Here is a 115,053-nt window from a genome sequence, read left to right on the forward strand (position 1 = left end):
TGATGGATGAAAATGGTATGGTAACACTGCCTGCGCTAACGGGATACGCTGGCGGAGCATCAGTGAAGGGTGATAGATGAGAATGAAAACAGGCCAGTTAGCCCATCATGATGAATTCATCAGGAATTAACCATGATAGTTTCCAGGGAGAACCGCGAGGAGGTCGACCTGGTTGGGTATATTACTAGCAATAGGATTCTCAGTCTCCATTACTAACAATCCCTTTCCCCCCATTCATACTTATTAATATTAGGTAAGTTGATAATATATTCAAAGCTTAGATTCTAAGACAACTTATGCTAGTATAGTATTATATTATCCGTGGCTTAAGTAATTAATTCGTAATCTATAAGTATTCCTTATGGTGATGGACTAAGAATCCCATGTCCAAATCTCTCGCACTTTATATATGCCTTGATGCCGGAATTAATAGTATTGCAAAATTCCTTATTATTGTTACTCTCGTAATCAGCAATGGAACATTAATGCGTTGATAGATGATACATATTCCCATATATATATAAAGGTATGTATATTAGCATATCTACTTATTTTCTATTTACAAAGCTCAGTGAGGTGTGGGAATGTCGAAATTACCTCAATTTTTTCAATTTGTCAATTTTCAAAATCAATTTAGTAATTTTAATATTTCTGATTGATTATTTAAAAATTGCTCTGATAACAAACAAATAACAATTCTACGTACTGCGTTATAGTCCACTAACAGCGTGCAGAGACTTTGTCTATGAGAATTAGGATTAAAGGAACCCATTTAATATCAATATCAAATTTGAATAATAACAATAAGAAAAGACCATAATCAATTACCTAACTGCCAAATTTTGATATTAATAAAAAAAAATCTCTTATCCTTTAACCATAGACAAAAATTCCCGCCAAGCGCAATAAAAATACAAAACAAAAAATAAAAAATAAAGATATTTTTCAAATTAGTTCACACACAATTATTGTTTATTGAAATATGGGTATTAATACAGAATTTGAAAATTTTGAACAACAATTCTTGGATATAATCGGCGAGTTCCGATCTATTTCAGTAAGTAACAAACTACCATACTATTGTCCGATATCAAAATCAGTTATCCGATTAATATTGACAAAATACAGTTTTATATAAGGTATTATTTAAAAACAAGTACTTATTTAAATAAAAGAAGGCATAACTTTTTTCCATATATATCTTTATTTCCCAATATAAGGATTCTGAAAGACGCCTTCGAGATGCTTTACGTACTGAGTCCATAAAGGCTGAGGCAGCAGAAGCAGCTCGTGAGGCCGCGGAACGAGCCGCCACTGAAGCCCGTAGCGCAGCTATGGCGGCCACTGCTGGTGCTTCACAGGCCACCGGAACCCTCGTTAAGGCTCAAGATGAAATCACTGGCCTTAAAATTCAACTAGAATTAGCCGTATGTCCTTCAAATACCGATACTACCATATACCGATAGCGCAAGCGGAGTTACTATTCCATTTTCACTTATAAAAAACTATACCAATACGTCTATTTTATTTTTATTGAGCTTCTATTTCTATAGATATAGATTTATATAGATTAGAGCATCCTCTGAAACAAAATGCATGATGAACAGCCCTCAGTGACAATGTGTGAGAAGTCCCATAAGTGTCACAGCTTAATTTATGATGTCGATAATAAGTTACTATTTTTTATTAAGTTAACACTTTTCATCGATAATTCAGAAAAAGTTGTAAGTACTAATCAACTAGGATAACTACCCTGTCTGTACTATGAAAACTGGAGCATGACCTCTAAATTCCGAATACTTAGGGTTCATACTAAGTATCTATTTTAATTTTCTTTAATGGGTTATTTACGATATTTAGTACGGTAATGGATAAATTTGTTTGTCTTTATTGCGATTTGACGCTGATTCCAGGCAGTTATATAAATTGTTGGCAATTATGTAAATCACCATTTATGTTGTGACTTCATGATAGAACTACGTTCTGTCGATTATTAAAATCCACTTCCATTATTATGCTTACATGCACTCCATCAGTTTTAAGAAACGTTACGTTAAGACGTGATCCTGTTTTTTTTTTGGTATACGTCTGAGAATGTTTCAAACCGGTCTCCTATATAAATAATAAAAATATTTTACGATAAAAACAGTGAAACGAATTATAAGTATTTTAAAAAGTAATATATAATCAATAATTTTTCTACACATATATTATTATCGAGCCTGTAAATACAAAGGCGACTAATTGCCTACCATATTAAAATGTAAAGCAATTGCCAATTGAGTAGTATTGGAAGGACGAGGTGAAGTCAAATGCGTCCCAAGTAATTTTAAAAAGTAAACGACATAGCTGAGCTCTTTTTAATTAAATAATACCGTCACTTGTTATGTCGGCAAAAAATTGTATACATAAGTTTTTTTTTTTTTTTTATATACGAAAACCATCAATTAATTCAAGAAACATTACAGTTCAATTCACAGTTAAAAGTATCTACATGGTGTTTTGTATAATTTAACAATGTATAATCTAGACAATGAAAATTGATTAGAGAACGGAAAAGAACTGATGTACCTACCAGCGCATTGTTTTGTTATAATAATGAAGCAATTTCCAAGCAAATTAAGAAAAATATGTTCCGAGCCTAAATATTTATTTAACAATTTATTTTTGAGAAATAAGTACAATATTTAAAAAATATATATATTATAGGAACGTCAGCGTACTCTTCTGGAAGAGCGCTGCTCAACAATATCTGATCAAATAGTGTCGCTAGAGAGGGAAGTCCAACAATTGAGACCCTTACAAGCGGCACATTCTACTCTCCAAAGGCAATATATGGAGTTACAGGAACGTGTCCGAATTGCAACTGAAGAAACTCGTAGGTACTTAAATTACGTCTAAGTACATCTTGTATACAGTTTTTGCTACTAGACATACATCTTTGCTAAGATTAACCGATATTAGAAATGAATTTTATTAACTAATTCTAAAAAGAACATGATTTTTTTTTATTATCTGTATAAAAAGATATACAAAAAAGTATATGTAGAAAATTATTTGTCATAATGTCTTCATTTTATCATTAAGTAGAAGTAAGAATAAATCGGCTGGCATAGGGTTTCTTATGATTAATCATGTTATGTAGTAACCAAAAAACACAATATTTACAGAAAATAAAATGCGCATATTTCCACATGATTAACTATATGCGATTGTATTCTGTTAGTCTTCTTCTTTTTTATTGTATATAAATATAAATTTAATTTAGTGAGGTATCTCGTTTGGAAAACGACCTTCGAAGAGTCGAGAAGTGTGCCGCCGGGGGGTCAGAGTTAAGGGAAAGAGCACGCTTAGCTGCAGCAGCGCACGCACGTGAGAGACGTTTGTCAGCTGCCGAGCTGCAACACACGTCGCGCGAATTACTCGCAGCTAACTGTAAGACCCGGCTATCTAACACTAATCTTGACACTATAACTACCAAATAACCAGTTATTTTGATTCCAAAACTAAACTACTGAACCGATTTTGATAAAATTTCTATGGAAGTAATTTATAAGTATATCATTACGGATAAAAAAAGGTTTTTTCAAATCGGTTTCTAACTGACGGTGTTATGAGATAACAAGTAAAAAAATATAACCTCCTTATTTGTGAAGTCGGTTGATAAAATTTATAATTATGCAACTTGTAGTAAACAACAAACTATCGGCCCATTTAATAGAAAATGATTGTCACCTATAGACATAAACAGCATCATGAACTTCTCAAAATATATTGGGATACCTATAGCATTTCATGCATTGTTGAGAATTGTAGTGTTTGTCACTGTACCGAAAACCGAACAGCCACGAAAGCACAGGTGCTTCACGGTAGAAACAAGAATGGAACAAAGGTATCCAAGCAGACAACTCCTGTACAAGGAATTAAATTTTTTTACCGTGAGCAGACGGCGTTTATATAACTTTAAACAAATTTCAGCCGAAGTTACCAGGCTTGCAGCACTGGTAGCTGAACTAAAACTTCGTTTGTCAGAGTATTCTAAGAATTGTAATTCGAATACGAAAACAGTTGATCACGATGCTAACGCATTATCCGAAACAAGAGCAGCTTTAGAAGCAGAGAGAGCGGGGGCCGCTCGACTCGAGCGTGCCTTAGCAAACGCACTCTCTGATAATGCTACACTGGCAGCGAGATTGCACGCTAACGATAACACCGCCTCACAATCTTCACAGTCGGCCAAACCGGTTGAAAGCTCCAATCCTACGCAATTTTGTCCAATTGATGCATTTCTTGCTGAATAAATAAATGTATTTAATTCTAAAAGTATTTTATTCATCGTAATAAAATTATATTTGTCTTCAACAGATCAATTTTGGTTTAATTCTAGTATGCACCAATTAGCTTCATTAGGTAGTCTGGTTTATTATAATCATAGTGTATAAGATATAAAAATTTCCGAAGCTAGATGTAAATAAAATAATTTAGATAATAATAAAGATCTTTTGAAATACGAAAATGCTACAAAAATCATGTTTTAATTTTGTATTTCAAACAGGTTTCCAGATATTAATGACTCTGCATAACTAAATTCTAACACATATTGAAGTCACCTTCATAAAATAAAATTAACAAAGTTGATTAAGTATTAATTCGTCATGTAGTGAACAGGATTAATAATATTTCTTCAACAAAAATAATACTAATTAGTATATATTTATTACCATATAATTATGTATACATAATTTCATAATGATGACGATATCCCTTGATAAATACTTACTTTTTTGCGTGCTATTACGTACGCGTGGATTTCAGAAATAAGGAAGTTAATGAAATAGACCATTTCTAGATGACATGTCATGATAAAACTTACACCAGTTTTCAAGGTAGATCTTCAGATTGTGAAAACCACATTAAATATGATACAATAGTTTTTTCATGATACCGAAACAAACTTACAGACAGATAAAATTTCTAAACATTGTTGTTTAGGCATCTTAAGACACCTCATATTATATTTTTTTAAATATCTTCCATATACAGACAACGTCTAGTTACAATTTTATTATATTAGTAAGATAAGGAAGGTGTCTCTACATATTTGCTTTTGGAATGAAATTTAATTGCGATAAATAGCAATATCTATCTAAATTGTTTCAATAACAAAACTAATCTAATAAAAATAATATACATATTTAGTTTTTACACAAATTATGTGAAATTTTTAAACTACCTACGTAGAAATACAAGTAAAAAAGTCATATAAGTATATTTTATATTTTTTTTATGATTATAAATTAACTTAGAATGGCAAACAAGCTGACGGCTAACCTGATGGAAAGTGGTAACCGTCGCCTATAGACATAAGCAGTACCATAGACATAACAGACTATGCTGTTTCGCCTATGATACTCCCATGCGTTGCCATTCCTGAGGACTCAGATGTTATTCCTCTGTAGGTATAGTACCATAAATTCACTGCCATATCCAATAAATATATTAATGAGATCTATTTATGATACTGATTACCAAAAATTACTTTAAGCACCTACGTTTACTATGCAATATTACCTATATACTAACTACGCAATATCTACTACTTTATCTTGCAATCAATGCGCGTCTATTGTGCAGCGTCTCTAAAACTCGTTTCTTGGAATGCACTATGCTAGCTCCGTATCGCATCACCTCCTGACCGTCAACGATAATTTGCATGATTATCCGTCTGCAGGTGTTAGATACTTGCCAAAAAAAAATTAAGCACATATGAATACTTTCACAGTCTTGGACCAGATGTACTTAGGTATACCAAGTAACCCTATAATATTTGAATATATATCAGCTTATGTGCGCCTTACCATTAGATATCTATATATATGTACTTTCTATTTTATTTATGGATATGATGAGATAAAGAAAAGTACAGCACTTAAGTAACTGGATAGATACTGGTTTTCGTATATCTTTAGAAAGATTACCATTTATACAGTTACCAATTCATTCATATACAAATATCTACGGGTTATAAAATTTATAGTGTAGGTGCAACGGCACGGTCAGTGGCGGCGGATTTTCGCAAGGCTTCGCGGCGCCCCACCTGCGGCCTGCGCAGGCGCCGCAGCCAGTCAGTTGTCGAACTGCATCTCGCGCGGACTCGGTGTACCGCGTCCATATAACATTATACGAACTATGAGCACCCGAATGAAACCTACTGTGATATAGTGATAATTTTTATGTGTAAGAAGTAATTCCGGTGACTGAGAGTTAAGGTCTGTGGATTCTGTTATTACTGCACTTATTATACTCGGAGTCTGTATGAAATCTCATGTGTTGCCTAAGAGTATACTATAAATCATTACTATAACTTCAAGAGTCTACTACAGACGGGTGTATCTGTAGATATAGAAATCGTGTGAATTCAGTTTATAAAACTAGCTTGCATAAGTATAAGTACAAGTAGGAAGTATTATTGAGAGTAGCACTGTCTACTACTTCGATTGTTTTGTTGAGCATGGAAGTAAACACCCGCACGATGCTGCGCTTTTTAGGAGAAAGTTTGTAACTACAAACTTATATACCTCTATCATACGCCACTTAACAAACGTAATTGAGACTATATAATATTTAATACGTACTTATGAGTAACATTCATGAAATTAAAAATATAAAGCACCTAAGTAATTATGGTGAAAATATAAGTGTTTATTTATTGAAAAACGAGTATGTAGGCTGAAGTCAAGTTTGTTTTACCATATTAGTCAAAAAAGGCTGTTCCGCCAACGCGAAATGTTGACGTAATGAGTCAGACGAGCTGGGACACAAGGACGGTGAGCTCAATAGGTATGACAAACATTTGAACATACATATGTAATAAACAGTTCACCCACGATACCATGTTATGACGATGAATCAAATAAGAAGGTACCATTTACATAACTTAAAATCATTATTTTATTTGAAAATTTGAACTGATTTTACACTATAAAAGCGACGAATGAGTTTCAAACTAGTCTAATATTAAATAGAGGGGTAGAGCGACAGCTCAAGAAAACAAATTTTTAGAACTTACTTTCTGAAAATTCATGACTTTCCAAAAGGAGGGTATTAGTCTACACGAAACCTACAAGGTACTACTTCACAAAATATATTCGTTTAATAATTTTATTTCAATAATAAATATTAACTCATGAATTAATGTTTTTTACAAGTTTACTAGTATTGTGTATTTTATAGAGCTATATGTTGTTGTTATAGCTATTTTTAATCACGGATTAAGTAAAATATTAGTTCGTAAATACACTTGTAAATTATTAAAGTATTAGATTTTGATCTACTTGTGTATGTAAATAAAACCTACTTCCTCTTCGCGATACGCATCACGAAACAAACTATTATTTACATACATATCTAATAAATATTTAAAAACTTTTCAGACATTTCGTGTCTGACTATGCGTCATGTTTTCTTTTTTTATAATATTGATAATGGTAAATGAATTGAAAGGTAACCATCATCTATATACCTGAACAACACCATGGACATGCATGATGCATTACCGTTGAACAGTATGGTGTTATATTTATACTCGTAAGCAACGATTTTATTTATAGTAACGCCATCTTCGTTATTGGTATACGCTAGGAAGACTATAGTGTTTTATTAATGGATGATAATCAAATGGTAACCCTGTTTGCACTATCGGTATACACTGGCGAGGCACCAGTAAGGATGAAAAAAGATGCATAATGATGAAAAGGCACGTCGCGATGAGCTAACATAGTTAGCTCATCGTGACGGATTCAACAAAAAATTTGTCACGATGGTGAAAAGAGGTAATCGCGTGGAGGCCGACCTGATAGGGTATATTGATTACAATAGCGACTAACCTCCCAATTACTAACAATCCCATCCCCCCGGGCTATAGTGTTATGCTTCCATACACTGTAATTTCATTGCGACATCCAACCCTTCAAATCAGAACACAGCCAACAGCCACGACTACGTCATGGCAGAAACACGAGTAGAACTTAGTTACCCAGGCAGATCACTTCGGTAGAATGTTTTTATGTTGTCCATAAAAAATATCAAATAAAAATTAATATCTCTATTTAATTTTTTTTTTCTATATTTATATTTGATGATGTTAATACATCGTCAAATATTCTCGCTGTTCCATAGGTCGCCCCACGAACGTCCATAATTTTATCTACAAGAAAGGCTAAATCCAAATGATAGCACAAACAGTTATATATGTGTAAACAGTACTATAATATAATGAGAATGTAAGTCTATCTATAATTAAATATTTTATATTAAAAATATGACTAGGTACATGATAATACGTCTACGTTCTATAAGTACAGTTGATTGTGTTTGTTCCTTCCCTTACAATTAAAAATAAATTTCAAAGTAATTAATGCAAAAAAAGGTATAAAATTACGTCATTATTTTAAAAATGATGTAATTAAACATGTGATCATACATCATCAATGCTGCTATATTATTATTACCAATAATTATTTACGCGTCTCTTTTAAGAGCCCAAATTGAAGAGAAATGAAAACTAGATCGTTTCAAATTTTGATAAAAGTAATTGTGTAAACATTATTATAAATTATTAATATATTTTTTTTAGAATGATGGATCACCGGTTCGTCATATGTTGCATTATTGTGGTTATATCTACCCCTACTGTGATACAATGGTAAGTAATATGCTTTTATTATTATTATGTAGGATCAATGCGAATATAAAATTTCTACTTCTCTCTTACCGATTTATTTTTCAACGGTTACGGATTCGATCCCCACAAAATAAATACATATTTATGAGTACATTTGTTTATCTTACTCGTCTCGTTTTGTGACGATTGATTGAGCAGTCAAAGAGGCAAGGGGTAATAAAATAATTATGAGTAATATCTATGTAACTTCAAATAGCAAACAAAGAAAGAGTTCATCTAAAGAAAAATGGTATTCATAATAGCAAATTATTCCTTATTGACAAATTATTATCACAGGCACTAATTAACTTAGATACAACACATTTATGGTACTGTAAGATAGTGTTGAGCATTGTCGGGCTGAAGAATCTATTCATGAAGTCATGTACTTCCCGTAGAACTTTAATTATAAAAGCATCTCATAATGATATTTTTAATTTCAGCATATCTGTGGTTGGTCCCAAAGTGTTGCGGCCATTCAGCACGTATAGCGTGGCTATAGCTGGCGGGTCCCGTGCCCACAACCTTTACGTGGCTGTGGAGGGTAGACGCGCTAATGGTGAACAGTTCACACAAGGGCAGGAGGTACAAGTACAGGCAGCTACCTCCAGACATGTCGAATTCAATGTAAGCATTTTTTTTCTTTTTTCAATCTACAATATTCTGCTCTAGCATCTTGTTTTTAATAGTACTTTAATTTGTTGACAGATTGGAGACCTAGGTCCAGGTCAATATTCATTAGTGGCACGGTCCACATCAGGGCCATTGTTCTCATCATCAGCGCCGCTAGTATATCAACAACGCAGTTTCTGTATATTTGTACAGACCGACAAACGCGTGTATAACCCAGGAGATACCATCAACTTACGAGTTATCGCCTTGAACAAGTGAGTCACCATTATATATGTAAATAGACACCTATATAACTTCTAGTATAACATATATCTAGTTTTTTGTAATAATGAAAATAAGGTAAAGCCCGCCTGCGGTATTGATACACTTATATATATCGCTATAAGCTGGAGGTAAACCAGGGATGATAGGTGTGGATGAAGTTAAGACAGTTGACAGATCGAGACAAAAACACTGATAATTAACCATGACGATTTCTAGGAGGGATGGTTTACTAATAGTATATATGTATTATAGTAACAGGGCCACTAGTCTCAATTAATAACAATTCTCCCCCCATGTTATAAATAGTTAATTACGAATATATTGTATCTGACTAATCTATACACAACTGACCAATGTAAGTACTAATAAATAACTAAATTAATTACTCACGTTTTCCGCAACTTAATAGGTGTGTGGGTACACACATATGGAAGACAATATAAAGGATCTTTTAGCAATTACGAATATGCCTAATAAATTTAGATAAAATATTTTTCATGAATTTGAAGACAAAAAAATGTTATAAGAATAACATGACAGTTAAGTGTTTAAGATTCAAGTTTCTCTAGCGATTTCATTAACGCCTTACTCATACAAGCCAATAACATCGCAGCGCGACTAGCGGAGACACTTTCGATTTCGATGCCATCTCTGGCACAAACAGTTCATGCGTGTAAGATTACGTGTGATTACGACGCGGTCGATGACCCCAATGCTTATAATGCAGGTTATGGTGTAACTAGTAAATATTTCTGTTACACAAGTCAACAACAGCTATGAAGATACAAATACTTTGTCGGTCTATCGGTTTATGAGCTGGTTTTTGAGTTTGAAACCTAATTTTCCTAGCTATTCTCTCCACATATTCTTACCCATTGTGGTATAGCGCAATCACAAGTATGGCGAAGTCATTCTTTAACATAATATTATATATATGAAGAAGCATATGGAGCAATAACAAGATAAGTGTGTCGTATAAATCACAATAAAACAATAATAAAAGTAGAATTCCTTTGAACTTAGCTATAAAGTTTTTATAAACTATAGAAAAATCAATATATAGTATACAATGTATATATTACGCTGAATATATCTAAAATCTATTTATAGTAACATAAAATTTCCCCCAAATCCTTCAAAAGAATAACTTTTATAGTTATTCTTTTTTAAAGCGAATTATAGCGAAAAATTATAATTGGCCCAGCTTGCTGTACTGAATGTATTCATGCAGCTACTAGTTGTAAATTTTCATGTTACTGAAAATAAAACAAATAAAATAGGTATATTTGCTTATAATATAGATACTTACTGCCGCTGACTGGTACAGTGGACGTGAACGTGCTAGATGCAGGAGGTTCCCCGGTCAGGCAGTGGGCTGCAGTAACGTTAGACAGGGGGCTTTTCACTGACCTGTTGACTCTTGCTGATGAGCCGGCACTAGGAGAATGGACTATTCAGGTTAACTCCAGTTTTCATAACTAACATCAAAATATATTTTAAAAAATATATAATATTATATAAGTATTCGTCAATTGTTTTAAATATATAAATTGCGTTAAGTCCCGACCGTGACTTTACAATTACGTCTAGCGTATTTGGTTTCAACAGGATTAGTTTTGCCTGTTAACAGTATTTTCCATCACCATAAAATTTGTTGGAAATTTCAATTAACAAAATTTTTGGTGTCCACCTGAGTTAATCTTGAGATATCTGAAGTCAGTTACTTAGTTCTTGCATTTTTATTTGAAAAAAAAGACTATTTCTAAATTATATTGGCAACTAGGGTGATTTAAATATTTAATTCGAAACCATACTCAAAATCTTCAAATAAATTTCGGAAAGAACAAATACAAGATAACGATCTACAACAGGAAGTAATTAATTATGCAAGTGATATATTTTATTATTCAATTCAACATGACCTCTATAATTTTGATGTAATTATCCGACGTTTGAAGAACGTTTGCATATTAATGCTGTATTGTGTAACAGGTGGAAATCCGTGGGCAGACATATTCGCGACAGATATTAGTGGCAGACTATGTCATGCCCAAGTTCCAAATGGATCTACAAATGTCAAAGGAGCTACTTTTCAGCGAGGGACGGTTCACCATCGATGTTACTGCCAAGTTTGTATTATTTTACACATATTCTATTTTTATATATCTTATACCAAGTCTTTACAGGATAAGCAAAAATACTAACTACGAACAATCTCAGTTCCTAAAACATTTCTTGTTTTATCTTTCACATTCTTGTATGTTCAGAGACTTCTAAACTCAAATATAGTGGTGTATTTATTTCGTTTATTCTCTTTTATTCTTAGGTATATTTTATTTTATCTTATGTAATTTACGTTCTCTTATGTTTGTATCATTAAATAATACAATAACTTTAGTTTATTCTTACATTTAAAAGATGTTAAAATAACTATTCACTTGGATATTTCTATATTAATGTTTAGTAAATCTCATTATATGGACGGTTTATTCGTCTGTAAGAAGTAGGTTCCTTGTCTTATCTGAATGCCCAAAGCCCAGTTTTTGTTGTAGTTATCATCTATTGACATTGTACTTGTATAAACTGAATCGATTGAACGTAAAAAACTATGTTTAGTGCCATCGATGTTATTACAGAATCTAAATACCCGTGTCTTTGAGGGATTTTTTTCTTAGAGTATTTAACACTGAAATTATACTCACAATTTCCTGCCATTTTTGTGAAGTATCGTAATAAAAATGCTATAATATCATTATATAATCACACACTTCGTTAACTGTATACATATACACTATTCAGAGACTCCTATGAAATATTGCCTCTAGTAGTCAATCCGTATTTTTTCCCAATGGGGTCAAATTATAATTAGTGAAACATACTGACCCGTATTTAGGTCACTTTGATTTTTTAATAAATAAGAATGGAATAGTAGCACTATAGGCTTACGCTGGCCGGACATCACTGAAAGACGATAAGTCGAAAATAAGGATGAAATCAGGGCAGTTGGTCCATCGTGACAAATTTAGCAAAAACTAGCAATGATGGTTTAAAAAAGGGATCGCAATACGGGTAACCTAACATAAATATTTAGTTAATATTAATAATATATATTTCAGGCATTTCAACGGCTTACCGGTGCGTGGGGAATTAACAATTTCAGCGTATATTGTCTTCTTCTCGGGACTATTGCAACCAGTATATTCATCGCCTTCTCGGAAAGTATTCGAAATCAATGGCAATACACAAGTTACATACGACCTCAAAACTGACCTAGACCTCGCAGAAGACGAAGCGCGGCCTTTAGTTATCGAAGCCGTTATAGAGGAAAAAGATACACTCATCAGACAAAACGTATCATCGAGGATACTTTTATTGAGAACTCCATACAGGCTGAAGGTCACAGCGCCCGATTACTTCAAGCCAAATCTACCTTACAATGTTCAGGTTAGAATACAGTTTATGTTCTACGAATAAATCAGCTATGACAAATGTATCTTTTCTGCATAACTTTAGTAAGCATCATTGTAATTTTATGCTAATATTTTTAACGGTTATGCATAATGAATAAAAAATAAAAACATTGTTACATCACATCGCCAAAAGCAATCATGAATTTTCATAATTAGATTTTATTAATTTGTAGATTTTCATTTTAAATAGTTGTTAAAGAGACATTGATAAATTAGAATGTTCTCGTTTACCTATAAAATTGTCTGCACAATCCTTCTATTAGTGCTGTCTTCTTTTTTTAATGAACTTTAAAAACTTCTTAACGTTCATTAAGAAAATACAAAGTTTAATAATAATCTTTAGTAAAAAGTATAAAATGGGAACCAAACGCGATTATTCCGCTTTGCTTCTAAACTCCACAAAAGACTGATCAGGTATACTTATTTTTTGTTTTAACTGCTAGTTATAGAAGTCTCTTAAAAGAACTTGTCTCTGAATTGTTAAAAATTGTTAAAAATTAAACATCATAAACTGGTAATAGCAATTTAAAACGAAGTTTTATTTAGATTGTAGCAAGATTTAAACATCATATATATAATATGGCATCAGATTGTACACTTTTACATTTTCTGAATACAATGAAAATGAAGTAAGTAACGTTTCTCAAAGAAATTCAGGGTCGGTAACGCGCGCGTAATACCTCTAGTATTGCAAGTGTTTATAGGCTACGATAACCACTTATCATCAGGTGGGCCGTATGCTTGTTTGCCAACCGAGTGATATAAAAAAATCATAGTTATAGTACATAGCTGTGTAGTGGCAAAATTTGAGTGAGAACTTTATTTTGCCAGTGCTGCAATTCTGGATAAACAAAATATCGGGTATAATAGACAACTTTGAGAAGGATTATTCTATTTGTGAATAGGTTTTGATAAATTTACCTAGTAAAAAAAATATTATGTTGAAAGAAAATTTTTCTTCACAATTCACTGAAAACGCCTTTTTACAAAATTAATAATTTTCGCTTGTTTCTTTAGATTGAAGTAACAAATTCATCTGGAGAAATAATGAACACTGACGGCGAGATTACGGTCGAACGCCTTTGGGACGATGGTGCGCCACCCAACACTACCACAGTTTCTCTGAAAAACGGCTTCGCCACTTATACTATTATACCAGAGCCCGCGTATACTAATTCAACACTTAATTTACAGGTATTATTGAAATTCTTCTATTTTTCACATTCTAAGTCTGTTTATCTGAAAATATTACCAATGTAACATATAATTTGATAAGTATTTACAAAGGCCTGTTGTAAAAAGAAGTACAGTTTTATTATTACTTACCAAAAACTGATCAACCAAATTGGTTGATTACATCTAATTATTTAATTAAGTAGACTATAAATTTATTATTAGATTTATACTAAAAACATAGACAAAAGAATATTATATAGTTAATTAAGATTTGATGCTATCACGAATTACCAAAATTAAATATAGAAATATAATCTTATACGGGAAATATCATTCTATGATAAAAGTCCTTAAATAAAATGAAAAAGAGAAAAATATAATAATAATATACAAATATTGTTACAATTCTTTTACTTATTTTTTAATTATTTGCATTTTCACAACGTATTTATTTATTTATATACTAAATTTAGTAACAAAATATATTGCTATAAAAAATTACACTCTTTGTAATATTTGTGCAGGTCCGATATAAGGAAGTGACAGAGCGTGTGGTGAATGTGCAAAGCAGTCAGGGTTCAGCAAACCAATACCTGACCATGGAGCTGCTCACTAGGGGGACGAGTGTTGGAGACGAGATGCGTGCTCGAATCACTGCCACGGAACCTATGGATTTGGTGCATTATGTTGTTATTGGGCGCGGAGATATTCTCATGGCTAAGACATTAGAGGTAAGAAATGGAACGATTAGCTTGCTGTGTGACGATGGTGAGGAAGTAATATGATTTATTATTTCGTAATTAATCGATTCAAAATTGCACTATACATAGAACCGTCACTGTCATCAAGTTATAAAGAGCTCCACTAATATCGAAATTTTCACAGCATCCGCAATTTATATTTTTACGGCTGCCGCTCTGAATAACGAGATAGTGTTGTATTAATATTTCCTCAACCAGAAGTGCCTACTGATTTTTGATCAGCAATTTTTTCTTATCTTTCCTCATAACATGACCAAAGAAAGACTTTTTTTACTTAATAGTGTTCATAGGCTCCATATTTTTTCTAAATCTATCCAATATTTTAATGTTTGTGATTCTGTCACAATTTCCAAAATCAAACGGTGAATTATATGGTTGGCACTAAGAAGAGGTTTTTTTTTAATGGATGATAAAGGAATGGTTACCTCGCCGGTGCTATCGGTATATACTAACAAGGTACCAATGATGGATGATAAATAAGGATGAAGCAGGTCAATTAGCCCATCATGACGAATTCAACAAAAATTTTTCACGATGGTTTCTAGAGGGAACCTAATAGGGCATATTGCTAGCAATGGCGCTATCAAACTCCATTGCTAAAGATCCATTTCCCCCACTAGGAAGAGGGTTGTATTATGATATAATTAATGCAAAAGTTTGTAAGGTGAAATGGAGGTTTGTAACTCTTCCACACAAAAACTACTGAATGGATTTAAATAAAATTTAGTACCCAGGAAGTTAATAATAAGTGCTACACAATCACATTAACCGCTTGGCCCTCAAGCTAAGAACTAGACAATAATATATTATATAAATATTTACATAAGTACTTACTTATTTCCAGTTGAACCCGGTCCGGCGCAGCGTGGACATATCGATACCGGTGACGGCAAAAATGTCGCCGGGCTGTGTGCTACTGGCCTGGTACCCGCGGCTCGACGCCGCCAGATACCCTATAGTGGCCGCCGCTGTGTACGCGCCCCAACGGAATCTGTTGCAACATAAGGTACGTTCATACCACATAACATAATAGACTTATGAAGTAAATAGTATGTTATTTAAAGTCTATGATAATAGATACCTTAGCCATATTTCGCCAAATGAGTTTCAATAGCCCATAACGTGTGAAAGTTTCCTAATCGGTTACAATTCATTACGAAGTTCGGCTATATTTGTTCACATGTGTCGAGTGTGAGACCCACACGTATGTTATTTTATCTAGATGCCATTACAATTATAGCGTTTTTTGCGCAAATCAATAGCGCGTGAGAAATAATATATGAGGATAAAATCAGGTCTGTCATGTGGCGAATTCGTTACGCATTTACCACAATTTCCCGAAGGGGGGTGAAATCGAGTGGAGATCGACCTGGCAGGATATATGGGCGAAAGAGGAATTGTCAGTAATGGGGTATAACAACCCCATTGCTAGCTATATATCCATCCTATCAGGTTAATTTCTCGTAGTCCGCCTGGAAACTTGTGTGATAACACAGACGGGGTCACCATTCCTTTATTGTTCATTGAAAAACGATAGTTGTTAGTAAAGGGGATTGTATTTCTGATTACTAATACCCTATTCTTATATTCAAATTCTTCTACCCATCTAGATGCTATTAATGTAGGCTTTAGTTTCCTCTCGTTGTGCATTTGGGAAGTTAAAAACCTCGTACGTTGACGTAAATGTGCTAACCATTCATACTACACTTTCAGCGTGAATGTACTATTTAACTCAGTAGATTATGAAAAGCAAATCCCACTTTGATTTTTAAAAGTGGACTTTTTATCCCCTTTGTTCGCGCCACATGACTGATGTAATGTGGTGCCGTAGGTGTCGTTGTGGCCAGCAGCTAGCAATGTTCGTCCAAGCAGCGTGGTGGAGGTACAAGCGCGGGCGACGGCGGGCAGCCTGGCCGCGGTACTGGTGCAACCTGCTGCCGCCGCGCGGGCAGGACTCGCCGACCCACACGGACTCGGTACCGGGCTCGATATGCACACCGTAAGTATATAAGATATATACAATATAAGATATTTATATCTACTAGCTGTTTCCTGTAGCTTTGGATACGTGGAACTGTGTAGTGCCTGTTTTAACAGAAAATTTTAGTGGAACTAAGAAACTTGAATGTAATGTGTCTAAACCCAGAAATAGCAACTATGTGTTAATGAAATTAAAACGCAGTTTAATCACGGAATTTACTTCGATCTCTGCTTTCCACAACTAGAGTTTGTAGAGTAGTTTATCTGTATCTTCTTTCCCCTTTTGCTTGATTCATTTTGATAAGACATGCACCATTTGTTGAGTTGGATATTAACTCAAATGACTTTTCATGATACTCGTAATTATGTATAATCTCCATGGCATTAATCTGTTTGTTCATTCTAGATTGAAAGAGAAGTAGAAAGCTTCATAGGTTTGAAGCACTCCTTTTTCAAGAATGAAGATTATCTCCCTGGCGCTGGAGTCGATATAAGCGGCAGCAGTTCCATGGATGTGTTTCAGGTGAGTTACATAATTAGGTTTTAATCGATTCCAGCAGGAACCACGTGAAGGTTTACCTGACAAAGTAAATTGATGGCAGTAGAGGGCCACTATTCCACATTATTAACATAGCCTCACTTGATTATCATGTACATTCATAGATACATACCTTCTCCCCCAATTTGATCTAGAAAATTAATTTGTCTATATTTGTTACAGAATGTCGGTGTAGTAATCTTAACAGATGGAGTGATAATTCAAAATAATAAACCAGGTAATTGACATTTTCTTTATACTTTGAAACAATTAAATATTTGTAGATTCTGTATCGATTTGGTATGGTAAATCTTCTCCAATTTTATGGTTTGACGCCATCCACAAAGACCCATTAAGGATTCAAGTTGGATTAAAAATATGCTTTGAAATTTTTATATAACAGATAGTCACGTTATCGATTTAATATAATTTCCAATATATATAATAGGCATATATTTTACTTGGTCAAGGGTCGGTTTTATTAGAACCCGTTGCGAAGTATATACGTTTTATCAGTACGCATCAGACAATAGTTTTATTCTTTATACAATAAGATATACGATAAGGATTGCTTCCGTATTAGTTCCCTTATTAATATCGCGATCATTGTAGCTGCCGTTTTTCTTTGTGGCATAAAACTCTGATTGTTGTGAACCAAAATATACTAGGCCTAATATCTAAAAACATATCATTATCAGTGTGTTTCTTTTATTTATGCTCCTAATAGACTTTGCCCTTGAAGAAAATTTATTAATTTATATTGTAATTGTAATAATTAACCTTGGCATCAGAAGGAACAAATGAAGTGGAGACGGGCACGCGGCCACCACTGGCAGGCCCGTACGCGTTCAGCCGATTGCCACCGCCACCAGCACCACGGTACTACCTCACCGAGCCACTACCGCCTGCTTCAGATACCACGCGAGTATTCAGCAATTTCACTATTGGGTAAGCTGTTAGACCATAGTATGTATAATGTTAAAATAGGTAACATTTTCTTATGCAATTGGAACAGCAAAAACATGTCACATTGTCCACTTGATGGAGTGTGGTAACTATCGCTTGTAGACCTAGACAATTCTGTAATGCCCATGGCGCCTTTTATCTGGTGTTGTTACTAAGAATTAAGTTGTTATGTATCTATACCCTGTAATTTCATTTCCATGTCCCACCCCTTAAATCGAAACATAGCCATACAAGCACAGCTATTTGGCAGCAGAAACACGACTAAAACAGAGGATTTTTGTAAATTTTGAAAAACAGGCTATGACGATCAATGTTTATAGGTCATTATCAGAATAAACTTAATATAAAATATTATTTACTTTATTTTAATTACCACTCTATAGTTCTAATGCTATGCATTTTATTTTTAGTTCCGATGGCAAGAGTTCAACTGAAACTCGTTCTCCAGGATTGCCATCAGAGCTGACAGTAGGAGGCTTCGCAATAGACCCAAACTTAGGTCTTGGTCTTGCTGAGCCGACAACTTTTTCTGTTACCTTGCCACTCTCCATCACATTGGAACTGCCAACCACTATGCAAAAGGGGGAGACACTGGCTGCTATAGTGGTGCTAAAGAACACCCTTACAGTTGATCTAACTGCTGAAGTCACATTCTACAATTCCGACCAATACTTCGAATTCGAACCATTGGACAATGATGTTGGCTCATCTAAGAGTAAGTATAGTTACTTCTCTACGATAACCTTAGATACGTTATACTAAATCTATGATTTAAAGAGTGTTTCTGATTAATTTTCTGAAATGTGCTCTAGTAGCAAAATAAAAGGTAAATCACAAGATACATAGTAAATATAAGACTAAATTCTTTGCACCTATTTTGCTTCGGAATTTTTCAAGTACAATTTTAAGTTTAGGAGATAGCTTACAAGTCTTAAATATTTTCAGAAATCGAGCTATTCAGTCGGGCAAGTGTAAAAGTACCCGCACAAGGAACAGCCAGCACGGCGTTCCTCGTGACTATCATTCGCGATGGTAGCGCACCTGTCATGGTTGAAGCCACCGGCGGTGGACACTCCCATTCTATTTCCCGAACGATCGATGTTAAAGTATGTAGAGTAGCTAAATGAGTAGACAATAAATGACATAGTTATTAAACATTATTACTTATTAAAGATTAATAACTGCTTAGATCAAGATGTTTAGATAGATACTCTTTACTGCTTCCAATAAAAGATTACACTAGTAAACTTATTATAAATACAAACAATTATATGAAAAGATTACACTGAGAAAACACACTTGGATACTTTGCCAATATCAGACAAACCACTTAGTAAGCGATATTCCAAGCTTTTTTTTTCTGCTTGGCTCACGTAATGTGACTTGAATTATGCCCAAAGATATTCGTTTCCTAATAATCTTTTACAATACAATACCCAAATCTAAAGCAATAGAACTTGTTACTATAGATTGTGATTGGGATCACATCGAGTAAATGTCACATCATATAATGGTCACATTCATTTGACATTACGCGTAGTGGTTGGTAACATAGACAGCATATTTACCTACCTAAGAGTATCGCAACCACAATGCTAGAATTAATGCTGAGCCCATAAACTGTTGCAGGACGGATACGAAGAAGATCTGTGGTCGTGGAGCGTATTGGACGCGCGCAACGGCGTGGCTCGTGAGCGCGTAACGCTACAGGCGCCGGCGGGCACACGCCCGGGCGGCGCGCTGCTCTCGGCGGCGGGCGAGCTGGTAGCTGCTGCACTGGCTGCCGCACTTTCCACCACCGGCCCCGCACCCGCAGCGGATCCGCCCCATGCCATACGACCGCTAGCGCTTGCTTGCGTGCTCATCGACTATTTACAGGTATCCTTACCGTTCTACGTATAGTACATAATATATTTCGATTAACGGGTGTCGCTACTAACGGCAGGTTTGTGGTAGGTGCTCTGGCTGTCGCATTTGACGTTACTTATACAAATATAATTTATTTTTTTATTTATTTCTTCAATAACAATGTTCCAATGTTATGGATGGTGCCTTGTATCCATATAATTATTAGCAAATATAAATGAATACATATAGACAGGTAATACATAACAAAATAGATTCATTAAATTCATTCACATGTCACATTTTTTATATTCCGTAAGGTATTACAAATACATTGCAGACTGTAATTCTCTCTAATTACATTTTATGCAGACGAAAGATCAGCCAGTACCAGCAAAGATTCACTCCCTAGTGTCTACTGGTTTTCAACGGCTAATGTCATATCGTCGGCAAGACGGATCCTTTGCACCAGAAACGGATAGCGAAGTCGAGGGAGATGTATGGTAAGCATTGAACAATTGTGTTGTTTATAATAAACTGAACGCTAACACAGCAATAACATGAATTTATTATATTTTTTTTTCTTAGGGCTAAGATTATACATCATACTTATTGTTGATTATTTAAAAGATGTTTGCAACATAAGTAAACTTTTTTTATTGGATTGAAAAGAGCGTGATAAACCATCTGCTCTATCCATATACATTGGCGCAGTATTAGTGAATTATGGTAGGTGAAGATAGTCCCTTGTGAAGAATTTAATCTAGATAATTTCCAAGAGAGCGCGCGGAGGTCGACCTGATAGGGTATGTCGCTAACAATAGGGCTGATTTATAAGGGTGAAAATGGAATGTCTATCTGCACTTTCGATATATTCTGGCAAGACACCAGTGAAAAAATGATAAGTGAGGTTGAAAGCAGGTTAGTTAACCCATTAACTCAATTCGTCACGAATTTCATAAGAATTAACCACGATAATTATCAGTGGAAACCTTGCGGTTTCCCTTGATAATCATCGTAATTAATTGGAACATGGAGTTCAACGTGATAGGGTATATTGCTAGAATTTTTTTTTTTTTTTTTATACAGTGGAGCCCACCTGATTCTTAGTATATTGTTTCCCCATTACATTCCTGAAACAATCCCCTTTGTAAATTCACACCATATTCCCCTTCAAACCGAAACACAATCACACTTAAACAATCTGAATGAAACTGATATACAGATGGACCACGTTGTACAAAGTCTAGTTTAAGAAATAAGAGTTATTTTTTTATTTTAATACACACGGACAAAGCTGTGTAATAAAAACAATATAAATATAAAGCTCATGTCACACTCATGCGTCAGGACAACTTCGGTGTGCGCTCGGTGGCTGGCGCGGTGCGCTCGCCACGTGCAGACGTCACCCGAAGCTGGCGTGGGCGCGGCGCGCTGGCTGGCCGCACGACAGCTCGCTGATGGCAGCTGGCCGCCCGCTCGCCGGGTGCTCGCACCGCGAGCGCAGCGACCGCTGCCACTCACTGCACACGCGCTTCTCGCGTTACTACAGACCAAGGTATACTGCAGAAAGACTGACAACCAAAATTTAATAACCACCTGCTTTTCAAAAAAATAAACTAGTTCTGTCACTATTAAATAAAAAAGAATATAGATACATACATCATTCATACAGGGCAGTGACATCCTTTACAAAGACAACATCGACAGTGGTGTGGAGTACATAGCGCGGGGTTTGTCACCGCAGTTAGACGCCTACACCCTTGCGGTGGCCGCCAGTGCGCTCGCGGCTGCCCGTAGTCCGCATGCCACGATTGCGCTACAGATGCTTGACCAATACGGAAACACCACCGGTAAATTAATTACATGTTCTGCGCCGAGATAACAAATATTGACAACAGACTGTTGAAAAAGGCTGATTGCTTACTACCAAAAATTTATACCAACCTCTAGGTTGAACATACTGTGTTGTTGTTTTCATTTCTTTCGATTTCAATATTTGTTTTCTTTGGTTTAGTTTATCTTTGGTTTTCAATCTAATTCTTCTTCTGATAAACTACTCTTTCTATAAAAAAAAAAAACATAAACTATTTTAATATAAATATGAAAACATCCACAATATATTGTCTAACTTTGTATGATGCATTGAAAAAATACTGTATTTATAAACTGTCTGCAGGGTTGAGACTTTTACCCAACCACAAACTTGTATCGATTTTTACTACATTTTGCTATGTACCTCATGGCAAAAATATTTCTTTCATTTCTATTTTTATATTATCTTGCCCTCTTTTTCTCTTATTTCCCATCCTCTGTTCTGCTATCTTGATTCTTTTATTTCGTTTTTTATTTCTATACAACTTACAAATACTAAAACTACCCAAAACTTTTTACTTTTCTCCAAATATATCTCCAAGGATTTAATTACTCCAAAATGCAAAGACATGTCTGAGATATTTGTACATAGTGTTCTTTTCGCCCCCACCCTCCCTATGTCTCAATCCCATAAAGTAATTTTAAATACTTCAGTGATATAATCTAAGAGCGGTTTCAGGTTCAGCAGCATACTGGTCGCGTCATGTCTCGGGACCGGAATGGCGTAACCCATGGCTGCGCGATAACAGTGTGGACGCTGCCACAGCCTCTTGGGGTCTGCGCGCGCTTCTGTCTACCCCCACTCTTGACTCTGCTGCTCCAGCCGCTGGGGCAATGCCGCTGGCACGATACCTATTGCAAACCGTTGGGCCCTACGATCCTGATCCCGATGTAGTACGTGCATATGTAATATTTTTCAAAAAGGGTATAAAAATATTAAATAATTAACCCTTGCACATATTACACAGTGCCATCTAGTTCTAAGTTAATCAAACTTTATACTATAAATAGATACAACTAACAGAAATTACTTTTTTATATATATTATATAATAGCGATTCGCCCTGGCTACCCTCTGGTAGATAATTTCAACCGTCCTAATTCCGACATTCATATTTGCAGGTCGACGCATTAGCTCAGTTTTCCGAATCTATACGAATATCGAGCACATTAAGAATATCGGTGAACGTTAGCGAATCCGAAGAACCTAGGCAGTTCCAAATCATGCCAAGCAATGCTTTTGTGATCCAAAATCAACAGGTAAGTAAATAAAAATAAACGTTAAAAAATGTAGTAAAATTATTCTGTTGCTTTATCGTCACTAAAAATTATATACACAAATAATTAAAGATCACATAAAAACAGATTTTAATTGTGACTAAACCACTTATTTTGATTCAAAAACTTAACTATTGAACAGATGTTGATAAAATTTCTTTATAGTGTATAATCTTTCAGATAGAAAAGAATTCGGTTTAGAACTGACAGAGTTATGATGTAATAAACAAAAAAATACAACCGAATTGAGAATCCCCTTCTTTTTAAAATCGGTTGAAAATAAATATTGTCACGAGTTTAATTCTTGTTACGGTAGTCAGAGACAAAGTTTTAGTTATGGTTTTATTTATTTTATTATTTAACAACTCTCAAGAAAGAAAATTGGTGCTACGCCCGGATTCGTTTCAACGAATTCGACAGTCGATTAATCAGCTAATCAAATATTACCTATATATGAATGGAAAATTATAATTATTACTAAATAGATCGAGCGATCAGTCAACTGTCATTATTTTTCGATTATAAAACTTTAGACGCAACAAATGACCTTCACAATTTGCTATTAACGCGATTCTCCATAAGCTGAAACATCACTGAACTTAAATTGCTCAATGGGCTATTTAAATATTTTATTTAATTCCGCCTTTTTACATAACTTTATATAACCTAATGGCGACCCTACGACTAATTAAATAGAAAATTCTAACCGTTGCCTAATAGACATTACAAACACGATTTATGTCACAAAATATACTATAATGCCCATAATAAACCATGAGTCGTATCCTTTAATGTCACTGCTATATTCTGTGATATATACCAGAAATTTCTATCCGTATAACTGTGTTTCTATTAAAATGGTGATTTTAAACCGAAACGCTCATGCGGACGCAGCTGCTATAACACAAACACCTTATTTGGACAATTTTTGTATAAAGTTCCTTCTAATAAAGAATATATTTCTTTTCCTTACGGAGTATATTTACACGATACCTATTTAATAGTTGTATTACCATATGTCTTTTATAGATTCGCAACGTCCGCAATGTGAGTGCAATGACTGAAGGCAGAGGTGTCGCAATATTGGGCCTTTCTGCTAAGGGTTATACGAATGTGACGGCTGCCTGGCCACGGTATACTCTCGACCCACGGGTCGACCAGGTTTCTACCAGCTACCGGCTCCAGCTCTCCATCTGTGTCGGGTACTTATATGATTTGTGCTTTATGAAACTGTCTATTTAATACTTAGACGTTAAAAGCTACCTTATATTGACTACGCTTATACCATAATACCTACTTGTATGCGTTAAAACAATTAGCTTAAAAAACTTAGATTCGTTTTTTACTTCTAATTGTAAATGAATGCCTGCGCCAATGGTTTACGCTTGTAAGGTGTCAATGAAAACTAATAAGTGAAGATGAAGTCAGGTCTGTTGGCTTATTATGACGAATTCACCACAATAAGGAATTAATCATAATGGATTCCAGTTTTTACACACAAAAGAGTACACTGTATGGAATTCTTATTTTTAATATTCCAAATAGTCTTTATTGTATTTATATATTCCAAGTCCATGTAGTGGAATGGTATATATATAGAATTATTAATTAATATGTAGAATAATAATTCAAGATGATACGATTGTAACTAATGATCATACATTTTTACTTTTATTAATTAATTCATATTACAATGGGTATTTGCAAGTCAGAAGTAATTAATGTCAAATCATTAGTTTTAATCTCATAACAGTAAACCAATATTTATAATATACTTGAATTAAATCCAATATACTTGGCTTAATAATTATCGATTTATTTATACATTTTGGTTTTCAGATTCGTAGCTCAAAGTAATGACACAGAGAGTGGACTCACTCTCCTTACAGTGCAGTTACCATCAGGATATTTGGCCGATATAAATACACTTACTGAGTTGACGGTAAGTTATAAATGGATATTGAACAAATAGTATGGTATTCTATCTTGCTTGCTTAATTATAGACATAAATACTAGCTCTTACTCCCAATTTTGTGTCTGTTATAATTAAAATATTCTTCCTACGCTTCAAGTTTCTATAACAAACTTAGTGTATCTTCTTATTCATTTAATGGGCTTTATATGATTAAAAAAAAAGAACTCACCAACAAGTACTTTACTAAAATATGACAAGTATAAAAAACAGATTAGATATACCTTCGGATATACCTATACGTGTACAACATGACTTGCTTGTATGAGCTTTTGTAAATAACATAAGTTGTCTATTTAGGTAAAAAGCGAAAGGGTTTCCCAATATATATATCTATAATGTCTGCTGTGTGCATGTCGCTGTGCAGAGTGCGCGGCACGTGGTGCGCGCGCGGCTGCAGGCCGAGGGCGCCCGCGTGGCCGCGTGGATGCGCGTGGGCCGCGCCGAGCGCTGCGCCACGCTTGCCGCGCCGCGGGCGCTCCCCGCCGCCCGCCAGCGCGCCGGCTGGGCCACGCTCATCGACCTCTACGACTCCAGTTAGTACCGCTGTTTCATAGTGCTTGAACGTAATCTAACTCACGGAGCTGCCCTATACATCTATCTTATCCTATGCTCCTAAAATATAATTCCTCTATTAAATAATAATAACATTGGAAACAAATAAGTTTGCGGACTGTTATGTGAATCGTATCGTAGCATTGGGAAAATGGCCTTTCCCGTAACATTTCCTTCGTCTCGGATCGTTCAAATGTGGCATGAAAAATACTTAGTAAACCAGCATAGTGCAGCCAATCGCATTTGGCTTGATCGCATTTATTGACAATAATGACTCTGCATTGATTCAGGATTTGTGCTATTATAAAAAAATACCACTTACATATAACACAGCGACATCTAATTTCAAACTAAGGAGAGTATATGCTATAGATACTATAGGTTGATAAATAATACCTAGATTTTTTTAAACATAGCCGGATTAATAAAAACAGAAATACTTATGAGTACAAATATTTATATTATACGGGAATTGAACCCTCCACCATTGGAACGTAAAGAAGTGAGTTAAGCCACTAGACCACCAATTTCAAATGTTCATATTTCGACGTTGTGCTGTCTGTTAAAAATCAGGTCACCGCGCGCGGCAATTCTTCCAGCCGGTGACGAGCACCGCGTGCGACGTGTGCCGCGAGTGGCCGTCGTGCGAGCGCGCGTGCGGCGCCGCCGCGTCGCAACGCGCTGCCGACCGGCCCGCCGCCGGCGGCCCTGGCGGCCCTGGCGGCGCCGCGCCCGGCCACGCCGCCCCGGCCGCGCCTGCTCACGCCACCACTCTACTTCTACTTCTCACTCTTACCTTCATAGTCAATCTGACATTACGATAGCAATATAGCACCAATTACATGTAAATAGAGTCGCATTTATACCATAATACACCACACGTTTTTTTTTGCAGTAATAATCTTACCACATAAGAAAGGAAACTACAAAAGTATCTATATGTGTATTACTATTTGTGAGTAGTTCCTTATTCTTATTTGGCAAGATTTATTCTCTAAAAAACTGTGCCAGTGTATTGCTATATAAACTAAGCTTTAGTTGATAAATGCTTTATCAATTTTGCCGCAGACAAACTGAATGAGTGATTTGTAATTGTGTACTTGCTAATTCCGTTATACATTTTTAATTTTTAATTGAATAAATTGACTGGCTCTAAAGACTCATAAAAGGTTTACCTAGAGCCCTACATACATTAAACGATTATTATAATGATTCATCATTCCATTTTAAAAATCGAATATGTGGGATCGTACCTCTGTAACGATATCTTGTCCTATTTTGTACAGAAAGGTGAACAGAACAGAAAACACCTGACTCTGGCTCACTAGTGTTGAAGAATTTGGTTTAAGAAAAAGTGTAGTCTATCACGTCATAGTTATTAATTACATACCGCAACTTATTTGTGTGATCTAAATCTAATTATAATCCTAACAATACTTAATGATAAATATTTCAGTATTAAATATTTACCTATATAACGCCAAAATCACCATAATCGTAACTAATATTTAACTCAATTAAATAGGTACCTAAATAAGTAGACATCTTGTTTCATATAAAGAGCTTTGAGTGAATATTGAATAATAAAATTGCGAACTACTTGAGTACAATGTTGTTTAATAACTTTTTAGCAATGATTTTTTTTAATTAAGTTGTTTTAAAACAGCTATGTGTTATTTAATTTACTGAATTTGTTAAAAAAAAATGTAAAAATAAAACAATCTCTGTACATATTAATTAAGTAGATACCTAGGTAGTATTTTTTCTTAATATCTAACTTAAATAAATAATTATCCCATTACGAGACTCTTTTTTATATTATTGACGATGTTTTAGTTTTTAACAATCAATAAAAAAATTATCAATTTAAAGAAACCAGAGTCGCATCCATTCTCTTTTATTTTACGTGCAATTGTATGAAATTTCATCTTTGTGGTTATTTTAAAATATCATATTGCCAAAAAAAATAGGAATCAAACGGTAACATTTTAAGGTAAATAACATTAATTCAGTAGTAGAAAATAAAAAAAAAGATTAATATTTTAAATAGCAATTATTAAAGATACAGATATTTATATCTCCATTTTTCTCATCATCCAGTGAAAAAATCCTAATATCGAAAAGGACATGGTGAGTGGTACTGTAGACGCCTTGATCCACGCCCAGAAGCTGCAAAAAAATATACAGGTCATCATCATTATCATAATCATCATTATATCAGTCGTTAACTGTCCACTGCTGAACAAAGGCCTTCCCCAGATTTTGTCAATAATTGCCACGCTTGGTAGGTGAGTTGGCAACTGCAATTAGGCGTCGGTGATGTTTTGAGAGGAACGCTGCTGTTCATCTTCCGACCATTAAGTTCCCGCCAAAATACAAGTAGGTAATATGACTTTCTATTTTGTGACACAAAAATTGTCTATTTATATATCTATTATCATGCTATCTTCCTCATAAGTTAGGTAAAGAGATATGTTTCTTCCAGCGGCAGCCTTAGGGGATGGCAAACAGGGCAATCGCCCGGGGCCTCGCTCTTACAGGGGCCTCCCGCAACAACCGAAGGAAATTTTAAATAACCAGTGAGTGGCATTTCGTCTAGTAGCAAGTTGTAAAAACTTCCCTATTTAGGCGTTTTAATTATGAATAAACAAAATTACCAACACTAATAATACAAATAAAAAAAATTACTATAAAAAAATGTAAAATAAGACAGTTTTCTTGAATCAGCGGAAAATTTCCATTAATTTGAGATATATATATATATATATATATATATATATATATATATATATATATATATATATATATATATATATATATATATATATATATATATATATATATATATATATAATAAAATTTTATATCGTCAAACATGACAAATACCTAAATCAAACAACCCGACCTAGTTTCACGTCACATACTTTTTACGAAGGATAAAGGGCCTCGCAAAGACCTATCGCCCGGAGCCTCGCAACGCCGCTGCTTTCTTCGTCGATTAACTGATATGAATAACGAGTTGCAACTTACGTCGGCCATAAACGCAATCTTACTCATCTCGTTAGGTATCTATAAATATTATAATTCAGGGAAAAGGTGATGATGAAAGCAGATCAGTTTGTCCATCGCGATGAATCCTTCAGAAATTAACTGGGATGGTTTCCAGAAGAATACGCATGGAGCTTGAACTGACAGGGTATATGGCTAACTACCTAATTAGAAACCTAGATATATTTTAATATTCAACCGGTCTAAGCTTCCATCAGTATATATAGTTGTGAGTATGTGGTCATATAAAAATGAAAAAAAAAAAAACAATTATACATACTCATATGGGTCGTCGGAAATGTAAAAGGGCTGTGGCGTTGATAGAAGTCCGCAATCTGCAACGTAAACGCGCCGCGTGGGCCGGTCTTGTGCGTCCGTGGGCGTGTGTTCCACCACATGCACCACATTCTGACCTTCTACCACCTGTAAGTAGTTTCACAAACATATATCATCATGAACATAAGTCCCAATAAGATTATAGGGAGAACAAGGGATTGTCAGTAATGGAGTGTAACAGCCCTATTAACTATATAACTTACACATGAGGTCGACCTCCTTGCAATACCTGATAAAGTTCTCATATTGGGTCAAATGATGACTTTATCGTTTAGATGAGGATAAAATGCTTGTACTCCTACAAATCTTAATATAAAAAATCAAATTCAAAATTTAATAGTTGCTTAACCAGTTATTAAATCGCTTATAAAAATTCAGACTTTCACATTTTTCGTACACATTCAAGAATGTTCATTTTCATAAAATCCTTTTGACATGACTAGAATTGCCTCTATAAGCATAAGAATGTACATACAAATCTATATGTAACTAATATCTGTAAGATGAAAAACCAATATCAGTAGACAGATACTTAGGGAATAAAGCGGGTCATTCCATAGCTTATGAATAGATATTAAATTATAAGTACATTATGCTTATGAGTACATATTAAAACAATACCTTTCCAATGACAGTATGTAAATTATCCAACCACGGTGCCCCAACTGTAGTTATTATAAATTGACAACCGTTAGTATTTGTTCCTGTAAAAATAATGACAGTAATAATTTTAACGGACAGATGATAAATATAGGAATTTATAACATATACTAAAGAAACTGATGTAAATATATAATGCCAATTAAATATCCTCATAAAAGGACGTCATCATATCAGCCGTTAATTGTCCACTGCTAAACATAAACCTCCTCCATAAGGAGGACTTTGCTAGTAGATGCTACGCTTGACAGGCGGGTTGGACACCGCAGTCAGGATTTCATTAATTTTTCTTAAATATAGATAGATATAAGAGCATAGTCATAATCTATTCTGTACGTGTGTATGTAACAAAAATTCTAAATCAGTAGATCTATTTTGACTAAATCTTTTGCTTATATTTGAGTGAGTTCCTGAACGGTTTAGATTCTCAAAAGAACTTGGTGCTGCCTGGTTGCGCTATAAAGCGCTTAATAGGCTTCCAGTATTTTTTTTTTTTTGTTTTATTGTATAAATTTATTTTTTAAAGATAAACAAAAAGGCAATGTTCGGGCAGGACTGTTGTCCTGCCTGAACATATTGATGTTTCAATAGATCGCTAGTAGATAATATTAAAGTAGTTTATATTAAAGTCGAATTAAAAATGCTCACGACTGTAATCCCCAATGGGTTAATTAAAGGTATGTAATGCTCAATATGTTCATATTTCAAATAAAATCCAACGTGACACTCAGATTAATATGGTTTGTTAACGATGTTTTCCATTACCAGAGAGTGTCGGCCAGATTCGTACTCGTGACCTTTGGAGTATATAGGTCAGAATAGACTGAAAATCTCCAAAAATTTCATTATAGCTTTGCATCAGAGTAATAAACAACATATAGCTAAATACAAAGGCAGCACGACGTCTTTTGACAACTATTCTTTTTTATTACCTTTATTAGCCATCGATACAAATCCGGCCATACTATGTTGTGTATCCAGATTTTCGTCTTCAAATGTATCCCCATAAATACTTATTGAACCAGTTCCGTCATCAGAGACAACATCTCCTCCTAGAAATTAATTAACATATAACTATGTAAATCTGAACAACAATAAGAATGATTTCGTTGCTTAATATTTTTATATGCAAATAATTCAAAATGATAGATAATATATATCTATATATATATAATAACTGTGATGGTTACCAGAAGAATACGCATGGAGCTTGCATCAGATTCTCATCACAGATAACGATATTTCATAATATCAGAGTATCAATACTGAATTAATCTTGATTTTTTACAATCGATAATGCTAAGATATTGCCTAAGCATATAACCAGAAAAGGATTTACGTCATTTATACATTCAAAATAATGTACCTTGTATCATAAATCTCTTTATTATACGATTGAAACTGGTGCCTTTGTAAGTCATTCCATTGATTCCTTTCGTAGCCAGTACCTTAAAATTCTTTACAGCCTTTGGTGCTAAATCTCCAAATAAGCCAATCACAATTCTGCCTAAGTCCTTGTTCTCGTCACGAATATCTAGATATACTTGATCAGTAACTCTGAACTGTCGTGCCTAAAACAGTAGATAATTTAACGCAACAGCAATTTTATTTTACATTTTTTTTACTAGTTATTAAATACCTGCTAGTTAAATAAAACCAGTCAACTACAAATTGAAGTCACACGCCAAAGGTTCCATATTTAAATATACATATAAATATGAAATAAAACGACCTTATGTTAAGCTAATCGGGTATGTAAATACTATTTACCTGCATTTTTTCGTAGAGTTATCTTACGATGGTGTATTTAAAAATGAACTTTATTGCATTCCTCATGTCTCTCAGTTATTATCATTAATTATAATACAATTCGTAATTTCTTATTTTGAACTATAATTGTATGCATTGTATAACTAAATTTGATAATTTCCCAAAAATATTGTTAGTTGGAAACATCATTTTATTTTTCCTGTAATGCTAACATATACCTTTATAAACCGTAATTATTTAAAAAATTTTACTTCAGAAACTTCGGAAATAAGGAGATATGGTTTTTTCTTACATATTTAATCATTACTGAAAAACTACGCGTCATAAAAATAACTCAAATTTGTTTTAAGATGTACAAATAAAGACCTTCCATATACATGGATTAGTAGGTCAATATTATTAAATTTTGAATTTAAATTTAGTACGTACTAGGGGGTCTAGCAAAGAAAATAAAAATATTTATAAACCATAATGATTTAGAAATTAGAAATTCCAAATTTTTTGTTGAATTCGTCACGATGGGCTTACTAACCCGCCATCATCCTTACCTACCTATATCATGCCTTACTGGTATCCTGTCACAAGATGCTATTCCATTTCATTCTTAAAAAATAGCTGAGGTACCTACTTAGGTATATTTAAAATAAATTGCTTACACTCTAATACAGTACAGTTATAGATACTTAAGTACTAAAGATTAAGAAGTATTAAATATTGATAAGTACTTATTAGATTATCCGAATTATATCTAGGATCATAAGGGTCAGACTCCTGATATAAAGTACGCGACAGAGACTAGAGAATGTAGTCCAAATGATTATCGAACTAGGCAAAGAATTAGCACCAAAGCTTTGACCCTCAGTTACAAAACTTTAAACAATAACTTAAGTAAGTAAATGAAATAAGGTATAACAAACATACTTGACCAAGGAGAAAGAGATTGTTAATAATAGGGTCCTCATTGTTAACAATATACCCTATCACGTCGATCTCTACGAGGTTATTCCTGGAAACCATTGTGGTTAATTCTTGTTAAATTTGTCACAATAAACTCTGACCTGCTTTTATCCTCACCTATCATCTCTAACTGATGCCCCGTCAACGTATACCGATAACATAGGTGGAGTTGTCATTAATTTTTTCAATTATAAAAAATGAAACGTACTGTTGAAATATGGTTACATATTTCAAATATTTTTAAGCGCTTTAATAGTAATAAAACAAATAGATACCTAGTAAATATATTTTTATACTCACTCTAACTAAGTAAAAGCACTTTAAAAAACAAACTAAAAACAATAAAAAATTTTGCAACTTCATAATATTCGTAATAGCACAGCGGTTGTATTTCAAGAGATACCCAAATGAATACTACTTTGTATATGGAATCAGGTAATGGAAAAAACAGTTAATTTAATATACTGCTAAAGATGAAGCCATGCAAGTGCTATACGACCCGGTGCTTACGGGAAGTAAGTGGTAAGCGGATGTCTTTATTCATATTTGACACTATAGATAACGAAATAGGTAGTTTGTTAAGATATACTTATTAAAAAAATAAACTAGGTAAGTCAATTTAACTAGCTAATATTGCTCGATTGTGATAGAATAATCCTTCTCCATGCTAAATTCTATCTGCTTATTAAACTGAGGTATAAAAAATAAAATAATTTATATACAAGTAAATATGTGGTTAATTTTTGTTGAATTATCTTTATTGTCTAACTAATAATCCCTTTCTCCCGTTCAGACAAGTCGACCACTGCGCATTTCTCCATGGCAATAGTTGTTCATGCACTGAATTTTCATTTAATGTTAGACATAGACACCTATATAAATATACATTGAAACTGTTGTAGTTATACTATATTAGTGATTATGATGGGTATAAAAAATAAAAAATAAAATAATTTATATTAGCCTCATTACATTATGGGTTATACTTAGTGAAAGGATTATGGGAAAGGATTTTTATAATTGTAAATACGTAATGGGATTGCTGGTTCTACTTAAATTAGAGTTGTCACATACAAAATTATTTTATTTATTAATAAATAAACAAAATTTGAAGAAAACAATTTAGTTAATCAATTTTATTATTAAATAACAATTAAATAACTTGTATAAATTATATATAAATAATAACTACCTACATTGTTTACAATTATGTATTTATAAATTAGACAAAATCTAGTAATGACTCATAAAGTTATTTGTTATTCTTGTCTAAAGGTACTATACATATCTCTACTGTGCCTGCTTCATGATCAGGTAATGTTTTAGGTGGAGTAGAACAAAGCGGCATGTGTTTTGTATGAAGTTTCATGTGTGTTTTTAATTTGTCGCTTCTACTAAATTCTTTTTTGCAATTTAATGTGTCCTTGAATGGACATGTAAATTTTCTTCTTAATTGATGTAATTTCATATGTCTTTGGAGTAAATCTGGCCTCTTAAACATATATCTACAAATACTGCATGTATATTGCCTGTCACCATGTTTTAACATATGAACGGATAAATATTTTTTCATGTGAAAGCTGCTGTTACAAACATTACATTGAAAAGGTTTCAATTTTCTATGTATCTGTAAGTGGAGCCTTAATCTTTTATCACTTGCAAATATCTTTCCACAATGAATACAAGTCTTTTTATGAGTTTCAGTAACCATATGCAAAGATAACTTTTCCAATCTTCTGAAAGTAGCATCACATTGTAAACATTTATATTTTTTGGGTACAGTACTGTTTCGATCTGTCCTACATTCATCATGGTTTTGATAATGACTTGCAATGTCTTCTAAAGAATTATATACTTTACTGCAAGTAGCATTATGGCATGAATACTTTGGGGTTAAATGAGCTACAGTCACATGATGAAGCAAACCCTCAATACTGTCATACAAGCTAACACATCCATCTTGAACACATTTGAATTTTTTTAATGATAAATGATTCTTTAAGTGGCCTCTGAATTGGATATAATTTGACAATACCATGTCACAATATGAACATGAATAACTTAAAAGATCTACTTCTGTAGATGTAGCAGTTGTTTTACTAAGTCCTTCTGGCCATACCCTGTGACACTTGATGTGTCTTTGCAAATGAGAGTTCTGTACAAAACATCGTCCACAAATCGGGCATTGATATGGTTTATCATTGTGTGTTTTCAAATGTGCAAATAAGCTAGTGATTTTCTTGAATTTTTTACTACAATGATTGCAAGTTATATCTCTTATATTGTTATCTTCACTTAAAGTGTCTGGAGTTGATAATGCACATTTAGGTGATACTATGTTATTTGCAGGCTCTAATAACTGTGGCTGGTTGTCTTTATTACATAGCTGGCTTTTATGATCTAGAAACACTTGCAAAGAGTTAAAAACTGTTTTACAACACCCACAAATGAATACATCTTGAACAGAATCAAGAACCAAAATATGTGCCATTGAACTATATTTATACTTGACTTTCACAAGTGTTCTGAAACAAACACAAAATTATACATGAAAGTATGCTTTAAGCATTTGAGATTTAATCAAATAAGTACCTCCAGCAGCAAAAATTTTAAATTTAATTGTTGCAGTTACATTGATTTGATAATATAACAGAATAAATAATAATTAAATTCTTTAGCAATATAACAATTATATGACCATATAAATAACAAAGCACAAAAAACACCTTTATACTATTATCCTGCAAAATTTTATTGTCTTGTTACTTATTCTCATATATACACATTATTAGAAAGAGCCTTACATTACAGAGTATGTTTTACACTACAGGTCAACAATAGATTAAGATTAATTCCAATAGTGTAGGCAAAATAATGTGGAAGTCCAATTACAAATGCAGTTAGAATAAGAACAATTTTAACACTTTTCATTGATCAATAGCAGTCATTTTCGTCTTATATATGTGAAAATATAATATTAAAGTTCTACACAGTTGTATTTTGTTTTCAACTACATTTTTGACTGGAAGGTGAAAATATAACTTTGTGGGGGAAATTGTTTGTTACTAATAGGGTTTAAAATCACCATTATTAGTAATGGGGAGTCTGAGAGTTTATTGCTATAGTCAACCTCCACCTGAATTCTTTAACCTAATTTTAAACTAATTTTTCTTAAATCCGTCACGATGGGCTAAGTGCCTAAATGACCTAGTTTCATCCTCACTTATCAGCATTCGCTAATGCACCGCCAGGGTATACCAATAACGTAGGCACGGTTACTATTTAATTATCATCCCATAAAAAACCATCGAATTTTCACTTAATGAAAAAATATACATATATACTTAATTAATAATTCTTGTACATATAATATAACAAAAAAAAAGGTGTAGTAGACTATTACCTACCCAATATGTAACCATTATAATTAAATAGAATATATTATTATATTATTCAATTTAAAAACACTATGGAAAGAGGAATAAAAATTTTATAAAATGAAAACAATAAAATATTAATAAATAACAAAGAAACAGATTATAGAGACTATAGATAATGAAAAGAAAGACAGTGGGGTTGTCAATACTAAGGCGCAATGCTTTAAATCTATCTCAAAAATTAAATTTCAATTTAATATCACAGCGGAATCTTTATTGAATAGACCAATATAAACTGATTTTTTAACAGAATTAAGGTAAAATTATTATAATTTTAGTTTACGACGGTTCATAAAACAGTAATTTCGTAAAATTATCAAATTAAAATATTAAAAGAAAATAATAATACGCGAGATAATTTTAGAGAAATGGCAACTCAGATTCAACCCCAATTGCTCACTGGCACAAACTAAATAGACGATACTGCTCACTGGTTTCTAAAATTATTTGAGTCGGCATCGCGTTTATATTAATGAAACTAGAAACAGTTTGCAAATTCATTTATGTAGCCATTCCAAAGTATCACATAATAAAATGATTAAATATAATATTTATAATAAAGCTGTGGCAAAAATATCGATATTGGGAATATCACAAAAAAATATATTCTTGTCTAACTACTTTATACTTTAAAATATTCAAATGTCATAAACTGGTTGCATAGACGTAATACAAATGTCTTTTATAAGAAGTGACTTGAACCAGAATTCAAATTACACAACGAATAAAAAAACCATTAATTACTCTTTAACCCTTAAAAGCCTGATTTTTTAAATCAAATTAAAAAATATATAAGTGTCCCCTTTACTGTGTTTTCTAATGGGGAAAAATAGTTAAAAAATTAAAACGATATTTTTATATATTTATTTTGAAAAAATATTTGGTAACGTGTAAACAGCTAAATATTAAAATAAAATTGATTGTAGGCGCCCAATGCGATTTATAACCCCGGTATCCAATTTGAAACTTCAGGTATTTAAGGGTTAAGTCTCTTATTTAATTAAAATTTCCATTTCCTATATTCATTTCATTTCTTATCCTGATCTATTGATTTATAACTCCTTAGATTATTTTGGTTATAGATACAAATAGTTATTTAGTGCAGTATAATATAACTTTAGGTAATAGTCATTTACTATCTTAAAACATTCCTGTATTTATTACATAATAAATAACTGAAGGTATATAACGGAAAGAGAAAGATAGAAAAAAGTACAAACAAAAGGAATGACTTTTCATCAGCAGAATTTTTCGTCATTCATTTTATAACATACAGCAGAACGTAGTGAAAATCGATACAGCTTAGTAATAGGGTAAAGATTTTTGAAAATCATATATCGCCATAGTCGTAGAATACTGACGGATCTATATATGTAATCTTTGTCAGATCCGTCAGTATTCTACGACTATGACGATATGTAGATTTGAAGAAAAAAATATTTGACGATTGGGTAAAAATCGCAATTCGCATCTGGCAACCGAAGTCTCGTGTAATTTTTGACTCTAGCGTATTGGCAACACTGACACTTGTTTTTATTTAGTTATATGTTTTTATTAAACAATCATAATAATCATACTTTATCGACTTATTACTTTATATTTGACTAAAAATTATAGTTATATATGTCTAATATTTAATTGCATAGAATATAGGTGCTTTATTTTAGGTACGTGTAATATTTTAAATAAAGTAAGTATCGAAAAATATAAAATTATCATCAATTATGATAAATAATTATTATAAAAATATAATATGTGTTTAAATACTAGCGTATATAATTATCGGCCAATTTGAATTCAAATTTAATTTTGAAAAACTAAATTTATTTAATTACCAATTTTTTAGGTATCAACATGACAGTAAATAATACAATTGCACATCAACGCTTAATATTAAGTGGGGATAGAGAAAGGTAGGTATTTTTTTTTCATCATTAATTACTTTAATGTTAAATAAACACTAGAGCCTAGTAGCCATTGTAGTGGGCCAGGTTATTGATTTCTCTAAAATATGTGTGAATACTATGTTGGTTGGCTCATACATCATATTTGTGTATATGAGCATTCACAAATATGACGTATGAAATAATATGATTTGCTTATAGGGAATAATCATGTTTGCTACTTATAATATTATTATAAAAATTATATTTTAAATAATGCCTTTCTAATAAATATAAAATTATTTATACTTAACTAAAAAACATTAACTGTCCGCTGCTGAACATGGCCTCCCCCTATTGGTAGGTTTTTTGCACCATTCTAGTTTTTACCATGAAGCAGTTGTTTGCAGTTGCATGGCTGTTTTTTCATTTAAAAGGTTTTTTTAATGGATGATAATGGAATGGTAACCCCACCTGCGCTATCTGTATACACTGACGAGGCACCAGTAAGGGATAATAAGTGAAAATGAAAAAGCAGGTCAGTTAACCCATCGTGATAAATACACCTGGACATACATTTTCGCTCCGTGAGGCCTGTGAAGAACCCAGGAAGCTTCTGCGCTTCTGGACGGAGCTAGGTTGGCTGCACTAGCCACGACTCATACGCACAATGGCCCAAATGAGAGGCTAAGTGCGGAAAATGGAGTCCCTTTCACATTCACAATACACCTGGAAATTCAGCACTATGGTTTCCAGAAGGGACCATGTGGAGGTTGCACTGACAGGGTATACTGCTAGGAATGGGTTTGGTAGTCCACACTACTGACAATAACACCAGAGTCCTCAAGAATTGCAACCCATGGGAGAGTATCATGGGTAAAATAATATACTCTGTTATGTCCATAGTACTGCTCATGTCTAAAGGTGATGGTTACCATTTTCCATCAGGTAGGCTGTCAGCTTGTTTGCCATTCTAAGTTGCATAAAAAAAAAAGGTTTTGTCTTTAATAGAAGTTATACTAAATAAAAATTGTCTTGTATAATAAAAATATCTCACATTTTAGATTTAAAGAACTATTGAGAAGACGATTAATTGAATGTGGCTGGCGAGATCAAGTGAGAATGCTTTGTCGTGATGTTGTAAAGGAAAATGAAAGCAACAATGTTACTTTTGATATGTTGGTGACAAGAGTCACACCTCGTGCACGAGCCTTAGTTCCTGACACAGTAAAGAAAGAATTGTTACAAAAAATTAAAACACATCTTTTAACACAAAAAGATCAGTAGTTAATATTGAAGTAAATTTTAATTTGAAATTTAATTAAATAAAATTCATTTTACAACCAACAGTATATTTTATTTATAAACATTTATACAATTACATTAAACAAAAATATATATATACATATTGCTTAGAAATAATACTGCCATGATTTCTATGTATTTGATGTCATGATAGATGATTTGTCATGGGCTCATGTGTCTTGTTACAGTGAAGTCAATGGATGGAGCTTGAACACATCTAAAATAAATTGTCTAAGTAATAATGATGAAACTTCTTAAAATCTGATATTAGCTATGAGCAGCCGTGCAGGACTACTGTATATAATTTGACTATTATAAAAATAAAAAACTTCAATTAACATGTACAAAATTTTACATTCTGAGTAATTTGCAATTTTATAAATTAAACAGATTTATTACAAAACAAAAACAATATCAAGAAAGGAAGTGTGAGTTGTTTTTATATACATAGCACAACTGGCTAAAGTGTATATTTTGTCTAACAACATTCATACTTTAGTCTAAATTTTAAAGCTAATAAAAAGAAATATCCAAAAATTTTAAATTAATTTAAAATTTTTTTAGACTTCTGAGATTTTATTACCTAGATATCAGATTCCTGTTTCTATAGTGCTCATAGCTCAAATTGTATTATTTATTTAAAATAGTACATTAGGTGGTATAAAATAATAGAAATAAAAAAAAAGCAGATCATTCACATATGTAGAGCATTAATGTGTCAAAACAGATCTATACTCAAATCTTAATGTAAAAAAGCAGTAATGGGCCCATGAAATGATAAAATTTCATGCATAATAGTAACAATATTTTATGTACAACATACATTAAATTATTAATTATTATTGTTAGTTCTATTAAAATTCATGTCCTGACGTATCATTGGTGTTCGTAATAATATAAAAAAATAAATGTAGAATGCATTTATATTTTCTTATCTCTGCCTCCAATGAGAACTGCTCTACAAAATTGGTACTTTTCAGGAGAACTATAAACTTTTTAGCATTATTATTAAATTTGAGCCTAAGTGACATTACATTTGGTACAATTTTTTTTATAACATATCATTCTAACTCGAAAAAAATTCAGTACTTTGAAATAAAAATATTTAGATAATTGTGGGTTTTTACACGTTCTGTATCTTCGTTATTTATAAAGATTTTTTTTTACGTTTCTTGCACCATCAGAAAGAGAAAATTTTGTTTATTTGAAAAAGCCTAAAAAAGAAAAAAATATCCTTTCTCACTAGAGGCACAGATATTTATATCAGATAATATATTTTAGTATTGAGCTGTAAACAAAAGGAAACAAATTTTGAGCAATTATTTATATTACTATGAAATTGGTGACAAAACCTAATAATTAAGCTGCCACTCTGAAAAATAAAACAACAAAGAATAAAACTAAAATTAATATAAGCATGTATAACAATATATTATAATAAAATAAGCATATATTGGTGACACCTACACTCTCAGAATGAGCATATTTATTGTATTTGTCTACAGTGTTTATAAGTCATAACCCTCCGCCAACCGTGTTTTTTTTTTGCACACCGTCAACCATCACGGGCGATATCATTCTAGACGATAATTTGACCTACTTAAAGGTAGGGAAAATTTCCAAAAAAAAAAAATTTGGGGAATATGTTCTAGATTTCTTTTTTCTGTTTCCAGTTTTTTACATGAATACTTTACCCCCTAATGAAATAAAATTTTGTAATCTTTACAAAGACCGTAACTTCTAAGATTTCACAAAAAAATCGATATCTTGGATATAAATTAGTTTTAAGAAGAAATGTTTTGGTGATTTATTCGAGGCCCCGACTTTTTTTTTATATAAATTGTCATATTGTTGGCGGAGGGTTAATTCATGTTTACGAGGTTTGTCCGGAAAGTACGTATAAAAGTTTTTTAAAAATTTTATTTTACAATTATTCAGGTAAATCAATTTTATCCCCTTTCTCCCCCTGTGACATAATGCACTTGTGCCACCGCCGTTTCCACTGTGAGAAGGCTCCTGAAAGTCCTCTGGTTGTAGGTTTCTCAGCTGCCCCGTCGTAGCTTTTTTTATCTCATTTATGTCCCCCAAATGCCGCCCCCGAAGTACCAATTTGGTTTTTGGGAACAAGAAGAAGTCACACGGGGCCAAATCCGGCGAATAGGGGGGGTGTTCGGTCACAGTAATGGAATTTTTACTCAAAAACTCACGGACAACAAGAGAGGTGTGGGAGGGCATTGTCGAAGAATCCAACGCCCCTCTCGCGCCAATTCTGGACGAACTCGTGCCACACGAGCTTTTTTTTTTCCACAAAGATATGCATCGAAAAAAACAATCAACATTGTTCTCGGCCCTCTCTGAAAACTTCACAGCATCATCCCCATAAACTGTTCTGAGATCGGCAAAAATTTCACGGCCATTCTTGCCGACTTGATTACGACGCGCTGCTCTTCAACGATATGGCGTGACAAGCCAGTTCGCACCGCACGGCGGTCAGACCAGAACTGAAGCATTGTCATATTGTTGGCGGAGGGTTAATTCATGTTTACTGTGATATAGTATCTAATGTTTGTGAATATATAAAATAATAGAATATTAATCTGAATTGTTATACAATTCACTTATCAGTATGTTTCTCAGCATTAGATTTAGATTTGTGTACTCAAAAAATAAAACCAAAATAACCATGAAACCTACACCATAATAATATATATGTATTTAAATGCCTTCAATGTAGTTATAGTAAGAAAGATCAAATAGAATAGATGAGCAATTATCTTAGCATTGTTAAAACTCTTCAATGCCTGACCAATATATCATTATATAATAATATGTACAAAGATATACAATTGGAATGTAATTTGGACTTGTTTTAGTTTTGATCAAATACAGTTTATTTGATTATGTGTAACTTAATAAAATAGCTCTAACAATATCAGTACTCTCTTATAATGTTGTCTATAATAATTATTTTTAACTTAACATTAAATTACATCTAACATCAGGGCCATAGTCGGAAATATAATTTTTATGAATTTATTCTTACCGACAACATGGTAGGCGAAAAATAAAAAAAAAAAACTGATTATAAATGCTCTCCATACCATACCCCTGACTACGGCTCCGTTCAACATAATTCTACTTACAAGTCAAGTAATTGATCAATCCATTTACACAATACTGTTGATTACTACTGAGCAATAAAAAAAATATTTTATTAGTTCTATAGAACAAAAGGTATTCTAGTGACTTTTAAATTTGTAATAATATCCTTTAAAGACACCTAAATTAACATACTTAGTGTAACTTGTGTATGTTTTATTAAAGGACAGACAACTGAAACTATGGGAAACTTTGAGTTCAAGTTATATTAATATGTTATATAAATTTCAATATATAAAAGTCTATGTAACTTATCTGAGAATAAGAAATTTATATAAATATTATTTTAAAAAATGCTTAAATTGCAAAGAACTGACAATTCTAAACAGAATAAGACTCTTATTTAATTATAATCTGAAATTTTGAACAGGCAGTTATAATTTAGTTGCTATTTTAACAGATTTCTTGAAATTCCCACGAGAAAAATAAATAACAAGCTTCATGCAGGTTTTTTAATATATTAATTAAAAGGGAACTCATTCTCTTATTTTTTCTAGTTAAATAAAAAAATACATAAAAAATATACAATATTTCATAAGGGACAAAACCGATTTATAAAGTAAACATAAGTCTAAATGTCAAAGAAATTTTATTTCAAGTAGGTGCCAATTTCTCGTACGATCACGATCGTTACCGCGGTTATGGGAGCGGTTTGGACGGTAACAACTGGCAATTTCCGCTCCCTTACAGTCTTGTGGTGCATCGGTCGTGACAGGTTTAAATAGCTTACGTATCATAAAGAAATCTAGTAGCATATTTGAGACGAAATTTCGTGTTCATAAAAGATTTTGTCTTAAATATGTGCTACCAAATGTTTTTAGATCATTTAAAGAAATTAAACCATTTTATTAATAATTATAAATTATAAAAACAGAATATCTATAGGATGAAAACTTCCAGTGAAAAGCAAAATAATTAATGTTCATATTAATCAATTATGTGTTAACATGTAAATAAATATTTAGTTTAATTCATTTACGCACAATTAATTAATAATAACAGGCCTATAACAGAATTTATCAACATTTACATAATAAAATTTTGAAATAATTAACAGATATACCAACTACCGGCTATTCACAACCCGCGCGCAGTTGGCGCAACAATTTTGATACCTTTGGCTCATTACATTTGAGTCGATAATAATATTATAGCAGACAATACCTTAAATATTTCCTGCAATATAAATTACATTAATGGCAAAGTAATATCACTTAGTTAATAATTTTAACATCCATTGTATAATTGGAGACCAATTCATCAAAATATACAAAACAAAAATAAAAAGAAAATACATACATCGCTTAAAATTAAATTAATATTATTTTCCATGTAATAATAATACAGCCAATCTCAATAGAAACTGTAACATAATATGACGATTATATTAAAATGAGCTGCTTTTAGGCAACTTCTAAGATGCCTTCACCACAAAACTAATATTATGTATATTGTCTATTAGGTTTTTTCAGATAATTTTAAGAATTATACGCTTATGGTAGGGCAGTTTCATATACCAATTAAATTCTTTATCATTACTTAATAACAAAACAGATCTAAGTATTATCAAACCCCGGACACTTTATATACATATATAAAGACGTTGTGTTCCATGGCTGTCACTTATACATAAACAAATAACGTACAAATATATACGTACCGGGTTCTGTGGTTATATTATGTTAGAGGAGGAGACGAGGCGAGACCAGCTCGAGCTTACAGATATTACATGTTTTATTACTATTATATTTCCTCAACAGTTATTAGGTTGTGTCATTGAATTAATAAGTTATTTTGGATAATATTATTTAAAATAACATAGTCAAAGCAATCACGTAAATGACTACAGTGGCATCGAGAGATATTCAGTGAATATAATCAATTATTATTTTATTGACATTATTTGTTTTAATTACCATAATATAGCAGTTGAGAATACAGCACGTATTGTAAGGTACGAATTATGGCGAGAGCACGATGCGTGGCTCGATGTGGATGTGGGGTGGAGGGAGAAAAGCAATAGTCAAGAGTGTCGAATGCATAAGGCGGAGAATGGGTGGCTCAGGTTACGGAACGGACGGAGGCGTGGGGTGAAGGCGGTAGCGGACTACGCGCTGAGTACCATGCACGAGAAGAAGGTACATACATGGCTTAGATTACCGATGGACGGGAATCGAGAATGAAGGGCCATAGCCGCGTAATTAAGCAATGAGGAAGAAGAGCATGGAGAGGACGGATAGCTCAAATTGCTAGACAGCAGTGAGTGGTAGTCAACTGTATCGAATGCGGATAGTGGAAGGATCAGGGTGTCAGTGTACGCGAGTGGAGTGTGAGGTCAAAACGGAACTATGCGTTCAATGTGAAGCATGCGGAACGCGGGTGGTACTGCAATGGTTGAAGGGGGAAGTTGAGCGTGTGAGTGGTCGCGGGGGGAGGCGCGGGGGGGGGACAGTATCCGATGGTGGGCACTATGTGTTGAGTGCGATGCGCGCGGAGGGCGGGTGCCGCAGGTGTCGCGAGGGCCGCGGGCGCGGGCGCGGCGGCGGCGCGCGCGACACCAGCACCAGCGACGACGCCAGCGCCAGCCGCACCGGCGCGCGCGCCCCGCCCGGCAGCCTGTCACACCACCCACCATTGTTATTCACTCACCAACAATCGCACAAAACTTATACACATATATTCAATAAACACAATCAAATAAATTAATTAATAACAAAATACAACACAAATACCGCCTTTAGTAAAGTACGCTCTCTTAAAAATATTCTTATTATTTTTACATAACAGTTATTATGAACATTTTTATTATTTCTATAAGTCTATAACCTTAACTTTTAATATGAAAGAGGAACTTCATATATCTTTTGGTCCTTCGAGTCAGATATGTCAAAGTAGAATTCCACCTGAGAAGTGAAAATTCTTATATGACTTTACCCGTAAAACGATAATATCCAATAACTATAACAAATACCTGACGAGCACGGTGGTAACAGCGGCGCGGCCGTCAGCCGCGGGTTCGATGGCGACTGGCCGCAAGTCCGCCGCGCGGCGTCGCGCCGACCGCGTGCTTGCACCGGCGCCGCCCACTACCACCGTCACCGCCGCGAACGGACGCTTCGCCATGTGCAGCATCTATTGGGAATCAACCATATCATCATTGCAAGTATTATATATAATAATATCCAAGTAAAATTGTAAATAAGCAATGTGTGTTACCAAGAGATTTTGTACAGAAGTAATCTCTCTAGGTACTGGAGATACCTAATGTAGTGTATCCTAGTTGTGTTTTACAGGCGTGTAAATGTGTTTGCATAACTTTGTTGTGGTTGAAAGTATGACAGTAAAATAACGCTGTATGGTACAATTATTAAAGATATAGACTGATCTATCATATAAACATTTAAAAAAAATTTTTTTAACATAAAAATATTTAGAAAAAAAGGGAAATTAATATAGTAACGCCACTCACCTCGACAACATGTCTCCGCCGAGCTCGCCTCACGTCGGCAGCCTGTTTCGCTTTCCACGCGACCACGCACGCCGCGAGGAATAAGAAGAAACAAGAGAAAAACACCGAGAAGAACACGAACAGATCTATGTGCAGTTGATCTTGACGGAAGAACGTGACACCAAAGCTTGCGGCGCCATCGTCAGTGTGTCTCGCTTTGATAATAATGTAAAACTTTGTGTGTGTTAAATCATGGACACTTTCTGGAAGAGTCAGAACGAGCCGATTTCGCAAGTTACGCACGCGCAATAGTATATTTCGTCTGTCGACCGTCACATAAGTAGCAAGATCCTTCGCTTTGTAATCAGCCAGTGTGTACTCTACTTTATCGTACCACCACGTGATTAACTTCTGGTCAGGCACGTGGTCGTCAAAAGATGGCACCTTGCGGAGCGGTTCGTGCTTGTAATACGCTGAATCCAATTCCACTGCGTGGGCACCGTTGCTCGCATTCACGGATACAACAAATGAACTGTCATTTGGGCTTAGATACAAATCGACAGCGCCTTGAGTCACGTCCACTATGACCCGTATATCAACATTCATATATCTTGGATTCACAGCTACGAATACTGTTTGACCAGGATACAAAGGGCGAGGTTTGATTTTACATTCATCTGGAATTAACGAATGTAATGATAAATAAATGTAATTATTAGTTTAATACTGGTCGAAAGTCCTATTAAAGTATTTATTTATTGAAATAGAAAAACAAATTTGCCACGGAAAACGTAACCATATAGAGGTAAACGTAACCGTTTTTCATTCATTTTCATATACCTACTGTATATTAAAACAATGAAAATCTAAAGTAACATAACATGCTATTTATACTATTCTTCTAAGTGTTAATTTAGTAGAGAAAATAGATTAACATGTCACCATGCTACGTAAAAATTTTAACATTCTCTTTAAACACAATCTATAATGAATAACAAATAATCTCCATTTACAAGTAAAATAAATTCCCTTAATGGCTAATACAGACTTAACAATTGCACTAATAAAACAATTAAATCAATAACGAAACCCACCTATAGATTTTCCATCAAAACACAATTTGTTCTCTATATTGATGGTCTTGTAGCACTGGTGACCGTTCCTCGGGTCACCCATGTAGAGATCTTTGCACTTGACGCACTGGTAGCGCCAGCATTCCTGCGCAGAGTTCTTGCTGGAGCTGGCGGTCTGACACGAGATGTCGCTTTCAGTGTTGTTGCCACAGTTGCACTTCTCGCCGGTCACCGGATCGCACGTGTCGCCGTGTCCGTGGCATTCACACCTGGAGCGCACCAGTATTTTATTTAAATTTAGTTATTACACAAATTACTGAATCACCAACACGACTGGTAATATAAAGTTATAAAAACAACCGTATATTTTCGCAATAGTAACACAAAGCCTTTAAGAAAAGCCTGTTTTCATTCTCATCTATCACCTTTCACTACCATTTTCACCCATCAAAAAAAACACCACTCTCTTCAGGAGTGCAACACATGAGGATGTACAATGGACATCACAAACCAGAATGTATTTTTTATGATTTTTTATTGTGTAGGCCATCAGTTCATTTGCTATTCTAAGTATCAAAAAAGAATCAGGCAAGGTATAGACTGACGGGCGGCAGGGGTCGCGGAAGTCTTCGGTGCCGCGGAAGTAGCCCTCGAGGCAACGTTCGCAGCGCGGCCCGTCGGTACGGTTGGCGCAGCGCAGGCAGCGCGCGCGCGGCCCGCCGTCGCGCTCGCGGTAGTACTCCTCGCCTTCCGCCGCGCCCGCGCTCGTGCCTTCCGCCGGCTCGCTCGTGCACACCGACGTGTGTCCGTGACAGAACGTCGAGCACGGCACGCACTGCCCGTTGTTGGTCGGGTCGCCCACGAAGTTCGGCTGGCACTTCTCGCACTGCTCACCCTACACCACCCGACCCAACAATAACGGTGTGTTAGAAACACCACATTCATAAAACATATAAAAATGTTTTGACTCTTTTAGAGTAAAAACCTAGACTTATGTGAATTATCAAAATATTTGTTATTTTTTTTAAATCGAGAATTTAGAATAACAGTAGAAGAATATTTCATTAGTTAAAACAGATTATTAAACTTTCGAAGTTGTCATAAGTAATGGAGCAATAGTAAAAAAAAACTTTTAATTAATTTTAAATGAGTTAGGCAAAAATACTTAGCTTTTGTTTAACATGTGAGTACTTATTTTCGTCACATTTATTGTTTTTTTTTTATAACAATGGATTTTTACAGAGTTAGCTACTGCTACGGAGGATAATGTGAAGGCTGACAGGTCTCTCTCACAGGTTAGGTTGCATGCTAACTAATGACATCAAAAGTAAATATAACGTTCAGGTAGGCGGTACCATGGTGTTGTTGTGACACTGGATGCACTTGTCGAGCTTGTCGGGCCCCTCGCAGTGCGAGTGGCCGTTGCACTGGCACTGGATGGTGCAGTTGGCGCCGACGTAGCCGAAGTCGCAGCGGCACACGTCAGGCTGGACGCATGCGCCGCGCACGCAGCCTTGCGCGCACACGGCCGCGCAGCCGCCGCCCGCGGCGCGCCGGTGACCCGCGCCGCACGCGCACTCGTAGCCCTCGGGCAGGTCGCGACACACCTGCCAGTCCCAACCCTTGTACATTCATCCTTACCAATCAACCCTCTCTGACGCCCCGCCAGTGTATACTGACAGCGCAGGTGGAGTTACTATACCATTATCATCCATTAAAAAATACCCTTGTACATCATGATTATCCAAAACGAATCCTACTACGATTCGCTTAACATGCGTTTTTTAACCCCCCCTTCAGCGCAATATGCGATATCTTCGGCGATTCTAAAACAATATTGATTATAAAATCTTGAATTATATTGTTACTATTATTTAAATTGTTTCATGTTTGCAACGAATAATACGAGTAATTTAATCTCATATACCGATATAGTCATATGGTGTCCTCTAAATGTATAACTTGATGAACTTTGCCCAAAAGTTTATAAATATCTTACTGAAGTCCATATCACTGGTTATTATTTGATTAGAATTATTTTGTTTAAATATTTTTTTATTATTGTTATTGATTAATTATTATGATCGCTTACTGTTCGATTGTATTGTTTTGTTAAGGTAGAGTACAATCTTACTATGAATATGTATTAACTACATTAAAATATATTATATGTAAGTTATTTATCTAACATATTTTGATTATAGCATTTTATATTAAATGATATATACAATACCAACATAACAGCCGTAACTTCAATAATAAAATGATGAAAATTATATTTGTTTACTGGTTATAGCGTAAGAGTAGTATAGTAACAGTTACACTCACCTCAGAGTCTGCTTTACACTGATGATGGTTGTTTTCACACTCGTTCTCTGGAGGGCAACGCGTGTAGTGCCACGAGAACGAATCATTGAGATCGCGCGGGCGGTGCGCGGCGTCGTAAACAGCGGCGCACGTGGTCTTCGTTGAGTAGTCAAGCGGTGACTCGACCGAACCCTCTGTGCACACTCCCTCCCCGTTGGCGCCGGCAAGCGCACACCAGCCACAGTGAGAGTGGTGCAGGCACTCGCTGCACTGCTCGAACGTGCCGCACGGCGCCGGGCACTTGTTCTTGTCGGCCTTCGTGAGCACCAGGCCGCATACGCCACCCGCGCAGTACACGGGCTGATGCGCCGGCGATATACACTTGCCTAGGTATGTAGCCCAGTGACACTCGGAGAAGCCGCCCTCTGCCCCGTCCGCGCTCAGACATGACTGACAGTCCACATACGTATGACACCGGCTCGGACACTCTTCCCGTGCCATTGGCCTCAGGCTCGCTCGCCCGGCCTCTTCGATAGACGCACACGTCCAATTGAACGGCTCCAGGGGATCCTCAGATATCTGGGTCAGTTGGCCTGAAATAATTGTTACATTAGTTTATACTCATTATTTCGAAGTATGCTTAACATAAAGAAAAAATAAATTAAAAATATACCTTCCCTACTGGCTAATCGAGTCCATGTGCATTGATTAGTCACGCATTTTTCGCAGTCGGACGCCACACATCTCAGTTCTGGACATTGATCGACGTCACTAATGTATGTTGTACCAGCATTACACTTGATGCTTGTACATGATTCATCAGTTGGTACACATTCGCCTAAAATAGAAATAGTGTTGTAAAATTTGCGGTGAAATAAAAAAGTCATAGTTAATAATGTCATTTTTATTATTATAAATTATTAGATATACGAATACTAACCAACAGCAGCAGCACAGGATTCACACCAACGGCAAGCTGGCTTTTCTTCTGGGTATAAAGGCCAAGCAGCCAAACAAGACGTACAAGTGGTAAAGTTTTCGCATGCTCGTCGTGAAACTAATTCTGCATCGCAGGATGAACCAGAGTTGGTGGATACCCGATCGCTTCCTTCACAGCCAGGTTTATCCACAGAATAGCATTTTGTATAATTCCCAGTACTACAAAAACTGCAGCCCATATGACTACGACATTCCATTTTGCTGGCACTCCATAAAGAGCATAAATCGTCTGGCAGAGATATGCGTGTAACCTGACAATCTGCGCTTCCCGTCCACCCACCTATTATATAAATATAACCTTCATTCTCTGATTCAATATCGATAGCCATTGCATGCGCTATTGTCGGCGGTGGTGGATGTCCTACTATGCTCACTCCTGAAAAAGTAATAACTGTTAAAAGCAATATCAATATAATAAAATACATATAATTTAAGTCAACAAATTAAAACTAACCTTTAACAAGTCTAACCCATTGGTTACAGCTGTACACGTAAGCAATAAGAGTATCAGTTCTATGATCGGGATAAGTTCTGCCTCCAAATACAATCATATATTCATTTGTGGTCACTGCTGAATGTAAATATGTGGCTTGTGGTAAGTTATCGTGGAAATGATTTAGATTAGGAAATGTCGGCAACTCACTCCATTTCTTTGTAGGATAATGAAAAGAAAACAATTTATTGGACATCATTGTACCATTATATGCATATAGTATGCCTCCATATACATACAAACTTTGTGAGGGAGCATGATATACAGTACTGTGCCCGATTATTCCCGCCGGCTTAGCACCTTCGCAATTTAATTTTATCCACTTGTCGTTATCAAGATCGAATTCCCACATATCGGCCATAAACCCTTGCTCTAATGAAAACCCTCCGATTAAAACCAAGCTTTCATAGTCTTGATATTTTTGTAATGTTAATGTGTGACCAGCAAGAGGTGGTGGTTGATCGTCTTTACTTTTAATATTACCCCATCTTTGATCTTTTAAACTGAATTGCCAGAAATCGCCTAGTGTTTTATTTTGAACGCTTTTGTCTTGCAAACTGAGACCACCGAAAATATAAATATTTTGTTTTGAATGATAGATTTCAGCAGCATGAAAATATCGACCTTCAGGCATTTTAGCATCTGGAGTAGCTTCTACTGTAACTTGCATCCAAGTATTATTTTTGGTATCGAAAAACCTTATATCATTCAATGGACCATGTGAAAGAGAATAACCTCCGAACATCCATAATCCTCGTCTATCGGCAACTAAACTGTGACCAAATCTAGGCAATGTTTTCCGAAGATGATCTAGGCCTTCAGATAAATATTCAGAGTTAAAAAGCTCCGTAAAGACTAGTTGTGTTTTATCTAGTTTAACAGAGCAATCAGCTCCCCCATAACCGTCATTGCAAAGACATCGGCCATAACTTGTGTCGCATATACCTGCATTAATTGCAACACTACAATTATTTCTGCAAATCTCAACTTCACAATCTGTTCCTCCATAGCCTTCTCTACATACACAATGCCTTTTATTGCAAACTCTAGGCCAAGAACAGTATCCGTCACATGCTAATACTTTATATACACCTTCGAAACCTTGTTCTGGTTGGCCTTGTTTGTAATGGACAGTTAGATTTCCACTTCTTGCTTCTACAACCCCCGAAGATGCTCCATTGCAAAAAACACCTAGTAATTGACTTTGCTGATTATTGCTCATATCTGGGACACCTCCAAGTCCATCGTACACATACACTGCATTCTCATCACATGGCACATCAAAAGTAGACGAGTTTATCGTGAACTGAATAATAGCATCTTTAATGTCTTCAGCAGATATAATCCAAAGGCATTCCTTGGAGGGCCCTACTGTTTTAATGTCTGGATCTGTCTTGTAGGAACCAATGCCTTCTGTATCAGAAGCATTTAACATCCCTCTAGGTTCACACTGATAGTAACATCTGCCACCATGCCGAGGATCACCATAAAATTTGGACTTACATCGTTCACAATTCTGCCCCTCTGTGTTATCTTTACAAATACATTCGCCTGTTGTCACATCACAAATGCCCTTTGTTTCATCACCATGGTCATTACAATCACAACGTCGACATCCCTGTCCAGTAGTAGCATTCCCATGGCTGCCAGGTTTGCATGTTTCACAAAACTCTCCCTCAGTCCAATCCTGGCATTCGTCACAACGCCCAACACCCGTTCGACATGTAGAGTGATTGTGACAACCACAATTTATAGAACAATCCGCCCCAGTCCATCCTAGATCACAATAGCATTTGTACTGTGGAGGTCCAAGACAATATCCATGTATGCAATTGTTATAACAAGTCCGCATACAACTTTTTTTACCATCACCTATGTAACCCTGTTTACATTTACATGTATATGATCCATGAGTGTTGTTACACACTGCATGCTCGTGACAATCGTGAAGGCCAAGTCCACACTCATCGACGTCAGGACATTGTGCATAAGCCCATCCTGCATCAGCCGACGTAACATTTAAAAGAGAAGCACAATCTACATGAGCTCTCGTAAAATCTCCTTCAGTACACATTCCATTAATCGGGTTCTCGTGAGAGTGGCACCAACCGCAGCCCATGCTTCGTAGACATGTAGAACACTGTGTATGACCCTGGCATGATTTACATTGTCCAGATTTCCGAGCAGCATCATCGGCCGGAGTGGACGCCCGGTCGAGCCATTCGCGACACAGTCCGAACTGATACTCGCTGGTGTAAACACTAAAACTAAAACACTGGCGCGTAGCTTCGCACCAAACACAGCGGCCACGCTCGTCAAGGCAATGCTCACAATCCAGCCGCAGCCGGCAGGGTGCCGGACATTCACTGCTGTCGAGTATAGCACCACCGGCGCGGCCACGACGTGCACAGCGTGCCTCGTCCGCCCACCACTCACAGTAATTACCGGCTACGCAACGCTCGCAGCTTATATAGTTGGAACAATTAGGACAGGCAGCAGGTTGAAGGGTAAGGTACCTCCATTCACCGTCGGCAGCGCACACGACTGTTTCGTCAGTATTCCTCAGCTCACAGCGATTCGTCAATTCGCACCACCCACATGCTGCATCCGACAGACACAGTAAGCAGTTACCATAGTTCGAACACTGTCCGTCCGAGTAGGGTTCCAAGAATTCAAATGTGAATACCTGGAAACAATAACAAGTTTATATTATAAAAAAAGTATGACGTTGTATAAACTTACCTAAAATAATAAACAACAAAAATAACCTTTGCATTTTCTTGTGATTTATTATGAAGCAATTCCATTTTGGCATGATGGTGAGACGGATATAAGCCTGTGTGCAGTGAATCATTAGCATGCATATCAACTGAGAGTCGCCCCGGAAACAAGGTCGGCCAATCGACTAGAGAACACGCTGATGGCTGTGCTGTTAAGTTAGCTGCCGAGCCGCTATTATCTCCTAATTTCAATGATATATTCGAGTAACCCGCACATATATGCAATGTTTCTCCTGTTCCATTCCAGTATTGCGGTATATGCAGCCAACCTCTTAATCTGGCTTCACTTGAGCCACTAAATATATGATTGCTTCCTCCTCCTGTTCCCCAATCAACTGTGGTTGCGTTTACTACTGATACAGCGTCTGGGTGACTCCAGTCAGCGGGCTGCTGGTATCTCAAAAACGTAAGACCAGGACGTTTATCTAAAACTTTACATTCTTCTGGAATTGTTACTTCGGTGCCCGTCGTACCCCACCAACCTGGATTTTCCGAAGGGGTGTCTTCACCACAGACGCCATAATTATCTAAAAACATTTTACATCTCGTTTTTACATTAATGTCTCTAGTTAACAAAAATGAGATTATATAAATTGTATTTAATACTTCCTACATATCGTACTTCATACATTCCTAACCTAACCTAACTACTTTCGCTCGCTACTTTTTTCGCGTAAATTTTAAAAATAGGAAACCGATTAAATATTTCACTTCTAAACGAGACATATACCAGATTTTAAGTTAGACCTTCATGAACACACATACGAAAACCGCATCCAATTTGGTGCAGTAGTAGTAGTTTGTGCGTGATGTCGGAATAACCATATAGAAAGACAAAACTTCTAAAAATTATCCTTTGACAACCTATGAGAGAAGCCTATGTTCAGGCTATGGGAGAAGACAGATAATGGCTGATGATGATTCTTGTGACTTCTATTGATTAGTAAGCTCCCTCATATATTTTTTTTCTTAAATATCTCCCATTTACAGACAACGTCTAGTTACAATTTTATTATATTAGTAAAAAAGTCTTATTAATGAAAACTTACATATCCATAGAGTGTGGTTTAAATCATTTACATATAGGCACCAAATATATAAATATAAAGATATACCAAAGTATCCAATCAAACATATTTTTACTGTGTTACCTACGGTTTAAATAACAGAACCGCCCGAATGCGGAAAATATTTGTTTATTTCAACTCAAAACAGAGAGATCGAGTGACCTGACATACTTTATTTAATTTAAATAAAAGAACATTTAAATTTGACAACTCAAGTGTTTTTAGTCATTTAGTGTAATTTTATCTGTATATTCAATTTAAATATTACCATTCTTATGATGACAGCGAGCATTCTGAACACACCAACTGCATTTGAATAAACCTAATTTGGTGCTCACAGAGGGCAATGCAGTTCGTGTACTATTCTCCCCTAGTGGTGGTCCATGGATGAGACAAGAGTGACAATCGCCTAGAGCAGGGCAGATGCCTCCACACCGTATTGATTGCAAATTTGTTGTGCAATTTGAACCAATTGTTCTTCCGTAGCATATCTAAAAATTATACAAAACAACACAACATTTAGCTATTACAAAGGCACTATCTTCCATTATTATTATCGTATATAACGTTCACTTTAAATATGGTAAAGCTAATAAATAAAATGTTTAAAAACTGTAGGTATACAAACGTCGTCAGCAGAACACCAGCCACATTCAGGATCTGCAAGACATTCCGGTTGTGTCTGATGTCGCGGACACGCTGACTCAGGATTATTATTAGTAATTCCTGCCTGCCAACTAGGGACAACATATGCAAGTAGATCTCCTGAAAGAAAAAATCATACACATACATATTTTACATGTTTCATGTTCAAAATACACAAATAACGCAATAAACTTGAATAAATGGGAATGAAATAAGAAAATATTTATAAGCGGCTTCATGTAATAAACAATACAAGACCTGTTTGGTAATAAAAAACTATGTAAAAACCATTGACCTCTTTTTTCTGTATTACAAGAATTATAATCAAGTACAAAACACTTTCATAACGACGCAATGTCACAGCAATGATCAAGTTATTATTAACATAATTTCCTTACCGTTGACATTGCCGTGATATCCTCCGGCTATTAGCAAGGTAGACGGGGGTTTCAAAGCAGCTGCATGAGCGAACACTCCCTGTTTTTTTGGATAAAATTTCGGTGTTTTCCCCAACACATCCAAAGGAATCCATGAATGGCACCCGAGATGATACAGATACATTTGGCCATCGTAACATATTTCCTCTCTGTTATGTCTATGGGAGTAGCCACCGAAAACAACCAGATAGTTTCCTGAAGATAATAAACATGTTATATAAAAAAAAAAACATAATATGGTTCAAATTCCGATTTATATTTTTAACATATTTACCAATAATAGTAGAAGTGTGAAATGCTCTTTCTCGTGGGACATATGTATCTCTTAAATGTGCTCTTGGGTAATGTATTTCACTCCAATGCCTATAGTCTATATCAAACGCAAACATTCTATCTGACAATTTTGAAAATCTGAAAGTAATTTTAATATTAAATATATGGGAGTTTTTCTATACCAGCTACACTGTAGATGAATTAGAATATTTTTAGAAACATACCTTGCAACGCTAGCAACAACACCTCCGTATACTAAAATTGAGTTAGAATGTGGGTGATAAACAGCTGTATGTGCTACAACACGAACATCCAACTCCTTTCCACCCCTGACTTGAACTTTTTCCCAAAATTCTGTATTCACATCTCCTAATTTTATTTTATACATACTGGAAAAATAACAAACATTTAATATTATCCAAATTTATGAGGTAAGTATAAAAGGCATACAAGTTATATACTTATAAATTTTATAAAAATACCTTGAAGAAAATTCCCCTTCCACTGTACTCCCTCCAAAAAGGTATAACTCATCTTTGACAGCAGTCAGAGTATGTCGTGTAAGTCCAGGTGGAGTGAATGTTGAATTGACTGCCCGCAAAGTCCACCTATTTGTTATTGCATTAAAAAACCACAACTCCGAAGAGAGACTTCCATCAGATAGTTTTCCTCCATAAAGCACAAAACCCGTTCCAAATGCACAGGCAGAGTGACCATATCTTGGCTCAGGTTTTGTATAATTTGATTTCATTGAACTAAACATTTCTGGTCTATCAGTAAAATGTAGATAACTCTCTGAATATGGTGTAGGTGAATGAGTATGCATACCAGGAAATGTGGTTTTGTCATTGTTAGAAAAGGATGACAGAATTAATGTAAATAACGAGCTTCCATTACCTATGTGCCAACTATCATTAAGAATGCCCTGCAAGGTTTTATAATTATTAAAATATAATAATATTTTTATTATTATTTCTATATTGTACAACTATTTTAATATAATTCTGCAAGATCAGACAATTCTTCCTAAGTATTCTCTAATAAAAAAAAAAAAATAATAATCATCATAATTCTATTCCCAAAAGAAAGTGTTTCCATATATATGAGTAATTACACATATATAGGTATCAATACAAACTGAGATTCATAAATACAATTTTTACCAGACATAAATTGGTATTTTTTTTAATATATAAAAATACTTATGCTAACCTTCTTGAACAGAGTCAATAATGTCTTGTCAATTTCTTCATTTGTGGGATATCTTCGCACAACTTTTCCATTTTCATCATACCATTGACTAGTAGAAAAACTGTAACAAAATATAATAGCTTACTGATCAGGACTAGCAACAAGTGGTTTGTATTATTTTTATATTACATATAGAGACTATAGTTACCACTTTTCATTAGGTGAGATATAAGCATATTTGAAATTTACAGTAAATAAAAAAATATTTAAAAATCATGTCACATAAAAGTGTGTAATATTTTAATTATTATACTAATATGATAAAACAGAAAAGTTTGATTGAACGCTACTCTTGAACCACCTGTTGGATTTGAAAAAATCTTTTTGTATTTAATAGGACATTTCTTGAAGGTTACAGACTGTTTAATGTTATGTTACGACCACAAATAAAGTGGGGGAATACAGCTAGTTATATATATAACTTAATATTAAATTTATGAATTACTCACCTATAAACCTCCAATAAACCTAGAACTTTATTTAGATCATATCCTCCAAATACATATAGAGAGTCAGTATGATTGACATAAACAGCAGAGTGGGCCGCTCTCCTAGTCATACCACTCTCTGTACGAGAGAGCCAATGCCAGCTGTTGCCCTCTTTGTCTGTACTTTTTAAAGAGCATGAATCCCCTGAATATCTAAAAGAAATAAGTATTACATTACAAAGACTATTAAAATAAGTGTGACATTATCCTTGAGTCCAAAGTAACATTGTAATTAAAACTGAATATTTACAATGTGTCTGCTAAATAAGTAATTCATATTTGTGTGTATGTAAATATTTCAAATATGTTATATTACTTTCTTACGATCCAGCTTGTTATAGTTTCACCCAACTCTTAAACCCCTAAAAGTTCTAAGTTGATTGTATGATGATACTTTAGTATATAAGTGCTATTATAAGCATAAGCTTATAATATTAAAGGAACAATAAAATAATAACATTTCTATATTATATTTTCTAGTAAATATACATTATTATAAAATATATAGTATATACATAATTATAAAAAGTGAGTAAAAACTGTAATAACAAATAATGAACTGCAGGAACATAGGTTTTATCTAATTTAATACTTGATACTCATTGTTATTATTTCTTTCACACACACTGTTAAGGACTTATAATTTTCGTTTATAAAATTAAAATTCATTATTAGCTGTATTTATAAGATATTTAGCATGTAAGTTATTATTTCTTAATAATGTGGTATTGTGGATTTTTGTATTAAATGAAAACAAAAAAAGTAACTAGTTTGTGAATAATTTTGATTGAAAAACTGTCATAACACACTATATTCTTTTATATGAAAAAAATTGTTTAACTCAGTGTAAATGAAACATATAATTAAATACTCATAATAAAACACTGTATATGATTAAGTGTTATTAATAGAAAAGACAACAAGTGAGTTTAAATAATTACCCTTTCTTACAAATGCATCTATCTCCTTTACATTGTCCATTATTTGAGCATTCATTAGGACATAATCTAACACTGCAATCAGGTCCACCCCATTTTCCTTCACAGAAACACTTATTAGAGACACACTCGCCCTGACCTGTGCAGTTGTTCGGACAATTGTGTATAGCATATGTGGCCCGAAATCCATCTAGTACATAATTTGTATCACTATAGAGAAGTATTAACATCTGGAACAATGCAATAAGATGCTAGCACATGTAGGATTTATAGGAGTCTGTAACAGTAAAATTTACATATTTTACTCACATAACCACTAGAAGCCGTAACATTTTGTGGTTCAGTTTTTCCACTGAAACTTCCAAGTAGTGGAGCATCAAAGGAATCACCATCATAAACAAATACATAATCATAGGAACATTCTGTACCCATGCGAATAAAACTCAAAGTTATATATTGAGTTTTATTTGAAGCTTTGATCAGCCATTCACAATGGGAATCCTAAAAAATATCCGAAATATTAATATTTCATTCAGTCTTTATGTTGTGAATTCCAATGTGTGTAACTGACTTGTGTATAATTAGAGTTGCTTGGTCCATCGGTGATGATGCCGCTGGGCTGTGTGAAGACCCTGCGGGTTTTGTCGCAGGGTGCTGTGGACGCGGCGCACAGCACAGCCAGGCAAGTCCAACTGAGAACTATTAAGCCTGCACCTTTTTCCCGAATGCGTGGATAAAACATGCCTCTTCCCAAATGTTGTGAAACATAAGTCAAATATCAAAGCCATATAATCGTGAATTGACAACTAATATCACTAAAATGTAAAATAAACAACACTCATTTAAGATAATAGATGACATCTACTTCAAGGCTAACCACTTAGATGAATAATGTCCAATGACTGATGTTTCTTTTTAAATTGATTTTATAGATATATTGCTTTTATCTGATATTGTTATTTAATTCTTTTTTATTTGCTCGTTAATACTTTCTAACAAGTTTTTCTTACAAACAAACAATTCACAGATCCATCACAGTATTTTGACAATTACATTTGACAAACTTGACATCTTCGTTTTTTTTTTTTTCTTTTTTTTGTGGCGTTCACCCCTGATATTAGGGTATTTTGCCAAGAACAAAACGGGGAAACGATAATAGTAATAAAAATACCTAACACAAACGAATTTAGAAAGGATAAGGATTAGGTCTAAGATATTTATAGGATATGAAACACATACTTGTACATATGAGAATATACTTATAAATATATAGGAAAAGCAATTGATGCAACTATAAATGTATTCATGTAATATAACTAAATCTTAATATTGTTATCATATATATATGAAGATAGTATTTTATAGATAATAGGATCATTGGAAGAAAGTAGAGTAAGAATAGAAGTTGGGAGTGGAACACGGATGGATCGGAGATGATTAAAAAAGGTGTGGTCAAATTTAGAACATGAGAAGAATATATGATTCAAGTCCGCCACTTCAGCACCGCAATTACACGACGAACTTTGTACAATACCAAGCTTGTATAAATGAGAAGGTGTGCATACGTGACCTAGACGCATACGAGTTATAATAGTTGTTGCGGTCTTTCCAAGCTTTAATTTACAAAACCATGGTTTGAAAGGAATATCGGGTTGTATAAGGCGATAAAATCTTCCTTTTATTGTACTTGTTTTTTCCCAATATTCCTTCCAGGCATACCTTAAATATATTTTTAGGTCACTACAGTAATTATGATACGGATACATATCACCACAAGTTACAGCCTCTCTTGCAATAAGGTCAGCTTTGTCATTGCCGCTAATACCACTGTGTCCTGGTAACCAGGCAAAAGAAACGGAATAACCTCTCAAATGCAAAGATAAAGACTTTGTCTTATGTCACAAATAATGGGATAAACTGGTTTTGATTTAAACGGATATTTGGCTAGAGCTTAGCTCATAGAGTCAGTGAAAACTATTGCCTTATGTAATTTCATTAAAAGTATATATTCTACAGCTTCTAAAATACACGGTAAAAACTGAAGACTCCGGTGGAAGTTTAATTTTTTGAACGATATTAAATTGTGAATGAAACACACCCACACCTACACAACCGCTATTGTCTGGTTTTGATGCATCAGTAAAGATGTAGTGCCATTCATTCCATTCAATGTCAGTTATAAACATAAATTTGGCATTCAATTCTGAATCATTTTTTAATAACCCAAAATCATATTTAATATTAGGAGATAAAACTAAAGATTGATATGAGCATTTATAAATGGGAAAACAGGACGATGTAAAAGTGGGAGATTCTATGGATTTATATTTTTCATAACTTTGTATTAAACATGGAGGTTTTTTATGTTTCCAATAAGATGAAGACGAAATAAAGATATGTAGTTGAGATAACTTTTGAATAAGTGGATGATCAGATAATTGTAAACAACGAAAAAAGAAGCGATCAGATAGATATTGTCTTCTTAAAACCAAAGGTGGATCACCGACTTCGAGCTGTAAAGCATTGATTGGACTTGATTTCATTGCTCCAGAGATAATCCTCAAGGCCTTTGATTGAATTAAATCCAATTTCTTAAAAGCAAATGAACTTCCTGGAGCTAACAAAAAAGTTCCATAATCAATGACACTCCTTATAAGACCATTATAAGCAAGTTTTAGTGAAACGGGATGTGCTCCCCACCAAACTCCAGCAAGGCACCTAAGAATGTTGAGGTTACGCTCACATTTCGTAGAAATATAATTACAGTGGGACAGACCTGTTAATTTATTATCTAGCACGATACCTAAAAATTTAATTTCAGTCTTTATAGGAATGTATGAGTTATCATAAAGCACCTTAATTTGTTGCGGTGATCTCATTCTTGAAAACAAAACTACACTACTCTTGGTTACAGAAAGATTAAGACCATTTGCATCTAACCACGTTTTTAACAAATCTAATGAATCAGATAATTTGGCAGAAGCAGATTCTATGGACTTCGCAATAAAATATAATAAAAGATCATCAGCATATTGTAAAATTTTGACGGATTTATCAAGGAATAATTCTAGATCGTATGTGTATATGTTAAATAAGATTGGACTGAGAACAGATCCTTGTGGAAGGCCTTTCCATACTGTTCTAGATAATTTGGTATCTTCATCTAAATTCATATATATTGTTCTTTCTGATAAAATATTAATAATGAAATTAGAAAGCATTACCGGTACATTTAGAGCTTGTAATTTAGTTTTTAAAATAGAAATTATTACATTATCATAGGCAGAATTTATATCTAAAAAGGCTGAGAGGATTGACAAATTTTGTGAGAAAGCTATATGAATATCTGAAATAAGAATGCTCACATTATCTAAGGTGCTCTTACCTTTCCTAAAACCAAACTGGTTCGGGGATAGTAAGTTATTACTTTCTAAAAACCATTCTAGACGGTTTTTCACTAAATGTTCAGCTAGCTTTAGTAAGACAGAGGAAAGTGCAACAGGACGGTATGAAGATGGTTCAGAAGGTGGTTTATGAGGCTTTAGAAATGGTATAATAATCTGAGACTTCCATGAAGTAGGTATATTTCCCGAAATAATTATGGAATTAATTATATTTAAAAAGTAAATTAATGTCGCATCGCTAGCATTTTTAAAAAAGGAATACGGTATACCGTCTTCTCCCGGTGTAGAGTCTTTAATAGAAGCTAGAACACCTTTAAGTTCTACTAGAGTAAAAGGAGAGTCAAGTTCGAATAATTCGTCAGAGACGGATAGAGAAATATTGTAAAGGCATTCCGGCACATAACTAGGAGCAAGACGATCTAAAAATTTATTCGCTAAAGTTAAATCGAGTGCAGAACGTGATGTATGATCACTAAAGGCAGATCTGAATCTTTTAATATTATTCCAAACGACTGATGAATTAACTTCTGGACAGATAGAAGAACAAAATCTTCTCCAGCCTTCTAATTTCTTTTTTTCAGTAGTTTTCGAGTAGAACGTGAAACTGCGGTGTAAATTTCAAAATTTTCTGGTGTCATGTAATTATTATAATTTTTTTCAGCCTCTTTACGATTTTTAATTGCTTCCGTACAATCTTTGTCCCACCAAGGTGGCGAGGGAATTTTCCCTGAAGCACTATTTTTAACAGGAAATAATAAATCAGCAACCTCCTTCATATTTATCATCAAGTCATTACAACATTGATGTTCATTTCCATGGTAAACAATAGGTAACTCCGATATTTTATTATCTAAATATTGTTTGTAAATATTCCAGTCTACATTTGATAAATTATATTTAAGCCGAGGACCACTCTTTCGACTTGAGGGAATGGAAATTGGAAAAGAAAGAATGAGGGGAAAGTGATCGCTTCCGAAAGTAGAGGAATGAGGATACCACGACAGTGAAGAAGCTAAATCAGAAGAACATATTGAAATGTCAGGAGCACTAAACCCTTCATTCGGTGCAGTTCTACGTGTTGGTACATCTGAGTTAATAATACATAAGTTGTAAGTGTCAATTATCGTCAGGAGTTTTCCACCATAAAAATTAGAAGTAGAACTGCCCCACGATTGGTGTTGAGCATTAAAATCGCCCATTACGAGAAAAGGTTTAGGTAAAATTGAAAATAATTGTTCTAGTTGTGAATATATTTGGCATGTAGGATCAGGAATATATAAAGTAACAAAACAGATACCATTTATAATTATAGCAGCTGCATTAATGCCGCTATATACAGGAAGCGAAAAAGAAGAAAAAGGAAGGGAGTTTTTGACCAATATGGCAACACCGCCATATCCGTCAGCTCTATCATCACGGAGACTTGTAAAGCCTGAAATCCGAAAAGGATATCCTGGCTTTAACCAAATCTCTTGGAGAGCTATTATAAAAGGATTATATTTATTAATCAAATAAAATAAGTCTGATTTCTTGTTTGTTATGCTACGACAGTTCCACTGAATTATTAGGACTTTGTAATCCATTGTGAGAAGTTAATAATTGAGAAAATACATTGTAAATGGCATCGTTGGACGGTGGTAAAGTTGTTTGTATCATTTTCGATTGCGATAACACTTTAATAAGCATGAGAATAATATCAAAGATGGATTGATTATTGTCAATATTATTTGATGATAATGCACAACCATTAGAGGGAGCAGGAATATTATATTCCTTAACTATGGCTTCATGGGCAGAACGATCATATCCTTGTTGTGCTTTTTGAGGAGAGCGTGGTTTAAGTGTAACTGTTTTTTTATGTGATGATTGAATATGTGGTAATGATGATTTCTCTTTGAGGAAAGAAGATTGAAAATGAGATTTATTGGACGGAGATGATGATGTTAATACATCTGAATATAGTTTAGAAGTGGGAGGATGAAATTTTGATGCTTCAGCATAAGAAACACAACTGTGGGCCATTGTTTCTTTAATGGCTTTCTGACGTGCATATTCAGGACATTTCTTACTAATTGCTGAATGAGAACCATTACACAAGATACAAGAAACATTTTCCTCATCTACTTCACATTTATCACCTGTATGATTTTGCCTGCATTTATAACACCGAGGATTTGAACGACACTGCATCTTGACATGTCCGAACCTACAGCAGTTATAGCATTGGATAGTGGGGTAAATGTACAAATCTACAGTTAATGATGTGTAAAACATAAATACTCTTTTTGGTAATATTTGTCCATCAAAAGTAATAACAATGGTTTCAGTATTAATAAAACTTGGTTGTCCTTCATTAATGGTCTTTTTCTTAATTCTTCTGGTTTTTAGAATTCTCCCACAACCTATAGGTACTGATATATTTTGGATTACTTCCTCTTCTGTCCAATCTTTAGGAATACCCCTCACAATTCCCATACGGGTTACATGGAAAGAAGGTATAAATGCCTTAAAATTATGTGTTTCTAAGTGACTATTATTTAAAAATGCATTTGCATTTTCAAAATTTGAGAAAGAAAGCGATAAACGGTTTCTTCCTATTCTTTTGAGGCTACCATTCACTATATTATTTATCTTATTAGTGTGTAAAAAGCGACCAAATGCAATAGGATGTAATGTAGTGTTATCATTAGGATGTGTTTCATTTTTTTGTACATGAACGACATAAGGAGCTACATCCTCGGCATTGTACAAAGTTCTGCTTAAAGTACTGGGTGGAGAAGCAGGTTTAACAGACTCGGTATTATTTACAACTGGTATTGATACTAGAGTTTGATTCTCATCCTCAATACATTGACAATCACTATCTTTAATTTTAGATTCGAGACCTTTGGTGTGCCTCCTTCGTTTTTTATTGCAATGTTTGCAAATGCGACGTTCGCCACGTACTCGCTTACGTTTAGAACTTGCAACGCTAGAACCATCTGTGTCCATACTAGATTCACCCAATATATCAAAACTATTATTAAATGGGATAGTTATATTTGCAGACACCTGGGGGGTTGTCCCCCCAGGGTCTATAGGTGGATCCATAATGTCTAATTAATATAGGTAATTTACTTACCAATATTTACAGCAACAAACACTATTACTACAAAATATACAATTATATATACAATCTAATACACAATATATAAATAAAACTAATCCTTATATAATTAAAAATAAAATTAATTTAAAGAAGATCAAAAAACACTCCCGCTTTTTTAAACGTTTCCCGCGCTTTTTTTTTCGACATCTTCGTTTGACATTTGATTTTGGTATTTTAATTTTTTATCTGTTACAAAAAACAAAGTCATAAACTTTATTCATCTTTGAATCGAATGAAAAATTAAAATAATGCGTAATAATATTCTTTGATCGCATAATTGATGTTTATGTATTTTTTTCATTAGAGATGTCTAATATCAAAAGTTTTATCAGACATGCAAGTCAATTAGCTGTAAGTGCGTTATACTAATTATATGATTAGCCCAAATGAACATCATATGGGTTAATTGACTTGATACCGTACATATGAGCTACTTAGCTATATACTTGAATTAAGAAACAAAAGACGGATCTAAAGCTAGACTTCTCGGTCCTATCCGACGATCACCGCAAAAATGATTAACATTTATGAAGTCTCATTTATTAGATACATCGGGGTCGATCCTGAGGCGCCATTTCTCTAACCATCTCTAAAATAAAAATTTCAATTTGATTCATAGCGAAATTTTTATTCTAAGAATCAGTATGACTAAATTTGATATAGATTTAAATCTAAATTATTTGAAATTTAGATTATGATTTAAACAATAATTTTGCATAATTATCAAATTAAATTATTACTTTAAGAGATAAGTTTAGAGAAAAGGTACAACTGATCATTTTTTAAATTATAATTTGTCACATAATTTATCAGACATTGTCGTAAATTTATCACAGCAATTTAACCCTAAAAAGACACAAGTCTGCGCGTTCACCGCAAAAAAGACGCCGTTTGTCGTATCTCCTCACTTTCAAGGCACTTCCCTTGATAAAAAGTCGAGTCTAGGAATTCTGGGCGTTGATATATCTTGCGACGTCCAGTTTTGCGGTCATCTGGGGAGAAGGCTAAGATAGCTTCCAAAAAGTTAGGAGTGCTCAATAGGGTGAGACGGTATTTCATGTCGGAACACCGCCTGAAATTATATAAAGCTCAAGTCAGGCCGCATATGGAATACTATTCTCACCTGTGGGCAGGAGCGCCACAGTACCAACTCCTTCCGTTAGACCGCATGCAAAGTCGGGCGGCTCGAATTATCGATAGTCATGCCTTACTGTCCCACTTGACACACTGAAACTGCGCAGAGGTGTTGCATCTCTGTGTATCTTCTACCGAATTTATCATGGGGAGTATTCTGAGGAATTGTTTGGATTGATACCTGCTGCTGATTTTCACCCCCGTACAACCCGCCACAAACTAAAGTTTCATCCCAATCATCTGGACGAGTGGCGGTCTTCCACCGTGTGTTTTTCAAGGCACTTTCTTCCACGCACAACCATTCTTTGGAATCAACTTCCAGCAGCAGTATTTCCGAACCGATACGACAACATAACCTTTCAGAAAAGAGTATATTCTTTTTTAAAAGGCCGGCAGCACACCTGCAATGCCGCTGGTGTTGTGGGTGATCATGGGCGGCGGTAGTCACTTACCATCAGGTGAGCCGCACGCTCGTTTGCCCCCTGTGTTGTAAAAAAAAATTGCGAAATCTTTAAGGTAAGGACCAATATGCACTAATTTTCTAATGGATTAAAGTCGATTTTTATAAAATTTTAGTTTATGGTCTATGAAACAGTAATTATTGAAATAAATTTTCATTCATTCATTCGTTCATTCATTCATTTTGCGAAATTATCGAATTAAAATGTTTTTTTTAATGGATGTCAATGGAGTGATAATTCCGCCTGCGTTGTCGGTATACGCTAGCGGGGCAACATTGAATGATGATTGGTGAGACGAAAAGACTGTTCAGTAAGTCCATTGTGATGAATACACTAGGAATACAGCACAATGTTTTCCAGGAAGAACCACGTGGACGTCGACCTGACAGGGTATATTGCTAGTAATGACTGGACTGGTAATCCGCACCAAGTTTTATTCGTCAACTAGCCTCTCAGAAATAATAGAGCAGAGCACGTATGTCATGTGTTTAATAGAAATGCAATGTTAAGTAACATGTAACTAACTTTACAACTAAATAACAAGCAAATAGCTGCTCTTGTACAATGGTTTCTGTTTTTGACCTCCGTGACGCAGTAATAGGCATATTGCTTTGCGTAATGAAGTCCCGGGTTTGACTCTCAGAGGGGTCAATTGAGAAGTCGAACTTTTCCAAATCAGCCCGGATCTAGGTGAACAGGGTTGTGTCCCCAGATGTTCGTTGCCTAGTTCCATAATACATGGTATCCTAACTTGAGAACCACTTATTATTATTAATATCAGATAATAAGCAACTGTATTGTGGTCTTTGTTATTCTTATCAATGATGGAATGACTGGTGGAAACGGATCAAACATCATAATATTTGTACTGGAACGATCTCTTTGAGAATTGTGAAGATTCTAAACGTATTACTGTAAATATAATTTTTTGCACAACAGACAGTGTTGAAACTCTAGCACTAGAGGACACCACCATCACACGAGTAGTAGTATTATGGATTATGATTATGCCCCCTGTGTTGTAAAAAAAAAAAAAAAGGTATGAAAATATAATTCTCAATAATAATTAATAATTTACTCAATGTACCAATACCAATACCGGTAGTAATTTTGCAATTTTCATCGCTGATGGTCTACTGTACACTCATATACACCTATTTTTCAATAATGAAAATTGATTTTTCTCGGGTTGTTTTTTAACAACTATGTATATTACCTACCTACAATTTGTACATTTTTGTTGGGATTATAATTTTCAGTAGCAAAAGCGGCTGTATAGGCGAGAGATGCGTATCGATCGCGCGCACTGCTGACTCGGCAGGTCGCTGCTACGCTTCAGGGTGGCGTGGCCCTAAATACGCACCAGCCATAGGTACTTCCGGTGTCTGTTCACAATCATCAGGTAAGTAAATATGTATAAACAAATTTAAATTAACAATTTGGATATATAAAAATCTCGTGTCACACGATGTCTATTCACACTAATCTTCGAATCACTAAACTGATTTTAATGAAATTTTGTAAATGTAAATAAAAATCGTACCAACCAACTTACCAACTAACTTGAGACATGAGATAGTTTTTATCCTTGTAAGAAAAAATTGATCCGGCGAGTGGTGAAAAAGGGCAAAACAACGTATGTGAAGCCAACTAGTATAAAATATATTATCTAATATTAATAAAAATATCTAAGGTTCTGTAGGCCACTAATGTTCTAAAATTTTTAATTGTTCTGCTTTCAACATTAGTTACGCGTCTTCATATTAGGTTGATATGTGTAAATTAAGTAAATATGTACCCACTAAAAATACTATTTTATTTTTAGTAAGAATATAAAACACCAACTGATTGAATTCTTCTTCCGAAATTTTTATTTTAAAGTACATATTAAATAAAATATTTTAAAGTATATAAAGTATATATTGATACCATATATTTATAGAAATTGAAAAACGGGCTATCTGAGGAAACAACCCAGAACAGCAGATCCAAGTTTTAGAAGAAAACTTTCTACAAACGAACTTCAAATTAGAGACCTCTACACAAAGTATCTGTCAATGATGCACTATATTTAGAGGTAAGGTATAAATAGATAAATGATACAATGCAATATATTAATAGTAATATTTGTATACTTTCATAGATGTTTATACTTATTTATCTATTAAATTCGTCTAAGTAGTTAGTTAAATGACAAAATTCTCGATTTCATTATGCAGCGTGTACCATATTTATGAAGGTAAAAATTAATAAATCATTAAAGCGCACGTGAGAGGTGCCGAGAGCTGTTGAAGTTTTTTCATCCGGAATGAAGTGATAACCGCTAATGACGCGCCCTAACCGCCGACTCATCCGGTACCGGGTGTAAATTATAAAAATCTAAATAGATACACTAAGTATGTACATTACATTATTTTATCAACAAATAGGTAGGTTTATTATAATAATATAATAAATACTACACAATCACACAAAGAAGTATCAAGCAACGAACATCTGAAGCCATCATCCAGAACACCTAGGCCCGAGCCAATTCATAAAAATACGTTTTTAAATTGGCCCGATCGGGGATCAAACCCAAGCCTTCATTTACTGTCTGTGCACTGCCAGTTAGCCCATCGTGATGAATCCACCTAGACCACAAGGAGGTCGACCTGACAGGGTCTATTGTTAGCAATAGGATAGTCCGCATTACTAACGATTTCTTGTCTCCCGATATGGAGGTCGTCGGCCATCAATCGTGAGGCGGTTCAATTATTTATTATTGTTTTATTATATTATTATTTTCAGTAAATGAAAATCAATACTTAGCTACAAAACTATTTTTAGAGAAAAAATGTATAGCAAATTAGTAAATACTACAAAAAGTATAATTATCTTCATACAGCGTTGTAAAAATCCCAAACTCGATAACTTTCAGTCTTGTGAGCGCGCGCGCGTGACGGTCCATTCTAAGCGCGCGTTTACCATGTTAATGAACTGACCACCGCCGTTCATTTTTTTACACAAACAACAAATATTGTCGCCATTGTTTGCATTGACGCCCTGTTTTCATTCATGGTCACACGAAACACGGGTTTTCTTTTTGTACATGTCTCTCATATAGGTTGCTTCACACTCGTTATCTCTGAACAGCCAGTTGCCGTTCACTAAATAAAAATAAATATCTAGGTACTTGTAATTTTTAGAGAGTTCATATTTTATATAAATAAATAAATATATTATATACTTTTTTTTTGGGCTACTTCTCACTACGTTGCCACGTAACAAAAAAATTAGCTAAGTTTATTGGCCACTTCTATCTATTTATTCTACCTATATATTTACATAGATAAAAACATAGAGTGAGGTCTTTAAAATCTTATGTACCTTGGTCCATCCATTTTCATAATTTCTCTCATACACACATGTTGGTTCCAGATATTTTTAATTTCCATTTCGGACGGCAGTCTATTTATTTGATCAATATCAACTACCTAAATAATTATTATCTGTGATATAGGATAATCTAAATCTGGCGCAGTACCTACCCGCACATTATGCATACGTTTTCACACAGTACATCTCTCTTTCACCGAACTTTCATTTGGTACTCTTTTCTACATACCCAAACCAACATAGTACTTTTCATTTTTATACCGGCTGTTTCCTTCAATCAAATCAACTCGATCTCGTACTTTCGATTGTCAAGTTCCACATATTCTGCGCAACTCTTATTGTGTTACATTATACTCTAATTCTCTCCTTATTCCAAACACTTGTCATAAAACAATATGATAAGTATCTATAGGTTATAAATTAAACATACTCGCTATTAGCACAGTTTACTTCCTATGCGCTAGCTCTTTAGGGGTAAGTACGTTTAGACGCCGTACAGTAGCTCCCAAGGGAATAGCCACTTGGCGGTTCACAGCGGCAGCATCATCATACAAATGGCACATTAGCGCCCCGCGTCGGACCGCCGCTCGCCGGACGCACCTTATCTGCCTCTCAACTATATTTGTTCTGCAACGGATTACCAGAGATTTACCACGGCCACCGACCGTTAACACGCGATTAACCGTCCTCTGCAAAGAGAAGTTAAATTTAATGCCGACGCGTGACCCGCTTACATTGAAAAACATATTTTTAATTTTGTAAAACATATTAGGCACCCACTATGTTGTTTTTAGGAAATATTATAAGATATTAAAGATTTTTATGATAAAAATTAATATGATATTAGAAATTGCAAATAATTTTGATATACCCTATCTCTATTTAGAATTTTATGACTTCGTCCTCGTTAATAGAAATTATTGATCAATATTTACATATTTTTATATAAAAATTTTAAAATAGTAATTTCTATAATTCGTAATAAATACTATTTAGATTTTAAATATTCGCATTAGTAAATAAAATCTAATAAAAGGGGAATTGGACAAAGAAAATTATATCTTCCAATTAGCCACAACAATGACTTATATGAATAGTCGACAAATTCCTCTGACCATCCCATTAGGAATTATAGGCGTGATTATATTTTATTTATAGTTAGCTTTTTTAAATGATAAATTAATAAAAAATGAAATTGTTCAATAGTAATTTTGTATCGGATGGTCATTGTTGTAACTACTAGCGAAATAAACAGAGACGGCCTCGGGTGCGATAACGTGGCTCCGCTATAAATCAGAAGGTCTGTCGATACGGGGCCGCCCCATTGCAACTCGCGGCTTGATTTGTCGCGTCCATCCCATACGAATACACTACGTATAGTGTCGTTTCACGTCATATTTTTTAGGATACTAAACATCGATAATATTCTAAATTTATAAACATCATTTTTAAATTTGTTTTAAGTACAATCTTACCTACAAGACATGACTTTACAATATGGTATTAAATAAGTTAAGAAAGAGATAACAAAATTAATATTCGTATGAAATCAACATAGAACTAAACCGTTTCTCTGTTATTGCTACCTCACTTTATGAAATTTATTAAAGATATTTACTATGACGGGAAAATAGATCGAAAATGGTGAAAATTTGAGTGTCTTCCAAATTTGAATTCATCACCACTTGTGAGATCTTTTTAATCTTATTGCAAACTAATAACGGCCATGACAAAAATGTAAGTAACATGATATAATTATTAAAATAATTTTACATTCTATTTAATTGAAACCAAAGTACCATAAGATTACCACCAAATTTTCTGTAAAACATCGACAACAACTACATTCTACTATTTGTTTGTTTCCATCACTGATTCATTGATAGTCGACCAATAAAGCGTTCAGTAAAGTAAGTCGTCCCTCCCCGGTCAAGAATATCTTAACTATTATTGTGGTCCTCGTGCATAATCACTTGTCGTTTCAGGACATAAATACCAGACAGGCCGCTTGTTTTTATTCCTATAGTCGAGGCATAAATGTCGTAAACAATAAAATCTTTAATAAATAACCATATCAGAATATCAGAAATATATTCCTCTTTAATATTATAATGTATAAGGTACTTTATGGTTATTAATAGAACTACTAATGGATACATTCAAAGAAACCTACTTAACTTTATCTAAATATATATAATATTATATATCTATATTATATGATTAATGTCTTCATTCATTTTACATCATTTAATAATTTAATTCCATTTTAACGTTTCTTAAACACAAAGCAATTGTATTGGATTGCTTCGTTGTATCTTATGTTGGTGATCTTATAAATTTGAATTTATTAAATAAAATAAAAATTTGAAAAAGGATTACTAAAGTAAACCCTTTCCTTATAAAAAAAAAAAAAACAATAAAAATACTAATCTATATTACCATAACACAGTTAACGTAATAATTTACTATAAAATGTAAAAATAGTATCTTATTACTATATACAAAGAAAATTACTATTACTATTTACTATAATAATTTTCTATATTTTTTAACATATCTCATTTCCAATGGTTAATTGGGAATACGAGAAAATATTATATTAAGGCCGCCTATGGTACCAAACATATTTTGTAAAATGGTTAATTAAAAATTAATAAAATTAGTTATTACTAATTTTATTAATTTTTCATTAGTTATTACTAAAAAAAAGATTGGTTTTAATTGACTTCAAAGAAGTTTTTATCGCCTCTTTTTTTAATTAAAAGAATATGCTAAATTGTCACTTACTAGTCAAGATATAAGAAGGGAAATTCAATTGAATGAAAAGACTAGTGACCTTTAACATGATTCTGAACTGTGACCTAATTTCAGATTAATACGCTTAAGCGGAAACCTCACTAAGCAGGTTCAAATGACAGGCGAAACACGAGCAAACATAGTCAACCCAACAGACAAGCAACGCAATGAGCTAATAGCTAAATGTTTGTTTTACTTTCTTAATTCTTATCCATTACGTAAGTTTGGCGACTAAATAGATTTATAGTTTCCGCCTCGTTCATTACTCGTATTGAGTCGGAAGTAAGCGGTGGCGTTCGACGCGCTGTATAAATCTGAATGGAAGTTGGTAGGTAGAAAGAAAATACACGCCCGCTCCGAGAATTTCCCTAAACTTTCACATAAGAACTTCTACAGTTGTAGTTTTATATCACTAGCTGTATCCTACGGTTTTACTTGCTTGAATTATTATATGAAGTATCATATGTTGTATTAAGATTTTCATAATAGTCATTGACGTATTTAAGATTACTTTCCAGGGTCCTTCTGGCCCTTAAAATAATCATTTATATATATATATATATATATATATATATATATATATATATATATATATATATATATACTGACAATTCAGAGAAGAGTAATTGTAAGAAAAAAAAATTCAATAATCTTTTTTATATTGAATGTTTAAATATGTTTGTTTTTAAAATTATTATCACGATTTTTTACTAAGTTTTACTTGTTTCAATTTATACATATATATATATATAATGGGCTTTTATTCATCGTAATATAGTAATCTCCAAATGTGCCTAATTTCATTTCATAATGAGTATTGCACATATTTTTCAAATTCAAAGAAACTAATACGTTGTTACTGACAATTGTAAATGTAAGAAAAAATAATTCAATAATCTTTTTTATATTGAATGTTTAAATATGTTTGTTTTGTAAAAATATTATCACGTTTTATTTGTTACTTATACTACTGTAGTGGGCGATTACCGGCATATTGCCACGTATGAACGTGTAACACTAGAAGTACATATGCGTATTGTTTTTGAGTCATACACGAATTCGTAATGTCAATTGCACGAATGGCTTTTCAAACTTAAATATGTTATATCGTAGTAGATACTTATAATATCAATTCTATATAAATATAAATATTAATCAAAAAAACAGTTATATTAACGTTATACACAATATATTGACATTATGTACAATAAAAAAGGAAGTATAATCATTTCATTTCGTCATATACTCATATAAATAAAAATAAGTTTTCTGTTAAAATTAAATATAATAAATAGCTTCAACTCTATCCAAATGTTTTTTTTATAACCTTAGATTCCCCTGACCGTATTAGAATTATTGCGGAAACCATAACCCTTGCTACGACAATTCCTTTCAATTTCGTATAGTAAATTTTATTTATTTTCTTTATTGCCATTTTTTCATGTAGTTAAGAAAAACAAGAGAGCCATAATTCTCGTACCGGTTGATCAGATACTGCCGTAATGGCAATAATGGATCCTGGTCAGCGGCCCGCATGCAAATAAATCTGTGGCCCGATGCAATGATGTGTGGAAAATGGGGCTCACCCCTTTTCCCGGCCGTGTCCAGCCTTCGCTGCTCTACTGCCCCGTTCCATGTCTAGTAACTAATACAATAAAACTAGACAGTTCGCTTTTTTACATCTTTTTTTTAAATCCATTATACAGTATAATATTATTAGTAAATTAGGCGAAAAAGATACTGATATTTTAAACTACTTACACCATTAGTTTTTATTTCACTTTAATTAGGATACTAAATAGTTTTCTTATGTGTTACTAGCTTTTACTCTTGACATCATGCGTCAGTCCAAATTATGTTGATAGACCAGGATAAGTAGTTTGTGTCTTTCTTCATTGCAAATAGTATCTACGTCTATACCAAATTGCATGACTATTAATTGAGTCGGTAGAACGCCGAGTGAAATCTAGAAAATAAACTCACTTTCACATTTTCATCTCTAAGACATGGTCTGTCTATACTTATACTTAATTTTATAGAAAGGATTGTAGATAGTTTATCCTATTAATTAATAGAATAAATGGACGGATGTTTGTTACTCTTTCATGCAAAACTACTGAACGAATTTAAATGAAATTTGGTACATGGGTAGGTTATATCCTTACTTAGCATAAAGGATACATACTTTATATATTTACTGATTTACACAAACATATCCCTGAGATACAGCTAGTATAATAATATTAGTAGGACAACAGGATTATGTTTTGAATTAGAACAGTGTGCCATTACTGCATTAGGGTTGCAATAGACGACAGTGAATAAATAAACAATAAAAATTTAGTATTATTTTACAGCTATAAAACACATTGAATTTAAATTGAAATATTATAGGTTCGAGACTACAATATTTGCCACGTTCATACTTTTCGTTCACATAACAATGCGTTCGGACACACCTTACCTGCTGTTGTTCTATCAGGGAAATGGGCAACGATAAAAGTCAGAGCAAATGGCAGTCAATAAAATAAATAGCGGTAGCTGGGTGTTCTGTAAATAAGTCGATGCCTGGGCTCGGGGCGACGATCGCCTTTTTTATTGGCGCCTCGATTGCTCTCGAAACAACGAGTGTGACACGGGGCGCAGAGTCGCGGGCGGTGCGGCGCGGTGTCGTCGACGAGGCGGAGGCGGCGGACGCATATTGCATCTCCTCGCTGACGGTGCAGATTATACTTTGAGATTAGAAATGGAATTCCCCGCTGTGTTGCGGCATTGTCTGCTACGAGACGAGACACTTGAACACTCCACTGTCCTATCCGTAGAAATCTAGAATTATTTTTCCATAATTTATTACTTATATTTATATTTTTAAATGTCAGTTACCTTGTCTTACCTACTACATAAGTGATATATTAGAAACTCGTTTTGAATGTAAACTAATTTGTAATTGATACATTCTAATTGATTTTAAATGTAGGTAGTTACCTATATATTTTTAAAGGAGTTCTTAGAATTGTTTGTTCAACGTAGATCCAAAGGTACTCTAATCTAAGTATATATAAATAAAATATCTGTAAATAATCTAATTACCTTTATTATAGAAATATACTCAGATTTTAGATAGAAGTTTACAGGATTTACTTGTTTGTTTTCGAGAAATGCTTATAATAAATCAATGGTAGTAAACTAATCAATACGAGAACAAATATTTCTCAGACATCAACAGGTTTTTTTTTCTATTACATCTAAATTTTTCTATTACACTTATAATTCACACCACTACAATAAGTTGTAGGTAAAAAAAAATAGAATAAGATAATTTTAGATTTCGATTATTCGTTGATCAATCAGTAAATTCCATATTGGACAAGTTTTTTTATAAGTTAGAATCCAAATTGAAAACTTAATTCTTAATTATAGAAATAGGTAATTATATAAGCTTATTTTAATAATAAAAATATATAAGTTATATACGTTCCTATATGTTAATAAAAATGCATAAGTATCTATAAAAAAAATATTAATTTATAAAAACACAGATTAAGTACGTAATTAACATTTACAAATAGCAGCACTCTTATTTACCATTTTTGTAATAAAACTGCCTACATCATTTCTTCAAATCGATAGTTGTTCCGAACCTTCTCAATCACTCACTGAATAAGGTGTTACCCGTAAAAATTGTATTAGGATAGTATAATAAAGTATTCTGTGCGTATCGTTCTAGTCACGAGTCGGTTCCGAGATAGATGTATTAATTTGTAAGAATTTGTCGTCGGACCCTCGCCCCACACCCAGCTTGCATTCCAATCACGCACAACAAGTTCCGTAATTGCACCTAATAATTTCTTTAAATACCTTCACCACTGGACAAGACTAGAAAATCTTCACACAGTATAAATATAAAAGATTTTGCGTGGGCTTGGATTAGTCTATCTAGACTGGGAATTAAAACATAATACGTAACATATCCTTGGGTAACCATAATGAATAGCATCATTATCAGCGAGCTTTAAGTAAGTGTTGTAATAATAATTAGTTTATGTATAATGAGTGCATGGTGATTACTTTTTGGTATCCAACCTTCTATTGTTATTATTGACCTCTTTTGATACTAGCTGTGAATCGAACTTGAGTTTAGACCAAGAGTTCATAGCCAGATTTTCATATAATGAATGATAAAAAATAGGTATTTTTCAAAACTATTAGAATAGATTTCATGGATATAAGATATAAACTAATCACATAATATAAAAAAAAACTCAAACAAATACCCATTGTATGAGTCCTCCATACGAGAACATTTTATTAGGACTATGGATTATGTCCAAAATAAAATTGCAAAATCTATAAATACTGGCATGTTTTTACGACATCATATCATTTATAAAAAGAGTAATAAAACAAAAAGATATAAAAAACAGTTTCATTAGATTTTTATGGGGTCCGAGTGAATGGCCGTTGCGAATACATTTTATTTGTATTGGCATCGGTGTTATTAGTGTCGTCGTCGTGTCAATGTGTCGCCCAGGGCCGGTGGCTGGTCCCAGGGGACTCGTCAGTGCTAGACAAACCCAATCCAATCACGGCTATTGGCGACTGCACACGCCTTCCCGCCACCGTGCCCTCGAATAGACCTGAATGCGATACTATAAAAACGTAACTAGATTACCTACAATCGTCATACATTATCTATATGTAAGATTTAAATAATAATCAAGTATTGTGTGTCATTGTCAATTTCTTTAATTAATACAGAGGTTTACAGATAAGATTTATCTATCGTAATTCACTAACAAAAAAAAATTATGTGTGAATTATTTGATTATGTGTGAAACTAAACTAATTTTTTTTTACATAATATCAGTTTTTCTCTTTTTTTTATGTATTACATACGTAATTTAGTAACCAAATTGTCTCATTTACTATAATATAAAAAAATACTAACAGTAAACTTAATATTTGCTACAAAATATGATTGAAATTCAAAACCTTAAAATTAAAAATTTTATTTGTCAATAAAGCTAGCTACCCGACAGATAAGGCGGTGATGGCACGCGCCGGTGACGGGACTACGCGCTACATCGTAGCACTCCTGTAGAAGGAGCACACTTAATTTACCTAAGCACCTTACCGCTATCTGTTTTGCGCCCGCGCCGAGGATTATGCTAATTGCGATGTGTAATTCTCTTATCACGCTTTGTCTACCTACATTTGTGACACAAATATTTAATTAATATTCAGTAATGAAATTAATATATTTACTTATAGAATTTTTCTTTGTATGAAGTGTTTAATAATATACTCACAATTTTATTTCATATTTTCCCAATAGATATGTTATGATCTAATTCAATAGAATTTAATGAAATTATAAACAAATAAAGATTAGATAGTCTAGTGATATCCATTCCATTATCATCTATAAAAAAAAACAACAGTTCTAATAAAAAATCGGTTAGTTGAATGTTTTCATGAAATTAGTAACAACTAATCCCATTTAGAAACTGTTTGTGTGATAATATATATAGCTTATAGGCAGTTAATATTTTTGTTTAACTGATATTATAAAATAATAATATTACTATTATCTGATTCCAGATAAAATAGAGGTAAAGCCCAATGAACATAAAGATTAAATAAATGTACAATGCCTACGCTCAATTAGTCACGAAACTAATAGGGAGGCGGTGGGAAAAATGAGGTATGTTCAAGGTGTTTATAGTGTGCCTGAGCAGTGGCACGGCTAAAGCCCCGCGATCGGGCAGTTAGTGCCTCCGAATAATGGACGCAACGAGAGGGGACCGACAATAAGTCACTGTGGACCATCCTTTATCAGTGAATCAATGACCGCCCGTTATGATACATGCAAGAAATTAACTGCCGTTTAGTTGTGTTCTGTGAAAGTGCTGTGAAAAATCAAATATTAAATTAAAGCCTTTTTAAAAGTACCTATTAACTTAGTTAATATATAAAATAGGCTTATTTGAGGTCATACTTGTGATGTCGTATATTCCAAGTTTTACCGTGTAATCCAGGCATAGAATAGGCCATCCCTTCCTTTCCCGTGGGTGTCGTAAGAGGCGACTAAGGACACTAAATGGGCAGCAGCGTCCTTCTTAAAACATCTTCAAAGCCTAACTGCTGTTGCCAATCTATCTACCAAACGTGGCAATTTCTGACAAGACCCCCTTTTGGGAGAGGCCTGTGTTCAGCAATGGACAGTAGAAGGCTGATGTGATGATGATGTTGATGATATTGGAAATATTTTAAAATATACATGCTAACTTGATTTATTGTCATTATTTATTTGCATTTAGTTTTTTTCCACTGGACTATTTATATAACTAGCCATCTAGTTCAAACTAGCTAGTCCAAAGTAGAACTTGTGCTGTGAGTATTAATGCAACTGATGCACTTAAATACATTTTATGCAAATAAATACATATATAAAAATACCCAGATCAATACAAACTCACGTACTATATAAAAAATGTTTGTACTCTGCGGAGAATCAAATCCTTAACCATCGAAACACGACGCATTGTATTTTAAGTCCGTAAGGTAGACGAACACTATGACGGGTTTATCTTCCTATTATTGGAGAGTAATTGGTTACATATTAGACATACCTGCAGATAAAAACTATGGTGGACACCTGTCATAAGCATTGTCATTTTCAAATTGCGAAACAGAGTTTAGGGGTCTCTGTTAAGGGCGCGCTGTCACCACGGGCCTCTAGTTTTTAGGTGCGAGGGTTGCTTGTTAGCGCGAACGTGCCGCGGTGCGCCGGTAAACACGTGGGTAGATAACAATCTATTTGGATTGCCTCTATATTTCATTTTTCCCCGTGTATCTAACGCTAACTAGATACAGGCGCCGATCATGACGATAGAATAAAGGAAATACGGGCTTAATTCTTTTGAGAAAAAAGGATATTTATTTAAGGTATCGATTCAGAACTTCTAAATATATATATGTGTGTGTGTGTGTTAGAAAACATAACGGATATCTTCTAAAAAAAAATAAAAAGTGGTAGAAACTGATAACGAAGATATATATGCTGTGTGATCTAGGGATAGAATGGGTCATCCCTTCCTTTTCAGTGGGTGCGTAAAAGATAATTAAGGGACCTAATGGCCGAGGGATGGACAGCAGCGTCTCTTATAAAACATCATCAAAAGTCTAACTGCGGTTGCCAATCCGCCTGCCGAGCATGATAACTACTGGCAAAACTCTCCTTATGGGAAAAGTTTATGTTCAGTAGTAGACAGTTATTTAATAATATTTACCAACTGATAATTTTTCTGTAGAGTAATGCGAGAAAATCACTCGCTCCGAATAGCTGAAAATGTGGATTCGAATCCTACTAGATCGTTCTGTCGTAAGGTAACATTTTTCAACCTAATATTCACTTAATAAAAAACCTATCTTTTCCTTCTCTCTTTTCATTTAAGAGTTACCTCTTGTAGGTGCAACTAATTCATACATTTTCTTTTAGCCAGCTCTATCCCTATATATAGAAAAACATAATATTCTTGTACAAATATCTTTTTCATGTACAAATATACCTTCATATACTAATCTTCTATCTTAAAAGTATAATAATCTTAAAAACATCGCCACAATAGTGTTGTGGTTAGTTAGGAACAATTTGCACTGAGGGTCCTCTCACTGGTCAACTGATAGTTTCTGCACACAATGGCACCCCGTATTGATTCTGTAATGCAATCACAAACGCGACAAGTGACTTATACGCGGCCTGCATACTGCAAACACACTAGTTTCTCAAGAAAGTATAATAAAAGTCTATTCAATAACTATACGTTTAATACTATACGTTTATATTATTGTCAATAAATTACACACTGCACCAACGATCCAGATATATGTACATACACATAATCGACAAACATTGTTTACGTTTCATAACAGTCGATTAAAAAGACAGTTATTATTTATATTAAACCATCGTGTTGATCGGACTTACTGTGCAATCTTAGAAACAAGAGGAAGAGAGTCTGTATAAAAATCGTCTGCATAAGCAGAAGGGTTTCTTTGTCGCAGTTGTGTTCACTCAATATGTGTCCATTGATGCTCCATCAATATACACCATTAACTTAGTTAGTTTAGTCTTCCATTTTCATCTACAAAACTATCAAGTTATATAAAAATAAAACTTAAAAAAAATCTTATCTATAGAGTTCCAAGTTCGCCAGTGCTCCGTACACCCGCAACTGATAGTCTCTGAAGGGGTTTTATTATTTTTAAAGTACGCGCTCGTTTGCACGCGAATGGGCCACTTAACCACGGAGACAAGAGCGAATGTAGTACGTAGATTTCCTCCTTATACTAACTGCATTAGGTATTTTTATGTAGAGGGTAATAGTTCCGCCACGCTTTTTACATGTTTTTCTGTTCCGGTACTAAAATTCTGAGACATTTAACTAAAGAGACGAATACTCAATAAAGAGATTTAATCGGTTTTGGCACAACAAAACAGCCTCTCTGAAGTTAAAGCTTTCATAAAAGTAACACGGGGTTTACGAGTGTGGATGATACGAGAATGACCAATCGGCTCGTTGTCAATACACGTATGGTGGATGGAACTATAGAGTAGCTGTAGGTACGGACTGTAGACAGAGGATCGGCTGTAACGTAACACGTGACCAGCATTACGAGACGCGGCCCAAAGTGGCGTACGGTTCCATTATCAATAAGTCACGATTTTTTTACTGACTTCAAAAAGCTGTGTGTTTAAAAAAAATAATAATAAATTTGATTATATTCTTTTCCGTCAAATTTAAATCGAATTTTTTTATTAACATGATTTATCTATCCCAAACATGAAATATGTGAATTCAATTAGATTATCTTATTAATCATGATTTTAATTAGATTATCTTATCCTATTTCTTTCTCAAATTAAATTTAGATATTTTTAACAATTTTATAAGGAGGTTTTCTATTCTCCCGTATTTTAAGTGTGTGTACTTATGTTAAGCGACATATTTGCGAAATTTTAATAAGATGTAATAATTCTAATTACATACAATAGGGTATAATTTACTATTACGTTTCTATAACGTATTAATTTTATTACGTTTCCACCAGTTTCAAAGTTACAATGACGTGCATGTAAAAAGCATAGACCATGAAAACATACAGTTCATGATAATAGAGAAGGGAACGCGCGTTACCTCTTTGAATATCTGCGTTTGAAAAATTTATTATTATATCTTTTGCTCTATCTCTATTACTGTCAAACCCTTGTCTGTATTTTTCGCAATACCTCCTATTTCAACTTTTTTATATCTGTTTATAAATATCTATTAAGTACATAATTAATTTTGCATTAAATGTCATAGAAAAAGTATAGGTACCTACTTTATCGTTTCATTGAATAATAAATCATAGCGTAACGATGAAATTATATCAAAGGTAATAATAACACAATAAAGTTTTACAATCGATACATCAAAGTTATTACAATAAAAATTAAGATTTAATTTATATTTATAAACTATTAAAAGGCAAAGTCGTAACTGGGAATCACTAATTTGCAACCCCTCGGCTGCGGTCGGGGTGCGATATGCCGGCACCAAGCACCGCAGACTCAACTATGCGATACTCGTAGACCCGTTGTGCTCTAGCGCGCGAGCGATGAACGCATTTGATTCAAAGCGCGGGGTCGGGTCGACCGCGACCTAACGATTTGATAATGTATTCACTTGATAAAGCGGAAGGTGGTACTTCGCGAGTGCCGCATTAAAAAACCAATTACACCGTGACTAAATCGCGCCGCCGCCGCCGCTCCCGGCTATTTGTCAGACTCTGAAGGGATAAAAAGTATATTCTAAATTTAATTTCACGCAATTTTCAAAATTGGGGGACAGTGGAAATATTATTTTTATAGAGCACCAGTTAGGTATGAAGTTTATTAAACGGATGAATTTCGTTATGCGAAGTGGAGGGGCGTCAGATACACTTTTGATTTATGCTCATTTCATTTATGAGAGACAAAAATATTAATTTCTGTAATACAATCGAATATGTCATCAATACAACATAATTATTGAGTTCAAGACTACTAACATGGCATTCAAGGCACTCATAATAAAAAAATAATACTTGAAATCCTAACTCACTTATGGGATACATTGTATTATTCAGAAGCGGTAATTTCGTCCCACGGGTTACATCCCCAGTTCCCTAGCTGTTCTAAATTGTATCAGTAAGAAATCCCTTTTTCAGCGTTCAGTTAATTATGGTTAATTATCACATTATACGTCAGGATAGAAATTATATGTGTGTTAATATTACCAGTTTTATTAGTCGGGGAGAAAGGTATTGTTAGTAAGAGGCTTGAAAACTCCATTAATACAAATAGTATCTTATGGAAACCAACGTTTTTAATTCTTGTTGATTTCATCACGCTGGGCTAACGGACCTGCTTTCATCCTGCTGTTATCTCTCACTGGTGATAGCACACATGAGGTCACCATTCCATTAGCACGCGTTAAAAAAATTTTGATTAGTCTACATTTATCACAATACGAAGTGTAGATACATTATCTGTAATTCCAATTCGAATTCATTTTTTTTTGTATTTTTTTTATACACAGAGGAAGCAAAAAAGTATACGGCCCACCTGATGGTAAGCGGTTATCGTAGCCTATGAACGCCTGTAATACCAGGGACATTACGCGCGCGTTGCCGACCATGAAAAAACCTCTTTATTCCTTTTTTGAAGAACTCCATGCTGTAGTCTTTTGGAAAAACCTCGAGCGGGAATTAATTTCATAACCTGAGTGTTTGTGGGAGGTAAGATTTCTGGATTCGCGCTGTACGCGACCATTTAGTCTCTAATGTATGGGATGAATTCCCTGTCAAGTTTAAGCTGTACGATGGTAGAAGGTGGTATGTGTATGTTACGAATTGGCAAACATGCCAATGTAGGAAATTGAGCGATTAATGAATACCTTTTTAAAACAGCCTATATAAAAATGAAGTTTCTATAAACTATTTCATATGTTTTTAAAAATATTCTCTATGGTGTAGGGCAAGGGCATTGTGTAACAAACAGCCGCCCTAATACAATAACGGCCGGAACAAACTACGCTATAAAATATCACCAGTGAATAAATCAGTTTTGCCGTGATGCGCCCGAGACCGACCCTCCACCTACCGTTACTATCAACGATTTATGTTCATAGAGAATTATATGACAGATAAAATATTAATTGCTGCGATTAAAATTCTATTATGTGTAAAGATAACGATAAAATATCATATTAATAAATAATTAAAACACAGCCTTAATCGATTTTTATACTACAATTAATTTTTTTTGTGCGGTGACTGCCCAGTTGGACAACGCTCTATCTGCAGTATAGATTAAGGAGAGCATTCGTATCTGTGGTTCTGTTTGTAGTTATTCCAATATCACTCCTTTCTTCCTTTCATACAGTCTTTTTTAAATCCTCATTTATAATACTTTCCTTACAACATTTTCCAAGTTCTACTACTACTGAGTGAAAAATAAAGAAAACGAAAGCATCAGTATTCAAGGCAACAAGGCGCAGCAAGCGTGAAACAGCAGGCGTCTATTGTAACGATAGACAAGCGTAGTGACTAGTGTTGTCATATGCATTTTTTCATTTATCCCCAAATTATTATTTTTTTTTTCCATAATACTATATTACAGTATTGTCTACATTTTTACCCAATTAACAAACGAGCAACGAAAATAACAGCCTTCTCTGCGCTGACATTAACGTCATCTTACTACTTACAACACTATATTATATGAGTATACAAGCAATCCGCCCCAGCATCACAGAGTTATTTTTATAAAATTAGTTAAATATTTTTTTAATTTATCTATTACAAACAAAAAATCAAATCTTATCTCATCTAGTATTTAGATGAGAAAAGATTTGGTTTTTTGTTATACAATTTAGATATAGGTACGATTTACAAATGCCATATACTTAAATAAGTTACCCAAAAGACTCTAGACAATATAATTTTTTGTCCAAAAAAATGATATTGTCTAGAGTATAGATATTGTTTAGTTGTTTCTACAACTATTCCATTTTTGTAAAATCCTCCAAAAGGCATATTTTTACCCAAAATTGCAAAAAAATGCTCAATTTGGCAACGCTGGTAGCAGCATAGTGTATAGACGCGCGGCAGCGTGAGGCGTGAGCCACGACACGCCCCTGCACTGATTGAGCCGCGACAAGTTAAACGATTTGAAACAATTTAATAGAGATCAAAAATTCAGAACCCCACGACGCCCGCACTAACTTTTGAAGTTTTTCCCTCGCTAAAGGGATTATCGGTGAGCGGAAGCCAAGGGGGATATTTCATAGATTTTCTCGGTAATTTTTACATTCTTTCCAATTTACTTGGTATTGGATATTTATAATACACCCCTGCTTGTTCTTACTAAATGCACAAATTAATTTGTGTATCGGTGAGCCCAATTATGGTTATCGTGTGTTTTATATTATTTTAATTCAAATATTATTTAATATTATTTCAGCTATTAACTATACACTGCTGAACATAAACCTTCTCAATAAGGGGAGATTTGCCAGTAGTTGCCACTTCTTCAACTGTTCAAATATACTTAACAATAATTACAAAAATGTAGTTAATTGTTTCCCATATTTTTTATATCTTGGTTCTTATTTTGAATACCCTATATATAAAAACCAAGCAGTTAATATCTTGGGGAGAAATTCCAGAATGTTCAGACGCGGTTCATTTTATCAAATTATTTCTTAAATTGACCTGACCGAAAATCGAATCCGGACCTAATTTAATTTGATTTTGAAAGCGCCTACATGAATAATACCATCGAGTTTTTATTAAAAATGGTGTTATTCATGTTACTTATGCATTGCCACTCTTGTATCAGAAATATGTTTAGATGGATAAATACAGAGGGTATTTGTTGTAGGTATTGGCCATCTTATCCAACGAGTCACGCATCATCTCTTATGTACTTCTGCAATGCAAGTCCTACATACAACTAATATAATGTACTATTACTAGTCATTACTATCCCCAAAGTAATGTGTGTCGGGAGCAGGAGGCATCGTTAGTAATGAATAATGTAAATGAATTATAAATGAATCTAGCAGCTCCATTGCTAACAATATATCCTGTCAGGTCGACCTCCATGCGGTTACCCTGAAGACTATCGTGATAAATTCTTATAAATTCGTCTTGTCGGACCAACTGACCTACTTCATCTTTGTCTGTCATCCCTTATAGGTGCCCTGCTAGTGTATACTGAGAGCGTGGATGGGGTTGCTATTTCATCATCATCAAAAAAAGTAATATATGTCGGCAACTTTTAAATTATAAAATAATAATTTCTACCCAATGACTAAATTGTTTTCCATCGAATGAATTACGTTACATTTATCGAGAAAATAACGTGAGTTCTACATTATTATAGTCGCTGATCGAGTTCACGTATCTACTACACTTCTTTTCTGGAAGGCTATCAACGTAAATATCTTCAGATTTCTTTTACCTTAGTGTTACAAGGTGGTAAATCAATTTGTTTTTAAAATTCGAACCATAACACAAGAGAAATATGGATGAGAATAACTGTTTATTTAAGATAGAACCTTGTCGTTGCGAAATATTGACGATATGCGATTGCGTTATGATAGGATCAGGGTTCACTGAAGCGTCGTCGATGCGAGGAGCGCTGCAAGGCCTTCAAGCAACTACTCCCGGTGCACCTCTCTATATGATACTAATGACATTTTAAAAGCAGCTTTCTGAACACTTTATACCTTCAATGATTTATTGTCTTAGCAAAAACAGTAACTGGGTATATTATTTTTTAATATTTTCGATACCTTCATTGATTATCCTATCCCATTTAACTAATGGTGTGGTAAACTTTAAAATCTGTTTCTTCCAGACAGAAATGTATTAAATGTATAAAATTATTTTTATTAACACACAAATATCTAGCAGTACTTGGAATAACTTTTAAAAATAAATTTATAAAAATAAAATCTAGAAAATCTGTCAAAAACAATATTTCATAGGTACCTTGGACCAGCAAGCAACTTTTCATTGTAAATGAATATCGTACACGAAGTTACTATTCTATTTTCATCTATAAAAAAAATCTAAGAGGCATGGCATATGAGATGATGCTCCAAGCAGTGATTATTGGTAACCGTTACCTACATAGTATACGTATATAGTACGCCTATAAAAATTGAGGTAGGATAAAATATAAAATACTAGTTTGAGCTCAAACAAGTGGTACAGTAAGCCAGTGTAGTCCCAAGGATTATTGCTTGGTATAATGGAGCAGAACGGCATCTTCCCCAATCGGTTCATCCGATAAGCACAACCGACCGGAACGAAGTCCCCCATTCGCATCAATCGCGCTATTGATTGTACTGAAAACTTATAGTGTTCCATTTCAAAGTAAAAGGATAATATTTCTCAATAGGTATATTTCAATAAAAATTATTTCATAGGTAATAATATTATATAGAAGTAGACTTTGCTTCTCAAAAAATCAATTAATCGATGCCTTCAATCGTGAGAACACACGGAAGATTGACAAAATAATTCTTAATCACACTGGTGACCCACCTAGTGGAAACAACGCATCTCCACCCTTAACATGACTGTTCCTGTCAATGCCATGAACATCACAGAATACAATTGAAAACAGAACAAATTAGATTGCTTTGCTAGCAATATGCCCTATTAGGTCTTGGTCCTCCTGAAACCATCGTGCTGAATTCCTGGTTTATTTATCACGATGTGCTAACTGACGTGCCTTTTCATCTCACCTATCATCCTTCACTGGAGCCCTGCGTATATCGTTAACGCAGGCGGGGTTATCATTCCATTGTCATCCATTAAAAAAAACTATAAAGTTTTTTCCTTTCCATGTAAATTCGATTGATTACACTACTATCTTATTTATATAAAAAATGTATTATATAACGCGTATCCATTGCATTTAAAATTTTAAAAAGGTAGACTTCTAAATTTCATTGTTATTTAAATACCTACATATAACACTTAATTCACAATAACGATGCAGCAATACGAAACAATACTGTGAACTGTATTGTTACAATTCATACCCGAGTGTCATATAATATTACAAAAGTCAGCAAATGTACGAGTTTCCTGTTGCATTGCGGTAATCCGGTGTACAGCACTATATCTAAGTCTTTTATATCAATTACTAAAATATGTCATATCCTACTTTATAAAATAATGAATACCTGGTGATTTTAATAATAATTAAATATTGTGCCTCACAAAAAACTACTTCAATTGTGATAAAATCAGTTATTTTCATCTAAAAATTAAACTACTGAACTGAATTTTGATAAAATTTCTATGGAACTAATCTACAAGTATATATTTTCAGATAAAATAATCATTCAGTTCTATTCCAATTCGGTTTAGAACTAGTACAGTTATAAGATAACAAACAAAAAAAAAATACAATCGAATTAAGAACCTGAAAATTCGAATTGAGAAATTGTTTTTGAAGTTGGTTGATTAGGACTTCGTTTGCGTGAAATTCTAAGTATAACATAAAAAGAATCTTATACCAGATTTTTATTTTTAACACTTACCATTCGATTGCATTCATTTATTCACAATTCGATAGCCAGTTAGCCAGGATATGTATTATAGATACATATGCAAGTAAGCGTAGGTATATATATCATTTAATCGCATTAAACTCTAATAAAAATTAATCTAAAAAAATATTGGCAACTCTTTTAAAACTTTAAAGTAATACAAACTTGGATGAATATCTAAATTTGTATCAGTTTAATGATAATGATTGTGTCCTATTCAAAAGCTCTGAAGCAAAATAATCCCAAAGATTAATTTCAAGAACTACGTCGCGGACTGAATCGATCCCATAGAAATCCTTTAAAGTATCCTGTCCACTCAACGTTTCTAATGTCCACCGTTCGTAGGTAAGTCTCAATCCTTTTGAAAGAACCACATCAATTTCCAGTCGAGTATTAAATTCCAATGGGGATTATATTTTTGTGGTAAAACACAAACACAATCATGACTAATCGGATCTTGGCAAATGGCAGTCATTTGGAGAAACGATCGTAGCAGCCGAATGTCCCGGTGACTATCTAAAGTAGTGAGATAATAGGTGCGGGGGTCGTCGGGGGCACGGTGAAGCTGGCCGGCCACCCCGCGCCCCGGCGTGCCGCCAGGGGCAGTAAGGAATAATGTAAGTGTCCGGGGCGACATTTGCGCCGAACTGCCCACGACCTCCGCTCTTACTTATGCGGTTTTTAATATTTTTATTGCATCGCCTGTGTTCACTCGCATAGAGGTGGAATAGATTGTACAATCTATTTTTCTCTGGATTTATTTTTTATATTAATTGTGTATGGTATAAAAATTAAAAAAAAAAAATTGCTATATCTGAATAGATTATTCCAAGCATTATTCAAAAAGATGTTTTGAACTAAAGCTATAAAATTGAGACATGTCATGTAATCAATGGAATAATCATGAAAGTATATCGTAATTATCATTTTTATCATCATTTAATTTAATTATTATCATTTCCTTCCGTATATAAATAACAAAAAGGCGGTTAAAGCATTATTTTTTTTTAAGCTACTAGATAAAGCTATATAGATAAAAAAAGGTCATCGCATTCACAAAGACTTAAAGTTGTTTTAATCTCCTTGTCCAAGGTTACGATTGTAACAACCTATAGCGACTGAAAATATTTTATACAACTCCAACATGAAGGTCTCATAATATAGCACTAATATTAATTCTAAGGCAATATAGTTTTAGTTCTGGTCTCTTTTTCTGCATTCCCTTAATTAGCTGTAACGCGTCCACGTTACAGAACCAGTTAATGGTTTCAGATACTACGATACGACAAAATCTAAATTAATTATAAAACACAACATTGTTAATTTTAAACTTTCACGTTGTTTACATATATTTTAAATTTATTGTTACTATGCATGCATACATCGCGTTAAATCCTAATCATAAATTAAAAATAAATCACAATATTTAGAATATAAATACAGATATGAAATGAAAATTCAGTGATATTATATTAATGGAGTTAGAATTGTACAGACAAGAATTTTTAAATTTATGTTTTTTTCTAAATTTTAATTTATATATGCGAAAAGAACGCACAGACAGTTTTATTTTATTTCTTTTCACCTAAATATACTATCTGCATATATTCTACAAAACAATATACACGCCTAAATCTCTACTGTTTTCATAAATCTCGTAGCGCATTCAAGGACATAGGTTGTAAGAGAACGTGTAAAAAACAGCTGCGCCTTCCCTGCGACACCCTCGCGGTCATCATTATTGTTTGGCGGCGACCGTATAACTGCCCATAAACCACCGTCCACCGTCGCCGTGGACGCCGCCACCGCCACCGCCACCACAGATACATATCTCCACACTTATTGAAACTTTCCATTTCCGATAGCATATAAATAATTTTCTAGTTTAGAAGATATGAATAGTTTTCTTAATGTATTGTATTTGTATTGTATGGGTAGATAAAGCCGCTTTTGTAGTTTGTATCACCAAGATTATTATTAAGATTTTTATTACTAAGAGTAGGTGTTTTATAACATCTTTATTATATTATACCAAAATTATTTATTCATGTAGACGTATCAAATTAGACAATGTAGATTCCTAATATAACTTAGATATATCTTAGATACAACTTGCATACTTTAATGTCTGTCTGATTGTTACGTTTTTACGACTAAACTACTCGAACGATTTGAGCGAACGGTTAAGATAGTTTGAGGTCCAATGGTACATTAACAAAATGTACGTTACTAATAGTAAATATGCTATCAAAACTTTGGCTTGGTTCATCCAGTCGAGGGTATCGACTAGGAGAGTTATGTTATTACATAAAACTGTTAAAAAAATAGAAAACGAATCAAATTAATCTAAAGGTTTGAAAAGTGTGTCTCGAAAAATATATATTACATTTTTGCTCATCATAAAGTTTGAACCTATGACCACAGGATTCTGTTCAGATTACCTCTCCAAAACTTTAGTAGGGTCTTAAACGTCAGGGCTAATGCAATAATCATATTATTATTTTATTGTAATTACATGTAAGAGCGAGAAAAATTTATTTTAATTAACTAGTTCTGCCTGATACCTTATCTTCGTGTCTAAAAAATAATAGTGTTTTTGAAATAATTGATTAATAATATTAATTAGAATAGAATAGAAATAGAATAAATAAGAATAATAAATAATAAAAAAAAATATTTATATAATAATAAATATTATCTTTATATATTTATTATTATATAAAATTATGATTATGAATGGGAAAATTGAATTTTATTTGGACGTCACATTGTATTCTTGATATAGATATCACTATTCACACTATAGATAGTGTTTTAATTGTTTATATTCATTTGTTAGCACTTTTCGTTATCAACTTATTTGCCATTCCATGCAAGTTGCATAAAAAATAAATTAAAAATAGGAAATGTAGTACATATCGATGAACAATATTAATATAAAAATCCACGTGCACGACTGGACATAATATATGAGCTGAAATAAAATCTGTCAGTGACCATTTATGGCGGAGAAGCCCTGTTATTAAAATGTAGCGGAGCGGACCCGGGCGCGATGAAGGAAGGACGGCGCGGCAGCGTCTCCGCGCGCCGGCTGCGATGCGACACACTCTGATTTATGTCCGGACCAGTCGTATTTTATTCCATGGGCGCCTCAAGAAAACTATAAGTTTCCGTTTGGCAGGACCAGGGGAGTAGCCCAGTAAATATTGTCTCCGCTCACTGCATCAATACGGACAGATATCTATATTTATTACGCTCCTTTGTAAGATAATTTGGTAATGGATTGGGGTCATTAATTTCTTATTTTGTAAATTTTCTGTATGATGTATATATACAGTTTACTTTTATCTATGGAATAATTCAACTTAATATATAGATATATTTTATATTAACCAGCATGCATTGTGGAGGTAAATTTTTATTTAAAGGGTTAACTCCTAAATTGGCGCCATTTTATTAAAACTTCCAGAATTTAGGTCAATGACATACAATAGATTTATGTTCCTCTTTAGTCATAAAATATCAAGGCTATATTCGTAATGGTGTGTCAAAAGTGACATTAGGAGAAACGAAGGCAATTTGTCCGTCACACAACTATGCTGGAGGCGTTTACCATTGGTTGGGAGAGGATTGTGAACACCCTTCACACGTCTTGTTCAGCCACCGTACCAATTTAAAAGGTTCTATATTATAAGGCTCTGTATAGATTATTTCTTTCTTTGCAATTTAAGTATTCTGTTCTAAGACGGTTTATACATATTATTTTTTCCAATTGACTCTGTCCCAGATTATATTCTTGACGTCCCTATAAGACATGACAACTAAGCTTGTCTTTTGTTGATCCATAAAATTATTCCTTGCTCTTCTCCTTCTTCTTCTACCTTCTATATTTCATAGGGATCAGTAGAGTAAATCACAATATACTACTTTATATACAGCTTGAGATATGACGTAGTTCCATATACTCATGGAACCATTGTCATTTACATATATATAATAGTGGGACCATTATATGAAACTATTTCATAAGATGTTTACGAAAATATCCTTACATTAATTAATAGTTATATTACCTCGCGAATATAGTACTATACGATAATAAATTTCATAGTTTTTTTAAATTACAAGAATACAAAATTGTAAGATCGATTATAGGTAACCATCACATCCCTAATATGATTAAGTCTCAGGCTTCATTCACTATTTAAAACTTCAATATGATACCGTACAGTTATTATCCAGAGGATAAGTATGAATTAATTTTATAAATAGATTTTAATTAAAACTTCTTTAAATTTTTGGTGTTCTCTCTGTATATGTTACACTTTTTAAAATATGTTTAAAAACACAGCGACACCTTAGAATCGATTTTTTTTTTTATTAAATACGATGATCTTAAATAAATGAACGATAGGCTGTTGTTAATAGCCGCCAACAGGGATCAATCATCATGAGCCCACTAATGAGTCGTCAACTGCTCCAGAGGACTCCGCCCGCCCCGACACAAATGAGGACGCATCAACGCTTACCCTAGCACCAACTCGCACTCAAGCGAACCTGATTGACAGATCACAAGCTTAATTTCTTTAATTTATCTAATTTTCCCCTGAAACGTTGTATTATACCTTTTTCTGCTTCTTTTTCTGACTGTGGATGTCATGCATCTTTAAACATATACAAAGATTTTCGAATATTTGTATAAATAATTATGGTTAGATATTACATTATTTATATTAGACATGTCATTTTTAAAAAGAAATATATACATTAATATTAAATCACATGTTACGCGGATATAGTCGCTAGTAAAAACTAGCTTACTATAATAGGAAGTGTAGAAGCCGTTCGATCGTTACTTTAAAGCCATTGCCCGGTCAATGAATAGGTAATAGTAAGTCCAATTACGTGATTGGATTAGCTCCCGGCAGTATTAACACGCCAGCTATCTATTATTTTCTACTACGAAGCTCAGTACGTAAACATCATCTTTCACATAATAATCTTTATTTAATTTTTATGTCAAGACGAGATAATTATGTCACAGATATATAGGGCGAAATAAAAATCGTTAGCAATACTTGAAACTAAAAATCTAGCAATATTATAGAATGCAATGGCAATACAGCAGAAATTTCGTAAATCTAATTTTTCGTAAACGACAATAAAGTTTGAGCTTACCATAGCAAACTCATAATCCTTTGCCGTGTGGTCCTGGCATAGATAGGCCGCTTCTTCCTTCCCTCCCGTGGGTGTCGTAAGAGGATACTAATGGAACGTAATGGTCGAGGGATGGGCAGCAGCGTCCCTTTTAAAACATTATCAAAGCCTAACTGTGGTTGCCAACCCGCCTGCCAAGCGTGGCAACTACTAGCAACTCCCCTTATGAGGAAGGCCTATATTCAGCAGTGGACAGTTAACGGCTAAAATAATAAAGTAATAATACTTATCTATCAGTACCAGGCGCCTAATTAGCTGCCGTTTGTCTAACCCGTATTCCTTTCGGAAAAATATTCAAAATTTACTTTCATTTCTTCCACGCACAACCACGCTTTGAAAGCGACTTCCAACAACAGTATTTACGAACCGATGCGATATCATAACCTTCAAGAAAAGAGCATATTCCTTTTTAAAAGGCCAGCCTCTGGTGTTGCGGGTAACCATGGGCGGCAGCAGCCACTTATAATCAAATGAGCCGTATGCTCGTTTGCCCCTGTTTGCCCCTGTGTTATAAAAATAACTGGTAACGTGATTTCGACTTCACTCTGCATATTTTTGTATGAAACCTTAAATATGAAATTTGTTTCAGAGATCTTTTCAATTATTTATAATTTCAATTATTTTTATTTAGAAACTAAACTACATAACTATACTTTCAGACGAATTTTCTTGACAAAATATTTTTAAAATAGAAAAAAATATATATATATATATATATATATATATATATATATATATATATATATATATATATATATATGTATATCCTTTCAAATAAAAAAGTTTCCAAATCTGTTTATAAATGACGGAGTTATGAATTTTACCATTACATTTTTCCATGAAAACATATATGTATTAAACAATATATGTATTATTTGTAAAATTATACTATAGGCTTTCTTTAATCGCATTAGTAAATTAGGAAATTTGAGTATACCTACTCATGAATATATTGTAAATACTTATAATTTTATTTATCTATACTCTGTTACTAATTAAATAATTAGTAAAAGTGAATGTACAAAAGCATATAAATAAATAAATACTCTCAAAAATTAATAAGTGCATTTACCTACAATATATAGGCATAAAATAAAATCTTTAATTAAATTATTGACGTTATAACTTGGTAACAGATGTGAATGCCCTGCAAGACACCTTTACCTACTTACCAAGAATATTTTGCAATATTTTTTTTTTGCATATTGCAGTATTATATTACGAGTCAGCTATAATTCGATGATTCGTCACTGTTTATAATATTAAATCGTACGAATAATATAAATATGAAAGTTTATAAAAATGTTTTGATGTGTGTTACTCAATTTGAAATAATACGATCTTAATGGTCGCTGGCAGAAGCGCGAAATATAGCTACTAGAAAATAATACCTATTATTTAGTTAAATACATAATTTAGGCGCCTTTAGTAAAAACGTCTTGACCAGTAGTTAATAATCGAAGTAAAAATAAATAAACTTACTAATTCTATTTCTTAATTATTTTCAGGATTTTTAATTCTATATTCAGCGAAACAGTTTATTAAGCGTACTTAAAATATATATTTCTTATAAATTCCCACAATCTGAACCAAGAATCATTTTAAACGCTACCTTTAGCTACACGTAAGATACCCTTTGTAGAAATTGTTCAAGCTTTTCAAATCGTTCCTCCATTACATGCATAGTTTGGTGAACGTTATTACAGAGGCGAGGGTCATTAGAGAGCGATTGTTTTGTACGCTGCGACGGCATTCATGGATTCCTGGATTATCGCGCAACGCTAGATGAGCGGTGCCACCGGCCCTGCCCTGACCACATACTGATTGAACTCTTGTTTCATGATCATTAATGAGTTAACTGTCTTAATTAAATGTCGCCCTAACTGTAGGTACTAATTACAACGGATTTGACAGAATTCAGAATTTTTTATGATAAAACTGCACCTACTCAATTCGAAAGTAGTTTTGATATAAATAAGCAGACACTTTTTTAATTTTATAATACATAAAAATACTTATTTTGTTTAACTAGGACTAACTTAGGAGTTATTAAATATATTATAAGATAATTTAAGAGTTAGACAATTTTATATTTTAAGATAAATCATCAATTAAAGGTAAATACATTGTGATCGAGATTTTTAATTGATGATAATGGAATGATAATTCCCTCCCCTCCCCTTTTAGCGTCGGGGATCAAAAATACAGCCAAAAACTTTATCCTTTTTTTTAAATTGACATCGTTGAAATATATAATAATAAAAAATTAAAAACGAAATTACTCTGTCTGTCTGACTAGTATTTTTTTTATACTACTTAGAATGGCAAACAATCTGACGGCCCACCTGATGAAACATGATAACCGTCGCCTATAGACATGAGCAGTACCATGGGCATAACAGAGTATACTGTTTCGCCCATGACACTCCTTATGCGTTACCATTCTTGAAGACTCAGGTGTTATTCCTCTGTACCCTGTAAATTCACTACCCACCCTTCAAATCGAAACACAACCATGCAAACACACCTACTTTACGGTTGAAACATGAATGGGACAGAGGTGCCAAAGCAAATGACTTTTATACAAAGTCTCCCTCTGAATAATTAAAGCTTAGTAAATTAGTAAAGTAAATTTAGATAACTAAGAAATAAGAATCGTCACCAGTTCCTAAATGACATTATAATAGGTTCAAATAGGGTTAATGTGCCATTTCTCTGGTTCTCGGACATTTTCACTTAAAAAGTATTAATAAAGTTTAGAAACTTTATTAATACTTTTTGTGTGGAGACAGAAATTCGTGTTATTTTTAATAGCAAGATTACTATGTTCTATACTCCTGTGTATAATTTGATGATTAATAGCAGTGTTGACGATGATTTACAAGCCAAAGAATTTTAGTTCATGTATATATGTGCTTAAATATTGACAAAAGCAAGTAAAAAGTTATATTTTTAATCGTGAATACTCAAAGCTTCCAATAGATTATTCAATTGAATGTTGTACATGAAGAATTTTACTATAAACCAATATTAAAGTAATAATTCAATATTTTTATTAAAATAATTAGATGACTGCACAACTAACAAAAGAGACAAGATTTTTGTTAGCTTACGACCAGTTGTTAGTCGTAAACTAACATTTGTACTTATTTATTTTTAGTGCACTCCTTCATGTTATCGAATGATATGGCCCGAAATACTTTTGTTCTACTCTTTCTGTCATTAATGTCATTTAAATGACAGAAAATACAAACATCAGAATGCATCCGCCATTTTCTTATACGAAATTATATATCAAAGCATGATAATGACTATAAAACGGTAGTCGAGAACTAACGAGTAATAAAAACTTAAAAAATGTTTTTCAAAAGTAGTATATTCAACAATCAAAACCAGTAATACAACTAAAACAATTTGGTTATACTTTTTGTTCATTTTGAATATTATAAACGTAATTTATAGAAATTATTATTTATTTTTTTTTCAATTTTGTGTAATATATATGTTAAAAATGATTTTTATTGTCGACAACTGGCAAAAATATGACCGAAATCCAACAACAAGTGCTCGAAAACTTAAAAAAATGGCAATATTCCGAGAAATAGTTTTTTTTTTAAAGTAACACCAAAATATAAAGACAGAAAACCCATGAAAAATAAATATTTTGTACCTCCTTTCACATTACAGCGAGATTTTTAAATAATAACAATCCTTTTGGTAAATGAAATTTTAAAGATCACAAGTGCGTTAACTGGATGTAAACCGGCACATGCACCCTAATTAGTTTAGAAATCACACCTAATTAAAATGTAATTAATTACAAATATCACTAAATATTCTACATGTAAATATGTGTATGTACCTCATGCCTAAAGACGTATCTCGGTGCGATACCGCTTCGTGTAAAATTACATATCTAAATACAATAGGATTCAAATGACTTTGATACGATGCGATGTTATGAAACGGTCACTTTGAGTTTGTAATATGATCCCACCGACATTGTTTTCGTAATATTATTATACTGTCGAACAACTGGGAACAAAATACAAATATACAATTGAGATTTACGGATAGGTATTTATAATATTATAATTTCTTTTTTCAATGGATGAAAATGGTATAGTAGCCCCGCCTGCGCTAACGGGATACGCTGGCGGAGCACCAGTGAAGGGTGATAGATGAGAATGAAAACAGGCCAGTTAGCCCATCATCATGAATTCATCAAGAATTAACCATGATAGTTTCCAGGGAGAACCGCGAGGAGGTCGACCTGGTTGGGTATATTGCAAGCAATGGGATTCTCAGTCTCTATTACTAACAATCCCTTTCCCCCTATAATATTATAATGATTTTGTTATGTTTCAGTAATTTTAATAGATGTTAGTAGAATGGTTATCCTGCTTCCGCTATCGGTATACACTGGTAGGATCAGTGTCCGTAGTGACAAATTCATAAAGAATTAATCAAGACGGTTTCCAGGAGGAACCGCGTGGAGATCGACCTAATAGAGTGTATCGCTAGCAATGGAATTGCTAATCTCTATTACTAACAATCCCTTTTAGTCAAATGTTTTTAGACTCTAAAGATGAGTTCGAATTATACCGACATTAAAAACTTTGTGTCTATTTAACTTTCCGACTGTTGAATATAATATGTCGAATATTCACTATAAAAGTAACACTCAAAAAATGACTCTAAGTATATTATCATAGAACTTAATAAAAAGGTAAAAAAGTTTTGTTAAAATTATAACAGAACTCTCTCTCTCTAAATTAAATCACTTATTCTAAATTAAATCACTTCTTCTAAATTAAATTAATTCACACCTCGAAACAGTCAATAATTTTTTTTTCTATTATTTATTATATTTATGCAACTTAGAATAACAAACAAGTTAACGGCCCACCTCATGGAAAGTGGTAACTGTCGCCTATAGACATGAATCAATTAATTATAATTATAATATTAATCGCGGTTAGTATGTTCATTTTGCTCACATACTGGCAGTTTTTATAGTTATATATTTTAGTCTTTTTTATATTTCGAAATTTCATTATATCCTTTTAAACCTTACTTCAGAAAGGAGGGGTTCCCAATTCGGTTGTATTTTTTTATGTTTATTGTTGTCGTAACTCGGTCAGTTATAATCCGATTTAGAAAAATCTTTTTTTACCTAAAAAGACATACTTACAGAAGTTCTGAAATCAAATTTCTACTAGTTATGCCACAACTGAAGTCGGTTTTTTTTTTGTGATTTTATCAATATATAGAGCAATGCCAAATCTTAAACAACGTTACTTGCTCGGTAGATTTATCTTACAAAGAACATTTAAATTATTGTTGATATTAGTTCTCTGCACGTAGAATATCAAGTTATTTAGATTTATACAGTTGACTTGCAAGCAGCTTGATGCTGTAAATTTTTGAGAATTCTATAAGGTGAAAACAATCTCGCTACATGCAATTTTATTTTCTTAAAACTAGTTAACTTTGTAACTTTCATATAAAGTGCGTTGCTTACATCATCTGTCTCTGCATCTGTTATATATACATATATTATTGACATACTTGAACGAAACGATAACCATAGTAATTGCGAAATACTTACATTATAATTTTGTACCTTCCTGTAAAAAAAATACCTAAAACTCTACTGCATAATTTAATGACTCTAAAATAGTACTCGTATATATTCGTGTACATACTGATCTAAATAGCTTTAAATCATCTCAATACGTGACGTCAAAGAAGTGTGTAAATACGAATAAAACCAAACAAACATGTACCTAATTATTGTTACTTGCGCAATCTGCTCGTATTGACCGAGGCCGCAAATTGCCGGAAGATATGACGAGACTATTGTCACGTTAATTAAGTTTACACCTCAATAAATGATCGTATTCCTTAAAGTTTTAGGTTTACAATCGTATGCTTTATTTAATTTAATGATGGAATATTGTAAACTAGATTAATATAGGAGTAATATTAAGGCATCAGATTAACAACTTTTCTGAAAGTGCCATTAAAATATGTAAACCAAAAAATTACATAATTACGTAAGTGTACATTTTATATAATTGAATAATATTATATATTATATAGAATAAAAAAATATTTATTTGGAATAAATATCAATGAATATTGTTTACAATTACGAATAATTAAAATATCCTTACAAATGCGTACCAATATCTTGGCTCTGACTTGTCATGTAACTGGTTGATAATAAAATGGTAACTCTGCCTACGCAATCGGTATATTTTGGTGGGGTGCGGGTAAGTGATGATAGATTAGGATGAAGTCAGGATAGTTGATCCATCGTGGCCATGAATTAACCAAAATGATTTACCTGAAGAACTACGAGGAACTCCTGAAGTGTTTACAAAGTCGTATAAATTGAAAATAATTTCAAAAGAAATGTTAATCAATTCCTTTTATCCTTATAAATCAATAAGGTCAGCTAAAATACCTATTTTAAACGTGTGAAAACTATCAAGATCATCGTTTGAAACCTCTATCAGAAATACATGTGTACCGTGGGAATAGGTGATAGTAGGCCACTGGAAACAGCCGGTATTAGATGTCACCTTAATTAATACAACATTGTATTTTTGCTTAATCACATTTTATGTGCATAGTACCATTGCAAGACTCGTTGTTATGACTGACACCCACCATTGACCTGCAGTTGGATACGTTATCGCTGTCCCTTCTTCTAAGTAATGCTAAAACAGGATGTCGCCTGCAATTCGATACCCGTAAGTTATAATGTTTGTTTATCGTTACTGAATAAAGCCACGTACAACATTGTTTCACATAGGTATCGAATTATACTTTAAACTTTTACCTAAGACTTTGATCAGTTCAAATCGTAGTTTATTTATTAAGTACTTTACTAGGATACAAATTACTTTTTAAGAGATCTATTTTCTGTGTAAATATCATATGCCAAATATATTTAATAATAAAATAAATATAATATATACCAATATATCTAATTATATTGCACAAACATCTACAAAAAAATGTTTATGCATAAAGCAATATATGCAATATTGAAAATTAAGAAGACTACCTATTTCTATAAGGTCTAGCATTCAGGTACATAGATAAATACATAAAATTCTGTTATTTAACAGACTTTATGTAATAATATTTGTACATCCAATAATGCCAACCAGTGATGACTTATGGAACCGAAACATGGTCCTACACGATTGTCCGCATGCAAAAGCTTCAAATTACTCAGCGGGCTATGGAGAGGGCTATGCTCGGAGTTTCTTGCGTGATAGAATCCGAAATGAGGAGATCCGCAAAAGAACGAAAGTAACCGACATAGCCCGTAAGATAAGGAAGCTGAAGTGGCAATAGGCTGGTTACATAGCTCGAAGAATCGACGACCGATGGGGAAGAAAGGTTTTTGAGTGGTGAACTTGTACGGGCAAGCGCAGTGTAGGACGACCCCCACAAGATGGAGTTATGGCTCAAGACCGTCTCTTATGGAAGTCTATGGGGGAACCTTATGTTCAGCAGTGGGCAAATAATGACTGATATAATGATAATGATGATGTATCTAAATTAAATTGAATACGGTTACTCGCCACTCAAGGCGACCTGGTACGGGTAAATGCAGTGTAGGACGACCCCCAACTAGATGGAGTGACGACCTGAAATGCATTGCAAGGAGTCAGTGGATGCAGGTGGCTTAGGACCGTGCGGCCGGGAGGCCAATATCCAGCAGTTTATAGATAATGCCTGGAATGATGATGATGATATTGCTTCCGAAATTAATTTTCCAATTACTTAATTCCTTTATACAAAAACGTAATACCACCTTGTTGCTTTTTTCTTCGGTTTTTCCACTCATATTGCCTAACAAAAATCCAGAAATACGTGAATTCTGTAAACGAATATTTTAATTTTAATGTATTTCGTCCATTGACTTTCAGTGGTAAACATGTAAAATCTCGAACGACAAAGGGAACAGGTGGCGCGGTGTCTAACAGCATGCGAGGACGCACTACGGTTCGTTTGCCAACAATCGCGTTTGCGGCGGCGCGGTGGCGTCGCGGCTCCCTGCTGAGAATAGCAAACTGATAAGTTCCACGCTCCTAGTATGCAAACTAACTTAACATGGAGAATGTTTTATATACTAAATAAAACGCCAAGTGCAAATATAACTATAAACTGTGAACACGTTTGTATATCTGTAATAAGTTTACTACTGTAATCATTTGAAGAAAATAATGGTATATCTACATATCACTATACCAATATTAATTCTTTTACTATTTTATGAAAATAATTTGTAAGACTTAAATCGATTATTATATCGATTACCATGTTTGTGGTTTTATTTTTTTAAAGTATATTTTGAAATAAAGGTACTTTAAAATTATTGTCCAGGATAGACCTGGCCTCTTAAAAAAGGCGTATACCTATGTACTCTCAGACATATCTTTGCGGAGCTTCATTTGAATCCTGACGTTGGCAGCAGATATAACATATATATATTATTTAATTTAAATTCTAACCTATGCCAAATTCTTAATTCTTGGTTACTGATATTATATTAACCTTAACCTAGATCTAAATATTAAACTGAAACAATCTATTTTTCTATAGTACAGAAGATAAACTAGCATATGGCTCACTAAACTATACGTGAGTACCTGCAATTCTTGAAAAGTTACAGAAGTGTAGACGGTGTTTCTTAGAGGAATACGCTCTAGATTTGTATTCGTTCACAAAACATTAAAACTTAACATTAAATTTTAAAAAGTTAAGCTATTATTTTGTTTTTTTTTTTTACTTGTATTCAAAAGTACTAAATATCTAATTATTATGCGTTGTTTAGATTACTTTATAATACTTACCTGTATAATTTTTAAATATTTAGTTCTCCACAATATTTAGCCCAGTTATAATAGGTACAAAGCATTCTTTGATGCGAATTCGATGATGCGTTACAAAAGATTTGAGCACCGCACCGCCCGCCCGTCGGGTTCCTCGAGTTGAGGGCGGCATAATTCATTTAGCTACCAACATCACGCAATGAAAGAATATCACAGTTTCAACCTGTGAAATTCTTTCGTACCTTACCAATAATTATTATTAATTAACAATTCATTTGATATGATATTGAAATGGCATACTTAAGTTAAGGGTTACGTATACATAATTAATCTTTATAATAATATTAAAAATTAACTTTCCGATTATTTAAGTAATCTTGCAGTTTTTGTCATGTGTTAAAATGTTAGGTTTAGAAAGTTGCAACTTTAAATTGAGTTCCATAAACTACAAAAATATTTTCGAAAACGGGAAATATCCGTTAAATACTGTATTTTTTTTTTTATTATATTGACCATATTGATTATTGGCACTTACTCAAATATGAATAAAATATTGTTTACAATTTTCTTAGTATCTGTGTACGTTAATAATTTGAATATTTTAATGGTTGGTTTCGTTCATTACTTTCGTTAGTAAACGCATATCGTAAAAGTTTAGAATGCTTCAGCGTTTAAATATATTTTCTATTGTTGCTCACATTAGCTTATTATAAACTTAATTTTATTCAAATACTACAAAAAGAAACTTGTATCTAGTAATTTTACTGTAATAACTAATCAATATATACCTACATATTACTCATTACATTTGTACGTTAGTATATACTTAAATATAAATTATTCTAAACCACTTTAATCCGCTATAACAATAATCTGATAAACAATACTATACCTATCCAAATAGAACGGTATTGTGTAAGAAATCAAAAAGACGACAGGCCTGATCCAAAAATTTCGGCAAATAGAATTCCAATTACACGGGAAAGAAATGACATATTCGGTTTGCACAAATCCTTAAAACGTCATCCAGATATCTATTACATGTCTATTAAATCTTACGACATATATTTGTGGGGCTCAGTCAGCAGAGTTCCCCTCGCAAACAGCGCGCCGATTACGAGCTCGGCCGACCGAAGTAAACGAATATAAAACACATGCGGGAAGACGAATGCAAAATGTACTCGTCAAGATTTTTGCATAGGTAAACAGTCGCTACACCCCTTCCGGTTATCGGTGGCGACCTCGTAAGCAGCACTCCATTCTTTCCTCCGAAATTCCACTAATATTGCTACCTTATTAATATTGTTAATGTAAAACTATTTAAAATATTTGAATGTTTGTCACATTCACATAATGCCTAAAACTACTTACATATAACAAACATGACTAAAGTTAAAACGTGCCTAGGATAGATGCTTTAATTTCCACAACCATCTATCTATATTGAAAAATAACTCATTTTTCCAACCAACTTCAATAAATATGGGGTTCTCAATTTCGTTGTATTTTTTTTTATATTTCTTTCCTCATAACTCCGTCAATTGTAAACCGATTTGGAAAATTCTTTTTCATCTGAAGGGTATATACTTACGGTTATGGTCCCAAAAACACTGTATTAAAATTAGTTCAGTAGTTTAGTTTTCAATTTAAAATAACTGGTTTTGTCACAATTTAAGTTGGTTTTTCTGGGGAAACAATTTTTATTTATTGTATATAAAAATATATATATTGTATATTATATATATATATATATATATATATATATATATATATATATATATATATATATATATATATATATATTGTATTTGTAGTGGCAAACAAGCTGGCTCAATCAAATAGAAAGTTGTAATGTATAGACATCTTATATAGACATAAACAGCATATGAACATCAGAGAATATACTGTGATACTTACGCCATTCAGAAAACCAATATATTTATAACTTTCATCTACACTGTCAGTTTTCAATATCACTGTCTTTTTTCCCGTTCAAATCAAATCTACTTGGCAGCAAAAATATGAGTAGAACAGAAGTCCCAGTATAATAATTATATCTTAATTATTTGTTATAATTATATAGTATCATTATTTCAGCCATTATCCGTCCACTGCTAAACATAGGCATATAACCTGGTTCTCTAGGGTATCCGGAGTTACCAGACAAAATGCCTAGACTCGAGCTAATTTTGTTTCATATATTAATTCAACCAGGAATTGAATCCGGAACCTCATTTATGCAAAGCGACATGTTTGCTATTGCGCCATGAAGTACTTCATTATGTATTAGTCCATGCCAAAATTCATACGGAAAAATAGAGATTACCAAAGACTCGATTGTTTCTATATATATATTGGTATTACATGTATTGATTTAGTATTTTATCTATTTGACTTGTATAAGTAATTTGTTCTCAAACAGACAAAATACTAAACCGAAAAGTTAAAATTACGATAAATTTTAAATATAACGTTTCGTGTTTCACGTAATTTGATACACCGCATACAATAGTACCTATTTATCTGTTTATTTTATGGAACATTCTACAATTTTATAAATATATAATACAATTTTATAAATATACAATTTTATAAATATTTAAATATCTACTTGTAAAATGTTTTATAAAAATATTTAAGTATTCATCCATTGAAAATACGCAACAATACAGAAACACTCAAAGAGCTAACAAAAGTCTGTCAGTCTATCAACCACTTGTCGATACAAAAACGTGTCAGGGAATTTTATTATTATTCTAATGTTATTCAATAACTACAAATATCTAGGTATAGTAGGTATCAAATATTACATTAACATTCTATATAACTTTGTATGTATTCATAGAAAAAATCAAAAATGAAAAAATCTGGTACTTGACTGTTTAAAGAAATTCTCAACACCACTAATGTAGAAACGTTGATTACCTTTTAAAAGAGTGATACTTTTCTAAAGAGTAAACTAGTTAATTGGGACACAGGTTTGATTTCTAGATGCTCTATTAGATGATCCAGATGCTTTATTATTAATTAAAGAAAAGTTCACAAACTAAAACACGGCTACTGAAAAATTACACTCTAGAAATATGAAACAAGAGTATACTCGTATACCTTTCTTTTCTGAAACGGTTAAATAATCATATTCAATATATATTATGTCTACCAAATAATGAACTTACATGTAATATATTTTAATGTATTTTGTTCAAATATATATATATATATATATATATATATATATATATATATATATATATATATATATATATACACTCAACACCATATATATATATATATATATACAACATATACAACTAATACAAAAATACCTTTCATTACTGAAATGTATTCGTACAAGGTTTACCTATTAGTTAGATAATACTTATTAACTGTGTAAGTATTGAATTGAAATGTAATCTTCACTATCGCGGAAAGTTTCTCAGAGACATTTCATAAAATACTCAAGTATGTCAATTTTTACATCAGAAAATATTTCATATTTTAACATTTGATCTCATATTCTAGAATAAAACGTTTTAATTAAGGCTTATATAAGATATATACGTATTCCTAATTATTTATAAATGGCCTCTATACAAAATAACAACTTGTAAATGTCTAGATTATTTGCATAGCATCATTTGTTTACACTTGCTTATCAGCCTAATGAGCAAACCAACTCGAAGTGAAAGTATGGGTAGTTAGTACTAAACTACTAACTGCTGAACTTGCTATCCCACAGTGGCTAATACTGAATAGACTATTTCCATGAACTCTTGATAAGTGATTTTATTGTCGTCGAAGTATGATTAACTAACTATATAAGTTTGAAATAGGAATTGAGTATTACTATTAATATTTATATATTATTGAGTATTAATATAATATTTCTGACAAATTATATTAATATAATAAAACTGTAAATAAGACGATATACTTAGAATATATTTAAGAAAAGTAGAATTGAGGTGTATTAATAAAAACAATAAGAACCAAAATAATATTTCTTAGTAATTTTGTCTGTTTGTACGTTTGTTCCAGCGTGACGCATAAACTACTACAACAAATTAGATGCGGTTTTCACAGTTGCGTTCCTAATTATTTGTATAGGAGTATTATTTTTTATATATCTAAGGAGGTGATTAAAATTTTATACATGTTCCATTATTTCTATCTACGTCAATGTTATTTTATGCAACTTAAAATGACAAACAAGCTGACGGGCCATCTGTTTGAAAGTGGTAATTGTCACCTACGAGTATAGACATGAACAGTACCATGGACATAACAGCGTATACTGTTTCGCCACCATATGTTGCCATTCCTGAGGACATTACCCTGTAAATTCACTGCCATATCCTACCCTTCAAATCGAAACACAGCCTTGCAAACACAACTGCTTCACGGTAGAAACACGAGTGGGACAGAGGTACCCAAGCAAACGACTTTTGTAAAAATATAAAACATATATGTACAATAGGAGACAAGCGTAATGTTTATGTAATGTATATATGTATAAGACCGCAGGTACTAAATATTTTTAATTTATATATAATATCGAAGAAGGTAACTAATATTTAACAAGTAAAAATATCTGGAAATTTATGAAGATTAAACATTTAAATTCAATATTCTTGGAGTCGATAATCAAAATTAAATGAACGAACATAAACGTAATTTTATAATCTTATAATATACTTAGTCCCCTGCAATATATTTTTTTTTCCAACATAATCCCGTCAGATAGTTGAATCAGACAGTATACTTGTAAACCGTTGCGGTGTCAACAACACCACGTGGAGTTCACAGAAAACCTGACCTACAAAGCTAATTTGAAGGACATCGAGAAAAGGAGAGTGACCTGACGTAGCAGCATCTAAAGTGATGAGTCGCGCGTGTCCGGCGGCGAGGCGGTGGCGCTCGGCGCGTGGCGCTGCGACGGCGGTGCCGCGCTCAGCTCAAGTAACGACCTATCGATTGGCAATAGTGCCTAGTTAGCGATCCTCGCTCGCCCGCCCGTCGCCCTCTCGCCTCTCGCGCGCCCCCACGCAGCGCACCCGCTACTTCGCGATACCCTTTGGGAGTAAAACAAAAATTTGTTACTGAAATTTAATTAACATCAATTTAATAGGACACGTCTCTGTTATGATGTATCTTAAAATAGTCTTTCTACCAACTACTGATGAATGGTATGCATATTGCTCATTTTAATGATAATTAAATTGCAGTTGGAGACTTTTTAATACTTTACAATAATTTTATACCGTTACACTTTTCTTCGCCCAAGAACTTGCTTGACGTATAAGAATAGGTTTCCTTACCTAGTTATTACTGCGACAGACTTAAGTTGAACTCAGTTTATAAATGCGTCTCAGCATGAGAGACTATCTGCAACTTAAGTTTCGAGATGGAAATTCATAATGAAAATCGTCTCAATATATTATAATATATTGAGACGGTCACGGTGCATTAAAACAAAAAAACTTTTTTCTTTGTCCTTTTTTAATTTATTAAAATCATCAAAATAAATGTATTGTTCATTCAAAGCAATTATGCCTGTCCCCATTAATTAATAAAAAAAAAGCTAGGTTACCAGTAGCATAATATGCCTATTAATATAAGAGTAGGGGAGTGGTTTATGCGAAGATCATACGTAATTAACAAGTAGTACCTAACTACAATGTTATTACTTCAAAATAAGCTACATAAACAAAAAGTTTTTATAGACACCTAACAGTGGCAATGTTATATAGCATTAATTATGCTATATAGCTTTAAGTATATCTTTTGTACGTAACATTTTTTGGTGTGGTCAATAAAAAATAAATAAATAAATGTTACTTTGTCTTGAACTTCACAAAAAAAGAAGTAGCTTTCGGTATAATCTTAAAAAAACCCCGATCAAGAGTGATTTCAAAATTCCCACTTGGACTTAGGTCAATTTTGAAATTTTGAGTATCCATTTTGAATCCAAAAAAGAATAAAAACGTTTATTCAATTATTTCCATTTAAAATATATGCGGGTAAAAAATATGTAAAGCTATTCCAAATTTCAAATCCATAGGATTAGTAGTTGTAAAGATAACGCCGTAACAGACGGCCAGACAGTCGAACGAATAAAGTTTATTTGTACCTTTTGGTACAGAACATTAAAAAGAAAGAAGATAAAGAAGAAACGTTAAAATCTATTCAGAAATGGCCAACATATCGTGTTACGTTTACAAAACAACACACAGTCGCATTAATAACACCCTTCTCTTCGCAGCCAATAAAAAAATAACAAGAAAACAAAGATACACTACTTATGTCAATCCATTGACCGGATTTCCTCAAATTTGATATACGAGGCAGGCATTAAACGCAACAGAATCAGTCCCCGTCGGCTTCGTCAGCGCCGCGTCTGCTATTCTGCGTTTAGTGCTCAGCAGCCATATCACACGAAATCTGTCGCGACTGTGTTTACTATTTCCATAGTAGGTAGCTATTTCTGGAAAATACTCTCACGTGGCCTTGTTTTGTTTATGCAACTGTGATAAGAAATAAGAAAGACGGCCCATCTGACTATAATAACCGTGTTACCTAATCATTCCGGTAGACTTTGTGATGAAATAGCTACTTAAGTTACTTTATATTTACATTTCCAATAATTATATTATATTAATGACTGTATATATACAGTAATTATTCTTAACATTTCATAATTATTATAATTCTTCGACTTAATTTACGAACAGATACCGCTTTTAACATTCAATTTAGTTACGAAATAATAATTTCTTTATGTTTCTATATGAAAAGACAAACAAACACTAATTAGTTTTAGTTAAAACTAGAGAAAATAACGTATAACATAAACAGTTAATGCATTTTTATGTAACAAGTGACCAGCTGCAGCTTCGCACGGTTTTTTCAAATAAAATACAGTCCATGTTACAAAGAATTTTAAAATCGGTTAAAATGTTTTTGAGTGTTATCCATTACAAACATATATCTTTCCTCTTTATGACATTAATTTACACACGCACTGAATTGTGTTTTTCTGTAGAGTAGTCAAATGCATTAGCCGACTGTTACTGTTGTTGTAAATATAAAAAAAAAATCAAGTTAAATATATTATAATTATTTTATTAAAACATATATAGTGTCGACCTATATTTGAAGTGTGTACCCGATTCGTTAAGTTTGAGGTGAGGCGACCCAGTGCAGGAGTATCGACCGCGGGCGACCCTGCCGCGCCAGCACTACTCAGGCTCGCGTCAGCCCCAAGTAAGCGCTCCGGTTCTACACCATCAGCCCTTTTTACTTCGCATAACAGGTGTTTCCCAATACTCTATGATTTATGTCATTGGGTTTTTACATATTACGAATATTAACTTGTATAAGTATGTATGTCAACTTATAATTTAGAATTGGTCAGTCTGATTTCAAAATAATTTTTAGTTTTATTTTAAATCAATATTTAGATAAACATAATAAATTAGCAAATATAAATAAATAATAGTGGTAATTTTATCTATATCTGAGTAAAGGTATGTTTTATAAACATAAAAACACAAAAATATAAAGCCTTAAATTGTGACAAAACCAATTATTATACCTATTTAAAAACTAGATGACTAAACAGATTTTGATAAAATTTCTATGGGACCAATTTGTAAGTATATTCTTTCAGATAAAAGAAACGTTCCAAATCGGTTTAAAACTGATGGAGTTATGAGGTAAGAAACATTAAAAAATTCAACCGAATTAAGAACCTCTTTCTTTTTTACGTCGATTGATAGTATTTTGAATGCCACTGAAAATGGCAAACGACCTAATAGAAAGTGGTAAACCATTGCCTATATGCAATGCCTATATACTATTTTCTATTAAGTCGTTTGTGTCTATAGACACAAATAAAAAAAATAATAGATATTATTTTCCTATATGTACTTAAATAGTTTATATATCATTAACTTAGCTTTAATAATTTTAAACATATTGAGATTTATTTTATTATTAGTTTGTAAAATACGAGCGAAGCGTATCTCACAATTAAATATTTTATTTTAAAAATTTTGTATTAAAAACAGGCCTGTATATTTTAGTTATTATTAATATTATAAATGTGAAAGTGAGTTTGTTCGTTACACCTTGGCGCTGGAAAAGGCTTAGACAATGACTACGAAATTTAGTATGAACGTACTGTAAAATAAAAAAGGACATACTTTTTATCCCGATTAGTGAATATACCCCGGTCACGAGGGCGAAGGCGCAGGTAAAATATAGTGATTAAATATAAGGATCTTCATTACACCTAATAGTAATAATAAGAAAGCTGAATATATGCATGTATATTATTATATACAATATAAATGCGAAATAGATAAGTCTCTACGATCAGCATCAATATGCCTACTTACAAGAATTTGATCATCCTTCATTTGAATGAACCAAGGCCACCTTTCCTTGAGCCCACCTAAAAATAGATCTACTAAGCCTTTTTTCGTTAAAATTTGACATCTAATCAAGTAACCGAACTATGTGATTTTCTAGTTTACTATATTTTAAATTGCGATTGAAAATAAAGGTGCAAGTTAACTCGGAAAATGGAAAGTAGAGTATAATGGTGACGTCAGTGCTGGCACAGCCCGACCTTGCCACTAGAAAAATGTGCCGCGTCGCGGTGCGGCGGTTGCTGGCTCATCAGAACCCAGGCCGCCCGGCGCTCGGCGCCCGGCGCCCGGCGCCCGGCACGCTACACTCCTCGCTCCCTCTGCTGTACACACTTCAATACAATACAGTTTCTGTTGATAGAGAATTTATATATAAAGTGCAATAGAGATTTCATATTGAAATTTTTTTTAATGGATGATAATGGAATAATAATCCCGCTTGCACTATCGGTATACACCGGCGGGGCACCAGTGAGAGATGCTAAGTGAAAATGAAAGAGCAGGTCAGTTAGCTCATCGTGATAAATACACCTGGAATCCAGCACGACGTGGAGGACGACCTGCCGGGGTATATTGCTCTAGCAACGAGACTGGTAGTCCGCATTACTAACAATTTAGAAATTTAAATTTCTAAAAATCTTCTAGAAAATTCCAAAGGTAATATTTTTCGCCCAAATGTATAGGTAATTTCAGGCAAAAATGTTTTTTTTTTAATTTTATTATACAAATCATATAATTGAGAACCTCGCTTCTCTTCGAAGTCGTTTAAAAATAGTAATAATAAATAATAATAAACTTACTTATATATATTAACTATAATTATTAATTATTATATCTTTTAACTGTGTTTTAAATCATCTGTTTAGGCTAAGCTCGGTCTGCGTACTTGCACGTGGCTTATGTTTCTACCCATCTCACGGCCTAAAATGGCCGTGAGATAGGTAGAAACATAAGCCACGTATTGTTTTGGCCAAGTATTGTTTTGGCAATGGGTATTTACAAATACCAACCTTCAATTACAAAACATTTTTTATGCAACTTAGAATGACAAATAAGCTACTGGCCCACCTGATGTAAAATAATAACCGTCGCCTATAAATATGAATTATCATGGGCATAACAGAGTATTCTGTGTTGCGCATGATACCTTCATGCGTTACCATTTCTGAGGACTAGGGTGTTTTTTTTAATGAATGGTAATGGTCGCCTGCACTAACGGGATACGCTAACGGGATATAATAGGAGAAATAGAAAGGCAGGTCAGTTAGTCCATCGTGATGAAATTCAGCACGATGCTACCAGTAGGACTGGCTGTCCGCTTTACTAAGAATCCCTTCCCCCCCGTACTAAGGTGTTATACCCCTGTACCTAATGTAACTGATATATAATAAGTCGAAACGTTAGGTAGAAAATAGCAAATTTCTATGAAAGAAGCTTGCTGTTGCTTCTATACGTTAGTTGTTTATTGAAATTCAATATTTACTATCATTATAAAGTACATACCTAAATATGTAGGTACATATATTCTAAAATGAGTTAGCTCCTGTCTTTATATATCAATTTATATAAAAATTCACCAATAACTATTTAGCAATAAAGCTATCTTAAGTAAGTACCTATTGCCCGTGTTAAAAGCGTATATATATAAAAATATCATAAATCTGTGGTCGAGAATGCAATCCAATGGCATGCTAAGAATAATAAAATTGTCCCATATATTATTATGATATACGCCTACAAAATGGGCCATTATGCTGCCGGACCCGCAGTAACAATGGCTATAATTCTCCCCGACTTCATTAACAGGCCTCCATTTGCATGACAGCCTGAACTTATGTACATCTATAGTGTAATAAGCTTCACATGGATAGGAAGAAAGGAGCATCGCTCCAGTTCACATCCATGCAAATTGTGTATTTGTGAAACTGCTTGTTAAGGGAATAAGGACTTTATAACTTCGATGGTAGAGAAATACGGAGAATTGTTGGAAAGTTGCGAGGTTTGGGTAAACTGAGATTGGTAGGCGGCGTTCTCGTCGTGTCTCTCTCTGGTGGGGCGTACCGTTTTCCGCCACGCCCCGCGCTACGCGTCGCGCGTCTCGCGCCTCGCTCCACGTCGCGCTACCGCAGCTACGTAGCTGTTACGTACTACGCCGTTACGTAGACACCGATACAACGATTAAATAGATACAAGTACTTTATATTTTTATTATAAAATTCACTTAAGTATGAATTAAAATATAAAGTATAAACTCGAGTAATTTTCTATATGGAAAAATTAAATCTCTTTAATCATCTTTTAATTTAATATTTTTTTCTGCCGACTTTAATAATTTGTCAATTTAACTGTGATTTTAGTATTAGTGTTATATTAGGCGATAAGCACCTTCGTTAATTCAAGGATTGGTCACCATATACTTATAATTTTGTTAATATTCAAATTGTCAAATTGTTTTTTTATCAAAAAAAATCTTAAATTACGAGTAGGCACACATGTGGGAACAGCATATTTCGAGATAAATCACGAAACTTCTACATTTAGGAATTTCTATTTGGGTTATATGGTTATATCTATATTTTATAAGTAATCGTAAAAATTAGAGAATTTATAAATACAATTGCTGTATATAGCAAATTCAATAGTATATTACTTACAATATACATTTCTAAACATTGTACTTAGTGTTTTCTAAAATATTTATTGGTAATAGTAGCAATTTGATAAAAAAATAAAAGACAAGTGTTTATATCATTGTTATATAATAACATAACAAATAGGGCTAGTTACATAGCTCGAAGAACCGACAACCGATGGGGGAAGAAAGGTTTTTGAGTGGCGACCTCGTACGGGTAAACGCAGTGTAGGACGACCTCCCACTAGATGGGGTGATGACCTTTAATGCATTGCAGAGAATCAGTGGATGCAAGTGGCTCAGGACCGTTCCTAATGGCGGTCTATGTGGGAGGCCTATGTCTAGCAATGATCAGATATACATGAACAAAATATAAATTATTTATATAACACTGCCTTTCACTACAGCTGATATTGGCCAGGCCATACACAATTTAAAAAAGGAGACATAATTAAGTAGATAGTAATAATACCTAAATGCTCAGTTATATCTTGCTTCTATCTGATGGAAAGTCGTAACCGTAGCCTATAGACATCAATGGTACTATGTAATTATACTTGCAACGTATTATTAGGCTTGGGTGATAATTCAAGGTGTTTCAAATATGCCACAGTTTGCAGTCAATCATGATAATGTGTTTTTGTAGGTAAACGTCCATTGGACTTTATTTTTTATTAAATTTGATATCTCAAACAAGGTAACGGCATTTTCACCCATTAAAAAATGTCTAAATGCTTTTGTACCATATTCGTGTAAATTGATAGAGTAGGGACAATCGATGAATTAAGTTTAACTATGATGTCAGTTACTTTTGCTCATAGATTGTATACTTTACAATGAATATAATGTATCGTCACATATCGAGATATTATTAAAAAAAAAAAAAACTACTATTCAATTAGTGCGCCTGTGCAAGCACAGATGCAAGAGCGCAAAAACATGACTCAGACAGAAATAACCAAGCAGACGACTTCTATGCGTAGTGTCTTTCTCGTTCAAGGATTCAAAACCAAATAAGCCCAAACCAAATGGGCCAAACCTGTCAGTCAATCACGATAATTGTTTTATACGTATATGTTCGTAAAACATTTTTTTTTTTTTTACTTAAAAATAAGTTATACAAAAATATTATTCTAAGATTAAG

General features: G+C 33.6%; 6 protein-coding genes across 12 annotated transcripts; 3 read left to right on the forward strand and 3 right to left on the reverse strand.

The window, feature by feature from the left end:
- The first annotated feature begins 742 nt into the window (after positions 1–742).
- Positions 743–4,301, forward strand: LOC113516619 (uncharacterized). Its single transcript, XM_026901054.3, has 5 exons — positions 743–1,057; positions 1,221–1,427; positions 2,710–2,882; positions 3,269–3,435; positions 3,979–4,301. Exons 1-5 carry the CDS (start codon positions 983–985, stop codon positions 4,299–4,301), a joined length of 945 nt encoding a protein of 314 aa, XP_026756855.2. The 5' UTR covers positions 743–982.
- Positions 4,302–6,111: 1,810 nt separating this feature from the next.
- On the forward strand, positions 6,112–27,837 carry LOC113516776 (thioester-containing protein 1 allele R1-like). 3 transcript variants are annotated; one of them, XM_052899610.1, is made up of 26 exons: positions 6,112–6,269; positions 8,636–8,704; positions 9,166–9,349; positions 9,431–9,609; positions 10,921–11,077; positions 11,612–11,748; positions 12,736–13,063; positions 14,107–14,283; positions 14,790–14,996; positions 15,871–16,032; positions 16,858–17,025; positions 17,413–17,529; positions 17,728–17,782; positions 18,336–18,492; positions 18,921–19,225; positions 19,456–19,616; positions 20,140–20,388; positions 20,728–20,858; positions 21,706–21,913; positions 22,031–22,208; positions 22,910–23,124; positions 23,353–23,490; positions 24,538–24,710; positions 25,348–25,450; positions 25,849–26,017; positions 26,610–27,837. In XM_052899610.1, the coding sequence occupies exons 2-26, from the start codon at positions 8,637–8,639 to the stop codon at positions 26,858–26,860; spliced, it is 4,377 nt and encodes a 1,458-aa protein (XP_052755570.1). In that variant the 5' UTR covers positions 6,112–6,269; position 8,636; the 3' UTR covers positions 26,861–27,837. The 3 variants fall into 3 exon arrangements, with proteins under 3 accessions (XP_052755570.1, XP_052755571.1, XP_052755569.1); XM_052899611.1 differs by lacking the exon at positions 6,112–6,269 and adding an exon at positions 6,701–7,127; XM_052899609.1 differs by lacking the exon at positions 6,112–6,269 and adding an exon at positions 8,260–8,282.
- Positions 27,718–33,262, reverse strand: LOC113516786 (peptidyl-prolyl cis-trans isomerase, rhodopsin-specific isozyme-like). The gene is made up of 6 exons (XM_052899613.1): positions 33,108–33,262; positions 31,447–31,651; positions 31,013–31,132; positions 30,042–30,124; positions 29,365–29,507; positions 27,718–28,205 (listed from the first exon to the last, which is right to left on the reverse strand). Exons 1-6 carry the CDS (start codon positions 33,168–33,170, stop codon positions 28,109–28,111), a joined length of 711 nt encoding a protein of 236 aa, XP_052755573.1. The 5' UTR covers positions 33,171–33,262; the 3' UTR covers positions 27,718–28,108.
- Positions 33,263–33,914: 652 nt separating this feature from the next.
- On the reverse strand, positions 33,915–36,376 carry LOC116412773 (zinc finger protein 341-like). 3 transcript variants are annotated; one of them, XM_031907846.2, is made up of 2 exons: positions 36,215–36,376; positions 33,915–35,332 (listed from the first exon to the last, which is right to left on the reverse strand). In XM_031907846.2, exon 2 carries the CDS (start codon positions 35,296–35,298, stop codon positions 34,060–34,062), a length of 1,239 nt encoding a protein of 412 aa, XP_031763706.2. In that variant the 5' UTR covers positions 35,299–35,332; positions 36,215–36,376; the 3' UTR covers positions 33,915–34,059. The 3 variants fall into 3 exon arrangements, with proteins under 3 accessions (XP_031763706.2, XP_031763707.2, XP_052755572.1); XM_031907847.2 differs by lacking the exon at positions 36,215–36,376 and adding an exon at positions 35,534–36,154; XM_052899612.1 differs by lacking the exon at positions 36,215–36,376 and adding an exon at positions 35,400–35,518.
- LOC113516675 (enhancer of yellow 2 transcription factor-like) lies at positions 34,083–39,474 on the forward strand. 3 transcript variants are annotated; one of them, XM_052899614.1, is made up of 3 exons: positions 34,083–34,121; positions 38,091–38,157; positions 39,192–39,474. In XM_052899614.1, the coding sequence occupies exons 2-3, from the start codon at positions 38,099–38,101 to the stop codon at positions 39,412–39,414; spliced, it is 282 nt and encodes a 93-aa protein (XP_052755574.1). In that variant the 5' UTR covers positions 34,083–34,121; positions 38,091–38,098; the 3' UTR covers positions 39,415–39,474. The 3 variants fall into 3 exon arrangements, with proteins under 3 accessions (XP_052755574.1, XP_026756933.1, XP_026756932.1); XM_026901132.3 differs by lacking the exon at positions 34,083–34,121 and adding an exon at positions 37,735–37,911; XM_026901131.3 differs by lacking the exon at positions 34,083–34,121 and adding an exon at positions 37,737–37,934.
- A 3,689-nt stretch (positions 39,475–43,163) lies between these two features.
- LOC113516787 (multiple epidermal growth factor-like domains protein 8) lies at positions 43,164–59,831 on the reverse strand. The gene is made up of 22 exons (XM_052899615.1): positions 59,362–59,831; positions 59,100–59,291; positions 58,794–59,020; positions 57,814–58,005; positions 57,326–57,425; positions 56,596–57,038; positions 56,338–56,502; positions 56,115–56,251; positions 55,802–56,035; positions 55,387–55,523; positions 55,027–55,249; positions 53,680–54,218; positions 50,873–53,597; positions 50,360–50,794; positions 50,093–50,257; positions 49,441–50,012; positions 48,468–48,719; positions 47,718–48,007; positions 47,134–47,381; positions 46,061–46,716; positions 45,563–45,723; positions 43,164–45,207 (listed from the first exon to the last, which is right to left on the reverse strand). Exons 1-22 carry the CDS (start codon positions 59,530–59,532, stop codon positions 45,060–45,062), a joined length of 8,412 nt encoding a protein of 2,803 aa, XP_052755575.1. The 5' UTR covers positions 59,533–59,831; the 3' UTR covers positions 43,164–45,059.
- Between the last annotated feature and the right edge of the window lie 55,222 nt (positions 59,832–115,053).

This window comes from Galleria mellonella, unplaced genomic scaffold (assembly GCF_026898425.1).
Source record: "Galleria mellonella isolate WM207_F2 unplaced genomic scaffold, CSIRO_AGI_GalMel_v1 utg588, whole genome shotgun sequence".
Taxonomy (NCBI): Eukaryota; Metazoa; Arthropoda; class Insecta; order Lepidoptera; family Pyralidae; genus Galleria; species Galleria mellonella.

Excerpts from the sequence above, each read along its gene's own strand:
- LOC113516786 (XM_052899613.1), bottom strand. The coding sequence starts at position 33,170 with ATGAAGTTGCAAAATTTTTTATTGTTTTTAGTTTGTTTTTTAAAGTGC. Across the intron at positions 31,652-33,107 it reads AGTGCTTTTACTTAGTTAGA|GCACGACAGTTCAGAGTTAC; the intron begins GTGAGTATAAAA and ends CTACTGTTTTAG. Across the intron at positions 31,133-31,446 it reads AAAGAGATTTATGATACAAG|GAGGAGATGTTGTCTCTGAT; the intron begins GTACATTATTTT and ends ATTAATTTCTAG.
- LOC113516787 (XM_052899615.1), bottom strand. The coding sequence starts at position 59,532 with ATGTTTTATCCACGCATTCGGGAAAAAGGTGCAGGCTTAATAGTTCTC. Across the intron at positions 56,503-56,595 it reads GAAGGGGAATTTTCTTCAAG|TATGTATAAAATAAAATTAG; the intron begins GTATTTTTATAA and ends TTATTTTTCCAG. Across the intron at positions 48,008-48,467 it reads AGTGTCACAACAACACCATG|GGTGAGCAGTGCGAGAAGTG; the intron begins GTACCGCCTACC and ends CGGGTGGTGTAG.
- LOC113516619 (XM_026901054.3), top strand. The coding sequence starts at position 983 with ATGGGTATTAATACAGAATTTGAAAATTTTGAACAACAATTCTTGGAT. Across the intron at positions 1,058-1,220 it reads GCGAGTTCCGATCTATTTCA|GATTCTGAAAGACGCCTTCG; the intron begins GTAAGTAACAAA and ends TCCCAATATAAG. Across the intron at positions 2,883-3,268 it reads GCAACTGAAGAAACTCGTAG|TGAGGTATCTCGTTTGGAAA; the intron begins GTACTTAAATTA and ends AATTTAATTTAG.
- LOC116412773 (XM_031907846.2), bottom strand. The coding sequence starts at position 35,298 with ATGGCACATATTTTGGTTCTTGATTCTGTTCAAGATGTATTCATTTGT.
- LOC113516776 (XM_052899609.1), top strand. Across the intron at positions 14,284-14,789 it reads ATTCAACACTTAATTTACAG|GTCCGATATAAGGAAGTGAC; the intron begins GTATTATTGAAA and ends ATATTTGTGCAG. Across the intron at positions 21,914-22,030 it reads TCGCGTTACTACAGACCAAG|GGCAGTGACATCCTTTACAA; the intron begins GTATACTGCAGA and ends TCATTCATACAG.
- LOC113516675 (XM_052899614.1), top strand. The coding sequence starts at position 38,099 with ATGACAGTAAATAATACAATTGCACATCAACGCTTAATATTAAGTGGG. Across the intron at positions 38,158-39,191 it reads TTAAGTGGGGATAGAGAAAG|ATTTAAAGAACTATTGAGAA; the intron begins GTAGGTATTTTT and ends CTCACATTTTAG.